The following is a 131,792-nucleotide window of genomic DNA, read 5'->3' on the forward strand; positions in this document are numbered from 1 at the left end:
CGCGTCATCAGACTCACCTGGTCTCCATCACCTCCCTGATTCCCTTCCTTATACAGTATATGTGACTCTCTTTGGTTCCTTCCTCAAGCATTATTGTTTCTGTTCCTTTGTCATGTCTTTGCATTCGTGGTTTCTTGTTTTGTATTATGTTGTGTTTGTTTATTTATTTAAACACTCACTCCCTGAACTTGCTTCCCGACTCTCAGCGCACATCGTTACAGGTATTAAAAAATATTCTGCTAATTTGTAAAATGATGTAGAATTGCATGAAATGTTTATGAAAGGCCTTTTTTTCTTGGATTTGCAAATATGATGATAGATTCATGCAATTATTTAACTGTAAAGGAGCTATTTCCACCCCTACTCTTGTCCACGGTGGTCTGCGAACCCACAACCTTCTGGCCTGCAGCCCTGTGCGCAATCAAAATCCCTGCATTGCTATGTAATGATTACAGGACAAAGAACAGTTACAAAAACTGCTTATTTAAGGCTCTGTACTGTCAAAGAAGTGAGGGCAAACAGTAGACATGTTCTCTGCTATCCAGTTTGTTTATATTATTATTTTGGGTATAGGGGAGAGTCATTTTTTTTTTTTTTTTTTTTTTTTCAAGTGTTCAGTGAGGATTTAGGTCAAATATATTTTGCTGAAGGGAGGGCCATTCATTTTCATTTCAGAGAGATTCCATTTTCTCCATGTAATCCTTATTATAAATAACGTTCACTCCCTTATGGATATAATTAGCCTAATTAGTCATTTCACCGGTCATCCACAACAGTTCTCCATATCAAAACAGCTACGCGTCTACTGACCAACAGATTTAACTGTTTCTCGTAAACTGTAAAACAAGGTCTATACCTCTCTCTCTATTTCTCTCTTCTTTCTCTCACTCACTTTTCCCCCCTCTTTTTAATCCCCTTCTCTTTCTTTCTTTTCCATTGAGACGAGCTCCCTCTCTCTATGTTGGAAGAGAGAGGGAGAAGTGAGTGGGGACTTACATGTTTCTGCTAATGAGCGAGAGCAGGGAGAAATAAAAGAAAGACATCTCAGATAGGGCTGTTGCCCTCAGGCCGTTTCACTCAGACCCTGGAGGAAGTGTGCTTTCATTTGAATGCATCCATCCTCAGATCACACTATCCTTTCACCTTCCCGGGTTGAGGGTGGAAAGGCTGAGGCTATGGATGCTCTGTGCCCCAAACGGCTAGAGTCCCCTCTCCCCTCTCCTTCCCCCTCAAACAAAGCAGACAAAGCTCCCGGCTGCACTTCCCACCCCTCTCTGACCCAGACAATGCAGGTAGATGAAACGTCACACATTCACAGTCCCAACCTTTACCACTTGAAGGTCAAGCCCTCCTAAGCCATTCATTCCCTGAAGTTAACAGCAATTACCTAGTAATGAACAGATTTACCAACAAAACCAATTAATCGCATAGGAAATGCCCTAACAGAGCATGAAAGGCCAGCAGTTAGACTCACACAATCAACAGCCATTGCTGGCTTTGCACTCCGACAGAGAAAGGAATACTGGAGTCGCGGAAGAGTGTAAATTAGCTCTCTTCTTCTTTCCCCTGCTTTTCTCAAAAAGCCGATGGAACACCTTTCTAGTTTACACTACAGATAATGAGCTAGTCTATACAAGGCTCTCAAACGTAGAATAAATAGGTTTGTTTTTTTATGCCGTATGACTCGTAAAAACAACATAGAACCTTTAAATGTCAAATATATGGGTGAGTTCCCTCAAACAATAGAAAATATGGAATGCATAAACAATTCTCTTTTACACGTAACAAAAATGTAAACGCAACATGTAACGTGTTGGTCCCATGTTTCATGAGCTGACATAAAAGATCCAGGAAATGTTCCATTCGCACAAAAAGCGTATTATCTCAAATTTTGTGCACAAATTTGTTTACATCCCTGTTAGAGACCATTTCTTCTTTGCCAAGATAATCCATCCACCTGGCAGGTGTAGGCCACTCTAAAATGTGCAGTTTTGTCACATAACACAATGCCACAGATGTCTCATGTTTTGAGGGAGCCTTAAATTGAAATTCTGACTGCAGGAATGTCCACCAGAACTGTTGCCAGAGAATCTAATGTTAATTTCTCTACCATAAGCCGCCTTCAACGTTGTTTTAGAGAATTTGGCAATACGTCCAACTGGCCTCACAACCTCAGACCATGTATATGGCATTGTGTGGGTGAGCGGCTTGCTAATGTCAACGTTGTGAACAGAGTGCAGTGGGGTTATGGTATAGGCAGGCATAAGCTACGGACAAAGCTACGGACAACGAGCACAATTGCATTTTATCCATGGCATTTTCAATGCTCAGAGATACCATGACGAGATCCTGAGGTCCATTCTCGTGCTATTCATTCGCCACCATCAACTCATGTTTCAGCATGATAATGCACGGCCCCAATGATCTGTACACAGTTCCTGGAAGCTGAAAATGTCCCAGTTCTTCCATGGCCTTTATACTCACCAGACATGCCACCACCCATTGAGCATGTTTGGGATGCTCTGGATTGACGTGTACGACAGTGCGTTCCAGTTCCTGCCAATATCCAGCAACTTCGCACAGCCATTGAAGAGGAGTGGGACAACATTCTACAGACCAAAAGCCTGATGCAAAGGAGATGTGTCACGCTGCGTGAGACAAATGGTGGTCACACTAGATACTGACTGGATTTCTGATCCACGCCCCTACCTATTTTTTAAGCTATCTGTGAATAACAGATGCATATCTGTATTCCCAGTCATGTGAAATCCATAGATTAGGGCCTAATAAATGTATTTCAATTGAATGATTTCCTTATATGAACTGTAACTCAGTAAAAATCTTCTGCTCATTTTTGGAGCAAAAAAGAGTTTACAATGTCTGATCAACAGTTTGATTTGTGTTTTATATTTTTATGTTTCACCTTTATTTAGTCAGTGGAGTCCCATTGAGACCAAGGTTTCTTTTTTGAGGGAGTCCTGTATTACAAGACCAAATAATTACACGAGCCCTAGGAAATACACAAAGAAAGATATGCAAATATATGTATATTCCTCAGTGAAGATGTATCAACATTCTGAATTACCCAAAAGCACCAATGCATCCAACTGTAGACTATTCCAAAGATTGTTCCATAGGTGAGGGGCAAATAAACTAAAAGCTGTTTCACCTCCAACTTTAGTGAATAGAGAAGCAATTTCGGACAAGAAGGAAATAGACATAACATATAATCAAAATGATTCTAAATATTTTACACAAACCATGCTTTTGAACAACAGTGTAGGAGTGTAGCCAACATGGTCTTAATATGCTGTCAATCATCTTTCGCCTTACAGATATTGATTTTGACGATACTTCGACTAACTGTACTTGTTCTGCTAACATGATCCTTGTTAACTGATAGGGGCAATATGATAACCGTGACATACTGATAGGGCAAACAAAGGCATATATAGTGACAAGAAAAAGTATGTGAACCCTTTGGAAATACCTGGATTTCTGCATAAATTGGTCATAAAATGTGATCTGATCTTCATCTAGGTCACAACAGTACACAGACACAATCTGCTTAATAACACACAAACAATTATACGTTTTCATGTCTTTATTGAACACACCGTGTAAACATTCATAGTGCAGGGTGGGAAAAGTATGTGAACCCTTGGATTTAGTAACTGTTTTACCCTCCTTTGGCAGCAATAACCTCAACCAAATGTTTGCTGTGCGGATCAGACCTGCACAATGGTCAGGAGGAATTTTGTACCATTCCTCTTTACAAAACTGTTTCAGTTCAGCAATATTCTTGGGATGTCTGGTGTGAACTGCTCTCTTGAGGTCCTGCCACAGCATCTCAATCGGGTTGAGGTCAGGACTCTAACTGGGCCACTCCAGAAGGTGTATTTTCTTCTGTTGAAGCCATTCTGTTGTTGATTTACTTCTGTGTTTTGGGTCATTGTCCTGTTGCATCACCCAACATCTGTTGAGCTTCAATTGGCGGACAGATAGCCTAACATTCTCCTGCAAAATGTCTTGATAAACTTGGGAATTCATTTTTCCGTCGATGATAGCAGGCTGTCCAGGCCATGAGGCAGCAAAGCAGCCCCAAACCATGATACTCCCTCCACCATACTTTACAGTTGGGATGAGGTTTTGATGTTGGTGTGCTGTGCCTCTTTTTCTCCACACATAGTGTTGTGTGGTCCTTCCAAACAACTCGACTGTAGTTTCATCTGTCCACAGAATAATTTGCAAGTAGCGCTGTGGAACATCCAGGTGCACTTTTGCAAACTTCAGACGTGCAGCAATGTTTTTTTTTGGACAGCAGTGGCTTCTTCTGTGGTGTCCTCCCATGAACACCATTCTTGTTTAGTGTTTTACGTATCGTAGACTCGTCAACATAGATGTTAGTATGTTCCAGAGATTTCTGTAAGTCTTTAGCTGACTCTCTAGGATTCTTCTTAACCTCATTGAGCATTCTGCGCTGTGCTCTTGCAGTTATCTTTGCAGAACGGCCACTCCAAGGGAGAGTAGCAATAGTGCTGAACTCTCTGTTTATAGACAATTTTCTCTTACAGTGGGCTGATGAACATCAAGGCTTTTAGAAATACTTATGTATCCCTTTCCAGCTTTATGCAAGGCAACAATTCTTAATTTGAGGTCTTCTGAGATCTGTTTTGTTCGAGGCATGGTTCTTGTGAATAGCAAACTCAAATTTTGTGAGTGTTTTTTATAGGGCAATGCAGCTCTAACCAACATCTCCAATATCGTCTCATTGATTGAACTCCAGGTTAGCTGCCTCCTGACTCCAATTAGCTTTTGGAGAAGTCATTAGCCTCGGGGTTCACATACTTTTTCCAACCTACACTGTGAATGTTTAAATTATGTATTCAATATTGACAAGAAAAATACAACAATTAGTGTGTTATTAGTTTAAGCACACTATGTATGTCTATTGTTGTGACTTTCAAAATTTCATGACCAATTTATGCAGAAATCCAGGTAATTCCAAAGGGTTCACATACTTTATCTTGCCACTGTATCTATGGCAGATCTAAGGCAGAATACTCTGGTTATCTTCTACCATATGTCCGGTACCTAAAAATTTGAACCCCACATTAAAAGGCTGATTCTTTCCCAGCTAAAAAAGGAGGTGTGCTCTTACACAGAAACCCCTCCAGTTTCCGTACAAGTAGCACAGGGGTGTTAATCACTACTGCACTGTGCCCACACCCACATGAAGAATCCCAGGACATAATGACAAAGCGAAAACAGGTTTTTAGAATTGTAGCAAATGTATTAAAAATGAATAACTGAAATAACTTATTTACATAAGTATTCAGACCCTTTGCTATGAGCCTCGAAATTGAGTTCTAGTGCATCCTGTTTCCATTGATCATCCTTGAGATGTTTCTACAACTTGATTGAAGTCCACCTGCGGTAAATATATATTTTTTTAAACAATTATTATTATTATTATTGTTTATTTTTTTCTTTATTATTTTCCTAACCCTACCACGCCTCCCCTAATTGGAGTAAAATAATGGACAACAATACTTAGGCCTATACAAACTATATACATTTTACGGACACTGTATATTTTACATTAGTTGTATTTTTTATTTATTTTTTATTTGTTGTTAGTCCCACCCTTCAGCTACACATCTATATCTGAAAACCATCCAGTTTTTATTTCTAATTGCCATATATTTTTAAAATGTGCTGTAACGTTTCACAAAAGTTCTGAACCTTTGTTTTCTCATAGTTTCTACAGATTAATCTATGATCTATGCTTCCTGTTCTTAAGTTTCATTTGTTGCATCTTTTACTTTTGGATTTGCACACCAGCTTCAAACAGCTGAAAATACAATATTTTTGGTTATATTTCACAGTGGTTTAGATGGTACAATGATTCTCTACACAATGACTGCTTGTTCTGTCACATTAACTGAAATTAGGTCAATTATTAGAATTTTTGCAAGCTGGCAAAGGTCGGAGCGTTTTCTGCATATTGCACCTTTAAACCAGAGGCAACAGTCATATAATACAATTTGCTTCAAGGGATACTTCATGATTTTGCCAATGTGGCCCTTTATTTACTTTCCCAGAGTCAGATGAACTCATTGAAATGCCATTTTTATGTCTCTGTGTCCAGTATGAAGGAAGTTAGAGGTAGTTTTATGAGCCAATACTAACTAGCTAACATGTAGCAGATGCCAATAGACTTCCAGTCAGGAAACCCATAGACTGCCAGTCATTGTGCTAACGTTAGTTAGCAATTGCGCTAGCCCTAGTTAGCAAATTCTTTCAAACTGCATGCAGAGACATGAAAATGGTGTCCACGAGTTCATCTGACCTGAAGTATTCCTTTAATAACCAATGGGTATTATTTAACATTACTATTAAAATAGCACTCACTTAGAAGATTGGTCATTGTTTTCAAGTTGCAAGCTCTATTTACATCATCTTCTGTGGTTTGGTAACTTTCTTCGACGGAGTCTGGCTGGATGGAAGACGACGCAAAGTTTGGAAAATGTCTAAATATACAGGGGGCCATCTCGCGACTCCGCCTTCAACTGCAAGGGGGCGATGCTATTCCACTGCGTTGTGGACGTCCCCATTGAAATGCATGAAATCCGGAGCACCGCAATGGAGTGATTATGGGTAATGTGAACGAGGCTTGAAGCGGCAGCACCCACAGTGGTTCAGCACATACGTTTTTATTGATTGCTACACCAAGGGATGGTACACATCATGCTAACATCATGCTTTCATTTGTATTTGGAGCTCATTCCTCGTTTTTAAGTTAAAATGTTAGCAAGCTAAATGTCCCTTACCTTTTATTTGTCCAGTGCATTCGGAAAGTATTCAGACACCTTCACTTTTTCCAAATCTTGTTATATTACAGCTTTATTCTAAAACGGAATACGTTTTTTTTTCTTATCAATCTACACACAAAACCCCATAATGACAAAGCAAAAACAGGTGTTTAGAGATTGTTGCAATTTTTTTTATATATACCTTTTTACATAAGTATTCAGACCCTTCGCTATGATATTCGAAATTGAGTTCAGGTGCGTCCTGTTTCCATTGACCATACTTGAGATGTTTCTACAACTTCGTCCATATGTGCTAAATTCAATTGATTGGACATGATTTGGAAAGGCACAAACCTGTCTATATAAGGTCCCACAGTTGACAGTGCATGTCAGAGCAAAAACCATGCCATGAGGTTGAAGGAATTGTCCGCAGAGCTCCGAGACAGGATTGTGTCGAGGCACAGATCTGGGGAAGAGAATGACAAACATCTCTGCAGCACTCCATCAATAAGGCCTTTATGGTAGAGTGGCCAGACAGAAGCCACTCCTCAGTAAAAGGCACATGACAGCCCACTTGGAGTTTGCCAAAAGGCACCTAAAGGACTCTCAGAGCATGAGAAACAAGATTCTCTAGTCTGATGAAACTAAGATTGAACTCTTTGGCCTGAATGCCAAGCGTCACGTCTGGAGGAACATGGCACCGTCCGTACGGTGAAGCATGGTGGTGGCAGCATCATGCTGTGGGATGTTTTTCAGCGGCAGGGATTGGGAGACTAGTCAGGATCGAATGATAGATGAACGGAGCAAAGTACAGAGAGATCCTTGATGAAAACCTGCTCCAGAGTGCTCAGGACCTCCGACTGGGGCGAAGATTCTCCTTCCTTTAGGACAACAACCCTAAGCACACAGCCAAGACAACGCAGGAGTGGCTTCGGGACAAGTCTCTGAATGAGTGGCCCAGCCAGAGCCCGGACTTGAACCCGATCTAACATTTCTGGAGAGACCTGAAAATAGCTGTGCAGCAACGGTCCCCTTCCAACCTGACAGAGCTTGAGGTGTGCCAGCTTATAGCGTCATACCTAAGAAGACCTGAGACGTTAATCGCTGCCAAAGGTGCTTCAACAAAGTACTGAGTAAAGGGTCTGAATACTTATTTGATATTTCAGTTTGACATTTTTTTTATAACTTTGCAAACATTTCTAAAAAACAGTTTTTGCTTTGTCATTATGGGCTATTGTGTGTGGATTGAAAAAGGGGGAAAAAACAATTTAAGCAATTTTAGAATAAGGCTGTAACTTCACAAAATGTGAAAAGAGTTAAGGGGTCTGAATACTTTCCGAATGCACTGTATACCAGAAGAGGGTGGTGGGAGGAACTATAGGAGGACAGACTCTTTGTAATGGCTGGAATGGAATAAATGGAACGGTACCAAACACATCGAACATTTGGAAACCACATGTTTTACTACTTTCCATTTATTCCATTCCAGTCATTGCAAAGAGCCCATACTCCTATAGTTCCTCCCACCAGCCTCCTCTGTTGTGTACATATGTGTGTATATTCCCTGTGATTGCATAGAATGCTTCTTTAATCCTTTGTACTGTAACCTACAAGTTTGACAACATGCACCACTGTGTAAAAGAAAAGTCCAATTGAGTTTCAAACAGTAGTGTAAAATACTTAAGAAAAAATAATTTAAAGTACTACTTAAGTATTTTTTGGGGGTATCTGTACTTTATTATTTATATTTTTGACTACTTTTACTTTACTATATTCTAAAGAAAATATTGTACATTTTCCTCCCTACATTGTCCCTACATTTTCCCTGACCAAAAGTACTCGTTACATTTTGAATGCTTAGCAGGACAGGAAAATGGTCAAATTCACAAACTTATCAGAGAACACAGGTCATCCCTACTGCCGCTGGCCTGGCGGACTCACTAAACACCAATGCATCTTTTGTTAATAATGTCGGAGTGTGTCGGAGTGTGCCCTGGCTATCCATAACAAATGTTTTAATGAAAATGGTGCCGTCTGCTTTACTTAATATAAGGAATTTTTTATTATTTATATTTTTACTTTTGATGTTTAAGTATATTTTAGCAATTCCATTTACTTTTTATACTTTTAAGTATATTTAAAACCAAATACTTTTAGACTTTTACTCAAGTAGTATTTTTCTAGCTGACTCTCACTTTTACTTGAGTAAGTTTCTATGAGGGTATATATACTTTTACTCAAGTATGACAATTGAGGACTTTTCCCACCACTGGTTTCAAAGCTCCTGCTTGCAATATCTACTAGAGTGGGAGGTTCTTCAGTGATTCAATGTGGTCATATATTTCCCAGGAGACGACAGTCTCCACAATACTTTGCTAGCATCACCGATGTTGCCAAAACACCTGTCTTACAGTGCAGGACGAACAAGTGAGACAAGTGACTAATTGATGTTGTGTGGTTAAGTGACCTGAAAGACAACATGTGTTTGAATGACTGAGAGGTAAGCTCTGTCTGTGGTCTTCAATGAAATTGAGAATGTGTTGTTACGGTTCAACTCAGTCTCAATAAGCACTCCAGTATGTGTAGTCAGAGCACATACAGTACAGTTTGTCTGCCTATATAGTGTAGCTAATGATAGTATCAACAAAACATCTCCAACAGAATAGTATATACCTTGATGGTTCCCAGTCATTTTGTAGGAGGATGAGGGGCACAGTGAGGGCATGACATACTGTTAATATGCAGCATGGCTGATCCTCAGTCGAGAGAGAGAAAGAGAGAGAGAGAGAGAGAGAGAGATTAGTGATTAGAGAGAGAAGGATAGGGGGAAGAGGGTAAAGCACAGGGGATTGTGTGCAAAGAGAAAAATGTGTGCAAATATCAAAAATGGAAAGTAGCACACACTCATATCCTCAGCTCCCATGGGGGGGGCTCTGTTCACCAGTGTCAATTTATTCAGACGTTGCTTCTGTTGTCTCAATTCATAAAGGAGATTGGTGCTGCAGAAATATAGTGAGAAAAGAAGAAGGAACGCATTGAGAAGACGTATCATCCACTTTAACCAAAACACACAACCAGAAACCAGACAGGTGACAGAAAAGAATCCTTGGATGTGGTGAACGCTGCTTTGTTGTAGCTACAATGAAATACCATAGGCATTATCAGATTGTATTCAAACAGAGAACAGTTGTCCAGTTGAGGGAACTATTTATAGGTTTTTATATGTATACTCATGATTTAATCCTGATTTGAAGTTCAGTTTACTGGTTGGGATTCAAATGTGAACTAGCTGTGAAGAGAACAACGAATCCTGATATTGCCAACCACAGAAAGTTCATGTGGATCACGGCCAAGAGGTAAGGATCACACGGTAAGTACATAGATCACACATTTTAAACTCTCACACTGACGTTAACCAACAGTCTGTTGTGAGATTGGTGTCAGTATGCGGTGCGGTTTGGTTAAATAAAGAGTTTAACCATAGCTCTAATATCAGCTTGGTTAAGGAGATTGATTGAAAATACTCTGATTCTGGGTTAAATTTTAGGAGAAATATAAAGTGAAATGTGATATGAAATGTGTATAAATGTAAATCGTTCACTGGGGACAGAAAGAATCTTAAGGGAAAAGAACACAAAGGTTGATGAGAACAGGTGCTAAATATATACAGTATATTTTATGTTGTCATACACCAGTCTTATCCTAACTTTTTATGGCAGTGTTACTGTTTAAGCAGGAACGTCATGTCCTGATAAAATGTATTTGATGATCCCCATTTCGCAGATTCCAATTAGATGGAATGTTTGGAATCACTTACGTTGTGATTAGGGAAGATACGTTATGTTCAACTGCTAATAGTATTTTCATATCAAGTTGATGGCTGGCTGCATACGAATTGTGTTACGAATGACGAACTTCTGGCTTTTAAAACTGAAATAACAACATCAACATTTGTCTCTTCCTGGAGAACAGATCATGAAATTGACTCCTCTCCTGGTATGGTGAACTTTCCTCCTATCATTACCTAATCTCTAACATACAAATGTTTTGTATCACACTTCACCCAGTGTAAGATTCCCTCACCATGTCCCTTACGTATCCTCCTCCTGGGGATCTCTCCCATTCATCTCTTTCTTAACACACATCTCTTACCAACATTCTGTTCCCTTCTATCAACAGCCACTTGTTCAACCAATTATGAAAGCAATATGTCACTGATTGCTCAGTGCACCCTAGCCTCCCATATCTCTTTCAACCCCTGCACTGCCACACACACACACACACGCACGCACACACACACACACACACACACACACACACACACACACACACACACACACACACACACACACACACACACACACACACACACACACACACACACACACACACACACACACACACACACACACACACACACACACACACACACACACACACACACACACACACACACACACACACACACACACACACACACACATACAGAAACCCTGGCTTGACCCGAGGTGTGCCCTGTTGGCAATATCCAACTGTGTTTACATGGAAAGTTCAAGTTGAGGAGTCTAAATCTGTTGGAGCTGGGGGTTCGGTTGACGTTTGTTCGCTGGTTTAAACTCTAATGCCCAGCAGTTATCCTCACTGAAAAGCAATTGGAATTTCAGTTTACTTCCTAAATTGACTGAACTGAAATGGAATTGACGCCAACCCTGATGCTCACCAGTGTTTGAAGTCAGGAAGATACCATTTTAAGCCCCCTTGAAAGAGATCCTGGCGAGGGGTGTGACTTCTGATCTCTTAGTCAAGACATTAGGCTGACCTCATCACCTCTACCTCGACTAAGCTTCAGGATACACCCTGACCCAATCCTCTTCAGTGGACCACGGTAGCTCACACAAAGGCCTTTAAATCTACAAGGGAGGGACACCCCTGTGTTATGGTATAGCAGTAATTCTTAGTTGACTTTATCAGAGTCACTCTCTAAGCAAACACTTACAGTACACTTAAGGGTAAAGGAAGTGAGATAAAGTAGAGAGAAATGAATGAGACATACAGTCTGTAGTGTAGCTAGCTTATGTCAGTCTGAAAGGGGATATGCCTGGCTAATGAAAAGCTATGTAAAGGTGCTGTCTTTATCCACAGCCCAGCTGGGTTTTGTCTCTCCCTCTATTAGCTCCTTTGACTTCCTCCACTCTCTGCACTTCACAATAAAATAATTCCCTAGCTGCGTAATTCTTCGTCGTCTTCCATTCATCAATTAGGTTGCTAACCCTTGAAAATGCTAAAATAGTTGTCCAGTCAAACACATGATCAGTTCTGCAGCTAGCTAACTTCCAGGAACCTGGTTGTGATCTGTACATTTCTAAAGAAGGGAGGAATAGGCCCTATAGCCTTCAAGTCAGAACGAACACCAGCTGGTTAACTGCAATTTCAACACTTTACAGGGAGGTTCACAAGGGGCTTATCATATATTTACAGACTGACAATCCACAGTTATCAACCCTAAACTACATATTTACAACAATTAAAACAATTTGATGCCTTTTGGGAAAGACGGTTGATAAAATATTTTGAGATGTTTTGTCAGGTTCAAAGCTTCATCATATACTTTCACTGACAGGTACACTATATAAACAAAGGTATGTGGACACCCCTTTAAATGAGTGGATTCGGCTATTTCAGCCACACCTGTTGCTGACAGGTGTATAAAATCAAGAACACTGCCATGCAATCTCCATAGACAAACATTAGTGGTAGAGTGGCCTTACTGAGGAGCTCAGTGACTTTCAACATGGCACTCTTATAGGATGCCACCTTTCCAACAAGTCAGTTCGTCAAATTTCTTCCTGCTGGAGCTGCCCCGGTCAACTATAAGAGCGGTTATTGTGAAGTGGAACGTCTAGGAACAACAACGACTCAGCCACAAAGTGGTAGGCCACACAAGCTCACAGAACGGGACCACCGAGTTCTGAAGTGTGTAGCGCGTAAAAATGGTCTGTCCTCAGTTGCAACACTCACTACCGAGTTCCAAACTGCATCTGGAAGCAACGTCAGCACAAGAACTACTCATCGGGAGCTTCATGACATGGGTTTCCATGGCCGAGTAGCCGCACACAAGCCTAAGATCACCATGTGCAATGCCAAGCGATGGCTGGAGTGGTGCAAAGCTCGCAGTCATTGGACACTGGAGCAGCATAAATGCATTCTCTGGAGTGATGAATCACGCTTCACCATCTGGCAGTCAGACGGACAAGTATGGGTTGGAGGGATGCCAGGAGAACGCTACCTGCCCGAATGCATAGTGTCGTTTTCATGGTTCGGGCTATGCCCCTTAGTTCCAGTGAAGGGAAATCTTTACATACAATGACATTCTAGACGATTCTGTACTTCCAACTTGGTGGCATCAGCTTGGGGAAGGACCTTTCCTGTTTCTGCATGACAATGACCCCGTGCACAAAGTGAGGTCCATACAGTTTGTTGAGATTAGTGTGGAAGAACTGGCCTGCACAGAGCCTGACCTCAACCCCATTGAACACCTATGGGATGAATTGGAACACCGACTACAAACCAATCTTTATCGCCCAACATAAGTGCCCAACCTCACTAATGCTCTTCTGGCTGAATGGAAGCAAGTCCCCAAAGTAATGCTCCAACATCTAGTGGAAAGCCTTCACAGAAGAAGGCTGTTATAGAAGCAAAGGGGGGACCAACTCCCTATTAATGCACGTGATTTTGGAATGACATCTTCGACAAGCAGGTGTCCACATACTTTTGGTCATGTAGTGTATTTTCCATTGTGGTGAGGGCCCTCGTGATTGGTGCCTACTCTGGATGAGAGAAGGATTTGTGCGAGGAGGAGGAGGAGGAGGAGGAGCAGAGTCATAGGTCAATCTCCCAGCCACCAAAAGCCTCTTAGTTAAGTAAAGGCTGAGCCGCTGTAGCCGGGACAGTAACCGGATCACTGGGAATGTGGGCAAATGTGTGAAGGCAGCACAAGAAAATTAACACACTACAAGATTGAAATTATGTTCCACTTACAACTAGAATATTGTCTAGTTGCATAAATGAAATTCTACTACGAACCTGCATAATTTCTTGTTCCATAGTTCCTCAGAGGGACTATATTTGTATTTTAAACATCGACTCCAAAGCATTTCCATGTGCTAAAATGCCCTTCAACCGGTTATAAACAATCCTAAAGTACTTCAAAGAATTAGAGGGGGAAAAAATCTACTCAACATCCCTTGACAAAGTCCCCAGTTGTTCCGGAATTGCTATTGTCCTAATACTTACAAGCCAATTGTAGCACCCAGTTAACAATTTCACAGGATAGATAACTCCCGAAACATGATAAAATTACAGATTTTCAACAATGGCATGTAAGACATTTCTCTGCAGCAATTTCATGACAGCTGAAAGCCTAAAATGATGTTAATGTGTGCTCCACTCTGCCCTCTTCACTCACACAGAGATGTATAAAATGGAGCGTAACACCACAAAATGTCTCTAATGGCGTTCTGAAATAGCACAACATATTTATCTTTAAAAAGATATTTCATGTCAGATGTACTGCTCTGTTCAATCTCCATAGATGTCAAAGCCTTCAGAACGGCATCAGCATTCTCCATATGGGTTACCTACTACCAGAGTCAAGTGAATTTTCAAGAAATACCTAATAACCCCCAAGTAGATGGAATGTATTAATGTGATAGAAGGGCATTCTGCACCTGATCAATCATGTAGTTTGTGTAGAAGTATTGCTGTTTGTTACTCTACTAAAGAATAAACCATGAAGACAAAAAAAGGTTATTTGGCATATTCTTTATTCCTCATCTGTCAAGAACACTACCTGTACAAGCGACCTTTTGATAGAGGTCATGCAAAGTCTACAATGCACATCATAATCACGAGGAAGGATAATGATACTGTGCATGTCCCAGACTGGTACATTGGCTCCTCACTCACTGCTCAACAATAAAACAAAGTCAAACATTGTATTGAAGAAAGGAATTTTACATAAGGTCAAACGAAAGTGAGTATCATTCCTAATCTTGGTTGCTTCACAAATAGTACCCTATTCCCTATACGGAGAACTATTTCTGACCAGGGCCTTTAGGGGAAAAAGGTGTCATTTGGGACACGTCTATCTGTTGAGAACATGTGTGGTGGTCTTCTCTACACGATGACTTTTCCATGACCTCAAAGGTGGACCCTGTTGAGTTTCCCTTTAAACACAGATTAGTCTGAAAACATACACACGTGGCTGAAGCTGTATATCTAATCACATCTGGTTCAGATAAAGATCCTTCCTGTTCTGTTCCCCGCTCCTCTCCTTTCCTCCTTCTAGCTGTGTGAACCACTGGGAAGCTTTGCCCCCAGTCAGAAGTGATAGCTCAATGCAGCCAGGAGGTTGACATATGAGAACATTCCAGGTTGCGCTGCACTGCAAGTGAAAGGAACAGATTAAGATAGTGAGATGACTATGGTGTGACTTGCTGTGCCGCAAGAGCCTCATGTTTTCAGGGGGGAAATAATTGTACCACGGAGGGTAGAAAAATTATGTATTATAGTAGTACAATATGAAACCTTTTGTGTTTTTATCTTAGATCGTGACAGATAGGGAAAGGCTGCATGGTTGTCAAATGAAATCAAGGCCTTGGTGTTGATACAGGAATTAAGTTTTGACAGAGTTGGCCTGTAGTGTAGCTGAAGAGAGACATACTTTTATCACAGTATTGTGTTACTGCACAGCATGAACACACACGCACACACGCACACACGCACACGCAAGCACGCACACACGCACGCACACACGCACACACGCACGCACACACGCACACACGTACACACGCACACACACACACACACAGGCCTACTGATAGACCAAGGAAATTCATGCTCTCCCTCTCCTCGCTGTATGGGATCTGAAATCAAATCACCATGGTGTTTGTCAGGGCTATTTGTACTCCAGCCAGACCAAGACAAATCATTGGGGTACTGAGTAGCCATGCGTATTGTAGAGACCTGTTTTCCCCTCTCTTTTCCCTCTCTTTTTTACGAGTCGTCAATCACGGAAGCAGCACAACTCTGTAAGTGTGGGGCTGCCAGCTACCACAACGGGCAAGAGCAGGTTGCCATGGCAGCCACAGTTGGAGGAAGGCTGTAGATTGGCAGGAAAAGCATGTCAACAATTGCCCTGTTGCAGCGTGAGAGAGAGAGTGAGAGCGAGAGAGAGAGAGAGAGAGAGAGAGAGAGAGAAAGAGAGAGAGATGAGCCTCTTTCTAACCTAGCGCTCCATGCAGCCCCATGCTGTTTAATAATATCCATTTACTGCTCACAGATTGATCTGGAGATGTGGAGTAGAAAAAAACAACATTCTCCTTTCTCTTTCTCCGAGCTTCTCACAACAAATGTAACTGCTGCAATTTATGCACAAAGGCAGTCTCGTCTCAGATATAAAGGAGACTGCGGGCACCGGCATCGACGGCACTCAAAGGGTTGGTGGGAGGCTGGAGAAATGTTGCAGTGTTGAGTTTGAAAACAAATGAAACAGCATCAAAGTAAACATCTCAACATTATGTTGGAGGCAAGGTAGTGAGAATAAATTAGAAGTATATGATTACTGTACAGTAATACATGGGCTTCCTATTATGGGCACCGTAGAAAATGGACCTATATCTAAGTCTGACGCTAATAGGCCTTTATTGTCAGCAATAAAACACTAACACTCATGACCAGAGAGAGTAAATTAAATGGAGATTAGTATGCAAGTTTAATGAATGATTAAAAAGGAATTAGCATGAATAGTCTAACAACAATGCACACTTGGTCACGGCAGATTCAATATCACCGTAATCAATATATAATCAACTCATTGTCTATCCATCACATTATCCCAGCCTTTTACTAAGACAGATGGGAGAAATTTGTTTGTCAGAATATTCAGGTAATAATAATAACAGCGGCATTGTGTGACTCTAGTCCATGGTGCACAATTAAATTCAAATTGCTGGCAAGAAAAGAAAAACAGATCAGTGCTGAAATGTTGGAGCTAAAAAAAACGGAAATGTCCCTATTGGAGAATAACAACTGAAATGTCCCTATTGGAGAATAACAACTGAAATGTCCCTATTGGAGAATAACAACTGAAATGTCCCTATTGGAGAATAACAACTGAAATGTCCCTATTGGAGAATAACAACTGAAATGTCCCTATTGGAGAATAACAACTGAAATGTCCCTATTGGAGAATAACAACTGAAATGTCCCTATTCGCAGCAATCATTCCAAATCTTTACACCTGATAAACAAAGTGGGTGGATTTTCTTTGTATGCAGACAAGTAGAGCTTATTTTCTGTACAACTCGCCTCTGTCTGGACACTCCCGCCTGAAACTGTGAATTTGCTGTCATCAGTCTAATCAGGATGCCATTGATTTTACTCTGCAGTAGTGCTGCTGTGGCTGACTAATAGCTAGCTGTCTGTGCTGCTGCCTGCTGCAATTGACCATTGTCACTGTCACAGTCAGTCTACAACCACGCTTTGCTGATGCACTCAGTCTCTATCTCTCCAAAACAAACAAAAAAGAAAAGAGAAAATATTTATTCACAGACTAAACAAAACAGGACTTTATTTGAGCATCATTACAAACCCCAGTTTGTGGTAAGTATATAATTAAAAACTGTGATACTGTAAATAAATACATGCATAGATTTCCCAGGTCTTCTTCCTTCCTTCACGATGATGACACAGAGGTGATCAATGAATGAAAAGTGGTTGGTGGTTGGCGTGGAGCCCATGCGACCGGGTGGGTGGATGAGCAGGGAGAATCATGGCTGGCGCTGGCTCTGCTTTGTGATGAGGAATTGATCTGGTGTAAAAGCCCCGTGAGAGGCTCAGAGGTCTCCCACCAGCCAGAGACCTGCCAGCACTCAGCAGGGCTGCTGTTTGTTTGTTCAACTCCCACCATTCCAAGTAGATAATTGGCCTGTAAAATTGGTGGCAGGGGCATCCCAGGTTCCATGTTCAACTCAGCTGGTGGGGTCTACATCCCTTTTGATTTTCACAAATTTCAGAAACCTTCACAGCGAGACCACCAACCATAAAAAAAAAATATTTCTGTTGTTGCGTTTTCAGGTGGCAGTACCTGGCAGTACCTGGGGAGCAAGGGAGATGGGGGAGATGGAGGAGACTCCAGAAAAGCTCATTATTGACAAGAAAGTTACATTGGGAGCTGTACTGGAGGACTGGCAGACATGACAACAGTGACAAGGTTTAATGTGTTGCACTGGGTATTGGGGAAAACAGCAAATGTCATCCCATGTGAATTTGATCATCCTCTACACAACATGTTCACCAATTTCACAATCAGCTATTAGTTGTTGTGAGCTGCAGCTGGGGGTCTCACCCTTAGACTATTACCACCTGGCCTCATTGTATTCTGCCTTACTGATATGACGTAGTAGTAATGCATCATTTGCATTACAGTTGAAATAATCCACAATGGAATAAATACGGAAACAAACATGACAACATAAAAGAAACATAGCACATGTATTTAGGTCAAACACGTTTGAGAAAACAAACACAAAATTAAATTACCCCAAAAGGAGTGTTTTGATTCACCCACTGTAAATTTAAAAAAAGAGAAGAAGGTGTATTAAATGTTTATTGAATCTGTTATCAACATTCAAAATGAGACAGTCCTGGCAAGGTGTCAAAAGGCACAGAGCAAGACAGATGCACCAACCAATTTTTTACTTTTAAAATACCAAAAAGTCGAGGGGATTTTTGACCCTAAAAAAAACAGACAGATCCATCTGGAACAAAGGGCTGGAACCTGAATCCGCACAAACTTCAACTCCACAGACCCACCTTGACCTTAGGAAAAGATTGTATGCAAAATGTTAACTACAATACCAGCAACACCGTTCATAATCAAGTGTTTGTCAACGTTTATTCCCCTTAGTCCTCTGAACATGTTTGGAAAGGTCTCAGACAGCTCAAACCACTGTTCGGGGATCCCAGGGGCTGAGAGCTTTTAAGCACAACAGAGTCTGTTTATAGCCACAGTCTCTTTTCTGTCAGCAAACTTGAGGAAAAGTTGGGGAAACACAGCTAGTAACCCAGGAGCTCCATGCGACGTCTCCGAGGGGTTACATCATCATCTAAATACCATATAGTGACATCACATATGTTTGAAGCTCTGTATGCAACATGGTATCATTAGAAAACGTACAAATTCTGATAGCTACTCATTTTATTACTGTCAGAAGCTGGCATATTGTTATTGATGTGCAATTATTTACAGAAGCCGACGTATAATGTTAATGAATGTAAAGAATAGATAGCTTCATTGAATCAAAAATGAAACAGAATAGAGAAATCATCTGTAAGTCACATTAAACAATCACGCGTTTCATTATGTATCCATAATATTCCTTTAAATATGAATATAAATGGCACCTATGAAAATACACGTTCGCACTCTCACATTTGCTGAATATTAGATCAGCTTGTCTTCGGAAGCAGGAAATTCCTTTATTCTCAAACACATCTCCACTTTGTAGAACGCTTCTTTTGTTTTCGTTTTTTGCAGACAGCAATTTAATCAAACTGTGACTTCGTGCCCCACTATTTGCAAATTATATAGCACCTCTAAAACATAAAGGCAAAACATTTCACAAACAAGTTACATGGACCTTGATTACAACAGTAAACATTCTCAGCATGGGTGAGCAACACATCATGGGGCGGATGCAGTCTACTGCTGCTCCCACTGCTAGAGAGGCTGGGAGGAAGACAATAACAAACCTAAGGAGTTGTATTGGCTCTGCACTAGACTACTGTCAAAACCATAAAACCTCCTTTGATTGTTTTGGAAGGGGAGAGGTAAATAGAATCACAGGATGATGATGTTGATGTTAAAGTGACTTTGAATTGCAGTGTTTTGTAAAGGGCAGTACAGTAGCACATCCAGCAGCACAATGTTGGTGGATGAATGGTAATTCAAATTGGCAAGACATTATTTGAAGAATTAGGTGAAGTTTTTTTTTTTTTCAACAACAAAAAGAGATTGTCATGTTTAGAGATGGTTATCTTTATTTTTATGGGAATCATGGCTGGAAGGACCCAACTGTACACCTAGCTCTGTTGTTATTGTTGTCAAGGTAACATTAGTGTATGTTTAGGATACCCTCAGGAGCCTCATGTGTGTAAAGTTACCAAAACTAACAGACCTGCACATCTGTGGATTTCTTGTCGTTTTCCCAACAGTGCAGATCTAGTTAGCGACTAGCCTGACTGACAGGGGAGAAGGTAACATTAAAACAAAGCTCAGGGGGATGCCATTGTTAGAGCACAGGGCCACTATTCTGTTTAAATAGAAGAAAATACCACCCATATAAGGCATTCTAACAGTATACTGATGGCATACAAACCTACTTGTCATTTGCAGAGAATGTATTAATGTTGTTAACGGACATGCATTATGGCTAGCAGCAGGAAACATTTTTACCACTAATATTGGCAAAACATGTCTCACCAGATTGGACTGTCAGAGAGATGCAGTGGATGCCAAAATATTCTTATGCCCAAGACAACATATAAGGCAGACTACAAACCGGGCATACATACTCTCAATAGGACAGAAGCTGTACATTTGGGGATTCAGTGTACAGTCACCTTCAAATATATTGGAACCCTTGATAAAGATGAGCAAAAAAGACTGTATAAAATAAATAATACAAATACCACGCTATATCATATGCAACAACAAAACATAACAATTATATCCTTTTATACTAATATAATAGCTCAGAGAAATATATTTTATTTAACAAGTACAACAACAAAACATTTCTGAATTATTGGGAACTCCAAAGACTTAATAAAATCAAACAAAATGATATTAGCATTAACATTCTACTTTGTAAAAATGTATCTCAGCTTAGGGAACTGTCTTGTGGACTTCCATGGTGTCCTGTTTCACTGGGGTATAAAAATGAGGTAACACTCATGTAAAATCCCTTTGTCATCCATCACCATGGGGAAAGGCAAAGAACTCACAAATAAAAAGAGACAAATGGTTGTTGACCTTCATAAATCAGACAATGGGTACAAAAAAAACTACTGAAAAAAACAAATATGCACTTACCACTATTCAGGCAACAATTAAGACGTTTAAAACCGGTATTGGACGCAAGTGTATCTAGTCCCCACGCATAGTGAGGATGGTTGTTTCAGGATGCAAAGAAAAGTCCAAGGGCCACAGTGGGAGAAGTACAGAACTTGGTCGTATCTTGGGGTCATCTTGGTTGCCATAAAAAAAAGCCTTTATTGAGAGCAACAAACAAATATAAAAGACTGGAGTTTGCTAAACGGCATTGGCAGGTTGTATTGGAACTGGGTGCTATGGTCAGATGAGACAAAAATAGAGCTATTTGGCCACGCACACCAGCGGTGGGTTTGGCCTCAAAAGAAGGATGAATATACAGAATAGAACCTCATACCTACTATGCAATATGGTGGTGGATCTTTGATGTTATGGGGCTGTTTTGCTTCCACTGGCCCTGCGGCCCTTGTTAAGGTCAACGGCATCATGAACTCAACCAAGTCCCAGAACTATTTTTAGCCAAAACCTGGTTGTCTTTGCCAGGAGGCTGAAACTTGGCTGCAAGTGGATCTTCTTTAGGGGTGCCAACAAGCAACAAAATCCACAAAGAAATGGTTAATTGACCACAAAATCAACATTTTGCAATGGCCATCTCAGTCTCTGGACTTGAACACCATTGAAAAGTCGTGATTTGAATTGAAGAGGGCATGAGTGCAGACAAAGGATATTAAGGATCTGGAAAGATTGTGGATGGAGGAATGGTCTAAGATCTCTCCCAGTGTGTTTTTAAATCTCATAAAACATTTTGGGAAAAGGTTCAATGCAGTAATCCTAGATAGGGGCGGGTGCTGGAGTATTGAAACAGTGTGCCAATATGTTTGTTGTTGTATTACTTGTTCAAATAAAATAATAACAATTTCAGTTGATGTTTTTATTTCATACAGTGTTTCTTCATCCAAAACAAAAGTCCTAATAATGTTAACAATGACATAGATGTTCTATGAAGTAACTTGTTTTGATTATAGCCTACATCACAAATGTACAGAAAATTATACCATATTCTTTGCATAATTGCTTGTTTATTGTTTGTATAAGTGCATGTATTACTTTAATGCTTTTAATTGAACATGAAATCCAAAATATATCTCTCTCAAGCACGCACTCAGTCAGGCAGGGAGGGATGAGTAGTGAAAACTATTCAGAGAGTCACGGGCTCATGCACAGACTATTAGAGCGCCAGGGGCTCAGGTCAGGAAGAGGGCACCCCAAACACCCCTGTTTCCACATAACACAACTTATGCCCATGCACAGCACAACAGCCCCTTACACGCACTTACACGTACACACACACACTCCCACTATAACTCTACCCAGACTGCATACTACTTCATCAAGATGCAGCCATCAGTATACTTCATGACGTGTATTGATGAGAATATTAATTACGGTTCAAATCCACTTTACGGAATAATAATTTAGTGTGTTTGGTGGAGAGGGTTTTCCCTCATTCTAAGGTTAGACTTATTACCCTCACCATTGGCACTAATAGGCTACATGTGATATCCACTTTACGGATCTATAATGCTGGCTTATAGATCACCAGAGCACGCAATGACCCAACCTGTTAAAACACAGCAGCTAAAGAAGTTAGCCCGCTATTACTCCGGTGTGGGAGTGCAAAATGTCAGCAGGATATGCCAGGTCTGCATAACACAGGGGTTAATTCAATCTGTCATGCAATTACAACGTTTGTCATAAGAACGCTGAAATTAAAATAGAAATCGAGATTTTTTGACTCCCCGCATCATGTTGTTGGAGTGGGTCTTTGAGTCCAAGCGAATGGTGCGTAAGAGAGTGGATATCCGCATTTCAATTTATAGACGTGATTTCTGTAATGGCTTCAGGTGGGAATGCGATCTCCCAATATATTTTATGATTTTTTTGAAAGTATAGACTCATATTTGAGACTATAGACTCACATGTATAGTATTGGTAGGCCTACACTACCAAGAGGCATGTCTCCTCATAAAAACGCACTATCAACCGTTTTTGATCATCTTTCAATCTCTAACGGGTTGGAAACGCAATATCCTTGCTTTATGGAGCATCGCTGACTGTTGATTATTTATTTAAAAATGAAATTCAGAACAAACACTCCACCACAACACATAACACTGTCATATTGTAACTGTTTTAAAGGAGTGGTCAATGGTGAATGGAGGGATCTGCGCGCCACTACTGGGGCTGAATAGTCATACAAGCCCCAGAAACTAATCTTGATATGTTTAACAAGCAGCTCAAGGAGAAGGGTGATAAATAATAAACGACCCTTTAGTGGATCCAATTTATGAAACATTAACTGGAGGCCATAATGGAGTAGTTAGTTGTATCTCACGTTGGATGTTATTGGACACTATTCGGCTGAATGAAAACTTTTATGCCCAGCCTGATTCGAAATACAACGAAGAGTAATTTTCTGTTCCGGTCTATGAGTGGGTGAGGCTGGCGAGAGAAAAGACGAGAGAGAGAGAGCGAGAGAGAGAGAGCGAGAGATAGAGCGAGAGAGGGGGGGGGGGTCTTGACTTTCAACCACCGGAGCTCCACGGGAGATGGGGATGTCCAGGTACAACACGGTGTTTATGTACTCCCAAAAGTGTATCAAAGCTCAGATCCATGGAAATAAAAGAAAAGTCAAACAAAACAAGCATTAGACTGCATAAAATAAAGTATGAACAAGGCAAACAGGTGAGTCTTTGTTAAGGCGGTTGAGGTAGATCGATATCTCGACTTGCAAGCCCGGAATCTTGCCCGTTTTCCTCCAGCACTCTCCAGATCAGCTTACGGCTTGTAGACAGACTGTCGCCTACACCTCACTGACAGACAACCTACCTCACCCCTAAAAGACGGGATAAAAAAAAAATCTTCATTCTTTTTTCAGGGGTCAAACGAAAAGTGGGTGAGAAGCTGAGAACTGAGTCCAATGTGTGAAAAATATTTTAGAACTTAATACAGCAGCAATCTAATTATGTTTGTTTGCGGATTTAATCCCTGCCATTACGCGCAGACTGTTTTGTCATCGGAGAATAATCCATTCCACTATCTCTCTACACGCAACAAGGGAGGAAATTAGGCAGTGCTGAACATGTGGAAGGGATATGAATAATTGTATGCAATCTAATTTCCAACTAATTAGCACAAGCGATCTGAACAAAAAATGTGCGAACGCTAGGGCCTATATTTGAATTCCTGTAGATTCATATGACATTGTTTAAATGTCCAACAAAATCATGGAAGTGTTTAACAAATTACATCTATTTGAACACACATACAAGAGGAAATTCAACCGAATGTATTGATTTTTCTTAAATATCGATAATGAAGAGCAAAAATCTTTTCTCACATCCTGTCTTGATATCAATTCGATGTATTGTAGCTCATAGAGAATGCATCAAAGCGCCAGTCAGTCGAATATAGGCCATGAAGTAGCCTAGTCGTTATAATGGGCCAGTGGCAATAGATATAGTGGGTTTAATAGTCATCTTAATAGCCATCTTGTATATATATATATATATATATATATATATGTGTGTGTGTGTGTGTGTGTGTGTGTGTAGATATATCAAACGTTTTTACTTTATGTTTTTGCTTTAAGAACAAAGAATTGAGACACTTCAAACTTGAATGGTTTTAGCTAGCCTGTTCAGATGTAGAGACCGACACCCGCTACCCCATTAAAGGTGCAGTCAGTAGGCTATGATTTTCACACAAGACCTATGGATCTAATGGTTCAAAATACCGTAATAAAAAAACGAGAAATATGTTTATTAAACCTTTTTACTGTATGAAATAAAATATTTGTTCAAAGTAGGCCTATAAAGCCTGCTGCAGACCTACCCTTCAGAAGCATCTTCATCAATTGGACCTCTTGTTCTCGGAAGCTGAGGAGGTTACAACAGTAGTAGTTGTATTGTGTAAAGGTGTGGTTGTACTGAGCTCATTCAGGCATTTATAACAATGCAAATATAGACAGAAATGTCCGTAAATTGTAGGCATATCAACTATCCGGTGGTTGGGGTAGCATATGAACCGGTTTAGTTGCTATTCCTTTCCAAATATCATCTTACAGCGCATGAGGAACCGAAACCAGACAAAACGTGCGAGTGCTTCAGTCACAACTGCTGTCAAGATACTACTACTGTATACTATTACACGTATAGGGCTAGTCTACTACCAGTACCACTAGGAATAGGTATACTATTACACTACTACTAGGCCTAATAATAATCATCATCATCATAAACATATGTGCTATATTATTAGATTGTTTTAAATATTAATTTAAAAAGTCTACAGAGTATAAACATGGCAAGGCAAATCATTCTCTCTCACGGAAGTTGACAAAACGAAAATATAAAATATACACAACTAAAGTTAAGATATTGAAATTAAAACTACAAATTGAATTATAAAGTGAATATATTTCATACTATCGCTATTACTATGCCTCTAATAAATCGACGATATCTTTAATGTTTTTTTCTGTAGCCTACATTCTTGGAAACATCCATGCTAACCACAACGCTTTGTGGCTCTGAGTGTATAGATGTAGTTTGAAACATGAAACCATCAGAGGTGTGAATCCAAGCCATCGCTTGAATATGCTACACTTCTGATGGTTAGGCTATATACCCAGGTGTCTTCAAAGGAAATGTATGTGTGAACGCGTAGCCTATTGCACGGGTTAAACCAAAATAATAGTTACATTTAGCGAGAAGAGAAATGGCCCACTAGTATTATATTTAGTAGTGAAGTAATAACAATACAATACTGCAAAATAAAATGAAACAATATCCTAATAATAACAAATATTTGATTATTTAAAAAATATTCTGTCATTATCATTGATCATTCCAAAAGCTATATTACAATTATGATTAGTATTATTATACACAATCATCACCTGGTTGCCTTCACCCAGGTGGTGCCCCCTTCTGTGACCACGTTCAACAGACAAATGTTGGTTTTAACAATGCCGTCTATGTAGAAAGAAAACTCTCTGATATAGTCTTTGGGCCTCTATTGAATGAATACCACTCTGCGGGATTATGTCAAAGGACCTGGCCATATATAGCCTTATACCTCAAGCTTTGCCAAGTTGTAAAAATAACAGTTCTCCAAAATCGCTCTCATGCTTCGTAGGCTTAATTGTTCTTCAAATCTGTCCATCATTGTATTCGCTGTCAGTTAGACGAGCACCAATGTTTCAGAATATGGTTAGAATTTGGTCGCACTGCTAAATGTTTAGGTTTAGTCTATGTATATGCCTGGGTATAGGGCATATTTATAAACAACAGCAACAACGGACGTTAGTATAGCTTAATATATAAAAGTTGCGATGATGCACCTCCTACACCAAATTTAAGCTAAACAATCAACTTTGAGCACCAGGTCAGCAACATGCGCATGAGTGTGACAAGTTGCCTCAGGTGAGCGCCCGGCGTGATCAATCAAAGGACATAATAATGTCTCAATAGCGACAATAAGTACGCTTCCAACAGTCTTCAACCATGAATCAACTTGAAGTAAATTTGTCTAATGACCTACACATTTTTATTCCTTTCTTATTTATTTTTTCTCATGTTTCCATTTTATTTTTCGGATTATTTTGATATTGAATAGGCTACTGCATTGTTGGGAAAGGCTTGCAAAGTTAAGCATTTCACTCTACTTGTGCATGTGACAAATACAACTTGAAACTTAACATAAAGTCAGGAATGTTGGTACTTTGTAGGCTTATGAATCTGTCAAGTAGGCCCTAGTCTAAACGTGAAGCTTGATCGAGGATACATATAGCCTAGCCAAAACACGGACCCTCCCATTGTTCTAATTTCCACAAGGCAGAAGCGAAGCAATCATTCATTGTTTGTGGATGAATCTGCTTGTTGACAAATTCATAAAACTGGGTTGTATGCAACAGCATTATGTTCCCCAACATGTGCATACCAATACAGGCGTGTGCACAAACATATTGGTCACAGGATACTAACCTACCGGCGGCGATCACACACACGAAGTTTTGCCACTTTCTGTCACTGTCACCTATCAATATCCCTAATAATGTTTCGCATGATTGTAGGCATCTGCAGTTATATAGTCCTATAGCTAAAACTTTAATATTTGCTCGAGGCAGATAATAAGAACCGTCTATAATAATACAAATATTAGCAATTGAGATATGCTATGCCAGCATTTCACTGGTCAATTACACAAGCAGATAATTACTTTGCAAAACCACACACACACACACGATCCTTTATTTAGTCAACTTTATGGAATAAGTTCCAGCGCAATTTATGTATTTTGATGTAACCTATAACTAACTTGTAGCCTGTGGGAACAAAAGGATATCACAAGTTTTTTTTTCGTTAATTACGGCTCATTATTGAGTGAATATGCAAGATGAAGAGTTCATCTTTATACAAAAAAAAGCTATACGAAAATAAGGTTTACAACAAGTTTTTTTTTAATGCAGAGATGCACTCTCAAAGCACACTCGAATAATGGTATCCTAATGAAATGCATTATAAAATCTAAATCGGGCCAGTAGCCCTTTGACGAGGCCAGCTATTTGTTTTTGTATCGATAGGATATTGAAAGAAAGTGTTCGAGCATGAATAGGCTACAAATAACAATAAATAGAGATCATATCGGTTGAAGAAATAGTTGTTATTTCATACGATTGGAGCCCCGTGTAGGATCTGTAGTTTTACGGAAAGAATACGAAATGACACAATCGGATTTCGTCAGGATACGGGGGCTGTTTGTTTAACCCGACACCTCCGTGCACAAAGTCGCACGCTTTACACACTCATTAAAACGATTATTCACGATCTGTCGAATGTTTTCTACTTCGTTCACACGAACCTCTAGCCAAGCAATACAGTCAGAGACTACAACAAATATTTTATTATTGCTTGTGTGGCTAGTTGTTTGATGGAAGCCTGTTGCTTCTCACAAGCTGGGGACAAGTTTGCCAGACTACCGCAAAAAAATAAGTGCCTTGTTGAACCAGCTTTCCGCAACATTTAATCGCACTGGTGTGGTGTGGGCCTTGGCATGACATGCTTGAACAAACTAACCGCGACCTGTACACCTACCCCCCCCCCTACCCCCCCACACACACACACAAACACACACACAAACAATAATACTATTACAACTAATTACTTCACCAATGTGTTGTAAATATGTTACAGGTCTACATATAATGGACAGATGTTTACTTAATATTGAGACTTTTTACGTCAACGTCTCTGACCAGCACCTTACTACTTTGTTTATTACTGGGAGGGAATCATAAATAACTGAAAATATCTTTGCCTGCACTTTTTCCAGCCTTGCTCTTCCCTATCATAACCCTAACGCTTCTCTCCACATCACAGCACGCATTGTTAGCCACGCAGGGTTAAGGTGGCTATCAAAAAAGACACCCAGAGCATGATATATTATATCTGCTCTAGCCTTCGAAAAGATTCTAGCGCCCTCAATCTGCGAGTCGTAGACCTACACCGTATTCTAGACAATGGCCAATGCGAGCTTTCTTCACACACACAGACAATGAATTAATTCAATTAAAGTAAGTATTATTATTAGTATTGCTGCTGACGCAGCAGCACCAATGGCTGTTGTTGCTCTTGTTGTTCATGTTGATGACGTTAATGTTTGTGGTCAGAGAGTTGGGTGTCTGTTTAGGCCCGTGCGCGCTGAGCCTCGGGATTGCTCCTCTACGTGTATACTGAAGCCGGTTAGGATCAAGTATGTGAACTGCACGTGCCCTGCCACACAGCTGTTAGTTACATGCAGTAAAGCAGGATTTGGTGCATGCAGCGTCTTATTGGACAACAAATAGACATCATATGCCCGCTATACCCATCAGTGCGTAAACGTGCGTAAAAATGCAAAGTCAATTGTTATCATTACGTGACTGCGTCAACATATATTCGTAAATATGTATATTTGTTAACTACCTTAAGCGGCGGGTTTCTATGTCTTGAGGTCCATGTCATTCCGTGTGATATGGCGTTATTCTAAAATCAGTGGTATCATTCATTTGAAGAAAAACATGTGTGTTTGTCGTAGGCTGTTTAGTTGATTGTGCATAGGCCTATGTGGGTTACATCAAAATGTTTATTTTGTCTAACACGGCCTAAAGGTCGAGATTTTGGTCTAGATATGTAATCGATTTTGTCACTTCCGGTGGTAATATGCTTTGTAGTAGCCCTAGGCCTCTTCAGTAGCCGGTGGCTGGGTTGAACCATAGCCTATATGGGGAGATTACAAGGCAGGAGGATGTCCTCAAATCGCTATGCTATCGCTATGAGGTACAACCACGCCCTTACCCAATCCCTTGAAGTTCTTCACTTTAAAAATAGCTACCATTTTGCTGACAGACAGTAACTTTTAGCCTATATTTCCGCCTTGATTAGCTGTTACATCATCCACACAGTATAGCATAAAGCAACCCAGTCATAAAAGACCAACGCTTGGCACGCAATCCTTCAGTTGATGCTTTGTTCTAAATATAATACATAAATATGAGTCCTCTGTGGTTCAGGTATATTGATTACTAATTGTTGTGGCTGAAACTCAGGAGGAAGACTGAAGGCAGGGGCAAGCGAAAAACTCGCACATTGATATATAAACAAATACTGTACTCTACTGACTTGCCGAGCTAAATAAAGGTTAAATACAAAATAATAATCCTAGTGATAATCATAAGCATAAAAATCATATTAAATTTAAACCTAACAAGTATTATTTTGCCAGTTGCAATTTATTTTATTCTAAATATTCCCTGTGGGCATAGCCTAAACTTGAAATAAGAATATTAACATAATTCGCTTTTTAAAATTTCTTATTAAACTACGAATACATCTAAATACTATTTTAGAAATGGGTGAGAAACGACATTTTCTGCTTCAAATGTATCATTATTTCTAGTAGCACCTATATATTTCCGTAGTTTAGGAAGATATATTTCTTCAAGATTTAACCCTACCTCATTCGGTCTTTGTCTTTTGAGTGGTCACCCCATTTAACATCTGAACGATAACATCTAGCGAGGAGATATTGAGTTGCACTAGTCCATTGTGAAAAGCAGTAAGGTTATTGCATTACATTCAGACTCATTTAACACGATGGTCTTTAGGAAATGAACAAATTACTGACCGCACAGTATTGAAAGTTATACGCTTATGTTGTGTTTCATTTGCATTAGGCCTTACTATCATTTGGAATTTAAAAAACAAAAACAAAGAAACCAGGAAGTGGAAAGTATTCCACAGGTCGTAGTAGACATGTCATGCATTTCCTTATTATTTATGTAGGCTACATTAAAACACAGTGCCTTTAGGAAACCATGTATGACCTGGTCTGCATTGCAATCCATAACACTTCACTTTTAAACAAGTCATGCCCCCGAAGCTAATACATCATTACTCATCAAATAGAAGATATGAGATGGGAGGAGGCCAAATACAAGACCACACAAACAACAGCGGTTAAAGCGTTCAAACCGTATCCAAAACCTTAAGCAGCCTGCACGAGACCATGATTAGTCTCGGCATTATGCAGGCCTACTACTAGATGTGTCAACTTTTACGCATCACTTTAGAACACTATTTGTCATTTGTGGTTGTAGTTTATTTAACATGGGTAGGACTGGTTTGTTTTTAACTAACAAATATTAAGTACCAAGTGGTCAAAATAAGGAAGGCAAAGGAAGCTGAAACATTTCTGTGCCAGTTGGTTCTCAAAGCCAAAAGCTGAACGAAAAAGGCCTAGGTCCTATACCCGCACAATGTTGCCTGCGCAGCCATCCAATTAACAACCACATACAACATAACAACCGAAACGTACTACTATTGTAATACGAATGGAAAAAAAGACAAAGTTTTCATCAGATATGGACGTAACCTATTATTTTATTTTGTTCGATAAACAGTTTTAGCGACAAACACGGGAATAAGACCACAATATCACAACCATGAAATTTAAAGACGACATAAACAATCACTCCATATTTTTATGAGGCATTTGCTCAACACGGGTTACACGTTCGCAAAGTTAACCTATAATTACAATAGGTATATTGACATTTGACTAATTACAAAATGGATGTGACCAGGTGGTGACCACATACAGTACAATATGCACAACACAAGTTAAAAGGCATTCGTTCATTTTGTCCCCTTCTGAATCTGTTCTGGTGTTGAATAGTGAAATTCTCGAGTATTTTTTCTAAACCCATTCTTTGGTCTATAAAGTATAACATTGTGAAAATATTAGCCTATATATAAATGAATGTCAGTATAAAGTAGCCTACTACTTTGTTCATTATGGGAGAGGACAAAATAACAAACAGCCATGGGTTGGTATGGTTATTCTGCATTTTAAAAACACATTTATTTGAAAAGAAACAATTAAAATTAGTGTTGAATTGCTTTGCAACAATCATATTCCACCAGCGCACTCATGATACGTGATAATACTGCAAACATGGAGACTGGTGGTTCATGTGATGGTATTAGATCACAAGATTCTTAATATTAAAATTAGGCAAATCTGCAGACACAATTTAAATACACATTCTAAGGTAATGCCTCAGTCCAAAAACTACGTTCTCTTCGTTTTTTTCCGTATCACATTGCACGTTGCTGACAGTGGAATAATAAACAACTCCCCGACACATTACATTATGTACAGAGAAATAAATGCAGAATATTAATAAAAAATACCTGGGCTTCAGTTCGGGCTGCTTTCATTTTGTTTTCTCTTTGTTTAATTTCGCTTTTCTTTATATATTTTACAATGTAAATGGGTGTAAAATGTTCACTTACAGTCTTGCTCCCGTGGGATGTTTTGTTAGTGTATAAGTGGATTTGAAGTTGACCCTTGATTATGATGTGTGAAGTAATCAGAAAGTCCTCCAGAAAGTCCAGAAGAGAAACTTGGTAGAGAAGACCTTAAGGACTCACAGGGAAGAGATGATGGCGCCTGCGGGGAGGAGGAGGAGGAGGCAACCCTGGCCGCCATCGAAGCGCTGCTCTGGGAGGTCATTGATGGATGCGGGACATGGGGGAAAAAGTAACTTGTCTGTCCTGCAAGGAGGTTTATGGACGAACATGGGTTTAAAGAGTAAGTCCCGGAGCAGGGCACGGATAGACCACATGGCACAGAGGCCGCCAACGCCGCCGCCGTTAGGTGATGAGTGGCATAGGGAATGTCTCCATTCACAAGTCTGTCAACACTCAGGCCATTGGAAGAAGGGAAAGAATGGTTGTTCCCCAAACTGTTTTGAGTCAACATTGTACTGTAGGACATAGGATGACTAGGGTATGGCGATGATGTCCCATTGTAGCTCAACGCGCTGCTGGCCCTCGGATGGTGAAGCGAAAGAAACGGTGACATTGGCCAATATAGAGAGCCGGCTCTATCCATAAAGGTCAACCCCGTGGAAGTAAGGCGAGCGCCTCGCTTAAAAGCCAACTTTGCCCTGGATGTGGTCGATCTCCTACGAAGTTTGCCGGTTGTCCCACCGATAAACACATCGTCACTCGAGGGGTCAAGCATCCAGTAGTTCCCCTTACCCGGGTCATCATAGTGCCGCGGGACTTTAACAAAACATTTGTTTAGGCTGAGGTTATGCCTGATGGAATTCTGCCAACCCTGCTTGTTCTCCCGGTAATAGGGGAAATTCTTCATAATGAACTCGTAAATACCGTTCAGAGTTAGTCGTTTCTCCGGACTCTGCCGAATAGCCATCATAATTAAAGCATTATAGCTAAATGGTGGTTTCTCGTACTTGCCGTTTTTCTTTTCACCATCTTTCCCACCGCTCTCCCCCTCTTTGCTATCCTTCTTCTCTTCCTGTTTTTCCTTCTCGTCAGTGCAAGTCGTTTCATTGGACGAATTTTCGATTTTGGTGCAAATGTTCTCCGACTTTGGGTCCTGCACCAGGGTAGGTAAAGGAATCTTCTCCTCTTCCTCGTGGACGGTTCTGTGGTGGTTGTCACTTTGGACGGCTTCAGGCACCAGACTGTTTATACTGAACGATGATTTAGGAATCATTTTCACTTCTTTCCGTTCTCCCATATCCAACATCACACGCAAGGTAAAATGACAACAAGCAGCAGCACAGTTGTGTCTCAATCTCTTACGCCTGCAACTCTGCTAATAAAAAACAACTATTTCATGTTCTTTACGGCACATCGATAGGAGACAGATAGCTACAATTAATTATGGAGCCACAGACACTAAGATGTAAACAAAAAATGGTTGAACCTTTACAGTTGAGAGCCAACCACAGCACCATAAGTATTAACGCGTCCTCCCTCCTTCCAGCCAATCACAGAGCAGTTCTTAGCTGTTGCTGAAGTGCGCAAGGATACACATCCACCAATGCAACGCAGAATGGGCTCATCCCCATCAACAAAGGTTTTCTTTCTCCGACAAAAATCATACCAAGAAAATATACCACATATGGCTAACCTTAATCCATTTAACTGCTCTTGATATTTCCAGATTGCTGATTCAACATATCTCTGCGTCTTCAAAAGTTTGTGTACATTCCCATGGAAATAAACACAAGAGGGACACATAAATGTAGCGACCGAGGAGAGGTACTACTTTATGTCTCAAGCATAAGTAGCCTACTATTAAAATGTTGATATTAGATTAAACGTTAAAGAATATTATATTAATTTGTGTTTTTTATATGGAGATCTCCACAGTAGCACAGTGGTCCTTATTAAATGTTCAGGTAGTATTTAAATATACTTAATTCATAATTAATAATGTTTGTTTACGGTCCATCTTTTTAGAGCTCAAGTAAATTCAACCCTCGGCCCACCGCTACTTGGAGCCCAAGATCTCCATCGTGCGCTCGTGCGTAATGGTTTGGAGTTACCGTTTTGAGAAGTAATCCATATATTTTTTCCAATAGGCTATGCGGCGTTGCAAACGTCACAAACATATCATTATTAGTATAATTGTTAGGCTTACTATAACTCGCCTACCAGTTGTAGTAGGCTTTCCTGCTAATAGTTGTATGCCTAGTGTAGTAGCCTATAGGCCTAGTATTCATATTGGTGGTAGGCTACTACATAATACCTAGGCCTATAATGAGAATAATTATCACCATACTAGTAAATCACGATGACGGGTAACAAGGTAACAAGGGATGTTGCAATTTAGAGAGCAAGGGTGAGCCGTTATTACCGGGATTATAAACACAAAAACTGTTTAAACCTTTTTTTACAAAGGGTTCTCAGTCATAGTGGGAATTTATCGATAGGGGAGAACTGTACTAGTATATTTAGCCTACAAATATGTGTCCCCAGTGGTCATAACGCTCCAAGAAACAAGCCTTGCACCTTCGAGTCAATTGTCATAACCCATCCTCCATTGTCTTCATCTGAAATATTACATTCAAACACAAATGTATTCCTTTAGTCCAGGTGCGTAACAGCCTTGCGAGAACGAGTAGCCTAAATGTTGAACATCATAGGTTTTCACATAGCTCAGCTTAGACCAGCTCCAGGTCAGGCCAGTTTATTATATTATAGCTGTCTATTTGTGTTGTTGTATTTGTGTGTTAAGGTAAACTCATATGGATATTTGTCAGGATGAGCGACACACACACGCACGCGCGTGCGCACACACACATACACACACACCCACACGCAGAGACAAATTCACCAAGCAGAGAGCGCACAAGCGCACAGGAGAGAAATAACTGAGGGGAAGGAGAGATACAAACAGAGAGCCTCGTGAATTCCCACAAGGTGACTTTTTTTGGCTCGACCTACTGTTGATGCACACTCATGTAAATATTAGTGGCATTTGTTAAAAATGTCAAGCCAACATCATGTGTTTTAAGAAATGTTAAAATAGTGATTACATATACGCATAGATATCCAAAAATAACACATAGTTGTATAACAGTCATAGTTCGTTTTCCTTTAACAACACAATGAAACAAAAAACAGAATGTTATTTTGCCTATTTTGGTCATTTCATTATGTTGTTATGATATGCAATATGTCGTCTTGTGGTTAGTCACGGATGATTCAAGACAGTGCTATGACGAATGGCTACCATGGATACTTTTGGCTGCTATTATTACCACAATAATAATAACCACAACAATAGCCTACGTAATAATAATAATAACAATAGTGATGCTGTTATTGTAACGCACTTAATTTTTATCACATTTCTGGAGAGACATGTAACAGTTTGTCAATGGAAAAACACTGGCCAAAAACATGGGACAAAGCATGATGAGTATATTTGAGTAGGCCCATTTTTCCAAATATAATCGGTAAATTAAATTTCAACAACACCCTTGGTAAGATATATATAATTGTCAAGTGCAAACGATTTATTTAGTCCTGTAATTTAATTTCCGGTTTGCAAAAGAAAGGTAAACTGTGTAGGCCTACAAGCACTAGCAACGCTCATATCTCATCTATGCGCCATCTGATGCTTTGTCTTGCATTCTCATGGTGGTCATGAGTCCAACTATCCCAGAGATTAGCTGTTGTACAAAGAATGTGATACTCCTGAACAGCCTTATCGCATCACTTAAAAGGAATGGACGGACTGGTTGTCAACGCTTTCTTTCAGCAAGTTAACAAACAAGGTCATGAGCGCCTGGTATTATCTCTGCAATTTGTATCCTCTATTTTGTTCTAGCAAATTAGTTTGCACTCCACCAATAAATGATTTAATAAATGTAACGAATAAATGCCATTTATATGAGTAGAAAACTACCAGTAGTAGCCTATACTTTACATATATTTGAAATATAGGATGAAAGACAATTATAGTCATGTGCTGTGTCCATGGTGTGCAAGCACGTGCATCCGATTTCATCACAAATCAAAATTCGACACTTTACAAATTAGGTGCCGAATCGTTTGTTGAGTGTATGTTTGAAGGCCATTTGTTTTAATAAACACAATCATAGGGTTTAGCACAGTTGGAGATGCTGCAGCTACTGATGATGATGATGACTTTTGGGAGTGCAACTGAAAGTGAATAATACAAGTCTGAATCATAAGGTGTATAAATATAGTACATTCTAACCTAACATACTACAATATCCCATGCACAGGGCCGATGCACAGCAAATCTCTGTTGAGGATTAATAGCCAAGAGTAGGAAAGTAGCATTTCTTGCGACTAATGCAGGATAAAACACTTTTATTACTCTCTGATTTACAATGGTTGCCTACACTGTAAATCCGGATAAGTTCTGGCTACACAAACATTTTGAGGAAACCGATTACCTAAAACAAATTCAGTTAAGGAACTTAAATAGCTGAAGTGAGCAGTACTAGCTTCATATGAGTAATACAAATGCATTTTATTTGTAAGGGACTCTTACATTTCCCGCCCCCACTAAGCCACGCCTTCAATAATTTCCCGGTGTACAGTGGCCTGAAAGTCATAGTTTACAAGCCACATCAGGCCTACACGTAGGGTTGCAAAATTCCACAAACTTTCCTAAAAAATATATATATATTAATCTTCCAACCAGGATTTCTGGAAAACCTGGGAAATTTACCAGAAACTGTAAATCACATTATGCTGGCATGCAAAGTGATGTGTAATTCCTATTGGAATCTAGCCAGTGTTGGGTAGTTCAAGTGTTGGATAGCCTAAGCCATTTAAACTGGAACACCCATTTCAGTAACAGGCGCAAAAATGAAATGACTGGATTAGTTTAGAATTGTTTTATCTTTGTGTAGTATAACATTTAATCAATCAATCACTAAATGTACATGCAAAAATACAGATATTAATAGCAATTCCAGAAAAAAATCTACCTGCAGTAGAGCATGCTGTTATATCTTTTAAAAAATAATGTTGGTGTGACTTCTCATTTAGTTTTGAGTTTGTGGTACTAACGTTTTAAGTAATAATTACTTTTCATTGACTTTGAGTACAACTTACTAGAAGTATTTGAGTTAAAACATGCCTTGGGGTTTACAGTGATATAGGCCTATCTTAAATAAAACGTTATTCTTATACTATAGAAACCGTATTTCCATAAGGGAACCTACATTAAACCATTAAAATAATGGTTTAGAACAGGGATGGGCAACTGACAGCGAACCTTTTTGTAGGCCAGAGGATCAATTTCCAAAAACGAAAATAAATAAAGAAATATGTATATATCACACACATATAATTTCGAAATTGCACCTTATATATTCTACTATTTCAACTCTCAACAGTAAGTTGAGACACCGACAAGAGTTCCTAATATATATAATATGCTGAATGTACTATATTAGGAACTCAGTTGGGGTCTCAATTTACTGTTTACTGAGAGTTAGAATAGTAGAATACACAAGGTACAATTTGGTTGTGCATCAGAAGTTTTTCTCTTGTTATGTCAGTCAGTAGCTAGGTTTCCATCCAATTGGCGGCAGATTTTCATGCAAATATTCAAAAATCTGCATAAATAAAATAATTATACATCAGTTTGATGTTTATACATCAGTTTGATGTTTCCATCAAATTGACGTGTTGCCGGTCAATGTCTATGCGTGAAGACATAGTGCACATAAAAATAACTTCTGCTGTTCAGTTCCCATGTAGCAAAAAATAAATACATGCCATCGTATTTTCAACTCTACTGATGGTTTGTCACTAAGAATTTAGCTTAATATAGCGAGTGTGCCCACTCTGGTATTGGCGTATGTGCTCTAGCCACTTATTTAAACTGTAGCCTAATAGACGGTATGCTTTCCCAAATGGTAGTGGGAGGACCACACAACATGTCATCGTGTGACTTCAAGTTTTACTTCAATATGATTGTTATTATATCAATATTTGCGCATAAAACAGTTGACACCGCCCTTTCTTGCATAATTCCTTTTACCTACACAAAAAGATCCCACCTTGTCTAGTATATTTAGTTTTGTCGATATTTGGAAAGTTTACCAAGAAGGTATAGCCTACATGATGAGATTATTATGGACAAAATAGCGAGATTATTTTTATTTGTCAAAAGGCAGCCAAGCATTTCTCATATAATTAATTTTACACATAAAGAGAACCTACCTTGTCTAGTGTATTTAGTATCTTTTTTTACATTTGAAAAGTTTACCGGCACAAATTTTCAATTTCCATCAGGTCTGTCGTGTCGTTTTTGATCCTACATGTAGCCTACTTTACAGGCATAAAAAGGTTGCACGCAAACCTGGTGACTGACAGTCACTCAATTAGCTATGTCCGCTAAAATTGGTAAATTAGTATAGCGGCCAGCTATCTAAACTTGTAATCATCAACTAAATGTGGCTTAGGGCCCCCAAAAGTCTAGGGCCGGCCCTGACTGAGTGTGTGGTGTTTTGTGGCCCCCAAAGTTGCCCATCCTTGATTTAGACCATAAAACTAGAATTATATCAATAATTCCAATCATGTTATGTTTCACGTATAAAAAAAGATTCAAACCTAAAACAAAACGCTTACAATTTAATCTCAGACTGACAACCATAATTTATTGAAAGTACTAGTTTAATCGTTATAATAAATTGAGTGTAGGCATGGATTTGTTTGAATACAATGACAGGGCTGCTCGACACATAGGGTACTGCAAAATATTTATAAACACGCCGTTGATGTAAACACATTATTATTCACTTTAGGGCACAAATAAATAGTGTTGTGTGGAAATAAGACGATAAGCAAGCAGACATACCGCAAAACTCCGTTATAAACCTGATGGAAACTGGCGCACATCTGTGAGAGCAGAGAGCCCCCTAGCGGTAGAGGAGCGACGGGCTTTTGGTTTCAAAAGCAGGCGTATCCCGGAGAGGGAATCTTATTGTTTATTGGAGAAAGGAATTTTGATTAAATTGATTCAATGAAAATTCAATGTTTGATCGGGACTTTAAATAAAATTCACCTAAAACTATTGTCTGCATGTGTTTTAATGGAACATTAAAACAAGTTCACCCTGCAGTTTATAAGCAACTTAGAAGAATTTGCTAATTGAGGTATGAAGATAAAGTATCTGTACAACTGTTGTCACAGCAAACCGTCTATATTTATTTATAAACTTGATAAATAATAATGAATCATTATTCGATATTATTTGATTATACATTTGATTATCAAATTGGTCTGGTTGTGGATTCATTTTATGGACCTAACCTACCAGCAACCTTTACAATGCTGTTTTTGTCGTTTAGAGGTGCTGCTGTGTTACGGTATTGTGAATCTGTATGACTATATAACGGACAAGTCTACAGTATTTTGACTGTTGTGTTCTGTAGTAATGTGTGGATATTTGAACCATACTTCAAAAGGTGAATAGAGACTATTTGCCTTTCGTTTTCCCTTAATGTACAGTCGGCTATTTTATGAACTTATTGGTTACTCAAGGAGTGGGAGCCCAATTTAACCAAGCTTAAATTGGGTATGTGTGTGTGGCATATATTTTTATCTTGCAATAAATCTTAAAGATGAGAAGTAATGGTAAATATAAAGCCAATTTTAATACACATCAGGGGTTTTTAATTTACTATTGTGTATAGGTCTATTGAATTCATTAGAAAGAAAACTAAAAATTGAGGATAAGAGATGTGTCCCTTTTACAATCTTGTCATTTTGGAAAATAACCTATTATATGGAGTTTAAAAATTAGTTTCTCAAGAATAATGATAAGAATAATGTATTTCCGATTTATTTGACTGGTTTTACTGGCCGAGAACAACATTGTTAAATCTTTGAGCTGTGTGGTGATTCATTAAATCAGCTGCAGCTGCTTTGGGAGACGCGTGATCCGAATAACAACTAGGGACTGACTTCTGATCAAATAACCTATCGAATGAAGACAATTCTATAGGCTTGGGGTTACCAGCATAGTTTACAATTAAATATTTTTGCAAGCAAGCCGAATGATTTTGTAGAACAGGAAATACAGGCACATATATTCTGTGTTAATATTCAATAGAATTTGTAAGGCTACATCTGGTGCTTTGACAAATAAACAATTTTCCACCCTGTAACCTGGTAGAGCATGACATTTGCTTATGAATGATTTCTAAAGAATCTCTGCCTTCTTAAGGCTTAAATTGTTGAACATGTCAAATGTGTTATTATTACTATACAATTGGGCTGTTTTTTTCTTTCTTTTTCTTTTCGATTACAATTCAAACGCAAGGCTACCGTGTTCAAAACACGATGTCCTTTAATTAGGCCTACTGGAAAACCTCAAACTAATGTAAACGTAATAAATTAACCTACTATAAATACTAACCACCGCACAGAAATGATCCAGAAATAAACTACCAAAATAAATTGTTGCCCATAACCTCTATACATTACAATCATTGTGTTTGAGGCAATAAAAGAGCTCACATATGAAATCCCTTTATGATTTGTATTCTACCCACACGTCTAGTTTAATGACACCAAATGAGTAATCAAACCCATGACCTGAAATATCATGGCACATTACCCAAATTGTTTAACAAGTTAAACGCAATAATCACAAATAGACAAAGCTCACGATGTTAAATCAATGGCAACATCTCGAATTAACTTTTGAACTGCAAGGGATAGACTGTCTTGTTGCTTTATTGTCTCTGACGCCATCAAGCGGTAGCAAATGTTGCTGACTCAAGAAGGCATATAGTCCGGAAGGCCTAGGATCGAAAATGCTGAAAGATCATACATTTGTGGCATGTACTTTGCTGACACTTATTGTAGGGTTGTATATTGTGGTCCAATTCTTTACGCATTTCTCAATTCCAGTGAAATTGAACATTTCCATCAAAGACATGTATTTTTACAGAATCCGCAAAACATACATAACCGTTTAATCAGATGATCAAAAGTGAAGGTATTTTGGCTACTAGCCTACACAAAAAAAGCGTAATACATGTGGAATATTGGATGACAAAAATTGTACCCTAATTTTATCTGAATGCAGGCTTTTATTATACTAACACATTCCCAATCTAAAATATGTCATTTAGTTGATTCTTAGTTGCAGTCTAAACCGAAAGTAATTAAAATACGAATGACTTTTGCAAAATGTATAATGTAAAAGTTGTAAAAGTACACCCATCATAATCACAAGGTCATTAAATTATGGCATGAAAATGAATTGCAAAAATGATACTAACTTTGAAAAATGTCCTCTCATTTCATTTGACTAAAATATTTAAAGAATTACACTTCATATCATGTATTTCTTTCTCACTCAATATGCTGTTAAAAATATTTTCACATTTTCAACAAAAGATTGGCAGCCTATAATCCATACAATTAAATATCGGTGACATATTTACTTAAAATAGACATGTATAATTCTAATATCGGCAAATCTGTCATTGACATAATGCATAATTAACGTGAAACTTCGTTTGAGCATGGTAAGGATGATCTATTTATACGTTTCTACACAAGAGATATTAGTTCAATTACCAAATGTGGTGATTCGAAAATGATTGTGGTTTGAAATGTGTAAAATGAAATAGGCCAAACTGAATGTAATTATTTCTATTGAATAAATAAATTCGCTTTTTATATAGGCACTGGCATAAAATCTCATGAGCATGCAGCCATCTTGAGTAGATCAACACAAGGAGAAAATGAACATACAAATTGTTGCTAACATATCATAAACCAATGCTAATGGTTAACAACAGAAAGATTGTGGCATTTGATTTGACCATTGTAAAGGTAATATTAAGATATAAATTGTTAAGATGACTCTATTCTAATAACACAGGAAATATCCCAAATCACTTTCCGAAGAGCTTCTTGAAGACACTCTTGTTCTTGGGTTTGTCTTTGGTCTCAGGGTCATTGAGGCTTTGTGGAGGTAGAGGAGGTTGGGCGGTGGGGGGATGCCTCCCCTGTAAGGAACTCAGGCTCTGAGTTATTACAGTCCCTGGAACAAGACCGCACATTATGTTATGAGGCATCAAAGTATTTCAGAGTATTTTATAAGGATTTATTAATATAATTACAATGTTAACATGCCAAAAAATGTAGTGAAGAATTTAATTTCTTTGTGTACCAAAATGGTTGTTTGTAACCATTGTGTTGGTTACGCAGTCTCACCTGGAATTTATTTCAGTTTCAAAATGGCTGTTTTTGTAATATTTCAAGTTGTGGGAAACTAATGCATGTGTAGTCTCACCTTCATCTTTGGTCCCCCCTCCTGTAGGGTAGCGGTGTTTGTTGTAATAGGTATGGGGGGGCTTTGGTGGTGGCCCTATATCGCTCTCAAAACTTTCATTGGAAACCACACTTTCTCTGGAGCAAACTCTAGAACCAAAACTTTCACGGGAGCCAACTCTAGAACCAACACTTTCACTGGAGCCAACTCTGAGAAACCCTTTGTTCTCAGAAGCATCATTGATGTTGACCTGTTTGGAGTACTGATGATCTACTGTGTCCTTTGAGGAGTTCCTGAAAGAAATGGGAATTGGCAAATGTTTCAAATATCAAAATACTATATTCACTCAATTTTATAATGAGAACAACACTCAAAAACACCAGGATTCAAATCAATTGTTTATTTGGCAAACTATTCCGGTAAAGGCACTGGTAAAAGACGTGTTATTCATTTATAATAACAACATTTTAAGAAATGGACCTTCTGTTTGACAGTTGCCTTACCCAGAATCCTCAGAGTCAGAGGAGCTTCCAGACTTGGTGCAGTTCTGAAGTTCCTCTACCCATTTGAGCTGCTGCTCTCGGCTAAAGGCAGCGAACAGGTACTGACTTCCATCATCCAGACTAACGGACATACACAGACAGCAGAACAGACGGTCACATACAATTACATTTTGTCAGAGGAGGCAGTCTTTGTATACTTTATCTACAAGTCCTCAAACTTCTAACATGGCATGTTTTATACAGTACTTAGAAATAGCTTGATTTTCCACTTTAAGCATGGATTCTCTTTCAGTAATGTTTAAGGCTCACGTTAGTTTGAAGGTATGGTCTTTTCTCCTATAGTATGGGTTTTCCTTACACACTGCTCCAACCATATTGATGGGGGGCCATAGGGAAGACCTCTGTAAAAGAAAAAGCAGTGACATACTGTACGTTCAAAAGTCATTATTCTCTCTAAAAGCACCTGTGAATTTAACGTTCAAATATTGTTCTGTAGACTTCATGAATACGCAGTACCTCTGTAGCTGCATCTCTGTCTTTGAAAAGATTGAGTGTCTCCCTCTCCAGTAATGCATAGACAGTATCCCAGTTCTCCAACCCCTGCAAACCAATACAGTTTCACAGTTTTACTGCTTTATCTTATTGTAAATCATGAATGATTTGATCATTAAAAAAAACACTGGAGATGACCTAGCATCAACAATTGTTTTAGGTCAGAATGTTTCGGTCCTCCACATTGAGAAAGTAAAACAGGGTCTTACTTTGTTTCCGCTTTGTTTCACCTTGATCTCCAACATCCCATCCATTCTGGCAGGCACATGACCACTGACCTACACAGATGTAAACAACACAGTTCTCAAGATGGAAAACAGTAGACATAGTGTAAAACGTAAACAAACATGTGCTATCCACTCAGATTCAGAGTGTAGTTTGTTAATTAGTTAGTTAGTGATCTGATCTCACATCAGATGTTGAGTCTGACAGCGTAGCCATCTCCTCTGGTAGGTCCTCTAGTTCCCTGTGGTGTAGCAGTAGAGGGGAAGGGGGCAGGTCTCTGGAGGGGGGAGGGACATCTCCGGAGAGGGGAGGGAGTTTAGGGGGTGTGGTGGGTTCGTTATCTTGCTGCTCAGGATTTTCAGAGAGGACAGGTGCAGATACAGGTGAGAGTAGTGGAGATGCATGTGAGGCTGGCTCAGGTGAGGTTGGGGCTGGGGCCGACACAGGTGTTTCTGGGGCCAGCTCCTCATGCCTGGCTAACGTCTTTTTGAGGGAGAGCCTTGGCTTGGGGGCGATAGATGGTCTATCTGTGGGACGCAACTCTTCTTCCTTCACTGACAATCTATGGGGTCTGTAGCAGGAGTGGCTACTACTCTCTGTCGCGGGAGAGGATGGAGGGGATGGAGGAGGGTTGACTGGAGGGGCGAAGCGTGGGGATCTAGAGGGGGCCACAGAGGCAAGGTTCTGGGTGGTCAGGGCCCTAGGGGCGGGGCTGGGAGGGGGGCTGCTGGAGATGGAGGGAGATGAATCTGGATCAGGTGTTTTGCCGGTGCTGGTTCTGCGGACCCAGTCTGTGGGTTTTAGGGGTTTAGGGCCAGTGTGTCGGGGGGTCTTCGGGTCAGACGGTTTCCTCTTCAGGGAGGTCACCCTGGAAAGCTTCTTCCTGGAATTGTCTCCATCATCACCATGGAAGCTTTGTAATCTCTGCTCTCTCTAAAAAATATATAGAATAAAACTATGTGTGAGAGTAATCTACTGTACCCATGCCAAAGCCATCTTTTGGGTTATCATTGTTCAGAGAAAACCAAAAGGAGTTGTATGGTTTAATGGAGTTTGCCAAAATTCAACAGCCATAACATCAGTTGTCAGGAAAGGTGAATAGCGTCCTCTCATATTTCACTCACCTGTGTTTTCTTCTTCTGTAAGGTGCTAAACCTGTCACTCTGGGCTTGAATCATAGCCTCCAAGTCCTCCTGTTTTTTCATCAACTCCAGAACGTCTGACACAGAGTCCTGGGAAAGGAGACATCACTGAGCATCTTAACCAGGCTTAACCAACTTTCACTTAGTGGGTCAAAAAGGAAATTACATAGAACTAAAACCAATGACCAGTATCATCAAAAATATGGAATTCAAGAAAATATTCACTATTTCATACTATTGTCAGAAAGCATGATGATTTATATAAGTGACAAGGTTCAAACCCTGGTCTCCTACGCCACAATCCTATGTTAACACCTAGGCTTTTAATTGGGCTGTCCACCAGTTAAAAGACTCACCCCGTACTCCTCTACCCTCAGAGTAGCTTCGTAGGTACTGAGCCAGTGCTCTGCCTGCTCCAGCTCCCTCTGTAGATGTAGGATCTCCAGTTCCTCCTGGTACAACACCCTCCTCTCCTCCCAGACCTCCTGCACCCGCGTCTCCAGCTCCTGCAGCTCCAGAAGACGCTCCTCCAACTGCAATTTGGCAGCAATAGATTGCTTTATTCAATGTTCCTATAACAATATTTAACATTGTGGCACAAGACATATTAATAGAAACAAGGACAATAATGCTTAAAATAATGAAAAAAAATTCAATAGCAAAAGAGAAACGTAACATTTCCGTATCTTAGCATTACATTGATGTTTAGGTTTCTTTGACATTATGTCTTAATTGTTAAGTACTGTGTCATTACCTCTTGGCACATGAAGTTGCCTTCCTCCACGAGGTATCTGCCCTCATCTTTCACAGCCTGTGATTTGTTGAGCTGCTTGTCAATCTGAACATGGTACTCTTCGTGTCTTTTGATTAGCTGCTCCAGGTCAGCACCCTCCCCTCCTGACCCCTCCCCTCTCACCAGGGACAGGGTCTCTTTCAGCCATGCCCTGGGCAACACAGGGAAAAAATAAAATAACCTCATGATTGAAAACGTAATCGCACTTAAATTTACTTTAAAATGTTCAAATTAGATCCAGGTCACACCTCAATAATTATATGTTCATAAAGCATACATTACACATCTATAAGCACATCATAAATGTGACATTATAGAATTGGTTCTCATCTTGGGTCTTAGCTTATCAAACCTAATTACATGAAATCAAAAGAAGTAGACCTACATGAGTTCTGTCCACTCTGTGAGGTATCTCTGCATAGCCTCAGCCTGCCCCAGTCTCTTCCTGCGTTGGATGGCCTTGGCATGCAGACTAGCCCAGCTAGCCTCCACTTCCTGTAGTCTCTCACCCAGACTGGCCTGCACCTGGGGGTACTTCCTGGTTAGGCCCCGCCCCTCCTCTTTAGTCCGAGACACCTCTCCCTCGATGACCGCCAAGTCTCTCTGGAAACAAACAGTTATTTGATGGGTGAGTTAGTGTAACCGGCTGTTAGCCCACCGAGTTAAATGCATTAGTTTAGGGAGCTAAAGCAAGTCATCAGGCCTTGGATGGCTAATGGAGTCTGCCTCAATGAAACTGCTCTGCTACCATCTCAGTCAAACATGTTGAATGAACTTGGGTTGTGTACTCTACCTCCAGTCCTTCATGTTGTCTGATGAGTGCCTGGATACTGAGTAGATCGTGATCGTGGTCGTCAGAGTCCAACACCACCTCCTTCTCACTCATCCAACCCTTCAGCTCATCCACGTCATGGTCAAACTGGTGCACCTCTCGGGCAGACTTCAGGTTCTGTCACACAAAATGGCTGCTAAATCACCATGGCTCAGGTCAATTACCCACAGTAATATATAAACAATACTTAGGAGAGTGTTTAACGCACATCAAGCTTGGTACAGGAGCTGGGGGAAAGAAAAAAAAAATAGGGCCACTATAGAATTGTGAGTAGACATTGCCTTTCTGCCCTACCGTTTAATGTCCCACTTAAGTAGTGACTTATAATATTATTGATAGAAGAACTGGACTTAGACTTTTACCTCTGCTCTAATCTTCACATTCTGGTTGAGGTCGTCCCATAATTTGTGCAGCGCTGCCTCTCGTCTCGGGCCTTCAGCAGACTTCACCTCCCGTCGTAGTTGTTGAACAGTGTTGAGTTTACTCTGGCCCAGCGTGTTCACCTCAGCCACAAAGTCTTCAAACTTCTTCTGCAACATCTGGAAGACAGTAACTTTATTATGAAAAGTGTGGCCTGCCTCTAAACTAAAATGCATTCGATATCGATCACCACTTGTCTGATTACAGTACTTTACCAAGACTGTAATCTCACAAAGATTATTTTTTCACTACAGCAATATATAAACGATACATACACCCAACAGCTGAAACAAACTGTCCAGTACTTGGCGTATCCATACTGGCCCTGTTCCCATCCTCCAAGACACGGGTCAAAACTTTTAAAAACACTTGAGCTGCACCTAATTTGCTCTGTATAATGGAACCAATGGAATAGTCCACTCTGCATCTATACCTCCACATCCTCCAGGTCTTGTCCAAAGTCTTCTGACTCAGCCAGGGTCTTGCGGGAGCACAGCCAGTTCTGCAGCTCCCGGGCCTCTCTCTCAAACACATAAAGGTTCAGCTGATCCTCCAGAGCTGCCCGTCGCGAGCCAGAGACACGCAGCAGACTCTCATACTCACCCAGCACGTCTGGAAGACTCTTACTCACTAAATGGCTGACGTGAAATGAGAGAAATGGTATCATGTCAATGGGCTTACAACATTTGGAATGAGAGACAAACATGAAGAAATAAACTAAATGGATTTAGAAATCACTAAATGTACATGTTTCAAATATGCGAATGTAGTTAAATATGTGAATATAGAATATATCTGTGAGACCACATATGTTAATTCCTGACATTGATAACAGATAAAGTGAATAATGTACATACTGTAAGGTTTGTATGCTGTACCTGTTGGGGTGGCCACAGTGCTCCAGTTTAGCGCCAGTCTCCTGAAGAGACTCTACTTTCAGCCGCTGGTTCTCCATGTCCAGGTCTACAGAGTCCAGCTTCCTCAGGAGAACTTCGGTGGCCTCCTCACTCTTCCCAAAATCTTTTGACTCTAACATTGGTCTCTGCTCATCCATCCACAGTTCTAGTTCTGAAACCTAAAGAGAAACGTAAGCTTATAAAAGGTTCCTCAGTGAGCATTATATCTGGATGGCACATAAGTCCCTCACTGTATAAAGATGTATTAGGAGAGAGGGTTTTTGTGGATTGTGGAACCTGTGTTTGTGTCCAAAGAGAATGTATAGAGAGTATGGTCACTGGTCACAGTTATCTACCTCAGAGAGGAAGGTCTGTATTTTCAGAGCCTCCTGTAGCAGTCGGCCCTTGTTTTCTGACTCTCTCGTCAGGCTCTCAAAAATCTTCTTGAGCTCAGCCAGCTTCTCGCTGATCTCATGCGAGGCAAAGTGTCTGCCCCTCACCAGGTTCTGCCCTGCGTTCTGGACAGCTTGCACCAGAGGGGTACGGCTCGCTATCTCTTGCACCAGAGCCTGCACACACACACACACACACACACACACACACACACACACACACATGTTCAATCAATCAACCAATGGAATCTTACATGCATAACACTTTTTACAAATACATTTCTCACAAAGTTCTTGACAGAACCCCAAGCCCAACGTTGTTGTTAGTATCTTAGCTGCAAACTGGAACATTGACCATCCCTGTCTCTGACCTGATGTTTTTTGACCATAGACTGAGTACTCTGTAGGGAGGTTCCCCAGTCTTTGGCGGAGGCAGAGGGCAGTTTGTCCTGGACCCAGACCAGCTCATCCTCCATGTCACGGTAGAACTGGAACAGCAGCTGCCAGGATTCTAAGGTCTCCCGTCGGTTCTGCAATGGCTCAGCCAGACTGTTATATCTGCAGTAACGAAAGTTGGTTAAAATCAGTCTTGAAGGATCATGTAAAAAAACAACAACCTTACAATTCCTTTCACAAGCGCAGTCTCACAGCCATGCAGTATTGGTGTGTGTGTGCTCTGTTACATAGTAATAAACATGTGTTTTGTTCATCTGTCTCGTACTCTGACTAATATTTAAATGTAGTTGGGGAGAATCAAAGACATAATATGCTTTGCCAGTATTATTTATATATCTTTGACAAAAAACAACAACTTACCTATTGACAGTTTGGCCTACTCGTTGCTGGATCTCCTGGGCCAGGAAGTTGCCCTTGGAGCTGAAGTCCTTGGCTGTATCCACCAGGCCCTGGACCCTCTCCAGATAGCCATCCACTACCTCCTCCAGGTCCTGTAGAGCCTTCAGCAGCCTGCTGACTGACGGGAGGTCAGTGCCACAGTCCTCGTTGGTTACTTCAACTTCTACGGACCCAAGCCACTCCTCGATGTCGTCCAGAGAACGTTGGAACTGTAAAGCCTGGTGGTAGAAAATGACAAATTCATAGAAGAATTATAGCTTAACACTTTACTTAAAGACCAAGAGCAGTCAAAATGTGTTTTATATCATATTGTACAACAGCTGATGAAACGAACACTGTAAAAGTATGAAGGCATTTGATCAGTGTTATTTCCTAATAGTTGCTGGTACAATCTACACAAGACCTTCTATTCAGCAGGTTTTGCATGGGTGGAGTTTTGGCTTGCCTCGTGACATCAGCAGCCGATATAAGTTAATATAGACCAATAACAAAAGAGAGTCTAACTCCGACCACTCCCAGACATTCCTAGCTAAATTCCTGTTTGAGAATGTTTTTTGTTAAAAAGCTATTTTTGTTTCTTTTCAACCATTTTCATGGAAAACTATAAAAGTCAGGTATTTAATTGTTGCCCAGAAAGGATTTGATATTGAAATAAAAACAGCTGCATTCGGCCTTTAAAGCAGAATGCTTTATTACTTGATTATTTTACCTGGAGGGGATGTTGTCTCTGCAAATACACTACATGACCAAAAGTATGTGGACACATGCTCATCGAACATCTCATTCCAAAATCATGGACATTAAAATGGAGTTGGTCCCCCCTTTGCTGCTATAACAAACTCCACTTTTCTGGGAAGGCTTTCCACTAGATGTTGGAACATTGCTGCAGGAACATTGCTGCAGGGACTTGCTTCCATTCAGCCACAAGAGCATTAGTGAGGTCGGGCACTGATGTTGGGCGGTTAGGCCTGTCTCGCAGTTGGTAGTGTTCTCCTGGCATCAGCTAAACCCAGATTCATCACTCCAGAGAATGTGTGTCCACTGCTCCAGAGTCCAATGGCGGCAAGCATTACACCACTCCAGCCAACGCTTGGTATTGCACATGGTGATCTTAGGCTTGTGCGGGGCTGCTCGGCCATGGAAACCCATTTCACGAAGATCCGGAAAAACAGTTATTTTGCTGACAATGCTTGCAGAGGCAGTATTGCAACCCGAGCACAGACGATTTCTACCTGTTTACATGCATCAGCACTCGCCGGTCTCGTTCAGCACTCGCCGGTCCCGTTCTGTGAGCTTGTGTAGCCTACCACAAGCTGAGCTGCTGTTGCTCCTAGACATTTCCACTTCACAATAACAGGACTTACACTTGACAGGGGCAGCTCTAACTGCGCAGAACTTTCACAAACTGACTTGTTGGAAAGGTGACATCCTATGACGGGGCCACATTAAAAGTTACTGAGCTCAACATTCTATTACCAATGTTTCCCTAAGGAGATTGCATGGGTGTATACACCTGTCAGCAACGGCGCGTGTGGCTGAAATAGCCGAATACACATACTTTTGTATGTGTAGGCGACCAATAAAATGTTATTAGATTTTTAGTTTATCATCTCATAAAAGTTACATTCTCTTTTTCACAGTATCATCTACTGTATGTATCATCAAAGATGAGTACAATACGTCTATGAAGTGCAAATACCTGGTAGGCCTGCTGCAGACGAGATTTCTTCTCTTTACAGTTGTTGAGGAGCAGGTCCCAGCCATGGTTAAGGTCCTTCAGCCACGGTTTGATCTTCCCAGGAGTGGAGTGACCCGCTGCTATCATTCTCTCCCCCTCCTGGTGGTGAACATTGACTCAATAACACTTGCCTAGACCAGTCACTGCTAACTAACTGTACTGTGGATAACATCTGCCGAGACACTGGTCTCAAAGCTTGCAGATTCTAGTATTGAGCTGTCATAAGCCATAGGAAAGTACTGAGATACTACTCTGTGATTAATGTGCACTGAAAGCACTTCTTCACACATACCATAGTAAGAGTGTCAACTCGGTTACGGTTGGCTAAGATCTCAGCCTCAAAGCTCTGGTGTTTCAGCAGTTTGGCCTGGAGGTTGATGGGGTCTCTCCAGCTTTCATCCAGGGCCACTGCATTCCTCTCATTGAGCCACGAGCACACCTGCAGGTTCCAGTTATCACACATTACTTTACAGGTTCAAGGTACTACACATTACTTACAGTGCCTTCAGAAAGCATTCATACCCCTTGACTTATTCCACATTTCAGAATTTTTTACATAGATTAGTTCTCACCCATCTGCACACAATACCCCATAATGACAAAGTGAAAATGAAACACAGAAATATCTAATTTACATAAGTATTCACACACCCGATGCTATGAACCTCCAAATTAAGCTCAGGAAGCATCCAATTTTCTTTGATAATCCATGTCACTACAACTTGATTGGAGTTGACCTGTGGCCAATTCAACTGTTTGGACATGATTTAGAAAGACACACAACTGTCTATATAAGGTCCCACAGTTGACAGAACATGTCAGAGCTGAAAATATACTATGAAGTCCAAGGGCCTGTCCGTAGATCTCCGAGATAGAAATGTGATGAGACATATATCTGGGGAAGGGTATAAAACCATTTCTAGAGTGTTTAAAGTTTCCAATACCACAGTGGTCTCCATCATTGGGAAATGGAAAAAATATTGAACTACCCAGACTCTGCCTTGAGCTAGCCGTCCAACCAAACCGAGCAACCGGGCAAAAAAGACCTTGGTCAAGGAGATGATCAAGAACCCAATGAACACACAGAACTGCATAGTTACTTGGCTGAGATGGGAGAACCTGCCAGGACAACAGTCTCTACAGCACATCAGTTTGGAAAAAGACATGTAAAAGACTGAGATCATAAGGCAAAAGGTTTAGTGGTCTGATAAGACAAAAAGTTGGAGAACCAGGCACAGCTCATCACCCATTTAACCGTAAAGCATGGTGGTGGGAACATCATGCTATGGGGATGCTTTTCAGTGGCAGGGACTGAGAGACTGGAAAGAATAGAGGGAATAATGAAAGGAGGCAAATACAGGCAAATCCTTGATGAGAACCTACTTCATAATGCAAACAACCTTAGACTGGGATGAAGATTTACGTTCCAACAGGACAATGACCCCAAGCTTACAGCCAAAGCAACACCCGGATGGCTTCAGAACGAGAATGTGAAAATCCTTGAGTGGCCCAGCCAAAGCCCAGATTTGAATCCCACTTTCTGTGGAAAGACTTAAAGATTGCTGTTCACTGCCGCTCCCCATCTAATTTAACAGAACTTGAGAAAATCCGCAGGGAAGAATGCGAGAAAATCCCCAAATCCAGAAGTGCAAAGCTAATAGAGAAATACCCAAGACGACTCAAAGCTGTAATTGCCGCCAAAGGTGCTTCTACAAAGTATTGACTCAGGGGTATACTTATGTTTTAGTCTTGCATACCAACCTCATAGACCCACACTAACATTGAGTTGGTTAAAGTGGACTCATCAAGCAGACCCAACTTCTCATACCTCATAGCTGCTACCCAGGAACTTCTGGAGTTGTAGAGATTCTTCAAGAGCCTTCCGGCGAACCTTACTCATTTCCAACAGTTTTCCTTTTCTGGAGAGAGGCATGTTTTTTGAGTCAGGTATAGCAAACAAAGGCAGAAGAAATCATTGCATACACCAAACAATATCTTTGTATATGGGCAGTCTTTGAAAACAGGGAAATATTTGGCTCATAGTTCATTGTTGGCTTCTACCTGAGCAGCACAGACTTGCTCTTGCACTTGATATTGTCCGAGTCAAAGTGTTTCTGCTGGATCAGCTGTTGGGCGAACCGCTCCACTCCTTCCACCTGCTCCATTTGAGCATCCAGAGTGTTCTCAAACAGGGCTTGCTTTCTCTGGAGGGTCTCCACATCAGATAGAGAACTCTGCAATAATCAATCAATGTCACAATTTAAACAACACATCTGATGCAGCCTTCATAAGTCCTTTAAAAAGGCCTACATAAATTGTTCACACATAATTTACGAGCTAATACATTTGAGTTCCTACCCCAAGGTCTTCATTGGCCAGAAAGGCCTCCTTGTTGCTCAACCAGCTCTCGCTTTGCTCCATGTAGCCAAGGAATATCTGAAATGAATACAAGATGTATGTAACTTATTTAAATGTATTTTACCCTTATTTTATTAGGTGCGTTGACTGCCAATAAGCAATAAATAAGCAGGAAAACATGCCTAATGTTCGATGAGCTACATTCACAACATAAATTGTACAAATGTCTCTAAGTTAGGGTTACCTGTAGGCCTAGAGCCTGATCCAGAGTCTTCTTCCTGTTCTGCCAGGTCTGGCTCAGACCCATCTTGGCCTCTTCCAGCTTGGTCAGAGACTTATTGATCTCTGATGATGAGCTGTGTCCAGACTTTACCAGACTCAGGCCAAAGTCTCTGACAGAGTCGATACGCTCCCCCCGTGCATCAATTTCAGTCTAGAACACATTAACACATTTAATCTCTTCCGGAAACATACGTTTGCAATTTAAATGGGTCTTATGGGAGGTTAAAATATTTGTAAACCTCCTTTTCTAGTGAGACCTAGAAAGATAAAGAGCAAGGAGACCTAGAAAGATAGCCAAGATAACTTGAATATCATAATCAGTCGTCACCTTCCAGTCTTGATGTTCTACTATGAATCGCTCTGCCTCGTTCTTGCTCTTGGGCAGGCCTTTCTCTCCCATCTCAGAGCTCTGCTTCAGGGTCCAGTCCAGTAGGAGGCGCTGGTTAGCCTTGAACAGCTGCAGCTGGTGAGCCTCCTGCAGCCTCTCCTTCCTGTAACATCACTTCCTATAAGTCTCTCTGCTGCTTCCCCATACCCCATAATAATACAAATGGAAGTAGATGGTGTCCTAACAGAGCACACACATCTATACTGTCATAATGACTTGAATAATGATTCCATTGTGTAATTTTTGCAAGATCAAAGTACACTGTATATACACACATACGTATGTGGACAGCCCTTCAAATTAGAGGATTTGGCTATTTCAGCCACACACGTTGCTGACGGGTATATAAAATAAGGCACACCACCATGCAATCTCCATAGACAAACACTGGCAGTAGAATGGCCTTATAGAAGAGCTCATTGACTTTCAACATGGTACCGTCACAGGATGCCACCTTTCCAACAAGTCAGTTTGTGAAATTTCTGCCCTGCTAGAGCTGCCCCGGTCAACTGTAAGTTGATGCCAAGCGTCGGCTGGAGTGGTGTAAAGCTCGCCTCCATTGGACTCTGGAGCAATGGAAACGTGTTCTCTGGAGTGATGAATCACGCTTCACCATCTGACAGTCCCACGGACTAATCTGGGTTTGGCAGATGCCAGGAGAACGCTACATGCCCCAATGCATAGTGCCAAATGTAAAGTTTGGTGGAGGAAAAATAATTGTCTGGGGCTGTTTTTCATGGTTCGGGCTAGGTTGCAGTGAAGGGGAATCTTAACGCTACAGCATACAATGACATTCTAGATGATTCTGAGCTTACAACTTTGTGAGATCATTGTGAAAGAACTTGATTGGCCTGCACAGAGCCCTGACCTCAACCCCATCGAAGACCTTTGGGATGAATTGGAACGCCAACTGCGAGCCAGGGCTAATCTCCCACATCAGTGCCCGACCTCACTAATGCTCGTGGCTGAATGGAAACAAGTCCTCACAGCAATGTTCCGACATCTAGTGGAAAGCCTTCCCAGAAGAGTGGAGGCTGTTATAGCAGCAAAAGGGGAACCAACTCCATATTAATGCCCATGATTTTGGAATGAGATGTTCGACGAGCAGGTGTCCACATACATTTGGTCGTGTAGTGTATCACGTTGGGAAAGAGTACATATTTTCAGGATATTTCAGTTATTATTTGCAACACACCTGAGTTTAATGTCCTTCTCCAGCTTCACAAGGCCGGTTTTGACCTCTTTCTGCTTTTTGCTCAGTTTGTCGGCCATCACAGACTGAGCTTTCAGGCGGTCAGCGGTGTCCTTTTCCAGTGCCTGGCAAATCAACACAAGACCAGGATGCAATTAGTTGGTCTTTCAAATATTCGATTCAATTCAACTATATTTTTCTGTTTCACTGTAAAACGTATTACAGTATATCGGGCCATGTTGTGGCTTCTTCTTACCTTGCCTCTTTCTTGTATGACTCCAGCCTCGCGTTCAGTCTCCTCGTGGCGTCGTATCAGATTCTCCACACTCTCCACATCCCAGCCACAGTCCTGGCCTTGCAGCAGATGCATCTACAATAGGAATCCCAGCAGATAGGAATTAAAATACAATATGATGTGGACACACTTTCAAGACAACAATGGTGTGTCATAACGTTGCCTTGTTGCTGAGGTTTTATGACCCCCATAAATACCTTTCCCCCTTTCCTCTCTCTACTCTACAGACTTGACTTTTGGAAAAGCTAACATAGAGACAGTCTGGTAACATCAAAAGGGTGGGGAACGGAACCATATTTCGGTAATCCAACCAGTTGAAAATATCCGTTGGTACTTAAAGAATTTGATCAGATCAGTTGTCGTCTGAGACATTATTACTGATGATAGGATGACATAAACTGTATAATGGAAAGTCTACACATTCTATCAGATTCACATGGAACTGTTGTGCAATTTAAATGTTTAAATATGAAGCTATTTGTGAAAAGATTAAATGTAATTTTAGCATCTAAATGAGAGAATTGTTTTCATAAGTGAACTATGCTCAACTCAGTGGCCCCGCCCATGTGAACAGACATTGGTTGTAAACTATGAAACATGCCCTTCTCTCCACCACTACAAAAGCCTGTTGATGAAAAGTCAACCTTGTGTTCCCGATGACGTGAGGACTGATGTCCATACATTTAAAAGGGCTAATACCAACTACAGAACTAAGCCAACCTTAGCATGAGCTCTGGTTGCAAATGGTTGAACGACTACAACCTAACGAAATTAACATTGTGTTCCTGGTGAAGTGAGGACTGATGTCCATACATTTAAAAGGGCTAATACCAACTACAGAACTAAGCCAACCTCAGCATGAGCTCTGGTTGCAAATGGTTGAACGACTACAACCTAACGAAATTAACATTGTGTTCCTGGTGAAGTGAGGACTGATGTCCATACATTTAAAAGGGCTAATACCAACTACAGAACTAAGCCAACCTCAGCGTGAGCTCTGGTTGCGAATGGTTGAACGACTACAACCTAACGAAATTAACATTGTGTTCCCGGTGAAGTGAGGACTGCTGTCCATACATTTAAAAGGGTGAATTTCAACGTGGAGGTGGTGATCGACATGCTGGAAGGATGAATTTAGACTATACCAGCCAGAATATAGCATGAGCTTAAAGTATGGCAACTTGGTATGAACTTTGAACTCTTATTCACTAAAGAAGTGATACATCCTAGACGTCAAGTTAGCAGCAGCAGCTGTAAACGTGGGCTAGGAAAGAACGGACAATCTCTTCAGAAAGACAGGGTACTACAACGTATCCGTTCTACCACACAACATATTCTTCAAAGGACAAGAGGGATCTCTGCTGGGCAACCCAGCCTTCCATCTACGACCAATCTATCGAAGCGCAGCTCAGAGTAAATATTTCTTACATTTTCCTTTTCCAAAATGGGCGGTTATTTAGAATGCATAAGATTCTGTATTTACGATAGCATAGCATCATAAGGTCCGATAGACCAATCCCTTTGTTCCACAGTCTTCCCGCGCTTTCATTCAAACCCAACCCCTTTTCTTTGTGTAACCAGCCATCATATCGGTTCCATCCACTAGGGACGTTTTCTTGTATGACATAATTGGTAATCAATGTATGATCCATCCTATGTATATGCAATTCTGTGTGATTATTTAGGTATTTAGTAAATAAATAATTAAACCAATTTTTTATTGCTTATTCAACTTGTTAGCCAGGGTTCTTGAAGATAACCAAGAATTTTACGACGTTCAGATGAGACTGAATAAGGTGACGATTAATAATTGACTGCTAGGGCCTCCCGAGTGGCGTTGTGCCACCAGAGATTCTGGGTTCGAGCCCAGGCAGCAGCGCACAATTGGCCCAGTGTCATCCGGGTTAGGGAGGGTTTGGCCGGCAGATATCCTTGTCTTATCACGCACTAGCAACTCCTATGGCGGGCCGGGCGCAGTGCACGCTGACACGGTTGCCAGGCGCACGGTGTTTCCTCCGACACATTGGTGCGGCTGGCTTCCGGGTTGGATGGGCATTGTGTCAAGAAGCAGTTCGGCTTAGTTGGGTTGTGTTTCAGAGGACGCATGGCTCTTGACCTTCGCCTCACCCGAGTCCATACGGCAGTTGCAGCAATGAGACAAGACTGTAACTACTACCAATTGGGGAGAAAAAAGGTGTGAAAAATAAATAATAATAATAATTGACTGCTATTGATATAAAAGATTACCAGGTATTTAAGAGTTTATTCGGAAGACAACAGCTCTATAAACATTCTTCCATGGTGCCTCGACATTCTAGTTAATTACATTTACAAGATTAGTTTAATCAAGTAATATTAATTACAGAGAAATTACTTTATAAAATAGCATGACAGGTGTATACTCAAATACTGTACTCTGAAACTGAGATCTGTGATATCTTCTTATGACATCTGTTACAATAAGTTACAGTAAGAGACTTAATATTAAGTAGGTTTTATAGAGAAGGGTTAAGATGAAGCCATTCCAACCTTCTCATTGGCTCTCTCCCGGACTTCATCCAGTTCTCTGATGAGAGAGTGGATCACCAGCGCTGCCTCCAGCTTCTTCTTATAGCTGCTCAGGTTGCCATGGAACTTACTCCATCTGATGGAAGGTGTGGTGAAAAGAAAAGGTGTTAGAGCAGGTCCAAAAAATATATAATTACACTACAGTATGTGTACAGTACATTACAACTTTTCTGGTTGAATAAAGGCAATGGAACCTGTGAGCTGTAGAAATAGTTTTCCTCTTGAAGGACAAACATCACCACAGTCATCATCAACAAATTTTCTCAGTAGGTTACGTGTCACCTGTCATTAAGCTGCTGTCTGCGCTGTTTCACTGTGGCCAGTTCGTCACTGTTCTGCCTCTCCAGCCGAGCAGCCAGGCTGTTGATGGCCTTGATGTGAGCATCGTCCACTGTGACTTCCTGAAATAAAACGCACTCAATTCAATTTTCCAATTCTCCTTCTTGATAAGTGTCACTAAACTCACCCAAAGTTCCAAGTCCAGCAGCGATGGAAAACGTTAGTACTGTAAATTCCGTATGTTCGTTCAGAAACAAACTCACCCCAGAGCCTGATCCTCTAAACTCATTCAGTTTCTTCAGCAGTTGGAGTCCATGCTCATAGTCTGTGCCAACATCCCCTATGTTTATCATCACCTCCTGAAAAATAATAGAAAACATATAACAAATCTATGTACAAAATAATTATTTCCATGTTTGTTTTTTTATATTATCAATATGCGAGACATGCTGACAACTACTGGTATCGTGGTAGCTCCTGCATTCTTCTTGGAATCCAACGTTTTGTGGTTGCATTCTCATCTAAAAAGTCTCACAGTGCCATACTGCCTCCTCTTGAAAGTTCCTTCATACATTGCTTTTCTAAGTGGTGTGCTCTGACAAAAGATTGTTGTTGACTGAAGCTTTACACATTTAACACTGAAACTTGCATCTGATTCAAGTGTGCAGGGACTTCTTTTCATAGCTCTTCTAAGACTCCTTCATCAATTGTTCTAGTCCATTCTTACCTTCTGTCTGATCCAGACCTCCACCTGGTCCACCTTCTGCAGAAACTCCAAGAAGTCTCTGTTGTCTTCTAGAACCTTCCCCCTGGCGGCCACCGCCAGCTTCAGCTCCTCCCAGTGTTTCTCCAGAGCTGCAACACTACGACGAACCTCCTGGGACTTAGGGTGATGCAGAGACACCAGCTCCTCACCAGCCTAAGCCAGCACAGGGGTCAGTTTGAGTCAGCTCAAACATTGATACATGAATCTCTATGACCTATTATGACTTATTATGAGACATTATAAAGGCTCATACATCCTTATAAGAAGTTGTAAAGGATTATAAGGATGAAGTGTTACTAAACTATGTATTGTAGTTATCGCTGACAAGAAACCCTCCCCAGTGTAGTTTAATAACAGCTCATACCAGCTGCACTGAGTCAATGATTCTGCTGTGGGCGAGAATCTCTGCCTCAAAGACTTGATGTTTTTGGAGCAGCTTCATCTTGGTCTGCAGGTTGCTCAGGTCCACCTTGGAGTCCTCCTGCATCTTCTGCATACGCTCCGACACCCACTCCTCAGCCTGGGCCAAAGACAGACAACATCACAACATCACTTCATCTACAACAGGCAGACCTTGGTTCAAATAGTCATTCTTTTCCATAATCATTTATCTCTAAATACTCCATCTACACTTGATTGAGCTTTTCTGGTGCAAGGGAACTAAAGGACTAGTCTCGAAGTGCAAGCCCATCTGGCACTCCAGGTCAGCCAGTCTCAACGGGTGAAAGTAGTTGAAAGAAAACAAATAGTATTTGAATGATTGATGAATAAAAGAACTAGACTGCTTCCAAGATGGCCGACCGTAGTTTTCAACGTAATCTACTCACATTCGCATACACCGTTTCGTGGTTGTTTACATCTTTCTTTCTTTCTCAGTGCACACTAGCACTCAGTGCACACTGGACATACAGCAGTATCGCGCGAACATGCTCTGGGAACTCTGTCAGAGCGTGCTAAGCAGGTCAATGGATAGTTTGTACTTAAAGGTGATGACTTGTCTTCTTAGACATTTTCAAATGATACTTTTCCATGTTGACGTCTACGGGAATTGACTTTCTGGGCCAGACATCAGTTAAACTGCAGTACCAAAGCAAAACTGTAAGTGCAGTCAAAAGCGTGCTTCTGGCCCGGAACCCTGGCCCCTGGATTGGAACCCATGTCTGACCACAGGTGATGTGGGGTACTGTACCTCGGCAGCATTGCGGTTGAAGATGCAGAGCAGCCTGGAGATGGCCAACTCCTCTCTGCGTTTGATTGACAGTCCCTTAATCCTGCTTCGCCTCTCCAGGAGGGCCTTCAGCTTGCTGTGGATGTGGCCGGCTTTCTCACGACTGAAGTCTTCCTTCTTCAGTCTCTCAGCAAGGTCCTTCAACAATGATATCTAAAGAGCAATGACAGTGCTGTGGTTGAACAGGCTGAGGCACATACACAGAACACTTGACAGTGTATGTTATATCATAGATGATTAAATTCCCATGTCTTTTTATTTAAAAAAAAAAAGTTTTATCCTACTGACATTTTAGGACTTTGTCAAGCAACTAGTTACTGACATTTTTTTTACCATGATTTCTGTGTTAATATGGAGGAATTAAAAATAATCTTGTCTTTTGTATACTAGTGGTGTGTGGCAAACCTGAAAATGTTGACTCAATAGTAAACTTTGTAAACCAAATTTGGCACAAACGTAACATGTAAAGTGTTGGTCCCATGTTTCATGAGCTGAAAGATCCCAGAAATGTACACAAAAAGCTTATTTCTCTCAAATGTTGTGCACAAATTTGTTAACATCCCTGTCACTTAACATTTCTCCTTTGTCAAGATCATCCATCCACCTGACAGGTGTGGCATATCAAGAAGCTGATTAAACAGCATGATCATTACACAGGTGCACCTTGTGCTGGGAACAATAAAAGGCCACTCTAAAATGTACAGTTTAGTCACATTACACAATGCCACTGAGGAGTATTTCTGTCTGTAATAAAGCCCTGTTGTGAGGAAAAACTCATTCTGATTGGCTGGCTTCCCAGTCAGTGGGCCTAGGCCCACCCATGGCTGTGCCCCTGCCCAGTCACATGAAATCCATAGATTAGGGCCTAATTCATTTAATTCAATTGACTGATTTCCTTATATTGAACTGTAACTCAGTAAAATCGTTGAAATTGTTGCATGCTGCGTTTAAAGATATGGAGCAACCCCAGATTTGGCCCCTCAGGAGCGTAGCAGCCACTATCACACAATCTACATAACCAAGTTGTGGTTATCATCTTTCAGATACAATTGGAACAGAGTTGATAGCCCATAATGTTCCAAAGTTAGAGTTAAAAGTGTGATGGCACCGGCACCTATATTACCTATATAGCCAATATCAGTTGCCATTTTACGTCGTACAGGTATGTCAGATTAGCTCAATCGCCACCTTTTTCAGCCTCCTAGTACCACAGAAACAACACTTTGAATGAATAACAGACAAATGTTCATAACAAGTGGCCATGGATGAAATTAATCAAAATATCTGTTCAAATCATGAAAAACATACAAACATGTCTATTTTGATACATCACATTTTGACCATAAATGTGTAATAAAAAAATCTAATGCTTATTTGGGGGAACACTGCTTGACAGACAGTATCTCTCTGAAATGATTACCAATTGTATCACTTTGAAATCATTACTAATTATCAAAAATTATCCCAGTTGGTGTTTTTAAGCTAAAATGATGTTGGCGCTTTCAGAGTTAAGGACAATAGGATAGTGCCCTTCATAAAGATGGACAGCGGACGATTGAATTCAGACCTTGTCCTCCTGAGTGCTGAGGAGTTTCTCAAAGGCTTCATGGCGTTTTATGAGTCCCTCTGTCTCATCAACTGACGTCCCCAGATCACTGTTCTTCAGAAGGATCTGGAAGGAAAAACAAGAAGTTGGGGGCATTCAAAATATGAACATGTACTGTAGCCTAGGAGAACATGTGTTTTGCTTCAAAATGGATGTAATTGCACCGTCAGAGGGGCTTGCACTGACAATGTGAGTCTTGAAACAGAGCATATATTCTTTGATTGACCAGCTTTGACCTCTGACCTCTTGGGAGTTGGTGATCTTCTCCATGCTCTCTGTGTCCCTGTAGAAGACCTGTTCCAGGTGGGTCCCCTCCAGGCCTCTCTGTTTCCTCTCCCAGTGGCCATGAAGTGAGTCCCTCTCCTCCTGTAGACCACTCAGCTTATCCTGGACCTGGTAGCAGGAAGACACCACACATTGCCAGCTTATTTAGGTACCATTTATGTAAAACCAACTCTCTCATCTTGTATGTATTCAAGCCTCAGAATGCTGGGACAGTAGACAATATTTTCACAGAAAACATTGAGACATTTACAGGAATACAGAGTGTGTATATGCTCATACAGGGTGTGTATTCAATGTGTGTAATTCTGCTGCAACTGAATTGTGTTTCTGTGGCAATAAAGATCTCTTAAATTGAATACCTCTCTTGCGTTGTGTCTGTCCTGCACCTGCAGCTCCTGCCCCATGGCCACTGCCTGGTCGTAGGTCTCCTCCCGGGCCACGATCTCAGCCCACAGCTGCTGGTGCTGGGCCAGGTGCAGGTCACAGGTGGCCACGTCTCTAATAGACTCCTCCGCTGTCATCACATTCAGCACCTGGGCACACCACAGGGCATAGTCCTGGACCTAGAACACCAAAATAGATTGACGTTAAAACCAACATGCAATACATACATCATGCAATATCCAAATCAATCAGTGTAACAAGAACTAGGAAACTCTTAATGCTGATTTCCTAGACTCAAATGAAGTCTACCCTGGACTAAAAAGCACGTTCAATGTAGAATCGCCATTGACAATGCTTATTCGTCCTGGTAAAGGCTCAGAGAGAGAGTTTGCAAATGGAAATGGTGTCTCTAATGGTTAATATAGAGTCAGTTACCGTGTTGAGGAAGAGGTAGCGCTGGCGTGCCCGTTTGAGGTCTCCCTCCCTCTGGTCCATGTGGAGGCGCAGCTTCTCCCAGTGCTCCACCACCTTCTGTTGTTGATCCTGCAGGAGAACCCTCATCTCTGGGGAGCACAGGTCCAGGGTGGAGTCTGCCATATCCAGCAACTCCTGGAGCTAAGAACAACCCATATGACAGGAAGATTCATAGATGGACAATGAAGACATGCAGGCAACCCCCACAACTGGCCTGGATGGTAATTTGAGTGACCTGTGCGCCACAAGATTGTGTTAGCCCGCTGGGCTAAAACCTAGACAAGTCTAAGGCAAGGTTACTTATCATACAAGCGTAGCTCACAAAACCACCTCCATTACAGTAACCTCTGAGTGAAATATCCACAAAGAACAGCTTAGAAAGCCCTAGCTCAATCGTTAGATCAAGAAAATGAAGAGTAAGTGACAGTTTTATACAATCTATAGTATAATACAGGGCAAAAACAAATCGGAATTCTGGGTGAACGGATTATCATTGATTGTATTGTTGTTAAAGCGAGTCAATAAGAACATTTGTTCACAAAAGTTGTGGGTAAACTATTGATGTGTTGTGTTCAGTACCTGCTGCTCGTTCCCTGCTAGCACGTGGACTAGAGCCTCGTGTTTACGAAGCTGCAAAAGCACCCCTCGCAGGTCCCTGGCGATGTCATCAGGAATGCTCTTGTACCTCTCCTGTGGTGGTTGGAGAGAGAGCGAGAGAGGGGGGGGGGTTGATGGAAGGAAGGAGAGAGAGAGAGGACACAGACAGAGCATGAATCACACAAACTCAATAATAATTTATCAGCATGCATTTGCTAAGCAGTAGTGACTTTTATTTGCATTACACATCATTCAATTTGACCCTCACACTTAAATTACACGGTGTTCTTTCAGTGAGCATTACACAGCTGATTGTTTGCCTGAGTCAGATCAGTGCCTTAAATTAAGTTGACGTCCTGACACCACACGGATAAGGGGCACAGTAAACATTGTAGGTCAAGACTGATAATTTTACACAGAGATGAACTCTATATGAACTCTGAGCAACACTGAGCCTCTCAGCAAGGCACTGAGCTATTATACACTACCGTTCAAAAGTTTGAGGTCACTTAGAAATGTTTGTCCATTGTTTGTCCATTAAATTGATCAGAAATACAGTGTAGACATTGTTAATGTTGTAAATGACTATTGTAGCTGGAATTGGCACATTTTTTTATGGAATATCTACATAGGCGTAGAGGCCCATTATCAGCAACCATCACTCCTGTGTTCCAATGGCATGTTGTGTTAGCTAATCCAAGTTTATCATTTTAAAAGGCTAAGTGATCGTTAGAAAACCCTTTTGCTATTATGTTAGCACAGCTGAAAACTGTTATCCTGATTAAAGAAGCAATAAAAATGGCCTTATTTAGACTAGTTGAGTATCTGGAGCATCAGCATTTGTGGGTTCGATTACAGGCTCAAAATGGCCAGAAACAAAGAACTTTCTCCTGAAACTCATCAGTCTATTCTTGTTCTGAGAAACGAAGGCTATTCCATGCGAGAAAAAGCCATATCTCAGCCAATTTCAAAGAAAAAATTAAGATGGGCAAAAGAACACAGACACAGGAAGATTGGAAAAAAGTTCTATGGACAGACAAATCTATGTTTGAGGTGTTCAGATCACAAAGAAGAACATTCGAGAGACGCAGAAAAAATGAAAAGACGCTGGAGGAGTGCTTGACGCCATCTGTCAAGCATGGTGGAGGCAATGTGATGGTCTGGGGGTGCTTTGGTGGTGGTAAAGTGGGAGATTTGTACAGGGTAAAAGGGATCTTGAAGAAGGAAGGCTACCACTCCATTTTGCAGTGCCATGCCATACCCTGTGGACGGCGCTCAGTTGGAGCCAATTTCCTACTACAACAGGACAATGACCCAAAGCACAGCTCCAAACTATGCAACTATTTAGGGAAGAAGCAGTCAGCTGGTATTCTGTCTATAATGGAGTGGCCAGCACAGTCACTGGATCTCAACCCTATTGAGCTGTTGTGGGAGCAGCTTGACCGTATGGTACGTAAGAAGTGCCCATCAAGCCAATCCAACTTGTGGGAGGTGCTTCAGGAAGCATGGGGTGAAATCTCTTCAGATTACCTCAACAAATTGACAACTAGAATGCCAAAAGGTCTGCAAGGATTTAATTGCTGCAAGCGGAGGATTCTTTGACGAAAGCAAAGTTTGAAGGACACAATTATTATTTAAATTAAAAATCATTATTTATAACCATGTCAATGTCTTGACGATATTTCCTATTCATTTTGCAACTCATGTTTTCATGGAAAACATTGACATTTCTAAGTGACCCTACATTTTTGAACGGTAGAGTATGTATTTGATTTAACCTTTATTTACCTAGACAAGTCAGTTAAGAACAAATTCTTATTTACAATGACAGCTTACACCGGCCAAACCCGGACGACGCTGGGCTATTTGTGCACCGCCCTATGGGACTACCAATCACGGCCGGTTGTGATGCAGCCTGGATTCGAACTAGGGTGTCTGTAGTGACACCTCTAGCACTGAGATGCAGTGCCTTAAACCACTGCGCCGCTCACGAGCCCTACTTTCAAGACAATTTCTAATTCATCCAAAATATACTTATTTATGCTTAAACTGTACCTCAATATGTCCTAAGGCATCGGTGAGATCTCTGTAAAACTTGTGACACTCCTCGGCTTTGAGTAAACAGTCTTTGCGGTCTTTGGCCAAGTCCTGCAGTTCCTTCCATGACAATCTATCAAACAGGAGGGAAACAAGACAAAAACAACCGACTCAGGTCCTCAGGTAAGATCTCTTTATCATGACTTTCATCCCAGTAGACATAGCTGCTTGAAATGACATCATCATTGCAACAAGTTAAGAAGCATGTAATGATGTCATTTCAACCAGATTTGAGTTGTATTTCGTCATTTGAATGTGGATACATGCATTGTTAATTTGTACAGTGGACTGGTAGTGTGAGCAATAAAGAGTATCGATTAGGTGCCCATACCGGAGCTGATGTTGTGTATCCCTGATGGTGGAAGCTTGAGGGTGCTTATGTTGAATGAGACTATCAGCAAGCTCTTTGCAGCTCCGCATCCTATCAAAACCCACGTCCAAATTCTTCAGGAAGGCCTCAAATTTACCATTCAGTAGCTATCATGGGAAATCAAGAACATTTGTTCAAATTTTGTTTTCAATGACAAATGCCACATTTAGGAAGAAATAGGCATTAGTCACGCTCACAATCTGGATAATATTTTCCAACTGAACATTTTGGAGATCTGTGCAAATATATACTGTATAGACAGTAGTGGTAGATGGTATTTCTCACCACTACATGTTCATAGTCATTTCCGTAGTCCTCAGAGGAGGCTATCTGTCTCTGCTGTGTGATCCAGTCGTCCAGCTCTGAAGACTCCCGTCTGAACTCATGGAGGTGGAGAGCCTCCCTCAGCTTTTGGCCCCTAAGAGAAGGTAGACAACTCCTCTGTTACACACAAGACACTCACCCATAACATATGTCTCCTCGTGGTGCCTGTTGTTTGGGGGCATCAAACCATGATCTCATGGCATCTTTGTATCAAATGTCATGTGTTTGATTGCTTGAGCTCACCTGACTTGGGCTTGGTGTTGCAGCTGGCTCATCTGACTGCTGATGCGGCTGTATGGTCTGTTGACCTCATCCAGGTTCCACTCATGGATGGCTGATGCCACACTATCCCCCAGCTCCTCCACCTGGGCCTCCAGCACCTCCATCTGCCCCTCCACCGCCTGCAGTACACACAACAGAGACAGCAGCATTACACAATCCATGCTCCTCATCGTGCAGCTGCATTAGACACCATGCTCCTCACAGTGCAGCTGCATTAGACACCATGCTCCTCACAGTGCAGCTGCATTAGACACCATGCTCCTCAAAGTGCAGCTGCATTAGACACCATGCGCCTCACAGTGCAGCTGCATTAGACACCATGCGCCTCACAGTGCAGCTGCATTAGACACCATGCGCCTCACAGTGCAGCTGCATTAGACACCATGCGCCTCACAGTGCAGCTGCATTAGACACCATGCGCCTCACAGTGCAGCTGCATTAGACACCATGCTCCTCACCGTGCAGATGCATTAGACACCATGCTCCTCACAGTGCAGCTGCATTAGACACCATGCTCCTCACAGTGCAGCTGCATTAGAAACCATGCTCCTCACAGAGCAGCTGCATTAGACACCATGCTCCTCAAGGTGCAGCTGCATTAGACACCATGGTCCTCACCGTGCAGATGCATTAGACACCATGCACCTCACAGTGCAGCTGCATTAGACACCATGCTCCTCACCGTGCAGCTGCATTAGACACCACGCTCCTCACCGTGCAGATGCATTAGACACCATGCTCCTCACAGTGCAGCTGCATTAGACACCATGCTCCTCACAGTGCAGCTGCATTAGACACCATGCTCCTCAAGGTGCAGCTGCATTAGACACCATGCTCCTCACAGTGCAGCTGCATTAGACACCATGCTCCTCAAGGTGCAGCTGCATTAGACACCATGCTCCTCACAGTGCAGCTGCATTATACACCATGCTCCTCACCGTGCAGATGCATTAGACAGTGGTCCCTAGATCTGTAGGTGCTTTAACCAACTCCTCTGATTATCACAGCATACTATGGCCATTCAGCAGATGGCTTTATCCATAACAACTATATCCAAACAACAGAACTGTTGACAGTGACGTATAGTTTGAATACAGCCAGTCAAACACAAGAGAACAGGAGAATGGGGTTACAGTACCTGATGTTGCTTGATAAGGCTCTGGGTGGCTAGATCGTTTTTGCCGTACTCATCAGTGCTGACCAAAGCTAGAGTCTCAGAAAGACGGGTTTCCAGCTCCGCACAGTCAAGCAAGATCTAGGAGCAAAGGAGTACAGTGATGAGGTATAATGATTATTGTCCTTCAGAGGTACAGTCTAAAAGAAATGTGAGATAATGTCTAGATGCTTTTTATAGTGGAGATCGTGATTATAAATTGCCTGGCTGTACTGATGAGACAGTGGATTGCACCGTCAGATGGAACAGAGTAAATAGGTATTTTAACGTCACAGATTTAGTCGGTGGTAACTTGTGGAATAGACACCGGCTGGAATGCTTTGGATCCATCACAATCAGGATTCTGCTTTCCTGTTAGCCCTACCTGTTCTCTAGTGATGGCCCTGTTCAGGTGGATGGCCCTCTTGCCACAGGCTGCCTCTAGCTCCTCCCACTCTGTGGCCAGGTGTGTATTCCTCTGCTGGACTTCCTCTCCATCATATTGGCTGGACTTCTCTAAGCTCTGTCCCTTCTCCAGGACCCGGTTCAAGTGTTTACGGTGGGTGTTCACTTCTGCCTGCAGCTCCTGATCACAGAACACACATTTGATTTTTGTCAGGGACTATGCACAACACATATATTGCACCAGCTTTAACTCATTTACATCTGTCCACTCTGGGCAGGAAACAAACTAACCAAAAATACTGGATGAGATTCACTCTGGATAAGAGAGACAAAAATGACTAGACATAAAATAAAATGTAAATCAAACCTTCTCATTATTTTCTTGTTACCAGACTGATACCTTGTGTTTCTGCATGAGGTTGATAGCCCCTGCCAGGGACTTGTCATAGTTGGTGGAGCCAGTGGATGGGTAGTGTTCAGTTATCCAGGAGAGTTCTATGTCTACATCGTGATAGAAGCCAAACAGAGCCACGGACGCCTCCAGCTGGGCCCTGCGACGATTCAGAGGCTTCTGCAGCGACTTGAACCTGCATACAGAGATGATGTCTCAAAAATATCCACACGGATTATGAACAGGGGACAGATGTTTTTTTCTGACCATGTTACCTGAACCGGAAAAACTCTGGGCCCTAGATAGAGAACTAGGTTAGCTAATTCAATGCATAAATGAATGGATCAATCAATTGGATCAATCAATGGATCAATCAATTGGATCAATCAATGGATCGATCAGTGGATTGCTTTACTGCTACTAATTACAGATCACATTAATTGGTCCTTACTACTTACAGCTTCATGTACGTATCTGTCTCCTGAAGGATCCTCTGGGAGTCAAAGTGGTTAGTGGCCAGGTGCTTGGCCCGGGTCACGATGGTGTTAATCTTGTCAGCCAGTTCCTGGGCCTCTGCCTCTAGCTGCTGGTGCTCCTTCAACAGCTGGCGGCTGGAGCGAAGGTCGTGACCTTTGGCTGCATTCTGCAACATCCTCTGGATGGCCTCGATCTTCAGCTTGGCATCCTGGGAACAATGTGATTACAATTTACCCCGTCCTCAGGTTCAATTGCTAGCTCATATAGACAGAGAGAGAGAGAGAGCTGGCTGGTGGACGAGACCAAATTGTGATCGGCATCATAAGCATCATCAACACATTTCAATTTATGGTAAAGAAATAACTAGGTATATACTGAAAAATGACTTTGTAAAATAGTAATAACATCCTAATAATAACCTATGATTGACCTATTTATTTTATACCAGTGGAAACAGTACTGTAAAATGAAGCGTGTTACCCACATTTATCTACAGCATTCTTACCCACAAATCGATAGCCAAACTAGATCCAGGTAGGTAGTGTAGAGGTTGTTAGTGTGTTACCTGCAGTAGCTCCATGAGCTGCTCCTGCTGCCCAGCCTGTCTCAGCTTGTCTCCTCTCTCAGTCATCTTCCCCTGGAGCCTGACCCAGCGACTGTTAACGTGGGTCGACTTCCTCCTGATGTTCTGGCTCTCGTAGTGCTCCTCCGACAGCATCTCCTCTCCCAACTGATGGAACCAGACAACCGGTTAACTTACAGTACAATATAGCAGTACAGTAACAGTAGCATCTGCTCCCCAAACGAATGGAAAGCGACTAGGCTTACCGTACAATATTTAACAGTACAGTACAGTAGGAGGCCTTCATCCTAAAGCTTTGGCTCTGGTAGTGCTCATCCACAAGCATCTCCTCCCCCAACTGGTTTAGTGGTCCAGTTTTACTGAACGTTTGTCAAGTTTTCTATCATGTTGGTTGAAACTTGGCATCTGTATCACCAATAGCATTATTAAGAAGTGGGAGCAACAAACAGTGAACAGACTTTTTTCCCTTCTCCATAAGGGCTTTTTTGTTGTTGTAGTTTTGCCACGATTCATGGCGAAGATGAGAGAAGGTGTCATTATGAGCCATCGGGTATAGAAAAGATAGAATGGCGAAAGCCCTGTGATACCTGTGTGAGTCTGTCTAGCCACACTTGGTTAGCTTGCATCTCTTTCTCAGCTGCTTCATGTCTCTTCAGCTTGCGGAGGATATTGGTAGGGTCCCGGTACGACTCGTCTTCAGCTATCTTGGACTTCTCCTCCATCCACATGAGCATTTCTTCAGCATCTCTCTGGAACTCCTGATGACAAAACACATGAGAAATGTTCAAGCGCTTAACTGCCATTGTAAAAGGTACACAGAATGTGGGTTTCTATATCAAGTGTACCTGATACTTATGTGAATCAAGCAGGAGGGTCCGTCTTCGTTTGCAGCTCTCTCCAAGCTTCTTATTGCGCTCTTGAATATTCTGTGACCTCTCCTGTATTCTAAAAAGTCATTAAAAAATGATTGGATTATTTCAATGTTTTTAAAAATAATTTGAACAATACATTGTTCACTGCTACACATTTCCTATACATTTGGGGGAAATGTCTCCAAACTGGTCATCAACATAATAAGCCTTACTGTTTGGCAGCAAAGTGTCGTTTGTTGACGAGTTCCTTGCTCTTGTCTTGGAAGAGGCTGATCTGTTGGTCCAGAGAATTCAGTCGGCCCTCCAGTTCCTCCTGTCTGCCCAACAGACTGTGGACATTGTCTACAGAGTCCTGAGCACAGAGAGGGAGAGACAAACACACTGGATGAGAACAGAAGTGGTCTTACCTGAACAAACACACATACATACACAAAGACACATCCATCGCCACATACCCATAAGGCTTATTATTATATTCCCATTAATTGTATAACAGTGTACAGTATATTTTATCTTACCCCCAGGTCTTTGACCTTCAGCCTGGCCTCATGCCCAGACAGGGCTGCCTCGATACGATCAGCCTCCTGATTCAGCTTCTGTAGCTCCACCCCCTGTTCCAGCCTCCTGTTCCTACTGCCCCAGAGTTTGTCCAGCTTGGTCCACTCCTGGCTCAGCTTTCCCAGGGTCTGCTGGACATCCTTCACACCTCGGTTTCCCCTCGATTGTTCCTCAAGAGACTTTCCAAGTTTCTCCATGTCTTTCACCCTTTTAGTTAGACGAACACAAGTACATTACAGTGACATTTACAAAAGAAATGTGTCACACATACAGTGCATTAAAAAACGTATTCACCCCCCAACACTTTTACCATGTTTCGTTGTCTCAGATTGATCCACAAAGCCTAGGGCACCATGTCAAATCAAAAGAAAAATTCCAAAAGCTTTCAACAATGTACTAAAAATGAAAAACAGAAATGATCAGAGTAAAAAGGTATTCCTACCCTTTGTAATTGCAAGTCTAAATTTGCTCAGGTGTAATATATTAACACAACAAGTCACACAATTTGTAGATGGACTCCACCTGTGTAAGAAATTAGTGGATCACCTGCTTTAAATGAATCTGTGAGGATAAATACGGCTCTCTCTGTATGGTCCCAAAGTATGGTAGAGACTTTCACGAACGCTAAGCGGTATGTGTGGCACAAGTCAAACACTGCACACCAGCCAGGTAACACCATCCACACCGTAAAGTATGGTGGTGAAAACATCATGTTATTGATGCTTTTCAGCAGCAGGGACTGCCAATATTGTCAGGAGTGATGGGAGGATGAATGGCACACAATACAGAGACATACTAGATAAAAACCTGCGCCCCTCTACCACAACAATCAAACTGCAGAAGAAGTTGGTCTTTCAACATGACAATGATCCAAAACACAGTGCTCCATCACTGTGTGTAAAGTTAAGAGACTTGTGTGTGTCTGATAGCAGGGGTTATAAGAGAGAGCTTTCAATTTTGTGCAGATATGGGATATACATTTTGAAATAAATTCTAAATATAGGTTGATTTATTTATTGTCCTATCATGATGGAACAGTCTCCAACCCTATACCCTAGACACCGATCTGAACGACCCTCACACTAAGGAGAAGTCCTAATCTGTTTTATGGGCCTACTGCAAGTAGCCGATAGGCAGCCAAAACAGAAAGATAAATGCGATCAGAGACCTACTAAAGCAGCACCGCCCCTTCAAGATTCTGAGCCTGCCTGGCAAAGCCCCTTGATGGGTGAGCATAACATACAAGGATTTTCTCAAAGCTGCTAATGAGAACCTTGATGACCTTGTACCAAGCCGGTGGGGATTCCGGTGGGGTGCTCCCACCCAGGTAGTGGCAGTGCTGGCAACACTGCCTGCAGTAACCCATAGGAAGGGGGTCACACTCAGATAATCAGAGAGTGGGAAAAGTATTGTGTCCCTGGTGGCATGGAATGATCAAAGGTCTGACTGCTCAGAGATACTTGGGAAAATGGTCACCACGGGGGAAGAGCATGTGTGTGTTTCAGGGGAAGGGGGTGTACCTGAGGTCCATCAGCTAGGACTTGACATTGGAAACAAAGAACTTTCTTCTGAAACTTGTCAGTCTATTCTTGTTCTGAGAAATGAAGGCTATTCCATGCGAGAAATTGCCAAGAAACTGAAGATCTCGTACAGCGCTGTGTACTACTCCCTTCACAGAAGAGCGCAAACTGGCTCTAACTTAAAGCATTGTTGTATAAAGGCTTGTAGTAAGTAAGCATTTCACTGTTGTATTCGGTGCATGTTACAAATACAATTTGATTTGAAAAACCATTGAGCACTATGATGAAACTGGCATTCATGAGGATCACTACAGGAAAGGAAGACCCAGAGTTACCTCTGCTGCAGAGGATAAGTTCATTAGAGTTAACTGCACCTCAGATGGACACCAATAATAAGAAGAGACTTGCTTGGGCCAAGTAACATGAGCAATGTACATTAGACCGGTGGAAATCTGTCCTTTGGTCTGATGAGTCCAAATTTGAGATTTTGGGTTCCAACTGGTGTGTCTTTGTTCCCACCATGAAGCATGGAGGAGGAGGTGTGATGGTGTGGGGGTGCTTTGCTGGTGACACTGTCAGTGATTTATTTAGAATTCATGGCACACTTAACCAGCATGGCTACCACAGCATTCTGCAGCAATATACGCCATCCCATCTGGCTTGCACTTAGTGGGACTATCATTTATTTTTCAACAGGACAATGATCCAACACACCTCCAGGCTGTGTAAGGGCTATTTGACCAAGAAGGAGAGTGATGGAGTGCTGCATCAGATGACCTGGACTCCACAATCACCCGACCTCAACCCAATTGAGATGGTTTGGGATGAGTTGGACCACAGAGTGAAGGAAAAGCAGCCAACAAGTACTCAGCATATGTGGGAACTCCTCCAAGACTGTTGGGAAAGCATTCCAGGTGAAGCTGGTTGAGAGAATTCCAAGAGTGTGCAAAGCTGTCATCAAGGCAAAGGGTGGCTTAACACGGATTTGTTTAACACGTTTTTGGTTACTACATGATTCCATATGTTATTTCATAGTTTTGATGTATTCCCTATTATTCTACAATGTAGAAAAGAGTTACATTTGTATTTTTTATATTTTTTTATTTAAAAAAACTTGAATGAGTAGGCGTCCAAACTTTTGACTGGTTCTGTGTGTTTTGATAACTATATATAATACAAATCGAGGTGAGGGCATTGGAAATGCTTTTGGCGGTTGATCTGCTTCTGTTCTGTGTGCTCTTTTCAAAAGATGGGTCTCTCAGGGGCCCTGGAATCCGGGAGGGCAGGGGTGGTCTGCCGGTCACTGGGATGACAACCCAACTTCGGATGGGGGGAGGGAAACTCAAAGAGACTTAATAACTGCCAGAGGTGGTTCAACCAAGTACTGAGCCAGGGGGATGAATACTTATAAAATGATGACATGCCAGTTTTTTATTTGTATTATTTTATTGTTTACTATTTTCCTTATGGGGTTTTGTGGCTGGGGGACTACTTGAAGAACTTGTGGCCGGCTGAATACTTTTTCAAGGCACTGTATGTTTTCCCAGCATCATGACTCATGAACATGTCTGTAAGAAACTAAATAAAGGACAGTACAAAAAAAACACTGTGTATGCTTTCCTATTGTCTCATCACAAACAATCCTTCTCCTACTAAATTACCTTAGAAACACTGCTTACCTGAGAAATAGTTGCACTGAATACATCATCAGATACCTCCATGTCCCAGCATGCAGCACATAGCATATTATTATAAACATAAGTACATTTTCCAGAAAGGAAAGAACCCAAAATTCTGTTTCACCTCTCCCTTTGCGTGTCGATCTCTATCCTCAGATCCTGGTTGTCATTCAGGAGGGTCTGAGCGGAGGTCACGTCCGAGGCTGTGTCGTCTTCCAGTAGGCGTTCCTGGGCGGCCCCGGCCCACAGCAGCAGGTCCCTGGTCTCCTGCTGAAACAGCTGCAGCCGCTTGGCCTCCTCCAGAAGCCTCTGTCTCTCTGATGCCTGGCCCTTCACCTGCTCCAGCAGAGCCTCCAGGCCCCGCACCTCCTCCATGATGGCTGCGGCCTCTGCTGGGCTGCAGTCCTGCTTCCTGGTTCACACACATATGTAGAACGTGAATGAATGGATGGATGAATAACTAACTGGCATTACACTCAAAACCATCAACAGTAACAGTATAAAGTATTGGACTAGTGGTGGTTGTCTGACACATATAGAGGTTTACAATTGTGCCTTACATTTTAGCCACACTCTTGAGGTATGATATCTTCCTCTCCAAGGCCTGTATGTCTCTTTGTGCTTGAGCCTGGGCCCTCTCCTCAGTGTCCAGGGCTGTGGAGGTAGTACCCACACCGTCCACAGTGTCCAGCTGGGTGAACTGCTCCATGAGCTGGGCACGGGCCTCCTCACAACTCTGGAGGAAGGATTGCACATCCGCCGTGCTCAGCAGCTCATGGCCCTTCTCATCCTTCAGCTTCTGCATGCGCTCCCACCTAGCAACAACAACAATAAAAACATGGACAGCTCTCTTCAATTATTAAACATTGTGTGTGCGTCTCAGTAAAACGCAGTGCATTTTCTGTACGCAATAAACATTTCTGTGAACAACAGACAATCAAGAACTATCTAATCTGAAAAACTGTGTTGATCATGTTATTCTTAGTAGATTTCAGTAGTACTATTACAAAATAGTTTTCTGCAAGTCCACCTACCTGCGTGTGACTTGTCCTTGCTTGGCCTGTATCTCTCTGTGTTTACTGTGTCTGCTCTTCACTAGCTCCTCCCCCAGTCTGGTGATGTCATCGAGCTGGCCCTTCCCACTTGCCAGCTCGGTCAGAAAGTTCTGGAACATGGGGAGTTCATGAGAAGGTGAGTTCCAACTATTATATCAAGTAAATAATAGCACTAGAGACAAATGCTGATGTACTGCTAATTATTTTGTTGTGTGTGTTATGAATGTGTTATGAAGTCCGCAATAATCTCAGTGATGAGGCTGGTTTATTACCTCATATTTGGCCTGCACCACACCCACGTTGTCAGAGTTAGGACTGAAGGTGTTAAGGATGTTCTCCTTGTCCTCCATCCAGGACTCAAACTCCTCACAGGTGTTGTAGAAGCGGTGCAACCGAACCGTCTCCTCCAGAGTTGTCCTCCTGGACTGTATGGTGGAGAAATCAGACACAAATACACAATTTGGTTGCCAGTATGTGACAACTTACATGTGTGCTACAGGATGATCACTCTAGGTCCTATTCTCTGTACTGGGCACTGCCACTACATCATCAAAGATGTCTTCACAAAGATGTCAAAGCATAAAACAAAACGTAGCGTTATAACGTAGATAACTTAGATGTAGTGTAATGATTTGTATTGCTGTACTGCTTATGTGATGCAATGGGAAACCCTTTTTCACCCCAAAAATGTAGAGGAGAATCTGAAATACCGGGTCTTATTTCTCACATTAGCCAGGTTGTGCAGGCTGTTGAAGTCCCGGTCTAGACTGCTCTGGGCGCTCTCTATGGTTTCTCTCTGGTAATGTGGATCAGGAATCGAAGAGGACTGGATCTCAGCCGTCCCCAGGCGCATGGAACGTCTGCGATGCGCCCGGTTCACCCTCTTCGTGGGGCTTTCAGTAACCCCATTGGTGGATGGAGGTGGTGTAGAGGGAGTGTTCTATTTAAAATGGAAAATTATGAAGTTTAAACTGTGTAGACCAGGGGTATTCAAATCTTACCCTACAAGGTCCGGAGTACTGCTGGTGTTATGTTCTAACTGATAATTAATTTCACACACCTGGGGTCCCAGGTCTAAATCAGTCCCTGACTAGAGGAGAATAATACAGGGGGAAAAACAGTGGAACTGGTTTTGAGGTCCAGATTTGAATTTGAGGGGTGTAGATCGTTGATCTCAACCTGGGATTATGCGGGCCGGTTAATGAGTTAATGTAGGCACACAATTGTACTTGTGATGATTCAAATGGGTAAAGTGCCATAAAGCTCTTCACTAGGCCACAGAGACAGCTAATAGTGAGGCTTACTGTAGATGATGGGAGCTCTGTGAGGTACGTCTTTGGCACCAGCTGTTCGTTGCCTTTGCTGTCCCTCACTAGAAACGTATCCTCATTGTCTCTGTTGAGGATAGTCACAACTTCCCCACGGTCCCACACCGTCACACCTGGAAAACAGAGACTATTTACCTTAGAAACTGGACTAAGTCTATTGGTGGAAAAGTAACATGAAAAATATTTCACAATTTATTTTCTACAATTTGTTTCTATAAATAATCCATATTCTATTGAAGTTGAGAATCTGTACCTCTTGTGTATTTAAACCTGATCTTGGCATTAGCCTCCTGTGTATGGGTCTGGGTAGATGTCGGAGTGATCTTTGCTCCTCTGAGGGAGGTCACTTTCCCAGGTGTGGTCAATCCCTCCTCGTCACCAGAGGAATCACTGTACTGTGGCATCTTGTTCTGCTGGGCCTCAGCCTGCGAAAAAATACAAAAGTCCTCAGCAACTCTTGGAAGTCAGTGGGGGTGGATTTGAATAAGAAGCTATTTCTTTATTATTAAAACCAATGTGTTTGAGGATGTATTCATGACACAATGACATTAAAAAGCTGTGGTTTAGACACACAGTGTATTCAGAAAGTATTCACATCCCTTTACCTTTTCCACATTTTGTTGTTACAAAGTGGGATTAAAATGGATTTAATTGAATTGTTTTTGTCAATGATCTTCACAAAATACTCTAAATGTCAAAGTGGAAGAAAAATTATAAAATTAGTAAAACTTTTATTATTTTTTAATAAAAAGGGACCTTACAGATACAGTATTGTATGTGTGGGGTACAGAGACTATGCAACTTATTATGTGACTTGTTAAGCACATTTTAAGTCCTGAATGAATTAGTCTTGCCATAACAAAGGGGTTGAATATTTATTGACTCACATTTCAGCTTTTCCTTTCTAATGAATTTGTAAAAATGTCAAAACATAATTCCACTTTGACATTATGGGGTATTGTGTGTATGCCAGTGAAAGAAAAGCTTTATTTAATCCATTTTAAATTCAGGCTGTAACACAATTAGGAAAAAGCGGTGTGAATACTTTCTGAAGGCACTGTGATTGATGGGGAACTTACTGTGAGCGGGGCCAGCTGGGAGGCTCCCTTGGCCTGTTCTCCCAAGCGTTTCACCTCCACGACGTACGCTCCCATCTCCTTTTCCAGCCGGAGGTGGCGCTGCAGCAGGGCGCTGGTGGAGGACTCATCCTTCCCATAATCCTCGCTGATCAGGAGGGGCTTCCTGTCGCTCAGCCACGAGTTGGCCTCGGTCACATCAGCAAAGTACTGAAGAGGAAAATAACAGATAATAAATAATATAATACAATTTAAACAAAACTTTCCCTGACCAAGATGGCTGTCCTGTAGTTGTTGCCAGGTTGCTAATGTCCAATCTTAGTGTTCTATCTAATTCTTTGGAAAGGAGAATATTGCATGCCAGAGTCTGGCGTAGTGGTTAGCCCCCCAGACTCTGAAACAGAGGAATATATACCCCTAGTGACGTGGGTACAAATCCCGTCTCAGTCCTTCCTCTCTGTCTCCCTCTGTATCTGTCTCCCCTCTACATTCAAACTATCACGGTCTATAAAATAAATAGAGAATGTCAATGAACTAGCTATGGTAGCTTTCTCCAGCCTATTACGTACATAAGCTTACATATATGTATATGTAATTCCTCCGTCAAACCATCTATTTCTCTGACTTTTGTTTTTGCATTGTTTTAATATTTGTAACCTGTTTGATAACGATGGCTGCATGCAGTCTGTTTTTGCGATTGACCACATCATCCTTCAGGTGCTCCCACTGTTTCTTCAGCGTCCGGACCGACTTCTGGATGTCCTCCTCACTGGGGTGTTTCCCTCTGCACATCTCCTGACCTCTACTCACGACCCCTGAGCACAGAGACTCATGAGACTGCACCTCGGCTTCAAGAACCTGCCAAAACAGCGATGGGTCAACAAACACATAAAAGTGAGGGTTTGGTTCACATTATGACATTACATATTTTCATTTGTTTAAATGCCAATGTATTTAGATAAGCTTATGCCAAAGTATTTATCATGCCATGGGTTTAAGTTTATATTGACTGCTATGTAAGCTTAATTAAACTTGAAGTTGAATGATCACTGTTTGTGTGACTGAAGAAGGCCTGACCCAAATAGCACCCTGTTCCCTATATAGTGTGCTACTTGGACGAGGGCCCTGGTCAAAAGTAGTGCACTATAGGGAATAGGATGTCATTTATGATGCAACCAAGGTCTGACCTTGTGTTTCTGAATTGCCAGCTGGATCTGGCTGAGATCTCTGCCCAGACTGGCAGACTGAAGGGGAAGCCACCTCTCATAGATCCACGCCTCCACCTCCTCACAGTCGTGGAAAAACTCAAACAGCTTCAGCTGGCCCTCTAGCATTTTCCTCCTGTTGATTCATTAAGACAATAACCAACATAATAAATTGGGTGGTTTGAGCCTTAAATGCTGATTGGCTGATAGCCGTGGTATATCAGACCCTATACCACAGGTAAGACCAAACATTTATTTGTAATGCTCTAATTATGTTGCTAACGAGTTTATAATACCAATAAGGCACCTTGGGGGTTTGTGGTGTATGGCCAATACATGGCTAACAGGCTGACTACACCACTCGTGTCATGTGCGTGAGCGTTGCAAAATACATTTAGAAATCGATATTATTCAATTATTGCACCCACACTGCTTGTGCACGCCAACAAATGCATTGCCAAGGGCTAAAATAGAAGTCAGTTCTATTTCTGACACAGATCACGCTGCAAGTCCTGCCTCTCCCATCTCTTCATTGGTTTATAGAAGCAGGTACCCACGTGCCATCTCTTCATTGGTTATACCCACGTGGGTGACTGAAAGACGAACGAGGCCAGTGGCACTAATGCACCTAATTTATGAAAGTTGCCAATCGCAATATAATCAAGAGAAGAAAAAGCCTGGAAGGAGAGATGACTAAAAACGATTCGGTTGACCGTTTTATTTGTGGATTAATTGGTGGAGTAGAGGACCTTGTGCATTTCAGGTAAAATATCAACCCAATGTTTATATCCCAGGACAAATTAGCTAGCAACAACAAGCAAGCTAAATAGGACAAATTAGCTAGCAAGTGCAAACTAGCTAGCTAAATTGGCATAAATGTTTAATGCTTTTCAACATGTCCACAAATTAATATAATTGGTTCAGAGTTTGTTTTGATATTTTAACCTGCGTTTGGAGGGACAAAATATATTTATGCACGATAGAGCTGCGCTTAAACCGTTGTATATATGCCATATAACCCCCCCCCCCAGGCTTTATTGCTTAATTATACAACGGGTGGGTCTAATACTGAATGCTGATTGGTTAGAAGCGCATTCCAGCCTATTCCACAAGTTACCACTGGCTAAATCTATGAAGTTAAAATGCCTATTTACTCTGTTCCACCTGACTGCTCATTCCTCTGTCTCATCAGCCCAGGCAGGGAAGTTATCAACTTGATCTCCACTATCTCACATTTATTTTAAACTAACATTTCGTTTTCAACAGCGGAGACTTGTATAAACCTTGCTGTCTGTCTCTCCCACATTTGCAACATTGTTTCCATATTCAAGTTCGATCTCCAACTGTCCCATGGTAATGAACCTGTAGGGTTCGGAGTAGGGACGAGAGAGAAGCAGGCAGCGTTTCTCAGCCAGTCGAAATCATGAATCAGCTGGCATCATTTTTATGGATAAATACAAAGAAATATCAATTGAAAAAAAGGTAACAAAACGAAGTGTAGCTAGTTTGCAGTCTTTCCAGCTTCAGTTTGAAGTTATTGTGTTAGCTGTGTTGTTGGCTAGCTCCTTTGACAACAGTGTCCTAACAAGAGTGCCTCTTCAGCTCATTGTTATGCATGTATCCAAATAAATGTCACTACAAAACAGCTTAAACAAATGCAGCTACTGTTGTTATTCTGTAGTTGGCTAGCTAGCAAGCAAGGGATAAAAAAGTTAATTTTATCAATGGAACATTTAGAACAAACGACTAGGTCGCGTCCATAGATACAGAATAAAAAGACTGAAAGACCGAGTCGCGTCTCTGGCAACCGAACCAATAGAGCGAATAGCCGGCTTGGGTAACATCCCTAGATTTGTTTAGGGACTATCTTGTGGAAGTATTACATCATATGAAAAATTAATCAAAATAACGTTTTTGATTAAAATATGTAAATCATTATTTAAACATGTTGGTAACCCGTTGTATAAAAATGATAATGCTCCGGAAACCAATGTTTGGCGGACATATTGGCACGGTTTGCCAGTGTTGTGCCGAAAATCTCCCCCTTTTCAGAATCACCCCCTTCTAATTTCCTTAATGTTGTGGCAACAGTCAAATACTTTCTATAGAACAAACTTCACATCAGAATAGGCAACCGAAATGAATAATTCATGTATGTGTGTTATATTAAACATAGAGGAGGGAGTAAAATCTCAAATAACCGGCGTCCGCACATCGACTCTGTACCAGCACCCCCCTGGTATATGTTATTTTTTACTGCTGCTCTTTAATTACCTGATACTTTTATCTCTTATTCTTATCCGTATTTTTTAAAACTGCACTGTTGGTTAGGAGCTCTCAAGTAAGCATTCCACTGTAAGGTCTACTACACCTGTTTTGTTTGGCGCACGTGACTAATAAAATTTGATTTGAAAAGAGAAATAAAAATGTTGGAAAGCAATAAACATTTCAGAACAACTATGGCTGAATTATTATCCTTACACTTTCAAAAATACTAGTTGAATAAGTCATGGGAGAGATGACAAATGTTGGCAAAGAGATGTATTTAATAGACTAATACAAAATCAGTAGCGGATTTAGGTACGAGCGACATGGGCAGCGGCCCAGTTCATCATCTTGCCGGGGGCGGGCGCGGGTGCTGAAGGGGGGGTTCGCCCAGGGCGCCATACAAGCTAGAACCGCCGCATACACTTGATACAAATAGCCAAACCGAAAAATGCAGACAAAAATGCTTTCTGCTACTTAGATCAGTGAAATGTAGGCTAAATTGACAACGGAGTGAAGAGCAGAAATCTCAACTCGCAAGCAAGTGGCAGCAATGAAGAACGCGAAGGGGGTGGGGGAATTCTGGCAGGAGGGGAGATTTTCGGCACAACACCGGCACTCGACGAACACCCATGCCAATATATCCTCCAAAACACCAGCTTCTCGGGCATTAGACACACATCAATCAACAGTTACCATTCCTGTGGATCTAGATTTGACAAAGCACTACACTACTAATAGGTCTCAATTATCAGTAAGTGTCAACTAAGAACCAATTCAATCAATTGCAGATTGTGTTTACACTGTGTAAACCACTCTGAAACAAACACACCATGAAAGCCGTTTGTCACACAAATATTGTCATTGCTAAGGTACAACCACACTTATACTTAAAATAGTTGTATAAATACACCTGGGGTTTGCCATTATCTACAATGTATTAAATGTGGGCCTAAGTTGTTGTGTGTGTGTGTGTGTGTGTGTGTGCTCACCTGTTCTTACTAAGGGCCACCAGAGAGTTGTACTGAGCATTGAGTGATTTGACCCTGGTCTGGATCTGCTGCGCAACTCGGTGTGTCCCCTTTAAGGCACTGTTACTGATGGCACTCAGAGTCTCTCCATGAGCAGAGATCTGGGTTTCCAGCAGGTCCTGTTTCTGAAGCAGGGCCTCCACCTCCGGGAGCTGCTTCCCAATGTCAGAGGACCCTGCTAAAACCTACATTAAGTATGAAAATTGAAGGATGAAGCATTAAGCGTAATACTGTTATGCATTATACTGTGTTGTTTGCTGTCCATCAGTTGTGTACCTGTAGATCTCTGAGCTCCTGGGCAACCAGTTCAATGTCCCTGAGGACACTCAGTGTGTTCACAATGTCCCCCAGCTGCTCTCTCTTCTGCTGCAACTGAACCAGGATGTCTTTCCAGCGCTTTGTGATGCTCACCTCTCTGAAACGACGGAAGGTAAACACCAGTGCAGATATCCTTCCTACATGCTCACAGTTCCTATTCAATCATGCAGGCTTAATTTCATTTTTGATGAATTATTTGGACCAATGGGAAACAAACATACTGATTGTTGGGGTATTTACTAAGTATTTACCTTCAATGACTTACAGCACTGAATCTTACTGTACCTCCGGATGACTTGGAACTTGCTGTGGTAACTGACCCTTAACTCTGGATGACTTGAGTCTTGCTGTGGTCATTTAGTTCTAAGCCTTACCTCCAGGTGACTTTGATTTATTAGGATCCCCATTAGCCAACGCCAATGGCAACTGCTAGTCTCCAGGTGACTTGGTCCTTACCGTGGTAATTTAGTTATAAGCCTTACCTCCGGATGACTTGTGCCTTGCTGTGATAGTTCCCCTTCTCAATGACAGCTGCCATGTCGCTGATGGCTCTGAAGCGAGGCTCCCTAGCCAGGGTGTCTGTCCCCAGGGCCTCCAGTCTCCGGGCAGCAGCATGGGCCTCCTCCAGGCTGTTTAACCCCCTCAGGTCCTGTCTGCTGATCAGCTGGGCTGTGTCCTCCAGATAGCCCTCCCTCAGCCCTGCCTGAATGGATGGAATAGAATTTTAGTCAGTGTCATAACCCATTATAAGTGTACTATAAGGCATTATAAAGGATGTTATAGAGCATTATATGCATGTGTTTTATAGAAAGTGTAACCAAAGACCAAGACATACAAGCATTATTATTAAATAAAACACTTCTTTCCGAAGTGGTCCTCAATGATAAATCAAATAACACCTAATAATAAAAAACAATAAGTTACAAAACAAAAAACATTACCTTCCTGCCAAACTTCTGGGCCAGCTGCTCCAGTTGCTCCAGCCTTAGCAGCGCCCTCTGGAGGGCGTCCTCTCTCTCATGCTCCGCCCGCTCCAGTAAGGCCCAGTTCTTCTCGATGTCCCCCAGGGTCTTTCCTTCTGGGGGAACATAGGCCCACTGGTTGTTGGCTATGAGCTTGGTGCGCAGGCTGAAGAAGTTTTCCTCGATTGCCCCTCGCTCCTGGTACTTGGGGGGTTTCTCCACGGTGCGGTAGGTCTTGAAGGAGGCCACCAGCTGCTGCATGTCCCTCAGGGAGTTGGGAAAGGAGCGATCGTTGAGCTCCACCACTTTGGTCTTGATCCACCGCAGGAGGTCAGACACCATTCTCTCATACAGGATCTTCTGATCATCTAGCTCCTTCAGGAGACCCACGATCTGGAAGAAGAAGGGAGGGAGTTATTAAACTAACGAATCAGAAAGATACACATGAACCTCCTATGGATAATGACAACATGTTGAAATAAAGTTCATGTCATTTCCTTCAATCTGAAGGCTAGAGGGCACTGCATTCTGCATAATTTAGAGTTTGTGGCTGCTTGGGAGCAATCAGTCATTCTTTACTCTCTATTCAATGATGTCAAACAATGTTTACTACATACACTGCAGTTGCAAAAATAGTTTTTAAAGGGTTAAGATTGATTGAATTTATTTGAAAACAACAAACAAAAAAATTAATACACAAGGGCACTCGCCGGTGACGCCTCCACATGCAATTTAAGAAAAATCATCAAGGATAACACAATAAGCTTAAAAGCTTATTTCCATTGTGGTCCTTTTGAAGAGGGAAGGGGAAATGCAACTAAGTTAAGTGTCAATAGTAGTGGCAACAGACAATGAGACCAAATTGTTGTTTGATTCATAACATCAGATAATTAGTACAATTCCCTTTCATGATAAACAACCATGGGCAGGTACATCTCTCTTGTCTCACACACCATTAATATATAAAACAATCAATCCCTAATATATTCAAGACAATCACAACATGATAAGCAACAGGCACCAAAAGGCAGACCATATGCTATCCCGGGCATTTTCCTTCTCAGCCACATACAACACACTTTTGAGACATGCTACTATTTAATTTTTTTTTCAGTGAGAACTCGAAACTACCTATGGAGGTAATACATTTCACATTTTTCAGAAGATTATTCCAAAGAAAGGCAGCTGAGTATAAAAAACAGTTTATTTCCCCAAACCAATTTCAAAGAGGGAATGGTCAAGATGGTTAACTGCTGGAAGTTTTAAAATAATCCTCATTTGTTCTGAAATGTCTGCAATTTATTTTGCATTATCTTGTGGGCACTATTGTACCAGGAAGAGCACGCATAGTCAAAGTGGCATTGAACAAGAGCCCCTGCCAATGCCCCCATTGCATTCTTATCCAGATATTTGGAGGTTCTAGCCAGGAACCTAATTTTATGGTTCACTTTGGAGATAAGGTTTTGTGCCATGCTCTCCCCTGTCTGATGGTTATCTAGCACAGATCCAAGATACTTAACAGAGTCTTTTGCTGTGGCTACTACGTCACCTACTACCACCTTCAAATCAGGGGATTTCCTCAGTTTCACTTTGGATCTGAACAAGATGGACTCTGTTTTTCCAGGGTGAAGTAACAGCTTATTGTCACATAGCCATTTACTGACATTCAGAAGTTCAGCACTGAGGGCTTTCTCAACCACATTTTTGTCTTTGTGGGAAACCCACAGTGCAGAAGGCCAAATCTCTAAGCCAAACTAAGTCCAGGCATAGCTACACACCTTGCTCACTACACCAGTACATACACACTACACAAGTGGGCTACATACACACACACTACACCTGTACCTCACCTACTATACTTGTACATACACACTAGGCCTACACATACACTACACCAGTACACACCTTGCTCAGTTTCTCCATTCGGGGTCCAATGGTGGACTCCCTCCTGTGTTGCCATCTAAACCATTGGTTACTCAAACTGCCACCGAAGGACATGTTATGCCTGTCAGCTCCACTGCTCTTTGTAAATTCTCATAGTGTCTAGTTCTCACTGCCGCCTTATCCCCGACGCAACCTGCCAGTCATCCTTTACTGTACTGTAATACACCTTTATGATCACACCACAGAGGCTCTCGCTCTCCCCTCAGCACTGCAGAAACACGTTGCTGTGTCTGTTTCCACGTGTTAGCATGGTGGTGATGATGAGAGGATGATGATGTGTCACCTGGCTTGGCTCAGTCCTCAGGCTCAGTACATTCAAAACAAACAGCACTCCACTCGGTCTTGCAGCAGCTCAGGTCACTCTGGCCACTGTGCTAACATAAACGACGCTAGCGTACTGTCCTTCGATAGAGCTCCCCGTCTCTCTCTCGACCTCAGATCCACTACAGAGCAACTAACTGCACAGTCTCTCTCACTGACTGGGTCAGATTAAGCCCTTCCTTCCAAGTTGTCAGTCCTGCTGGCTGGGCCCAATCTTGCAGGAGTTGTCAGTCAGTGAGTAGTAGGTTAAACTCAGGTTATGCCCCTAGCTTCCGGCTACAGTGTGTCTCAGTGTCTGTTTCTCCCCACAACGGACAGTCATTGGTCTGCATTACAGGATCGGTGTTTGTACTGATCTGATTAGCTCTAGCAGTAGCACCACCCGTCCTCCCATTGCTCCACAGTGAAATCCCCGGCCTAATCCACAGGTCAGTCAGAGGAGGCGTTGCCTTCATTTAGAAATTACAGTACATTCAAGATTAGGAGAGGTGCAGTTCAACTAATGGCCTACAGAGGGCACCTGAATCCTAGGTCTGGATATTAACGTGTGTGTGTGTGTGTGTGTGTGTGTGTGTGTGTGTGTGTGTGTGTGTGTGTGTGTGTGTGTGTGTGTGTGTGTACACTGCACAGTGGCCTCGCCTATTGTTTTGTCAACATTGAAGAAAGAATGGATGTTGTTATCATCATCCCAACTGAGCCACAGGGCCAGACGGGCCCATCCCTGACTAGATCTGATGTGGATATGACACAAGGATAAGCTTTCCTCACACATCTTACTGTAGATAACATAGACAGGATGGATTAGGACTGTGGATGCCTGTATGTACATCACCAAGAGAAATTCCTAGTAACAAAGTTTTTGGATTCTGATTCTACTGACCTTGGCCAGTCTCTTCTGGATGGTCTGTCCCTGCTTCATCTTAGAGAAGTAGTGGTAGTAGAGAGAAACGTAGGTCATGACGGACTTCTCATCTGGGTGTTTAACATCGATGTCCTCCACATCCAGCAGCTGTAGGATGCCAAACTCATTCTCGGCCAGAGAGAAGGCATGGCCCAGGTTCCTCTTAGGGTCCTCCTCACGAAGACGATTATAATCAAACAAGTCAGGTCTGCGACAAAATGTTTTTCCATTAAAAAAAACATGATGGGTACAGTAAACAAAAAGTATACATCTGTAAACTCCTAGGGGAGTTTCTCAGACCCGGATTAAGCAAATGTACTTCTGGATGATTAAGAATCAGTTTTAAATGGAGATTCTCCATTAAAATAGGCTTAATCTGAATCTTAGAAACTGCCTCTCGGAACTATCCTGCCATTTTCCCCTTGCTGCTCTGTACCGGTGGGCATGAATGAGGGCATTGAATGCCAGCCCATTCCTCCAGCTTCCTGAGAAGTCCTGCACATTGACGTTGGAGTATCCTGCTGTCTTCCGCTGGCACCAGATCAGAAGAGCTTCCCTGGCAGAACGACGGGCGTTGCTGGCACCACCACTTGCCTGAAACCGGTAGACCAGACTTGGTATGCAGTCTGCATTTCTGGCACTTACTTGATGAGAACAATATACTGTATCACATCTTGTAATTTTAATGTACATTTTCACATTTCTTTGAGCCACATGAAGTTCAGATTTCAAATATAGTATGACATATAATACAATATACACTGAGTGTACAAAACATTAAGGACACCTTCCTAATATTCAGTTGAACCCACCCCCTTTTGCCATCTGAACAGCCTCAATTCGTTGGGGCATGGACTCTATAAGGCGTCGAAAGTGTTCCACAGGGATGCTGACCAATGTTGACTACAATGCTTCCCACAGTTGTGTCAAGTTGGTTAGATGTCCTTTGGTTGGTGGACCATTCATACACACGGGAAACTGTTGAGCGTGAAAAACCCAGCAGCATTGAAGTTCTTGAAACAAACTACTGCAACTGGCACCTACTACCATACCCCGTTCAAAAAGGAACATACATCTTTTGTCTTGTCCATTCACCCTCTGAACGGCACATATACAATCCATGTCTCAATTGTCTCAAGGCTTAAAAATAATTGTTTAACTTGTCCCGCCCCCTTCATCTACACAGATTGAAGTGGATTGAACAAGTGACATCAATGAGGGATCATAGCTTTCACCTGGATTCACCTAAATTCCCCTGGTCAGTCTATGTCATGGAATGATCAGGTGTCCTTAATGTTCTGTACACTCAGTGTATAATCTCTATTCATTCAGTGAGGTGTATTCCAGGGCACGCCCAGGACAGAGGAAATACACTATATATATACAAAAGTATGTGGACACCCATTCAAATAGTGGATTTGGCTATTTCAGCCACACCCATTGCTGATAGGTGTATACAATTTAGCACACAGCCATGCAATCTCCATTGACAAATATTGGCAGTAGAATGGCCTTACTGAAGAGCTCAGTGACATTAAACGTGGCGTCGTGATAGGATGCCCTCTTTCCAACAAGTCAGCTCGTCAAATGTCTGCCCTGCTAAAGCTGCCTCAGTCAACCGTAAGTGCTGATATTGTGGTAGGCCAAACAAGGTCACAGAATGAGACTGCAAAGTGCTGAAGCACATAGCGCGTAACAATCGTCTGTCCTCGGTTGCAACACTCACTACCGAGTTCCAAACTGCCTCTGGAAGCAACGTCAGCATAATAACTGTTCGCCTAGAGCTTCATGAAATGGATTTCCATGGCCGAGCAGCCCCACACAAGCCTTAGATCACCATGCAATGTCATGCATCAGCTGGAGTGGTGTATAGCTTGCCGCCATTGGAAACACGTTCTCTGGAGTGATGAACCACGCTTCACCATCTGGCAGTCCGAACTTGACTGGCCTGCACAGAGCCCTGACCTCAACTCCATGGAACACCTTTGGGATGAATTGGAACGCCGACTTCGAGCAAGGCCTAATCGCCAAACATCAGTGCCCGACCTCACTAATGCTCGTGGCTGAATGGAAGCAAGTCTCCGCAGCAATGTTTCAACATCAGTGGAAAGCCTTCCCAGAAGAGTAGAGTCTGTTATATCAGCAAAGGGGGGAACCAACTCCATTTTAATGCCTATGATTTGGAATGAGATGTTTGACGAGCAGGTGTCCACATTCTTTTGGTCATGTAGTGTATTATAGAAATGTAACTTTTCTGGCCAGAGGTTCCAAGCCTGTTCTACTCTTTAAAATGATATGGGAAATACCTCATCGAGATTGATGGCTCCGATCTGGAAGCGTAGGATGATGATCCACAGCAGGCCCAAGATCAGGGTCCGATCTCCATCCACAACGTTCTCAGGGCCAATCAGATCCACACGAATCTGAAAGGTCAGCAGGTACTGGTTGATAACTACTCAGAAGAAATCCAAAACGTACAGTCGTAAAAGGGGTACATGAGAACATCAAATAAATATGGCTATCGACTAGTCTAGATGGAATAATCCATTTTTAGTTTCTGATATTGCAAAACAAAAGTAAGCATACTTGTTCATGTGAACTACTGTCAGAGGCAAAACAATACCTCCAACAACTCAGAAACAACCACAGAACTGTAAAACCAAAAGAAACGTCTTACCCCATGACACTTCACATAAAACGTAGGCCTGTTTCCCTAAAAATTAACCTCAAAGACCCTTGCAGAATTAGTTATCATGTGAAGTGTCCTGGGGTAAGATATTTTGGGGGATTTCTAAATCATTCAGTTCACTAAACTCTGTATTGTGAATGTACCTTAGTCTTGAGGAAGTTGATAGCGATGCTGTTGTTCTCCAGGCAGTGGACCCGTAAGGTGCGTCGGCTGGGAGTGGGCAGCTTCTCCCTGGAGATTAACTCTAACAGACGGACAAGGGGGACCCCTGTCTTCAGCTCTGTGTACACATCACTAAGGGACAGCTTCTCCTGGAGAGGGACAGACAACATGTGTGTGTAAATGGGGGGTTGTCAAACTCTGATGAAGGTCTATTTAAAAAATACAATGGTGTGAAGTCCATTAAATTGTTGTATGCTGTAAGTACAGTACCAGTCAAAAGTTTGGACACAAATCAAATGTTATTTGTCACATGCACCGAATACAACAGGTGTAGGTAGACCTTACAGTGAAATGCTTATTTACAAGCCCTTAACCAACAATACAGTTTTAAGAAAAATATGTAAAAAAATAAGTAATTCAAGAGCAGCAGTAAAATAACAATAGCGATACTACTGTATATACAGGGGGGTACCGGAACAGAGTCAATGTGCAGGGGCACCGGTTAGTCAATGTAATATGTACATGTAGGTAGAGTTATTAGAGTGACTATGCATAGATAATAACAGAGAGTAGCAGCAGCGTACATTTTTAGGGCCTTCCTCTGACACCTACTCATTCAAGAGTTTTTCTATTTTAACTTCTATTTTTACTAGTTTCCACTTTTTATTATTTTCTACATTGTAGAATAACAGTGAAGACATCAACACTATGAAATAACACATATGGAATAATTTAGCAACCAAAAGATATTGGTTGCTAAACCATCAAATATTGAGCATATGTGGGAACTCCTTCAAGGCTGTTGGAAAAGCATTCCAGGTGAAGATGGCTGAAAGAATGCCGGGCGTGTGCAATGCTCTCATCAAGGTAAAGGGTGGCTATTTGAAGAATCTTGATTCGTTAACACTTTTCTGGCTACTACATGATTCCATATGTGTTATTTCATAGTTTTGATGTCTTCACTACAATGTAGAAAATAGTCCAAATGAAGAAAAACCCTTGAATGAGTAGGTGTGTTAAAACATTTGACTGGTACTGTATGTGGAGCGTCCATGATCCCTAGAGTGCTGGAGGTTCTTCCTTTTGTGTTATTTGCTTTCTGCATGCACTTGATGATGTGTGTGCATAGTTTCTTCTATTCAGTCACATGTTCCAGCCAAGTAATTCCATACTATTAGTTTTAGTTGACAGCACAGAATGGCTAGACTGGACTGTTGAATATATGATCATGCTTCGTCCAGCTAGCCAATTTCCTGCTATTGTAGTAGTAGTTTCAGTTGGAAGCATAGCATGATAGAAGATTTGTAACATGATTTGTAACATTATAGAAGATGTACTGACATAGGTGATAAACAATCACTTCCTGTTTAACAGAACACCTGTATGACTGACCCGTGTTACGAAACCTGTCATGAGACTGCACCTCTGTGACGTCACCTGATCACCCAGCTAACGCGGCTAGTTAGAGTAAAGCTCTAAACCTGCTCGTCTCTTCCTTAGAAATATGCTTACGTGATTAAACATTTTATTCACAGATTGTGCAAGTCAGGAAGGAAACTATGATCAACTCGTCATCACCTTCACTTCTGCAAAAATCCAATTCACTTTCTCATACATACTGTGGTGTCTATTTTCAGTGACCTGTTTAAATTTGAGACATTGGGTTAGGAGGTGCAGGAAATGTTAGATTGGCTCCGGCACAGTCAGCCAGCTGCAGCCAGGGCTATGAGGCTCTGACATCGGGGCCTGTTAGTTAGGCCTGCTGCCACTGTGCTCCATTAAAGTGTGACTCAGACAAGCACCCTTCCCCTCCCTTCCTCCCTCCCCCTCCCTCCCTCCCTCCCCCGACCTCTCTTTTCTACTTCCCGCCCTTTCCTGCACCTATCCTCTTGGACCAGTGTGACAGCCACTCCCTAATCCAGACGCCAGGGAAATCATGTCTCAGAACAGATTGCTTTACCTCCTGACAGCCACACCTGGGTTCAAATACTATTCTAATTCATTTCAAATACTTTCTGTGCTTGATTGAGCTTGCCTGGCTTAATGGACCAATACATTAGTCCCAAAACGGCAAAACCCACCACTCCAGGCAGGCAAGAACAATTGCTCAAAGTATTTGAAAGATTTCAAATAGTATTTGAACTCAGGTCTGCTGACTGCCTCTCTCCTAGAGGGGTAATTATGGGAGCGCCTAAGTAGGCCTGGTCTGCCCTGGTCTTTCTGGCTCCACGGTGGTGGGAGGCTGGGAGGGGTACCAGGCCAGTGCTCATCCATTACATCATTACACTGGTTATTATACATCACTGTTGCAGTATGCACGCCTGCTGGCTCAGGTCTTCGTAGATTTTTACAGTACAGCATAGAGCACTTTAGCCTGATCGCAGATCTGTTTATGCTTTATAGCCAACTCCTCTTTTTTTATATAAGAAACAATGTGTTGAAAATTCCAAATTGTTTGCATAGTTAACTTACACACAGCTCTGACACACACACACACTTACCCCACCAGACATGTCACCAGGGTTATTTTCACAGTCCCCAAATCCAGAACAAATTCAAGAAAACGTACAGTATTATATAGAGCCCTTATTGCATGGAACTTCATTCCATCTCATATTGCTCAAATAAACAGCAAACCTGGTTTCATAAAACAGATAAAGCAACAGCTCACAGCACAACACCTCTCCCTTATTTGACCTATTAGATAGTTTGTGAATGCATTGATATGTAGGCTACGTGTGCCTTTTTAAAAATGTATGTAGTTCTGTCCTTGAGCTGTTCTTGTCTGTATTATGTCATTATGTTTCATGTTTCGTGTGGACCCCAGGAAGAGCAGCTGCTGCTTTTGCAACAGCTAATGGAGATCCTAATAAAATACCTATGGCCATGTCATGACGATGACCATAGCAGTTGGCAATGCATGATGCTGTACTGTAAATAGAGATTCAGGTTGACTTGGTGTGTTTGTGATCCGGTTTTCTTTGTAGTCACATGCTCCGAATACAACAGGTAGACCTTACAGTGAAATGCTTATGTATGGGTAATTCCAGAGAAGTGGTGTCCAGTCAAAGGATTATATATAGGCCTCTGCCTGCCATGCAACATTTCCACTACCGTGATATGCAACGCAAATGTTACTTATGGGCTGATTTCGACAGAACAACACTCAAGGGGAGAGAGACAGAGAGAGGAGGAGGAAAGGGAAGGGGAAGCATTTCAAATACATGTGGTGAACCATGCATCTGACTCACATGGTGTGGGTGTGAACAACCGTAATATGCCTTGTTCCCATGCAGGAAAAAGAGGGACATAAAAGAAAGAACAGTGCCCATATTCTGACCAATTATGTTACCTTCAGTTCCTCGGAGAGATCTGACGTGATGGGATCTGAATAACAATGTCATCTTACCCTAGAAATGGAACCTTAAACAAAAGCTAATGCTATAAAAAGAGACTCTTTCCTTCCTGTGTGTCTGGCTGGTGCAATATTTATGCCAGATATTGGATTCTCTCTGTCTCTCCCCCCTCCCTGCCATAGATGATAAAGTGAGGTTACATATTAACCAAGCGTCAGCACTGTTGCCTGTCTAGAGTCCATAAAGCATGATGGTCCCCTCAGCTAGTTCAATCCTCAGTTCTGGCCCTACATGTCCTCTCTAACTGATCTGAGATAAGAAGCCATAGCCCTACCCATCTAAATTGCCCCTGAGGGGATGAATAAGGTGTATTGAATTGAATAACTTGAGCTTCTTGCCAATTACATTCAGTTTTGCACCATCGGGCTCATATTGAGTACATCTCAGAGGAATGGATAGAATGTAATGTAGCGAAATGGAACATATTTCACAGTTTAATCTTAATCTAATTTTGGATTCATCAAATATTGCTGCCATTGATCTACCACAGATCTATTTCCTTATTACATTGCTATTAGCCAACATTACCTCAGAGCCAACAGCTGATTAGTGTCTGTGAGATAATTATGATTTTGTCAAGCTTCAATATGTTGTTACAGCTTTCACAGATAGTGGCTAATCAGATACTTTGAGGTCTCCTTTATGAAAAAAAGATTGCAGAGAGAGTGTAGAATACCTGCAGTATGCTATAAATACTGCATCCAAAATTACACTTTTTTTACTGCAGTACACCAAGGTTATTCTGCAATTACAGCCTTTAAAACACCAGAGTCGACTGCAGTTAGTGGACTTTCACTGCAGTTTAAAAACTAAAAACCTTTTTTGCAAAGGCTGACTCGGAGGTCAGCCAGCTGCTAAGGAGAGGTTATCAGGCACACTTGTGAAGTGTTGTCTTTGGTCTTTTTCAAGTTGAACCTTTCGACCAGCACCAAGAGTATGTGATTAGTGTATGACATTACTTTGAGACACTTGATAAGCACGGTACTTAAAAGGCACGACAGTTAAAAAGCTGATACGCATGAAGAACAATGACTGAGCAAAACATTTACCCCAAAACAGTTACAAAAGGCGTTTTCCACAAAGACAGCAGGACTGGGCACTGAGCCAGGCCGTTGTTTAAACCCTAAACGGTTGAGGGAGAAGCAGTGGGTGTTGACACCCACTATAGCCTCAGAGGGCCATTTGCTTTCCTCCATTCCTCTTACCCCGTTCTTGGTGAAGACACTGTTCATCCATTTGGTGTAGGTCTTCTTCTGGACAGCCATACGCTGCTCCTGAAGCACCTGGATACGGCCTGTCTCGAACTCCTCCCCGTCCATCCTGACGGTTATATATATTCACCTGTAGGGAGAGAGTAATATCAACCTCACTACCATTACTTGTCAAATCAGCCTACAGTACCCGGCTCAATGCAAAGTTTTGAGTATTCGTTCCAATCTCCATATTTTGTGTCACTTCAAAACAAACTATTTGTTGGTTGGAACACTAAACAGTACTCGCAATTGCTGTAAGGTAGTCCGTTTGCAAATCAGCCTAAATAGCAACGTCTATGTCCGGTGGCTGAACATGATTTTCCCGATTCCCATGGTTTGAGTACAGAGTGAAAAAGTTCTGTCTTTGGACTGTATCAATATGGTGAATCTGAAGAAATTATCACACAGTTAGTCCAACCTAACCCTGTTGATCATATAGTTTTATACCTCCTCATTTCTTTTACTGGCCTATTCAACAGGACTGTAAAAATGATTGGCTTTATAGATAATATCATCCGGATCATGCCATGCACTTTGTAGTCACAGGGCAATACCAGCTCATATCCTGGACTGGGAACTGTGTTTGAAGTCTGCTATTTCCAACATATTTACAGTTGAAGTTGTACATTTACATACACTTTAGGTTGGAGTCAATAAAATTAGTTTTCCAACCACTCCACAAATTTCTTGTTAACAAACTATAGTTTTGGCAAGTCGGTTAGGACATCTACTTTGTGCATGACAAGTAATTTTTCCAACAATTGTTTACAGACAGATTATTTCACTTGGAAGTGTACCTGTGGATTTATTTCAAGGTCTACCTTCCAACTCAGTGACTCTTTGCTTGACATCAAGGGAAAATAAAAATAAATCAGCCAAGACCTCAGAAAAAAAATTGTAGACCTCCACAAGTCTGGTTCATCCTTGGGAGCAATATTCAAACGCCTGAAGGTACCATGTTCATCTGTACAAACAATAGTACACAAGCATAAACACCAAGGGACCACGCAGCTATCAGGAAGGAGACACGTTCTGTCCCCTAGAGATGAACATACTATGGTGCGAAAAGTGCAAATCAATCGCAGAACAGCAGCAAAGGACCTTGTGAAGATGCTGGAGGAAACAGGTACAAAAGTATCTATATCCACAGTAAAACGAGTCCTATATCGGCATAACCTGAAAGGCCGCTCAGCAAGGAAGAAGCCACTGCTCCAAAACCACCATAAAAGCCAGACTACGGTTTGCAATTGCACATGGGGACAAACATCGTACTTTTTGCAGAAATGTCCTCTGGTCTGATGAAACAAAAATGGAACTGTTTGAACATAATGACCATCGTTATGTTTGGAGGATAAAGGGGAAGGCTTGGAAGCCGAAGAACACCATCCCGGGTGTGAAGCACGGGGGTGGCAGCATCATGTTGTGGGGGTGCTTTACTGCAGGAGGGACTGGTGCACTTCACAAAATAAATGGCATCACGAGGAAAGAAAATTATATATTGGATATATTGAAGCAACATCTCAAGACATCAGTCAGGAAGTTAAAGCTTGGTTGCAAATGGGTCTTCCAAATGGACAATGACCCTAAGCACACTTCCAAAGTTGTGTCAAAATGGCTTAAGGACAACAAAGTAAAGGTAATTGGAGTGGCCATCACAAAGCCCTGACCTCAATCCCATAGAAAATTTGTGGGCAGAACTGAAGTGTGTGTGTGAGCAAGGAGGCCTACAAACCTGACTCAGTTACACCAGCTCTGTCAGGAGGAATGGGCCAAAGTTCACTCAACTTATTGTGGGAAGCTTGTGGAAGGCTACCCAAAATGTTTGACCCAAATTAAACAATTTGAAGGCAATGCTACCAAATACTAATGGAGTGTATGTAAACTTCTGACCCACTGGGAATGTGATAAAAGAAATAAAAGCTGAAACAAATCATTCTCTCTGCTATTATTCTGATATTTCACATTCTTAAAATAAAGTGGTGATCCTAACTGATCTAAGACAGGGAATTTTTTACTAGGATTAAATGTCAGGAATTGTGAAAAACCGAGTTGAAATGTATTTGGCTAAGGTGTATGTAAACTTCTGACTTCAACTGTACTTTTTGGACTAAGATAAACTAAATCCATATTTTTTTTTAGTAGGTTTTAGCTGATGCTTACTTATACTTTACAGTAACAATACAGGCTATTATTCCCACATACATTCAAACTGGACACTATAGCGGACAAACCTTTCCTTCTCGCCGTCCTCTGAGATGAAAACATTTCAGTGTTAAAACTGTCTCAACTCAACATCGGAGTCCTTCATCTGAGCCAAGTCATGTGACAGCCGTTTAATTTTTTTTTAAAGAAACCTTACTCAGTAACTAGCTAAGTCACTGGTGTCTGGTCATACTAAACTACTGTAGTTACAGCAGCGAGCAGTATCTCATAAAAAATATGTTGAACATGCAACGAGGTTAAAAACAACATACATACTGTGAAGTACACAGGACGTACTAAATACTGGCATGACAAGAAGACTCTAGGTAACACAGTATCGGTACTGTAGCAGTATTATGTGGCCTTGTTTTTGGAAAAGAGAGCTTTTGTAAGGTAAACTACAGTGTTCATCATGAACCTGTTGTCAACACATACAGTACATACAGTATAACAAGCATGATCTCTTGAATAATGTAGATAAATCACAGAAGACAAATCTGGAGATACACAGTAAACACGAGAGAATCGTAAACCCATAGGAGGAAAGATATGGCTTCTTTGCTTACCTTCCTTCTAAAGTATCCTTATCAATTGAGATTGTGATGCACAATGTGAATAAATCTCAGAGACTCTCATCTACCCATCTCGCAGATTTTAGGGGGGTCCTTCTCTTGTCCAGTAATGCGGAAGTGAACTTTGAAACCATTGGAGTAAGGGATTTACAGCATGAACACTTGACTCACCTGACTGCATGGGAGGCAAAGGGCTAGCGTTATAGGGCAATTTGGCAGACAGAGTAATATGCTGAATAGGCAACTTACATTGCAGAAAGGGGGCGTGAGAAGGAAGTAGATGTGGATTCTGATTTGATCTAAAGCACAGTCGGGGCAGGATTACCGACCTCGCTTTTGGGGGATTTTAGGGTCGTGGCCCCCCAGATAGCATATTAACATGTAATAATCCATGGCAAAATGTGTTGAATTGCAGGAAATTAGCTTTAAAACGGCAACTTTTTGTCTCAAGCTCAAGGCAAAATGTGTAGAATAACAGGACGTTTAGCAGGTTTCCCAATAATAATAATTCTGGGTGGGGGGCCCCTGGTAGTTGGGACCACATGTCCCGGATTGTGCGGAACAATCCTGCATTTTGACCCTCGTCCCGGAACCAAACAACCAGGTCCCGCATTGTAACAACAAATTCAAACACCACTAATTTATTTAAAAAAGTAGATTTGCCCCGTATTTCAGTCAGACATTTGAACCAGTCTCTCCAATTGTTGTTGAGATCTTATATTCTGCACAGTGGAAGACGAGACGTAGGCCAATGTCATAGGCCTATCGGTCAAACAATCATATTTCTCAAATCCTTTCGGGATAAGTTCCAGCTAAACTTGGAGAGGACAGTTAGGCCAAACAACTTACAAAAAACGTGCTTCTGATGAAGAGCTTCAAAAATAAATAGCCGTATTAGACTGAAATATAAGGTAATTTAAACAAATTTGTAAGTTCGCTACAACTTCACTCAACCCCTGTTTTAGAAGTCTCCTTTCCTAATGGTTTCACATTCCCTGAGACCAACCAGAAATGTTTCCTTGGACAAATATTCACAAATTTTCATAAAAACAGCCACACATGGGCTCTCTCATTTCTGGATTATCAAATTTTGCATGAGGAAAAAGAGTAGCCTAGGCTAGGTGTGCTTCAATTTCTGGTTAAAGTTAGATCAAATCTGAATCAATTTCTTGGAAGATCAAATAATCATTCATTAGTATTCAACATAACCAAATATAATAGCATAGTATAACATTACTGCTACACCAAATACACCACCTCATTCCTTGAGATTTTTGGATTGGTTAGCTGAATATTCCCACAAAAAAATTAATGCAGCCAAAACTCAACACGTACCACTAGGCAGAATGTGCTTTGATTGAAACAAAATACAGGAAGGCTATATATACACAACAGTCGTGGCCAAAAGGATGTTATGAAGAGTGATCAGATGAATTGCAATTAATTGCAAAGTCCCTATTTGCCATGCAAATGAACTGAATCCCAAAAAAACATTTGCACTGCATTTCAGCACTGCCACAAAAGGACCAGCTGACATGTCAGTGATTCTCTGGTTAACACAGGTGTGAGTGTTGACAAGGACAAGGCTGGAGATCACTCTGTCATGCTGATTGAGTTCGAATAACAGACTGGAAGCTTCAAAAGGAGGGTGGTGTTTGGAATCATTGTTCTTCCTCTGTCAGCCATGGTTACCTGCAAGGAAACACGTGTCGTCATCATTGCTTTACACAAAAAGGGCTTCACAGGCAAGGATATTACTGGCAGTAAGATTGCACCTAAATCAACCATTTATCGGATCATGAAGAACTTCAAGGAGAGTGGTTCAATTGTTGTGAAGAAGGCTTCAGGGCACCCAAGAAAGTCCAGCAAGCGCCAGGATCGTCTCCTAAAGTTGATTCAGCTGCGGGATCGGGGCACCACCAGTACAGAGCTTGCTCAGGAATGGCAACAGGCAAGTGTGAGTGCATCTGCACGCACAGTGAGTCGAAGACTTTTGGAGGATGGCCTGGTGTCAAGAAGGGCAGCAAAGAAGCCACTTCTCTGCAGGAAAAACATCAGGGACAGACTTATATTCTACAAAAGGTACAGGGATTGGACTGCTGAGGACTGGGGTAAAGTCATTTTCTCTGATGAATCCCCTTTCCGATTGTTTGGGGCATCTGGAAAAAAGCTTGTCCGGAGAAGACAAGGTGAGCGCTACCATGAGTCCTGTGTCATGCCAACAGTAAAGTATCCTGAGACCATTCATGTGTGGGGTTGCTTCTCAGCTAAGGGAGTGGGCTCACTCACAATTTTGCCTAAGAACACAGCCATGAATAAAGAATGGTAACAACACATCCTCGGAGATCAACTCCTCCCAACCATCCAGGAACAGTTTGGTGACAAACAATGCCTTTTCCAGCATGATAGAGCACCTTGGCATAAGGCAAAAGTGATAACTAAGCGGCTCGGGGATAAAACATTGATTTTTTTGGGTCCATGGCCAGGAAACTCCCCAGACCTTAATCCCATTGAGAACTTGTGGTTCAAACAAAAACCCACAAATTCTGACAAACTCCAAGCATTGATTATGCAAGAATGGGCTGCCATCAGCCAGGATGTGGCCCAGAAGTTAATTGACAGCATGACAGGGTGGATTGCAGAGGTCTTGAAAAAGAAGGGTCAACACTGCAAATATTGACTTTTTGCATCAACTTCATGTAATTGTCAATAAAAGCCTTTGACACGTATGAAATGCTTGTAATTATACTTCAGCATTCCATAGTAACATCTGACAAAAATATCTAAAGACACTGAAGCAGCAAACGTTGTGGAAATCAATATTTGTGTCATTCTCAACTTTTGGCTACAACTATACACTGAACAAAAATATAAATGTAACATGCAAAAAATTGAATGGTTTTACTGAGTTACAGTTCCTATAAGGAAATCAGTCCATTGAAATAAATTAATTAGGCCCTAATCTATGGATTTCACATGACTGGGATACCTTTAAAAAAGTAAGGGGTGTGGATCAGAAAACCAGTCAGAATATTGTGGGGCCGGTTGGACGTACTGCCAAATTCCGAAAACAACATTGGAGGCGGCTTATAGTAAAGAAATGAACATTAAATTCTCTGGTAACGCCTCTGGTGGACATTTCTGCAGTCAGCATGCCAATTGCAAGCTCTCTCAAAACTTGGGACATCTGTGGCATAGAGTTGAGTGACAAAACTCCACATTTTAGAGTGGCCTTTTATTGTCCTCAGCACAAGGTGCACCTGTGTTATGATCATGCTGTTTAATCAGCTTCTTGATATGCCACACCTGTTAGGTGGATGGATTATCTTGACAAAGGAGAAATCAAAATGTTCGAGATGGGTTTCAGTGCATCACGTGTGGTTTGACCCATATGATATAGAGTTTCCTGTATATTCATAACTCACCTCCCTTTCCAGCTAATTTGGACATTTTTAGTGAGCCAAAAATAAATCATTAGAATGAGTAAATCACTAGAATGCGCAACACATTTTTACAACACAAGCAAAAAGAGCCTCCACCTCCCAAGAGAGGAAATTATACAATATCAATTGTTGTTTTTTTCCAATGTTGACAGGCAGGAATTTACACTCAAGCACATCTCCCAAGAGCGACAGACAGTGTTGTATGCATGAGATCTTAGGTTGACTATTTTGCCCCGCCCTGCAAACTATGTTCTGAAAACATGAATTCTGCCTCAGGACAGGGCTGTTTTGGGTGAATAATACGGAAATTTCTCCGATCATAAATACCTGGATAAAGTGAAATAAAACAGGATTTGCATAGAAGTTTTAAAAAGGGACAGCGCAACATTTTTTCTACTTACAGAGAGGAGGAAGTTGAAGGTAGCTAACAAGCTGTTCCTGTGGACTTCCAGTCATAGCACTAACACTAGTTAACAATGGCTCCAGAAACGACCTTCAACTTCCTCCAAACTACACACACAGACATACAAATTGTATCCATAAGTTCATCTGACTCTGGGTAAGTAGAAAAAAAAGGGTTTAAATTGCCTAAATGTCAGACTGTGGCTTTAAGGCTGAAGAGATGAACATGCATATCACTTAAACTATTTCAATAACAATGTTACAAAAACACATTTTAACTTTTTATTACATTTAAAATGTTTGAGTTTCTCTATATGCAAGACAGTGCACCATTTTTAACTTAACTATACAGACAAGAACTTATACAAAAGGCACAATCATAAACTTGTTGCGAGTATCAATGATGTGTCCTCAAGGAATCCACTCCTGTCCTAAGCACACAAACATGGGACAACATTTATTTTGTTACCCAAACTGTTTATTTTGTTGCAAAAAGACCACCATTGCCTCAATGCTTGATTTTTCAAAACCAGACTGTGCTCTCTGAAAATAGAACTCTTTCCGGTAGGTAAAATGGCCAAGCCACTTAAAACAAGAGGAGATGCACTCTAACCTTTGTCAAGTCTATGACATCAACCTCTCCATGTGAAAACTTCCTCTGTATCTCACCCAGACAGCTTCCCAGGATGTATTTGTTATTATTTGTTATATTTTCTCTCTATATTTTGACTACAGACTAAACATATTTGAGACAATTGTGAAATTGTGTGGCAGAATGGTACTGTAGGCATTGTATGGTAAGCAGGGTTCCTGGATACTTATACAACTAACCTTTACTAATTAACTGAAGTGCAGTGTCAATCTTTTAAATAAATCCTTCATTGATGAAAATAAAAGCTTTGGGTCAAAAAAATACATTTTTAATTCCAACTTTAGTAAGGTCACTGCTTGTTTTTGAGTCAAATTCCCCCCCGCTTTATTTCCTGTTAAGACTGGATCACTGCCTATTTCCCAATGTTCACACTAGCACACTACTTAGTATGCATGGCCAAAACATCACACTACATAATGTATGAGTTTGGGCATTGGGACACAACAGAGTTGGAGTGTCCTCCACTGGTGTTTCTTTTGCTCGTCCTTAGTCCGCATCGTGGTTGTAGAGGATGTCAGCGACCTCGTTCTTCCTGTGAGCGGGAGGCACCAGGTGCTGAGGTAGTTCGGAGGGCAGCTCGTACCCCTCCAGCTTCACCTTGATCAGGTGCTGTGCCAGGGCAAACTCCTCGTCATCCAGCATGCCGTCTTTATCACAGTCCGCCAGCTTCCAGATCTTCCCCAGGACTGTGTTGGGCAGACGGGAGCTCATCATCTCCTTCTTGGCATTGACTCCACTAATTTTCCCGTTGATGGGATTCAAGGAGTAGAAGATCTCGTCGTACTTGTGCTTGTCATGGCTCACGATCCAGTCGTCACAGTCAGACCCGGCGCTGATGCCCTCTCCGTAGCCCTGGCCAAAGGGCCCATCCTGGGAGCCCTCAAAGGCCCCGCCGCTCACCATAGCTGGTGGCGCCTTGCTCTCCTCATCGCGGATCATGGTCATCAGGCCGGAGATCTTGTTGGCCAGCATCTTGTCCACAGACTCGATCAGCTTCATCTTCAGGGAGGGGAACTTGCTGAAGTCATAGTGCTGGAGCTGCTCCTGTATAAACAAAAGATATAAACAAAAGAAACAAAGAATGTTCAGAGATCAATGTAATTTGTTGTGGCACAAAATCACACATTACAGGCTTCCTACATGCAACCAATAAGTTGGGTGCAGGTAGGATCTGGATTAAAGGGACCCTAAAATCATATCAGGGTTAAGATTACGGTGGGTTGACCATAGGGTATGTTACGGTTACATTTCATTGTTTGACTGTTTCTGATTGACAGGTCTCTGAGGTGCTGTGTAGAACATTTTGTTTAGTAAAATTCCTATGACTAAAATGCAGAGGAATTTGTGACTATGGCGGGTGGTCCCTCTCCTCAACACACAACAACAGGACCGGGCATAACACTGCTCCTCGGGGATCCATACATACTAGAACATGCTCAATGTGGAGCATTCTCTCCAGACAATGTCTCATAACCAGCTGCAATGCTCTCGCGTCCAAGTGTTGTGATGATTTTCTAGGTTCAACGAGTTGAGCTACTCCCTTCCAAATCCAAAGCCAGGCTCAGTCTACCTCTAAGGCCTAGCTCTCGCTCTCCTGTGTAGCTGACAGAAAACAGCTGCGTTCACACAGAGCTGGGGAAGTGCCAGGGGCGTGGCCGTCTCTCGCTTTCAACTGGATGGAAACGTCCGGCAACGATGACGTTCTGATTCATTGTTGACGATCTATCCCCTTTACTTGAATCTACACGTACGGTCTCACAACTCCCTTGAGGTGTTCAAGATAACTAAACCGATTAAGGGTAAATATTTGACAATACTCTGCATTTTGGGACGAGCCATTGAGTTGCATCTAGATGATAACCTATAATGTGTCCCAAATGGGCACGCTATCCCTTTATAGTGCACTACTCTTGACAAGGGCACAGATAGCGCTGGTCAAAAGTAGTGCACTATATAGGAAATAAGGTGCCATTTGGGACACAGCCGTGTTCATTCTCTGGAGCCATGGTAACCCAGCTGACCTGCATCTTGACGACGTTGGGGAAGTCTCCAGCGGATATGTGGTGCTCTCTCTGCAGTATGGTGTAGATCTCAGGAAGTCGCATGATCAGTTCCTCCTTCTTCTTCTCCTTCCCAAATAACGACGGCATCTCTTTCTTCAGGTAGCTGATGATGTAAGCATGCACCTATGAGAGAGAGAGAGGTAATGTATTAGTATGTTTCAGCATTAACCACTTGTCTTTTGAATTCATTTGCAGATTTCAGCTTTCCACATTTTCAAATAAAGTTCCTATTACACTGTAGGTATGGGGTCATGCTGCTGTCGAGCAAACTCGGTCTACATCTGTGTGGTTCCCTTCCTTCTCCATGCTTTGATATTTTCATCTGATTTCATAATGAGACTTGCACAGTATGTGTGAACTCAAATTGTATGAGGGGAAATGATAAGGTGGGTTAAAAATAGAACACATCGGAAAGAAGTTGATTGCATTCATTAAGCAGGGTCCTTCAACCTCTCCAAGCATTGTTGGACCAGCAGGGTTATCAATGTGTTCGCAAGTGCGACTCCACCTTTTAAGATGTCCTTGCCAGGGGAACATTCACACCAATGTTTACACTAACATGTCCTCAATAAAGGGAAGGAAGTTCGCTCCAGGGGACAAGGTAAGGTTTTGCCTTTAGTTTCCATATTATGTTTATTCCTCTTGGAAGCAGGCAGGCATTGTGGGATGGACAAACAGACAGACAAAGACAGACAAGGTCGGCGTAAACATGGCAGACAGACTGGCAGGGAGAGGTTGAGAGGGTGGGTAAGCAGGGTCTTAGTTTTTGGTTAGGACGTCATACATTCTCCACTGACCAGGGAAAAGGGCCAACCTGGGGGTACAGAGTGCTTTACTACATCACATGGCCTCACACTCACACACTCTCAGCATAGAAGGAAGAAATACAGAGAGCTGCGGGATTCCTGTTGTTTGTTTGTTTGTTTATTTAGATCCCCGTTAGCTTTTTCAGAAGCAGCTGATTGGGCAGGGCAGAAAGCACAGGATTTGGCAGGGCAGAGTGGGGAGAACAGTAACGGTAGAGTTACCGTAGCAGCTTATTACCTTAGCAAGTCGAGCCCGTTTGATGAGGTCATTGAGTTTGCGTAAGGCAGCATTCCGAGGCAGGCCCTGAATGTCCTTGAAGAGGTCTTGCGTCTCTGCCTCAAAGAGCCTACGGTTTTCCGTGTTCCGCAGGGGTTTGGCCCAGAACGAACCCAGGTAGACCCTCACCACCTCAGGTGTGTTGATCACCTTCCCCAGGGACCACATCAGAGCTCCGTAGACCCTCATCAGCTGCTGGCTGTCCACCTGGTCAGCCTTGTTCAGCACCACGCGGATCTTGTCGTCCTGGCCACGGAAGGCCTTGATGGCCTCAGAGAACTCGTCTGATATGTCCAGTTTGTGGGCGTCAAAGAGGAGGATGATGCGGTCCACCCGCTCCCCGAACCATCGCAGCACCTCTGAGAAATCATAGCCTGTTGAGTGAAAAAAAAAAAATCATGACCCCTTAGCCAACATTGAAGAGGTATCACTCTTCGATAAACATCAATTATAACTGATATACAGTGGGGCAAAAAAGTATTTAGCCAGCCACCAATTGTGCAAGTTCTGCCACTTAAAAAGATGAGGCCTGTAATTTATCATAGGCACACTTCAACTATGACAGACAAAATGGAGAAAAAAAAATCCAGAAAATCACATTGTAGGATTTTTTATTAATTTATTTGCAAATGATGGTGAAAAATAAGTATTTGGTCAATAACAAAAGTGTATCTCAATACTTTATTATATACCCTTTGTTGGCAATGACAGAGGTCAAACGTTTTCTGTAAGTCTACAAAAGGTTTTCACACACTGTTGCTGGTATTTTGGCCCATTCCTCCATGCAGATTTCTAGAGCAGTGATGTGTTGGGGCTGTTGCTGGGCAACACGGACTTTCAACTCCCTCCAAAGATTTTCTATGGGGTTGAGATCTGGAGACTGGCTAGGCCACTCCAGGACCTTGAAATGCTTCTTACGAAGCCACTCCGTTGCCCGGGCGGTGTGTTTGGGATCATTGTCATGCTGAAAGACCCAGCCACGTTTCATCTTCAATGCCCTTGCTGATGGAAGGAGGTTTTCACTCAAAATCTCACGATACATGGCCCCATTCATTCTTCCCTTTACACGGACCAGTCGTCCTGGTCCCTTTGCAGAAAAACAGCCCCAAAGCATGATGTTTCCACACCCATGCTTCACAGTAGGTATGGTGTTCTTTGGATGCAACTCAGCATTCTATGTCCTCCAAACACGACGAGTTAAGTTTTTACCAAAAAGTTATATTTTGGTTTCATCTGACCATATGACATTCTCCCAATCTTCTTCTGGATCACCCAAATGCTCTCTCGCAAACTTCAGATGGGCCTGGACATGTACTGGCTTAAGCAGGGGGACACGTCTGGCACTGCAGGATTTGAGTCCCTGGCGGCGTAGTGTGTTACTGATGGTAGGCGTTTGTTTCTTTGGTCCCAGCTCTCTGCAGGTCATTCACTAGGTCCCCCCGTGTGGTTCTGGGATTTTTGCTCGCTGTTCTTGTGATCATTTTGACCCCACGGGGTGAGATCTTGCGTGGAGCCCCAGATCTAGGGAGATTATCAGTGGTCTTGTATGTCTTCCATTTCCTAATAATTGCTCGCACAGTTGATTTCTTCAAACCAAGCTGCTTACCTATTGCAGATTCAGTCTTCCCAGCCTGGTGCAGGTCAACAATTTTGTTCTCATAATGGAGTTTGGAGTGTGACTGTTTGAGGTTGTGGACAGGTGTCTTTTATACTGATAACAAGTTCAAACAGGTGCCATTAATACAGGTAACGAGTGGAGGACAGAGGAGCCTCTTAAAGAAGAAGTTACAGGTCTGTGAGCGCCAGAAATCTTGCTTGTTTGTAGGTGACCAAATACTTATTTTCCACCATAATTTGCAAATAAATTCATTAAAAATCCTACAATGTGATTTTCTGGATTTTTTTCTCTCTCATTTTGTCTGTCATTAGTTGAAGTGTACCTATGATGAAAATTACAGGCCTCTGATCTTTATTAAGTGGGAGAACTTGCACAATTGGTGGCTGACTTAATACTTTTTTGCCCCACTGTAGCTGTACTGCTATTGGTTACAGTCTTTTGTCTGCAGAACACCTGATTTACAATCTATTGCAATGTGACGATTTCCTGCACTTGAAAAGAGATGGAACAAAAACAAATAATCAGACACAAATCCAACAAAAAGTCAGATTTTTATACATCCTCTAACTAAGATCTCTACAGTGGCCCACGGGTGAAAGCACCATCTTTTATTTATTTTCCCAGGTAAGTTCACTGAGAACACATTCTCATTTACAGCAACGACCTGGGGAATAGTTACAGGGGAGAGGAGGGGGATGAATGAGCCAAATTGTAAACTGGGGATTATTAGGTGACCATGAGGGTTTGAGGGCCAGATTGGGAATTTAGCTAGGACATCGGGGTTAACACCCCTACTCTTACAATAAGTGCCATGGGATGTTTAATGACCTCAGAGTCAGGACTCCCTGCTTAGCTTCAGAAGCAAGCCAGCAGTGGTATGCAGGGTGGCATGCTGCTGGCTTAAAAGGGATAGTGCGAGATTTTGGAAATTAAGCTCTTTTTCTACTTCTAGTCAGATGAACGCATAGATACCAATTATATTTATCCGCTACCATTTTTATGTCTCTGTAGCTATGCTAGCTGTTCCGGTAGACTTCCAATCATTGGGCTAAATGCTAGTGAAACTACCTTCAAACTGGACACTGAGCCATACAAATAGTATCCAAGAGTTAATCTGACTGGGTAAGTAGAAAAAGAGTGCACCGTCTCTTTAAAGGTCACCACTAATGTTTATACAACAGCCAACCAGTGACTACACTCTGGGCCTCCTGAAATAGAATGAGGGTTGACATATGAATGACAGATATATCCTTTATGTTTCTGTTGACTAAATACACACTATTGGAGGTTCAAACACTAGCCTACAGGTAAAACTAAATGTGCATGTGGCAGCTGTGGCACTCCTTTTCTAAATAAACCATGTCAGGTTGTAATGAAAACGGGTCCACAAAGACAGACACCTAGATCGTCTTACAGATTTCAGGAGGCGTATCATATGCTGGCCCATTGACAAGTATCGTAGACGATCGCCAGTAAAAGTGTGCATACATGCATTTGCAAAGGACATTACAATCAAATGATTGCCTGGAAGACGAGGCATATTGTGATTTTCTTGAATGAGCAATAATCCTTAAATAATTGTGCTTCAATTTCAAAAGGAAAATGTAAAAAGTTGCCTTCGAGCAGCAATCAATTTCCCTTTAATGCTGTGTTGCTAACACAAACAAATGGCAGGGATTACAAGGCTATAAAAAATGAGAGCAGCCTAATGGCCAAGCCATTTAGGAGGAGTTCTGAGAGAGGATAGTGTGGGAACTGTCAACGCTGTAATGACGCGAGAGAGTACTCAGAGGACATTGGTATAGACGGACACTCATGAAACAAATTCTGTGATTTTGAGGAGTGGGCCTATAAAAATTTACAATATAATTCAACATGAAAACTACCGATGTTGTGATGCTATGATGAGTCATTGAAAGAATGTTTAAATGGCTAGAGCTTGAGGAATGCAACCTCAGCTGTACACAGAGAGCAACCAACAACAGATGTAGAAGAACGCCCATATCCCCATGGTATGTGTCCCAAATGGCACCCTATTCGCTACATAGTGCATTACTTTTGACCAGAGCTCTATGGGCCCTGGTCAAAAGTAGTGCACTACATACCATTGAAGTCAGAAGATAATATACACCTTAGCCAAATACATTTAAACTCAGCTTTTCACAATTCCAGACATGTAATCCTAGTAGAAATTCCCTGTTTTAGGTCAGTTAGGATCACCACTTTATTTTCAGAATGTGCAATTTCAGAATAAGAGTAGAGAGAATGATTTATTTCAGCTTTTATTTCTTTCATCACATTCCCAGAAGTTCACATACACTCAATTAGTATTTGGTAGCATTGCCTTTAATTAGTTTATCTTGGGTCAAAGATTTCAGGTAGCCTTCCACAAGCTTCCCACAATAAGTTGGGTGAATTTTGGCCCATTCCTCTTGACAGAGCTGGTGTAACTGAGGCAGGTTTGTAGGCCTCCTTGCTCGCACACGCTTTTCAGTCCTGCCCACAGATTTTCTATAGGATTGAGGTCAGAGCTTTGTGATGGCCACTCCAATACCTTGACTTCGTTGTCCTTAAGCCATTTTGCCACAACTTTGGAAGTATGCTTGGGGTCATTGTCCATTTGGAAAACCCAGTTGCGACCAAGCTTTAACTTCCTGACTGATGTCTTGAGATGTTGCTTCAATATATCCACATAATTTTCTTTCCTCATGATGCCATCTATTTTGTGAAGTGCACCAGTCCCTCCTGCAGCAAAGCACCCCCACAACATGATGCTGCCACCCCCGTGCTTCACGGTTGGGATGGTGTTCTTCGGCTTCCAAGCCTTCCCCTTTATCCTCCAAACATAATGATGGTCATTATGGCCAAACTGTTCTATTTTTGTTTCATCAGACCAGAGGACATTTCTCCAAAAAGTATGATGTTTGTTCCCATGTGCAGTTGCAAACCGTAGTCTGACTTTTTTATGGCGGTTTTGGAGCAGTGGCTTCTTCCTTGCTGAGCAGCCTTTCAGGTTATGTCGATATAGGACTCGTTTTACTATGGATATATATACTTTTGTACCCGTTTCCTCCAGCATCTTCACAAGGTCCTTTGCTGTTGTTCTGGGATTGATTTGCACTTTTTAAAATTGCTACCAAGGATGAACCAGACTTGTCTTGGCTGATTTCTTTTGATTTTCCTATGATGTCAAGCAAAGAGGCACTGAGATTGAAGGTAGGCCTTGAAATACATCCACAGGTACACCTCCAATGGACTCAAATGATGTAAATTTGCCTATCAGAAGCTTCTAAAGCCATGACATAATTTTCTGTAACTTTCAAGCTGGTTAAAGGCACAGTCAACGTAGTGCATGTAAACTTCTGACACACTGGAATTGTGATACAGTGAATTACAAGTGAAATAATCTGTCTGTAAACAATTGTTGGAAAAATTACTTGTGTCATGCACAAAGTAGATGTCCTAACCGACTTGCCAAAACTATAGTTTGTTTTAACAATAAATTCGTAGAGTGGTTGAAAAACGAGTTTTAATGACTCCAACCTAAGTGTACGTAAACTTCCGACTTCAACTGTAGGTCTATAATCAATAGCCTAACTGTTAAATGTGCCTGGCTTTGTAAATCATCCATACAATCCATTCGGAAAGTATTCAGACTCCTTCCCTTTTTCAACATTTTGTTGCATTAGAGCCTTATTCTAAAATGGACAAAAAACAAACATTTTCCTTATCAATCTACACACAATGCCCCATAATGACAAAGTGAAAATCAATTGAATTAATTTTAGAATAAGGTTGTAACGTAACAAAATGTGGAAAAAGTCAAGGGGTCTGTATTCCTTCCAAATGCACTGTAGATCTTGTCATGACGTGGCCCTTTCTGGTTGTAGATCGTGGCTACCTCCCCTCTCCTACACCCAGGTTCTGTTATCTCAGGTTATAAATTCCTGGCGGAGACTCTTTCCCCCTGGTCATGTAGAAAAAGAGAGCACAGAAAGAGAACAATGGACACTTGGAGACACCTAATTCACCAAAATGGTAGAATTAAACATTGTTTCTGCTTTTGAGAATGATCCCTGGACACTTAAGGGACAGCCATGTTGAGTGTGTTTCATTTGGTGATCTCATGAGGTACAGGAAACACACATATTGGTATCTCTTAAAGTGTACATTCCCCAGCTATCAAGTTTACATCTAAATATTGTAAAAAAGTATTTGACTCAACATGAAACTATTTGTGAAAATATGTAATGTGATATTAACCTTCTAAATAAGAGTATGGATTTTCATAAAGATGAACTAGTCAGTCAGTGGCCACACCCCCGTGAGCCCAGACCCAGATTAGGCGTAATGGAACCGCCCTTTTCTACTGTTACATATAAAATCCACTCATGACCCAATTCACGTCAGACTAACAGAGCTGTGGTCACGAATAGTTAGAACTAAGCTAACCCCAGTGTGAGCGGTGGTTGCAAATGGTTGAATTTCTGAGACCAAAACATGCCAGGTGACGCTGGTGTGTGAAGTGGTTTTGCCACCGTACTATGGTCTAAAGGCCAGTTTTATTGCTTCTTTAAATCAGAACAGTTTTCAGCTGTGCTAATGTAACAGTATAACTTCCGTCCCTCTCCTCGCCCCAACCTGGGCTCTAACCAGGGACCCTCTGCACACATCAACCAGTCACTCACGAAGCATCGTTACCCATCGCGCCACAAAAGCTGCAGCCCTTGCAGAGCAACTACTTCAAGGTCTCAGAGCGAGTGACGTCATCGATTGAAACGCTATTAGCGCGCACCACCGCTAACTAGCTAGCCATTTCACATCAGTTACACTAACATAATAGCAAAAGAGGTTTTCTAATGATCACTTAGCCTTTTAAAAATGATAAACTTGGATTAGCTAACAACGTGCCATTGGAACACAGGAGTGATGGTTGCTGATAATGGGCCTCTGTACGCCTATGTAGATATTCAATTTATTAATTTTTTAAAATCAGCTGTTTCCAGCTACAATAGTCATTTACAACATTAACATTGTCTACACTGTATTTATGATCAATTTAAGGATATTTTTTTTAAAAATTGACAAAAAAAAGTGCTTTTCTTTACAAAACAAGGGCATTTCTAAGTGACCCCAAACTTTTGAACCGTAGTGTATATATAAAACATTGTTAGAACAGACTCTCTGATTCACTTAGGGTTGTTTACATTGTTCCAAACGGTCAGAAAAAATCTAACAGCAACGGTTTGGCTCACATAATACTCACGCAATGGTTGCTCCTATACCCTCCAGTAGTTTCCACAAGTAAGTCAAATGTCTCCCACAGATCTGACTTCCCTTTTCCCTCCTGAGCAACCAGTAAACACTTGCTCGTTTTGAGTTACTATTAACGTTCTGTATTGACATGTTTCCTGTTTTGTGTGGACCCCAGGAAGAGCGGCTGCTGCTTTCGCAACAGCTAATGGATATCCAAATAAGATAAGCAGCCAAAATCAAGGTATTTTTTTCCCAATTTCAATTCACAAGATAGACTGAATGCAGGCATCAAGAATTGAACCTCGATTATTGAGCTTGGATGCTGTCATTGGATGCGACGCAACATGAGCGCAACATGGGCAGTAGAGCAGCTTTCATTGATTTTTAAAGGAAGCATTCCCTCCATGGCTGATGTCTGACTGCAACGCCAGTTGCCCAATGGTTGCAGTGTAGCAGGGTCGTAAGACCTACTTCAGTATGACTTCATATCTCAGGGTCTCCAGTGGAGGCTTGGAAAGCCAATGTTGGATTCTAATTATGGAGAAAACATAACTACAGCACTGGAGGCATTGCATCATGTTGTGATATTATCAGATGTAATATTGGTACAATTAGGACAAACAGCTGGCATAGAGTGACCTATCTGTTGACAAGAACTACACAACACACTTAAAACAGCCATACAACCCATGCTTTGACAATTTAAAATCACACCTGATAGCTACCCATTTACCATTAGTTTTATCAAATTAGTGCACTTTTGAATAAAAAGCCAGTATGTTAAATATCTGCACCTGTGAAATGTATACAAACAAGCATAGACTTGTTAAATTGATTCATCATAAACAAAACAACTTTGATTTCTTAAAGCAATGTACAACCATAGCTCTCCCAAGTTGGGTAGTTTGATTGATACAGACCTTCCTCCTGTATCAATCAATGCCACATCTCAGCTCGATAGCTAGCTACTGACCTCGGCTAATGCGTTGCTTCTCTCCAGACAGGATTCCTGGTGTGTCAATTATACTAATACCCCGGAGGACCTGGTTAGGGATCTGGGAACAGATTAACCTACAGGAGAAGAGAAAACACAATACATGTTACAGACATGAATTGAAGAGCAGCTCCAGAAAAACACCCTGCTAAACTCAGGTTGTCAAAACATATTAAGGATGTTTTCTTCCTCTTTTTTTACCCCCATTCTTTCCCATTTCTAAGCTGGTATGTTTTTGGAAGAGCAGTGATTCAGCCATTCAGATCAGATCGCGTGTGATGGCAACAGAGATGGCTTTAGTGATCGCCGTAAATCTGGCTTGTTGGCAGATTCAGGCCAACACCGGTGATGTCTATTATTTTTGTCTGGGCACTTGGGAAGGAAGGATTCAACTGCAAAAATAAAACATGATGTAGGTCTAGTATGCAACCAGTGTGCCTTCTTAAGCTCTATAAATTCCGCTATGTAAAATAACTGATACTCCAAGTGACATCTTGTGTGACGCACATTAACATCCACTGGAAACAATGTGCATTGTCAGAGGTTCCTCTGGAAAGGAGGAGATGTCCTCTGTCCTGTCAGGAATGTCTTTGACCTTAACTTGGCCAAGTGTCATATAAGTACTTATCCATTTCCCATGGATTACAAACATCTGGAAATAGGAAACATGCTTCAGACAAGTGTTGTTTGGTTAAAGTTAAAGTTAAGAGAACCTCTTGACCTAGCCAACAACAGACATCAAAGATAGTGTGGTTGTAGCACACACTAAAGGAAAAGTGACAGTCACTTCCCTCTCCTAAATGTTTTCAGAAAAAAATGACAGCTATGTCAAAAGGGCTGGGCTGACAGGAAGAAATGGGACGACAATACCAAAATAAAATCGCTAACTTCTGCTTTTTTGAAACATGATTACATTACAAAAATGGATCCAACCAAACCTTCTAACCACAGGGAGAGAAAAGCAAATTCTTTTTTTGTTTGTTTGCACTGCAGGAATGCAGGATTGGACAAATGTAGTCAACAAAACATATTTAGAATGTGAAAAAAACCATTTCAAATATGTTGTTTTCTCATTGCACAAGAATGAATTATACAGGATGTTATAATGAATAGGGACCCCCATGTCACTAATGTCTGATTTATTAGGACAAGTGAGAGAGGGAGGTAAAAGTAGAGAAGATAATAGATCATGTGGCAGTGGGAGGTGGTGTCTGGTTGTAATCAATCCTCATATCAAAGAAAATGTTTTCACCTTGAGTTATCAGCTAGGGGGGGGGATGTTGGCAATTCCACATATATCTCTGCTCAAAGCCTCCGCCAAGGCTCAGCTGCCTATTTATGTAATGGAAAGTTCCACATGCCACAGTATTTCAGTAATAATTGTAACTATGTGGGTAACCCCTGACATTGAGTTGCTCTTATACCCACGGATCCTTCAAATTAAAGTAATGTAATTCTATGCTTCTACCTGTGTGTAACACTAATTACTTGTTACAATATTGTTGTTACATAAATGTGAAAGCAGCTTTGTGAGAGCAACTTAAAAACAGGTGCCCCTAAAAACAAACTAATCCAAGGGGGGCAAAGCACATCCCACCGGGCAATTCAATCCAGCCCGTGAGACACTTAAAAAATATATTTAAAGACATTTTTATTTGACCATTTTTTCCCTCCCCAATTAGTAGTTATAGTCTTGTCCCATCGCTGCAACTGGGCCAAATTGTGCGCCGCGTCATGGGTCTCCCAGTCACGGCCAGATGTGACAGCCTGAGATCAAACCCGGGTCTGTAGTGAAGGCCTGCGCCACTCGGGAAGCCCCCACAAATGGATTTTAGCAAACAATTGGTCCCCGGAAAAATGCATCCCTCTGTTGAATTTCAAAATCCGGATGTGGCCCTCGAGCCAAAATGTTTGCCCACCCCTGAACTAATCTCTTTGAAAAAGGCCTGTCGCATCGATATGAGTCAGCAACATATATTCTAGTATTGACTACAACGTGTAAATAGGAATTTGTCGTCATAAATTCAGCCTCGTCTAAAACTGAGTTTTAAACCTGAATGCGCCACAACAAGTAAATGAAGGTGTCAATAATTCATGCCCCCTTTTGCTAAACTACACGTGCAAATCGCCCCTCTGCCCACTTTTCCCCCTTCATTAAATGGGGCTCCGTTAATTCGTCTCCCCCAATGGGCTCAAAGGATCATGGCCATTGAGACTGAAAAGCCCTATATGGAATGACCATGCCTCCGGCTCGGCAATGCATGCTTCCAGCAGGATGCACAACTATGGTTTGCATGCCCTGCTGAAGGACTCTACCATACGGAATACATGGTTGGAGTTTGTTAGTCCCCAATAGTCACTAGCACAGCTACCCAGCTAGCTGGCTAATGTTAGCCTACCTCAATACAACTCGGATTTGGCTTGAAAACACGATAACCTTTCAGAAGTAGGCAAATAATTAGGAGAAAACCTTTTGTCATGATTGTGATGTCACCAGATTGACTTAAGATGCAGTAGCTATAACTTTAGTCAGCTAACTAAGATTGAGGGAACCAGTGTATATTAGCTAGCTAACAGTAATGGCAACAGATATTTGCCTACTTGAGCAATGTCATTCCATAACTTACTTTTACAGTCAAGTTAGCCTACAATGTGCAACCCATGTCTAGGGAACAAATAAATATTGGATGCAGCTAACTTGTGTGTTTATTTTATTTAACTAGGCAAGTCAGTTAAAACCTGTTGAATCTAGGGGGCACTATTTTCATTTTTGGAAAAATAACATTCCCAAAGTAAAACGGGCTATTTTGTCAGGACAAGATGCTAGAATATGCATATAATTGACAGCTTATGATAGAAAACTCTAAAGTTTCCAAAACTGTAAAATATTGTCTGTGAGTATAACAGAACTGATATTGCAGGCGAAAGCCTGAGAAAAATCCAATCAGGAAGGGACTCTTATTTAGAAAGCTCTGCGTTCCTATGCGTCCCTATTGAGCAGTGAATGAGATATCAACAAGATTCCTTTTTCTATGGCTTCCCTAATGTGTCTAGTGTCACAATACATTGTTTCAGGCTTTTATTTAGAAAAATGAGCCTGAACGTCAACATTGCGTCAGTGGTCAGCTGGTGGCTCTCAGAGTGATATGTGCGTAAAAGACAAATGTGGCCATTGTTTCTCTCTTTCCTACTAAGAAGCCACCTGTCCCAGTTGATATATTATCGAATAGATATTTGAAAAACACCTTGAGGATTGATTATAAACAACGTTTGCCATGTTTCTGTCGATATTATGGAGCTAATTTGGAATATTTTGTCGTGACCGCAATTTCCAGTTGAATTCTCAGCCAAACGTGAAGAACTAACGGAGTTATTGCGGCTACAAAAGTAATATTTTTGGAAAAAAGGAACATTTGCTATCTAACTGGGAGTCTCGTGAGTGAAAACATCCGAAGCTCATCAAAGGTAAATTATTTAATTTGATTGCTTTTCTGATTTTCGTGACCAGGTTGCCTGCTGCTAGCTAGGCATAATGCTATGCTAGGCTATCGATAAGCATTTGTGTTTATCTTGCTTTGGCTGTAAAGCATAATAAAAAAATCTGAGATGACAGGGTGATTAACAAAAGGCTAACCTGTGTTTCAATACATTTCACTTGTGATTTCATTTTCTAGTAATATTTGTGTCCGTTGCGTTATGATAATTAGTGTCAGGTGATGACAATTCTCCCGGATCCGGGATGGGTAGATCCAAGAACAAATTCTTATTTACAATGACAGCCTACCGGGGAATAGTGGGTTAACTGCCTTGTTCAGGGTCAGAATTACAGATTTTTACATTGTCAGCTCAGGGATTCGATCCAGCAAGCTTTCGGTTACTGGCCCAACGCTCTAACCACTAAACTACCTCCCGCCCCGTGTGACTACATCAGTGTTCGAACTAGCAGCAACAAACTGCTAACCCAGGGCCATAACAAAACATGCCACATTTGGTTGCATAGTGTAACGGTGTCACCGGCCTGAATCCAATTTGGAGCCAGTCAGTCTACATTGGTAAAGCATAGAATTAGCTTCCAAACGTGATCACGTTATTCCTCTAACTATATGCATAAGTGAGGGATGATCACAATCATTGACCCTGTATTTCTGTTAGACAAAGTGCAGTTGGGTGCAGACTGATCCCATGGTTATGAACGGATGCCAGGACGTACCAGAAGGAGCAAAGGTGGGTATATTAACATGTCCAGAAATATGATTGCAATTGACCTCGAAAAATCATTTCATTCACTGTTCACTTGCTATTTTCACAGCTTGTCAGGGAAGACCTCCAAATAAATGTGCGTCATGGGAGAATTACCCTTGTGAAATCTCCTCCGTTGTTGCCAAAATCTCCCTCGACTCTTATGAAAAGGACACGCCATCATGAGGCCTCTGATATTGACCCGAGTTACTGCCCTGATGACAAAGATGGCTCCATCAACAATGACAGGTAAGGTATGTTGTGAATTGTAGTATAAAAAAAATACCTGGCTTAATAAACTAGTAGGCTTATTCCCCAGCCAAGCAGTTATAACTAGTTGTCATTTTGGTCATGAACTGCACTAGCAAAAAACTTTGTTCTTTCTTTAGAAAAAAATGCAATTTACCACTCGGCCGTCAATTATATCACCCTTTCACAGGGCCTCCCAGGCAACACCACCTCATAAGATTGCATGCTGCAGTTGATTGAGGGATGTCCAGCTTGCAGCCTAGAGAAGACCAGCAAGGAGGCCCTCATCAGCATCATGCAGACATGCTCTCGCTTTGAGCATTCCTATGAATGGAACAGTTAGACACATTTTGGTAAGTATCCGGCCATCAACCTTCACCTGTCAGCGGAAACAGCTTTCACAGGCTCATCATTTGTACAAATACAGAAGGTAACCCACTTTATTACTTTGATACAGTGGGGCAAAAAAGTATTTAGTCAACCACCAATTGTGCAAGGTCTCACACTTAAAAAGATGAGAGAGGCCTGTAATTTTCATCATAGGTACACTTCAACTATGACAGACAAAATGAGAAGAAAAAAATCTAGAAAATCACATTGTAGGATTTTTAATGAATTTATTTGCAAATTACGGTGGAAAATAAGTATTTGGTCACCTACAAACAAGCAAGATATCTGGCTCTCAAAGACCTGTAACTTCATCTTTAAGAGGCTCCTCTGTCCTCCACTCATTACCTGTATTAATGCCAAATGTTTGAACTTGTTATCAGTATAAAAGATACCTGTCCACAACCTCAAACAGTCACACTCCAAACTCCACTATGGCCAAGACCAAAGAGCTGTCAAAGGACACCAGAAACAAAATTGTAGACCTGCACCAGGCTGGGAAGACTGAATCTGCAATAGGTAAGCAGCTTGGTTTGAAGAAATCAACTGTGGGAGCAATTATTAGGAAATGGAAGACATACAAGACCACTGATAATCTCCCTCTCGATCTGGGGCTCCACGCAAGATCTCACCCCATGGTGTCAAAATGATCACAAGAACGGTGAGCAAAAATCCCAGAACCACACGGGGGGACCTAGTGAATGACCTGCAGAGAGCTGGGACCAAAGAAACAAAGCCTACCATCAGTAACACACTACGCCGCCAGGAACTCAAATCCTGCAGTGCCAGACGTGTCCCCCTGCTTAAGCCAGTACATGTCCAGGCCCGTCTGAAGTTTGCTAGAGAGCATTTGGATGATCCAGAAGAAGATTGGGAGAATGTCATATGGTCAGATGAAACCAAAATATAACTTTTTGGTAAAAACTCAATTCGTCGTGTTTGGAGGACAAAGAATGCTGAGTTGCACCCAAAGAACACCATACCTACTGTGAAGCATGGGGGTGGAAACATGCTTTGGGGCTGTTTTTCTGCAAAGGGACCAGGACGACTGATCCGTGTAAAGGGAAGAATGAATGGGGCAATGTATCGTGAGATTTTGATTGAAAACCTCCTTCCATCAGCAAGGGCATTGAAGATGAAATGTGGCTGGGTCTTTCAGGATGACAATGATCCCAAACACACCGCCCGGGCAACAAAGGAGTGGCTTTGTAAGAAGCATTTCAAGGTTCTGAAAGTCTGTGTTACCCAGCAACAGCCCCAAAACATCACTGCTCTAGAGGAGATCTGCATGGAGAAATGGGCCAAAATACCAGCAACAGTGTGTGAAAACCTTTTGTAGACTTACAGAAAATGTTTGACCTCTGTCATTGCCAACAAAGGGTATATAACAAAGTATTGAGATAAACTTTTGTTATTGACCAAATACTTATTTTCCACCATAATTTGCAAATAAATTCATTACAAATCCTACAATGTGATTTTCTGGATTTTTTTCTTCTCATTTTGTCTGTCATAGTTGAAGTGTACCTATGATGAAAATTACAGGCCTCTCATCTTTTTAAGTGGGAGAACTTGCACAATCGGTGGCTGACTAAATACTTTTTTGCCCCACTGTACATTTGATAACCCAAAAGTGAAACATAAATGATTTAAACTGATATTATTTGTTGCTTATTTTCTACTTCCTAGATCCATATAATGTCTAGGGCATAACCTAAACTGATCGCTGTGTTCACTATTCCATTTCACATCATATGATATCTGAAGTGAAACAGAAAGGTGAACACAGCGATCAGGTTGGTTGCACCAGGCTAATCATAACAACCATTGACAATGTAATCGTGTGTGTGTGTGGTGTGTGTAACCAGTATATTTGATGAGGGGCCAGGAGCTTATCTACACTGCCATGCCAACCAATGTGGAGCTGGCAAAGACCTTACCTCCAGCCACCCTCGTCTGCTCACCAACGGTTGTTGATGGGTAGACCAGAATTAGGTCGGTTTTAGTCTGACCTGTTCAAACTTCAACATAGTATGTTTGTTTGTAAAATATAACCTATCCTAACTGCCATTGGTATTAGAACAGTGACTATGTGTGCATGTGTTCACAGATGGATCAAATGAGCCAGCACTTGGAGACTTGCAAGATGACGTGATGGAGTCCTGATCGACGGACAGGCTTGGTACAGACGTCTCTGAATGGAGAGAGACCTGCCACTCAACACATCCACAATGTGGGGCTGAAGGTGATTACTAATAATACAGTACAGCAGAAATGTCCCGTATTTGCAACACCCTTTTCATTCCATGTGTCACAAATGAACTCTGCATGAACTCTGCCTATTTCTACAGATGGAGAGTACTGTAGATGCTATTGCCAGAAGCCAGCCTCAGTCGTCTGATGGTGAGACCAGAATTAGGTAGGTTTAGTCTGACCTGTTCAAACTTCAACATAGGTGATATCTGACCAACAAACATACTATCCTAACCGCCATTGGCACCATACAATGACTATGTGTTTATGTGTTCACAAAAACATGTATGGAGCCAGAACATGGAGACTTGCAAAATGATGTGATGAAGTCCAGACTGACAGACAGGCTTGATACTGATGTCTCTGAATGAAGAGACCTGGAACACAGCATTAAAAGTTTACTAGACAAATTTGACTTGTATTGTCTTTTTTTATTATTTAATTGAATGGCTTCAGTCAATATGGGGAGGGAGAAACCCTGTGTATTCTGCACCAGGACCAGGGAACTCCTGTTGTATACGGGACACCGCACAGGAAGGTATGGCCAATAAATTGTTTGCCAAGTTTACCATTACCACCAGACAAAATGCAGATAGGCACAGTATCTGTATTGGCTGGGAATGACAATGAAAGGTACACATTGTTAGTTATATTAGCAGAACACTGCGTCTATGGTGTTATGTAAAGTGTTGTTTATTCTACATGGACCTGTTACTACATTTAAAATGTAACAAAAAAAACATTTAGAATATCTACATAAAATCAGCAAATGCATTCTCATATTAATCTGTAGGCTACTGACCTATTCGAAGATTCTTCAGGCATCTCACCATACATTTGCCTATAGTTATTGAACTCAACCTGCAGGAGGTTTGTTTGTTGTGATTGAGCAGGGGGAAACAGCTGTGAGCAAGGTTCTGACAATGGGTGTGTCTTGGTGGTGGCAAGGACACACCCAAAAAACACCCACATCAAACCACACCCCCAAGCCATCACGTTTGGCTTCAGGCATGGCCGCAAAGCATTTCTTGAGCAAGCCAAAAAATGAGGCCAAATCAGCGGGTGCAGTTCCCCTTTAATGTAAAGTGTTAGCCGTAATAAAAAAACAAGAAAAAAAAAAAACTGTCCACTTTACCTATTGAGGAAGGAGTTACCAAAGGCGTTGAGTTTACGGAAGGGTTTCTTGGGGTCAACCACCAGAGCGTTACCAGGGACAACCCCCTCGTTCTCCCCATACATGACAGCGATGAAGCCATCCGTTGTGGGCTCTGGGCCAATCCGCATGCCTGGGAAGTCCTGCTCCAGCAGGTACCTGAAACAGAACAGAGTAAATCACTACTGTGGACATTTATATTTTGAGATCTGCAAAACATTACATCAATACAACACAGGACTTGGCATGATGGTTGATGAAGATGAAGTAATATAACAGCAGTAATGATCATCTGACTCCAACATGATTACAAAGCTCTCGACTGAAACATCTGCACAAACACCAGGCCAACGCCTACTATTACTAGGCCTTTCTGTTTAGGCAGAACGACTAAAGAATACTTGTATATGCACATTTATGTGAATGCCACATACTATACTACACTACTATGGGAGTGCTAGGCCATCTGCCTAGTCGAAATCACACAGACGCCGTCAACGGCATCAAAATCTGCGTGCGAGAGGAGACTGTCAATTCACATACACAGCACAGCATATGCCAACTTAATTGCCATGAGAATCCATAATAAAACAGTTATTTGTTATGTTCACTATGTACCCCTTGTGAATTATTGTTGTGTGTTCCTTCTAACTCACCTTACATGTACTTATTTTTTACCCCATTTTCTCCCCAATTTCGTGGTATCTTCTTGACACAATGTCTGCTTAATCCGGAAGCCAGCCGCACCAATGTGTCAGAGGAAACACCGTGCACCTGGCGACCGTGTCAGCATGCATGCGCCCGGCCCGCCACAGGAGTCGCTAGAGCGCGATGGGACGAGGACATCTCGGCCTGCCAAACCCTCTACTAACCCGGACGACTCTGGGCAAATTGTGCACCGCCTCATGGGTCTCCCAGTCACAGCCAGCTGTGACACAGCCTGGGATTGAACCCAGGTCTGTAGTGACGCCTTAGACCACTGCACCACTCGGGAAGACCCTGCAAATTGATTTTAACAAACAATTGGTCCCCCCAAAAATGTGTCCCTCCATTGAATTTCTAAATCCCGACGTGGCCCTTGAGCCCAAAAAAAGTTTGCCCACCCCTGCTCTAAGGCCAAGGGAGAGGGGGGGTTGACCGGGTAGGGTGAGTAGGTGTGGAGGCCTATAGTTCCAGGGAGTAAGCTATATACTCTCAGGCCCAGGGAGAGGGCAGGCAGGCGGGCAGGGAGTGTACGGCTAGAGGCCTGGAGTCAGAGGTCACCAGGTCAATGGGGGACTGCCTGGGGGTCAGGAAAGCCCCAGGGAGAAGGCCAAGTGAATAGGTGTGTGAGTGACACTGTCCTTCAGGGGAGCGGAGCAGGCAATTAATGTAAAATCGTGTGTGATGAAAATTGACGAACAGAAGGGTGTGCCGTGTAGAAGGCTAGTCAGTAGATATTCTGAAAGTAGTTTGAGGGTTGTAGGTCATATGACCACAACTATTGAAATTAAAAACATTTTAAAATTAATGTAAAAACATGCAAGATGAAATTGGACACACTAAAGGGTGTGCAATGTGTAGACCCACTGAGTGTACATTCTGAACCTTGTTTGAAGTCAGTAAGTCACATGACCAAGGAGCTATTGTCATTTTACATTTCGAAAAACTCATGTAAATTCACTTGAGATGAAAATGGACAAACTAAAGAGTGTGCAATATACAAGGGTAGTCAGTGGACATTCTTAACCTTGGTTGAGGTCAGTAGGTCACATGACCAATGAGCTATTGAAATCTAACATTTTGAAACATTAATCTAAGATTGTGTGAGATAAATTAAAAAACTAAAGGGTGTGCAATATAGAAGGGTACTTAGTGGACAATCTGAACCTAGGTTGAAGTCAGTTGGTCACATGACCAGGGAGCTATTGCAATTCTAAAGTTGACAAAATTCATCTAAAACATGTGAGATGAAAATGGACCAACTAAAGGGTGTGCAATGTGTAGGCCCACTGAGTGTACATTCTGAACCTTGTTTGAGTCCAGCAGGTCACATGACCAAGGAGCTATTGAAATTAGAAACAGTGAAAAACAGAAAAATTTATGTAAAATCCCCTGAGATAAAAATAGACAAACTAAAGGGTGTGCAATATATAAGGCTAGTGACTGGGAGTTCTGAAAGTAGTTTGAGGGTTGTAGGTCACATGACCAAGGAGCTGTTGAAATTAGAAACAGTGAAAAACAGAAAAATTTATGTAAAATCCCCTGAGATAAAAATAGACAAACTAAAGGGTGTGCAATATATAAGGCTAGTGACTGGGAGTTCTGAAAGTAGTTTGAGGGTTGTAGGTCACATGACCAAGGAGCTGTTGAAATTAGAAACATTGAAAAACATTGACAATTAATGTAAAATTGTGTGAGATGAAGATGGACAAACAAAAGGTTGTGCTACATATAAGGCTAATCAGTGGATATTCTGAAAGTAGTTAGTAGTAGGTCATAAGACAAAAGGTGCTATTGAAATTTGAATCTTTTAAAAATGATCGTAAAATCTCATGTGATGCAAATGGGCAAACAAAAGGGTGTGCAATGTCTAAGCCCACAGTGTACATTAGGAACCTTGTTTGAGGTGTGTGGGTCACATGACCAGGGCGCAATTGAATTAAAAAAATTACAATAAATAAATGTGAGATGTAAACCGACAAAAAAAGAAAGTGTGCGCAAAGTGCGTCTATGCCATCGGGTTAGCTAGAACCAGTTTTGAAAGTTTTAGGAGCAATGATTAAAGAGCTATTGAAATTTGAAAAATGTGATTTGTCACTACGTTGACGGTCCCTAACTGCTGTTTGTGGACATAAGGAAAACTACAGGTGAATATCCAACCTGAATCTGTCTTTACCTCGGAGAACGTGAGGAGAGTTGTAGCTAGTAAATCCGAGCAGTTTAGAAAGAATTCAGCTGTCTACATAACAGTATTCTCTCTTGAAATCGGGGTTCCTCGAGTTTCCCAGCCATAGCCTGCCTAGGCTATATGCCCATGATCGAAATCAACACAGGTAACCTGCAATTGTTTTCAAATATGTTCCACCCTCGACAACTACTGTGATTATTATTACTTGACCCTGCTGGTCATCTATGAACATCTTGGCCATGTTCTGTTATAATCTCCACCCGGCACAGCCAGAAGAGGACTGGCCAATCCTCATAGCCTGGTTCCTCTCTCGGTTTCTTCCTAGGTTTTGGCCTTTCTAGGGAGTTTTCCTACCCACACCTGCATTGCTTGCTGTTTGGGGTTTTAGGCTGGGTTTCTGTACAGCACTTTGAGATATCAGCTGATGTAAGAAGGGCTAGATAAATTAATTTGTAGCCTATTTGACTGACTTTATTTACCTAGGCAAGTCAGTTAAGAACAAATGGTTATTTTTCAATGACGGCCTAGGAACAGTGGGTTAACTGCCTTGTTCACGGGCAGAACGACTGATTTTTACCTTATCAGCTCGGGGATTTGATCTTGCAACCTTTCGGTTACAAGTCCAACGCTCTAACCACTAAGCTGATAAACCTTACAGCCCAATACATCTTTAGTCTGGCATAGGGAAGATCATAATTCCTCAAATTCCTTTTCCACAAAACGACCCACGCAATCTATCTGCTTATTTGACCAGCATTACTCTGCATAGACACCAGAAAAATAGACTCGCTTTCTAATTTGAAGAGCTATGACGTCGTAGATGTGTAGATCTGTTCTCTCATTCACTCATGTGCATTCCAAATTCAGCGTGTACAAGCGTGTTAAAAAAACACTTTGTTTGATATGGGCTTAACTGGATGGCACATTTTCAACTGCCAAGGCAGTTGAAAATGTCTGGCGGAGTGCTTGATATATGCCCCCCCCAAGACAAAAACAAAAACGAACATTGTTTTTCCTGCAAAGTTCTGGCCATGCTACAGGTACTCAGCCCTTCCTGTGAGGGGATGACATTGTGTCAAAGGTCTTGAAAAAGAGGAACGCCAGCTTGCCTTGGCCACATCCACTCAAAGGAGAAGACATGTCTTTAAGAGGACAGTTCATGGCTTTCTACCCTAGTCTCGTCCCATATCGTTGTGTGCAGTCTTGCCAACTCCTGCGGTCATTGTTCCACCAAACACATCACGTTCAGCTTGACAATGACTATAGCAGTTGACAAGACAGCACAAACATATCTGGGATCAGGCAATGATCAACTCCCCTGATTCATCATTTACATTCCTTAGAATTGGGTGGGATTCTGTCTGATGTAACTGAGCGCTGCAAGAATGAAATCAGCTATTGTGTAGGAACAGTACAAACAACAAGGAATTGTGTAGTCTACTTAGGATAACAAACTGTTTTCACTCAAGTTTATTTTTTTAAAACTTTTTTTAAAACTTTAAGGTCAAGTAATAAAAGGGATTTGACTCAATTGAAACCATTTTTCTTCTTGTGTGCACATAATCTGCAATGTGAGATGTGACCCCTGCGACAAAAAGGGGTGTGTTGACCTAATTCTCAGTATTGTGCATCTACTTTCAGCAGGCTGGCAGCCCACCAGAGGCTCCTTTCCTAAAGATAGTGAAGCTGCATGTCCCATCTTGATGCAGAACCTGCCGCTCACCAAGTTACTAAACTGACAGTGTTTGCTCTAGGCCTGATGAGTCAAAAATAATGTGTTCAAAATTGCCATTCAAACTGAGAAGTTAGACTTTTATAATGGTTCTATTATTTCTCACCTATTGTGGTTGGTTGTTCAGAGACCTGGAGTGCACAAAAGACTTAAGTTTCAATGGTCACCAGACGTGTCATTGATATTAATGGCGGAAACTCGAAAGCAACCAATCAAGAACAGGCTGGTGGATTAACTTGTTCTCGCTAAGCAATGTTTCCCAACTCCAGTCCTTGAGTACACCCATCAGCACACATTTAATGTCACTACCTCTTGACATTTAAAAAAAATATATCTAAGAAGCAGTTAGTGTGGCACCTCCCTCCCCTGATCTAAGGACAATGGGAAGTCTAATTCATGTTGTATTGAATGTGAACATGGAATATTGGTAAAAATATATATTTTTAAAACAAACCATCTACAACCTCAACATAATGTTAGATAATTTTCTAACACTACATATTAGGTTGCAGAGGGCAACAACCTTCATCTGTGGTTGTTTACTCATTTACATTTTGACAGCTCAATTTGTCAAAGTACTTGCCTAGGGATTATTTAACAACTCAATAATTTGACATGCAGGCCCTGTAGGTAAAATACAGTTGTCACAAAAATGAGGCTGCATAACTGTTGCAGATGTCTGGATGGACTACCTTATGAACGTCGTCTTCCCCGTAGAATACTGTCCAACCAGTAGAACCATTGGCTTGCTCTGAAAATCTGCTGCCTCCAACGCCGGTGAATGGAAATCATGAAAAAGGTACGTTTCTTCCAATGGTAATATTTTTTTGGTGTAAAGTTGTTGAAGACCCTCCGTTACAGTTTGGTACATCTCGCCGTCCTTGTTTCTGCCTCCTTGTTCATTATTCACCCAACTAAACATGATGCTGTTGTTCTTCTATGTTCCCAAACCAAGAACTAACGTTTGATTTCCTTATTTTTCACAGCTTTCAAGATTTGCGCAACGATCTACTTTGCATCCGAATGTCTCACTTGTTACTTTCAATAACATATGTTCTTCTTTGGCACATGTATTCCACGGTTGTTTTCCAACTGATTACTGGTCGCTCACAGTAGCTCCTCTGCGTGGCGCAGTGGTTCAGTGTTGACTCTGCCTTACCTGAACGGCACCGCCCTTCCTGTAAATAACATAGGGGCATGACTGAGAATTCAAGAGCGAAAAATACTCTTGCATTCCCAATCCTGGTCTTGGAGGTTTTTTTTCTACCTGGTAGTTAATTTTACTCACCTGGTGTCCCAGGACTAAATACATCCCCGATTAGAAGGAGATGATGAACACCAGAAATGTTTCAGCCCTCCGGGAGCTGGGAACTCCCTAAAAAAAATCCCGCTTCGACCGGCAGTGACTTTTTGTATCAGGTTAGGAGAGCATTTTAGCTAAACCCTAACCTTATCTAATTACCCTTTCTCCTAACCTACTAAAAAAAATGGCGTGTTTTTACGGAATCTCATGACCAGGATTTGGCAGCGCTGCTCTACACCAAGCAGGGCAATATAGTTTTCCAAGTCTTCACTGCAAACTTGTATGGGCAATACAGGAGTTTTATATTGTCTAATTATTACACACACGCAATTTAATCGATATTCAGTGACAATCAGACCTGGGTTAAACAAGTACATCATTTGTTATTTAAATACTTATTTTCTGTTTGAGTATTTTCAAACGATGTGGCCTGAATCAACTACTTCCTTTGGATGTATTTTAATGACACCATAAGTATTTTAATTATTTCAAATACCAAATAGACCCCTGTATCCACAAAGCATCTCAGAGTAGGAGTACTGATCGATAAATTGATCGATGAGATGCTTTGTGGATACGGGCCCTGGGTTCACATGCATGGGAGTATTTCAATATTTGTATTTGAAAATACACTTGTCTGTGTATTTGAGCATTCTCAAATACTTGCCTATACTTTCCAAGTGTATTTCCAAATACATTCCAATAGTTAACAACTTGTATTTTCAAAGAAAAAATATCCAAATCCTTACTTTGAAAGTAAAATACTAAATAGTATTGAACCCAGGTCTGATAAGAATACATATACTACATACAGTATGTAGGCGTCTACATTTATGTTGCTTAGATGCAAATATCAGAAAGAAGTGTGGTATCATACAATATCTTCACATACTAACATGATTTATACAGTGAGCTCCAAAAGTATTGGGACAGTGAGTGCTTTGGATTTGAAATGATACAATAACTAAGATTAAAGTGCAGACTGTCAGCTTTAATGTGAGGGTATTTTCATCCATATCGGGTGAACCGTTTAGAAATTACAGCACTTTCCATAGTCCCCCCATTTTAGGGGACCAAAAGCATTGGGACAAACTCACGCATGTGTATCAAAGTTGTCAAAAGGAGGCAATGATTACATCAAACTTGTGTCACTACAAACTTGTTGGATGCTTTTGCTGTTTGTTTTGTTTTTGTTTCAGATTATTTTGTGCCCAATAGAAATGAATGCTAAATAATATATGGTGTCATTTTGGAGTCGCTTATTGTAAATAAGAATATGTTTCTAAACACCTCTACATTAATATGTGGATGCTACCATGATTACAGATAATCCTGAATGAATTGTGAATGAGTGAGAAAGTTAGGGGCATAAATATCATACCCCCCCCAAAAATGCTAACCTCCTGTTATTGTAATGGTGAGAGGTTAGCATGTCTTGGGGGTATGATATGTGTCTGATTTTCTCACTCATTCAGGACTAGCTGTAATCATGGTAGCATAGCACAGTCTGCACTTTAAACGTAGTCATTGGATCATTTCAAATTCAAAGTGCTGGAGTACAGAGCCAAAACAACAAAAATTGTGTCACTGTCCCAATACTTTCAGAGCTCATTATATGTATACACTGAATAACATTACCAGACAGCGGCTAATGCCAGGGGTTTTAATAATATCCAGATGGGTGCAACTTAACAGAAATGGCTCCCGAGTGGCGCAGTGGTCTAAGACACTGCAACTCAGTGCTTGAGGCGTCACCACAGACACCCTGGTTTGAATCATGGGTGTATCACAACCGTCCGTGATTGCGTCGTCCGGGTTCGGCCGGTGTAGGCCATCATTGTAAATAAAAATGTGTTCTTAACCGACTTGCCTAGTTAAAGCAAGGTTACATAATACATGACCTGAATGTACTCGATTAGACCGGTCATACAGAATGTGGAATTGTGTCTACATGACACGTTTCTACCTGCAACTATCTAAACACTACAGTTCACCGAGGGTGTCTGGTCTTGTAACTGTGGTTGTCAGGTTTTCTTGAAAAGTCACGTGGCGGTTGTCGCCTACCCTTGGTGGAAAATATACAGTAGTAGATACTATGCTTCTGTACTATCCTGACATCTAGTGGAAGGAGAAGATAGACTTTTTCCTATGAAGCAGTGGTCACCATATCCTGGAGAGCTAGCTACAGTCTGTGCAGACCTCCCCCCCCATCACTAAACATATCATCAAGACATCAATTAACCAACTTCACTGTAGTTTTCTTGATTCAAAAGAGGCAAGTGTGGCAGACCAGTGTCAGTCATATAATAAAATTAGGCAAAGTAGGTATTACGCAGTGGTCTAATGCACTGTACCACAGTGCTAGAGGTGTCGAAACAGACCTTGGTTCAATCCCGGGCTGTATCACAACCGGCCATGATTGGGCGTCTCATAGGGCGGCGCACAATTGGCCCAGGGTCGTCCTGGTTATGGTTTTGCCCATGTAGACAGTCATTGTAAATAAGAATTTGTTCTTAACTGACTTGCCTAATTAAAAAAAGGTTACATTTAAAAAAAATTTTTTTTTAAATATATATTATGATTAGAACTTTAAGCAGCCATTCCATCTACACCTCCACATTTTAGCTCCCATTGCCTATGGCTTGACAACTCACTCAGGATCATCTCCCACCCCAACTCTTTAAGCCATTGACGATACATCTCCAACGCACTTTGTCCTAGGCTGTCTTGTCAATCTCATTCCATCCCGTGCCTGTTCTTTTGGGGTCTGCTTCAAGCTCCCACCACAAGATGTTTCTCTGGTGCCCACTTTTCAGTTTCCATTGTGTGTTCCAGGATAGAGCTTGCCTGGTGATGTTGGAGGAGGCTTTCAGAGTGTGTGGCCAATCCATCTCCATCTTCTCCTTTGGATCTCCTCCACAGGAATCAAACATCACAGCCAAGAGACAAATTCAAGTTCTTTTTAACAATTTTAATATTACACATTCAAAACATAACTTGTGCAAATAACATTCTCCACCAACCAACACGAAAACAAGTCCACTTTATGTCTCAGCTCAATCAACATGGTTGGAGTTTGAGGCATTTTGCTTTCCCAACTGTTAAAAAAATAATAATTAGCATGATGCACAGCATCCGTTTTGAACATTACAAAAACAATGTGTAAGGTATTGGTACAAAAAGCAGTATAGAAGTAATTTACAGATCTATATAGATCTTCAGAAATGAAAGGCTATTCCTGTTAACTCCACATAGCAGTGGCATTTCTATACCAGTGTGTATCCATTCCTTTGTGCCATATGTGTCTGAAATAGCACCCAAATCCCCATGTAGTGCACTATATAGGGAATAGGGTGCCGTTTCAGATGCAGACTTTGCACACTGCCTAAGTACCACATCCACTAAAACCAAATCTGAAATAAGAGCCTGCACACAAAACACTACTACTCACACAACGACTGTTAATAAAAGCTTGTCAATCAACAACGTTCTCCAACACCATCACAACACTGGAAACATACATACTATACGTTACATTCTGTACTTTAACAATGCAATAATATGACCAAACTTCACCATCAATGCAAACACAACAAGGTAAAGTATTGTATCTCCTTATCCAACATGTCATGTGGGATTGTCTCTTCCAGCTTTAATTTAGAAATGTTTCATCAAACATAGTCAAGTCGAGTTCTCCTTAGTGATATTTGATGTCTCCTGTAATATGTCTGTACCTCGACTTGCGTTGGATGATGCGTTGTCCCACTCATGTTCTTCAAGGCAGAAATTATTAATGTCAAAGTAAATTTATTCACTATCTCCATTCTATGTGATATTTAGTTTTGGTAGATTGCCATACATACATAATGGGTCCATGTAGTTTGATGATGGTTACATCCTGATAACTTGGCTTAGAATGATCCACTCTCCATGCCATTTATACCTATCCCTGCTCTGAGTAGCATAGACATTCTTTAGACTTATACAACGGGTGGGTCTAATCCTGGACACTGATTGGTTAAAACCACATTCAAGCCGGTGTCTATCCCACAAGTTACCACCGGCTAAAACTATGACGTTAAAATGACTGTTTACTCTGTTCCATCTCACTGCGCAATCCACCGTCTCATCAGCCCAGCCAGACAATTTATTAACTTGTTCTCCATTGTAAAAAGCATCTAGACATTCTCCCACTTCTTTTAGACTAGCAATTGGTTTTCAATAGCAGAGATTTGTATAAACCTTGCAGTCTGTCTCTCTGACATTTGCAACATTGTTTCAATATTGAAATTCGATCTCCAGCTGTCCCATAGCAATGAACCTGTAGGGTCGGGAGTCGGGATGAGACAGACAGGCAGACAGCTTTTATCAGCCAGTCGAAATCATGAACCACCATATTTTTTATGGATATATACAAATAAATGTCAACAGAAAACAGGTCAAACAAAATGCTGCTAGTTCAGTCTTTCCAGTTTGAAGTGACTGGGTTAGTTGTGTTGTTGGCTAGCTCCTCTGAACAAGTACCCCGACGAGAGAGCACATTTTCTATGCCAGTTGAAATTGAGCATCATTAGCTCATTGTTATGGATGTATCCAAATAACGTCACTAGAAAACAGCTAAAACAAATGCAAATGCAGCTACGTTGATGTTATTCTAGCTGCACTGTTTGACATGGCTGTGTTAGCTAAAGTTGGCTAGCTAGCAAGGGATAAGAAAGTTGCCAGCCATCAACAAAATCCATAGATTTAGAACAAAAAGACTTAACTGGGTCGTGCCTCTGGCAACCAAACCAATAGAACGAAGGACCAGCTGGCTTGGGTAGCAACCCTAGATTTCTGTCGGGACTATATCTCGTGGAAGAATGAAACCATATGAATAAATTAATCAAAATAACGTTTATGAAAACATGTCAATCATTATTTGAAAACGTTGGTAACCCGTTGCAATAAAAGTGACGGTGTTTGGAGGACATATTGGCACGGTTTGCCTAACAACACCCCTGCAAATATATCCTCCAAAAACCAGCTTCGAGGGCATTATCACTTATTAAACCACCATGCTCACTGCTCTATTTGATATTCAGCCTGGTTGCCACTGGTGACCAGGGCTGGGGAGTAATGGATTACAAAAAAACAGTAACTGTAATCCATTACCAGCAAAAATATTGTAATCAGATTACAGATACTTTTGAAAAACGCTATGATTATTTCGAGGATTACTTATAAATTCAGAAAGGATGTTTGCGAAAAGAAATCACTTATTTTTTTCAATGCTGATTTGAACGTCATTGAGGAAACAGGTGCAAGTTTAAGTTTGTTCCACCTGAGCGAGTCTGACCACAAGTCAGAGACCACTATGATGACACACCAAATGTGTTTGATGGATCGCGGGAAAAGAGCAGGAATAGGCTTTTGTAGGCTACAGTCCAAGCTATGTCTTCAAATGGTGCGACTGCTGTCGGCATCCAAAGATTATACA

At 41.6% G+C, this 131,792-nt stretch overlaps 3 protein-coding genes across 4 annotated transcripts; all 3 read right to left on the reverse strand.

Annotated features, from left to right (window-relative positions):
- Nucleotides 1-30,897: 30,897 nt before the first annotated feature.
- foxg1a (forkhead box G1a) lies at nucleotides 30,898-33,286 on the reverse strand. The gene has a single exon (XM_024412820.2). It carries the CDS (start codon nucleotides 33,088-33,090, stop codon nucleotides 31,852-31,854), a length of 1,239 nt encoding a protein of 412 aa, XP_024268588.1. The 5' UTR covers nucleotides 33,091-33,286; the 3' UTR covers nucleotides 30,898-31,851.
- A 7,281-nt stretch (nucleotides 33,287-40,567) lies between these two features.
- sptbn5 (spectrin, beta, non-erythrocytic 5) lies at nucleotides 40,568-96,673 on the reverse strand. Its single transcript, XM_042329936.1, has 71 exons — nucleotides 96,591-96,673; nucleotides 93,775-93,910; nucleotides 89,135-89,302; nucleotides 88,609-88,725; nucleotides 86,739-86,896; nucleotides 86,282-86,510; nucleotides 83,116-83,529; nucleotides 82,657-82,877; nucleotides 82,133-82,271; nucleotides 81,818-82,041; nucleotides 78,543-78,696; nucleotides 78,013-78,213; nucleotides 77,359-77,565; nucleotides 76,533-76,704; nucleotides 76,256-76,392; nucleotides 75,679-75,891; nucleotides 75,224-75,376; nucleotides 74,931-75,061; nucleotides 74,457-74,711; nucleotides 74,021-74,308; nucleotides 70,658-70,904; nucleotides 70,352-70,491; nucleotides 70,113-70,212; nucleotides 69,855-70,025; nucleotides 69,250-69,414; nucleotides 68,666-68,892; nucleotides 68,217-68,403; nucleotides 67,797-67,997; nucleotides 67,397-67,513; nucleotides 66,220-66,377; nucleotides 65,938-66,070; nucleotides 65,614-65,759; nucleotides 65,241-65,355; nucleotides 63,168-63,278; nucleotides 62,550-62,729; nucleotides 62,090-62,293; nucleotides 61,689-61,838; nucleotides 61,407-61,511; nucleotides 59,801-59,992; nucleotides 58,976-59,131; nucleotides 58,573-58,764; nucleotides 58,109-58,204; nucleotides 57,849-57,967; nucleotides 57,528-57,642; nucleotides 54,960-55,073; nucleotides 54,707-54,828; nucleotides 53,452-53,614; nucleotides 53,086-53,274; nucleotides 52,842-52,919; nucleotides 52,545-52,717; nucleotides 52,312-52,402; nucleotides 50,776-50,922; nucleotides 50,445-50,582; nucleotides 48,707-48,963; nucleotides 48,262-48,448; nucleotides 47,855-48,067; nucleotides 47,481-47,677; nucleotides 47,036-47,240; nucleotides 46,545-46,721; nucleotides 46,144-46,299; nucleotides 45,736-45,953; nucleotides 45,312-45,501; nucleotides 44,914-45,090; nucleotides 44,540-44,647; nucleotides 43,602-44,348; nucleotides 43,400-43,468; nucleotides 43,155-43,238; nucleotides 42,948-43,039; nucleotides 42,639-42,758; nucleotides 42,157-42,428; nucleotides 40,568-41,904 (listed from the first exon to the last, which is right to left on the reverse strand). Exons 2-71 carry the CDS (start codon nucleotides 93,886-93,888, stop codon nucleotides 41,756-41,758), a joined length of 12,255 nt encoding a protein of 4,084 aa, XP_042185870.1. The 5' UTR covers nucleotides 93,889-93,910; nucleotides 96,591-96,673; the 3' UTR covers nucleotides 40,568-41,755.
- Nucleotides 96,674-100,709: 4,036 nt separating this feature from the next.
- On the reverse strand, nucleotides 100,710-126,424 carry ehd4 (EH-domain containing 4). 2 transcript variants are annotated; one of them, XM_024412871.2, is made up of 7 exons: nucleotides 126,299-126,424; nucleotides 125,703-126,188; nucleotides 120,371-120,547; nucleotides 112,087-112,184; nucleotides 104,201-104,613; nucleotides 103,115-103,279; nucleotides 100,710-102,137 (listed from the first exon to the last, which is right to left on the reverse strand). In XM_024412871.2, the coding sequence occupies exons 2-7, from the start codon at nucleotides 125,930-125,932 to the stop codon at nucleotides 101,580-101,582; spliced, it is 1,641 nt and encodes a 546-aa protein (XP_024268639.1). In that variant the 5' UTR covers nucleotides 125,933-126,188; nucleotides 126,299-126,424; the 3' UTR covers nucleotides 100,710-101,579. The 2 variants fall into 2 exon arrangements, with proteins under 2 accessions (XP_024268639.1, XP_024268638.1); XM_024412870.2 differs by having other exon boundaries at nucleotides 125,703-126,355.
- Nucleotides 126,425-131,792: the final 5,368 nt, after the last annotated feature.

Source organism: Oncorhynchus tshawytscha, linkage group LG11, assembly GCF_018296145.1.
Source record: "Oncorhynchus tshawytscha isolate Ot180627B linkage group LG11, Otsh_v2.0, whole genome shotgun sequence".
NCBI classification, from domain to species: Eukaryota; Metazoa; Chordata; class Actinopteri; order Salmoniformes; family Salmonidae; genus Oncorhynchus; species Oncorhynchus tshawytscha.

Bases quoted from the DNA above. Each gene is read 5' to 3' on its own strand.
- ehd4 (XM_024412871.2), bottom strand. From the start codon at position 125,932: ATGTTTAGTTGGGTGAATAATGAACAAGGAGGCAGAAACAAGGACGGC. The intron at 103,280-104,200 runs GTAATAAGCTGC...TCTCTCTCATAG, and splicing joins AACGGGCTCGACTTGCTAAG to GTGCATGCTTACATCATCAG. The intron at 102,138-103,114 runs GTCAGCTGGGTT...TTGTTTATACAG, and splicing joins CCAACGTCGTCAAGATGCAG to GAGCAGCTCCAGCACTATGA.
- sptbn5 (XM_042329936.1), bottom strand. From the start codon at position 93,888: ATGGACGGGGAGGAGTTCGAGACAGGCCGTATCCAGGTGCTTCAGGAG. The intron at 70,492-70,657 runs GTAAGATAAAAT...CTCTGTGCTCAG, and splicing joins TGAAGGTCAAAGACCTGGGG to GACTCTGTAGACAATGTCCA. The intron at 50,923-52,311 runs GTATGAGAAGTT...TGGAACCTGCAG, and splicing joins TCCTGGGTAGCAGCTATGAG to GTGTGCTCGTGGCTCAATGA.
- foxg1a (XM_024412820.2), bottom strand. From the start codon at position 33,090: ATGTTGGATATGGGAGAACGGAAAGAAGTGAAAATGATTCCTAAATCA.